Consider the following 115,421-nt stretch of genomic DNA (forward strand, 5'->3'; position numbering starts at 1 on the left):
TGTGGAAGAAACCTTTGAGAGCCAACAGTACCAAACGAATGAACATTTCCTGAGCTCTTTTGTAACTGGAAATTCCTAGCAATTGCATCACATATTGCAGAATTCAAGATATGGCTTATTAACTCAACTTACTCTTTTACCCTGTAAATGAATCCCTCTGGCTGGCCACGAGGTTTGAAATGAGTTTTAGTGATTGACGTATACAAGTTTCCCAGGTAGTGCTGCAGAAGTATATAAGCAGACTTTATTATTCAGAGTCAGCTTCCACATTCAAAATATAGGCAAACCAAACTGAGTTTTTGACAAAGGGTCTGGAAAAAATCTCTTCTGCAACGATTGTGCTGCTTGGTAAACAAGATGGCTTGATAATCTTGATAACGTGGGCTGAGTGAAGCTCTCATGATGAGGTGAGGATGAAAGCAGCTCTTTCAGAGCGATCAAAGATTTATTGGCAGGCAGAAATGTAAACTGAAGCAAACTGCAGGAATCAGAAACTTGAAGGATATCCTGGAAGAGGCCCAGGGTACTGATAAGGAAGAGATTTTGGATGGATCAGAAGGCACTCTGTCTTCTTTTGTTACTTTACAGGAAACAGGACTGCATTTCAGACCAAATATAAATGAAAAAAATCAGCTCTCTGTGCTTTCAAAGTAGAACAAGAAGTTCAGCCAGAAAAAAAAGTATGATTCATGTACATCATGGGCCACCTTTCGACCCTGACTAATGTAACAGATACTGCACTGAACCATAAAAATGACACATATCGTGTGCACAGAAAGACTAAACAGAAGTTGCAGATTATTTTAGGAATACAAACATGAAAGTCAACTGAAGTAAACTTTCAAGTAGGCTGCTAAAGCTATAGAAGAAAAAGGATTAGAAATTCAGTCAAAATGGCAAATTACAGCAGTTGAAAAGTATGCAAGCATTTACTTATATCCAACTATAACTAATGTAGTTAATCAAATTACTGTAATTGTTAATTAAAGCAGTTTTCATTTATCCTTTAATCTTGGGTGTGCTGAAGTTGAACACTTCGGCTCCACCTCATTTTCTCCAACATGCTCTCCTAGAACAGACTTTATGATTTAACCACAACGTTTCAGAAAGACATATTACAGAAGATGCAAATGGACAGGATTTGACAGTTCATGGATGAAATTCTGTCTTCCCAAAACTGCCCATCTCCAATCTCTCCATCTCTATTCTCTCGATGATTTTCTGAGACTGTGATTTAGTCTGTGAATGTTCTGAAGGGAAAAGGGCACTTTTATGGTTAGGTTTAGCTTACTTTCCCTCCAATTTTATTTCACTTTTATTTGATTTTTCGTAACTGGGTTCTATATTTGCTTATTGATATTTGCTAAACACACACATAAATTCTAAAATTTAAAATGATATCAGTGGTTTTAGTCTGAAAGTGATTAGTTGACATACCATAACATGTCTCTGTGTTGCTCAACGCTTAGAATTCCCGCAGCTGGTAACTTGCTCACCCATTTAATTAACTTTTTTATGTTACAGATCCAGTTATGGAAGAAAAAAAAAATCAGAAGGACTCACAACTACAAAACAGCATTTTGAAAGTGTGCATATATTCCAGAAGTTCTGTTTGACAGACATTCACAATCAGAAACATTTACAAAACTGGTATACTATAGGTTCAAAAGGTTTGACAAAGCACTGTGTGCCATGACCTTTAGCTCAACACAAATGGCTCCTGTAACTTGGCAACCCTAAAGCGCACTGAGAATGTAATGAAAGAGCACCAGGAACTGCTGGCTTAATATGCTTAATGCTTCAGAAGAATTCTGTTCATCTCATGGTCGATAGGAGGATGGTCTGTCTGCATGCAACAGGCTTTTTAAGACGTTTGAAGTGTAGTCGTTGGTTGCCTTTGAGGTTTTGTAAAGACTGTTGCTTATAGATGATGGTTTTCTTTGTTAATCAGATCCTGAAAGAGTTTTATTTTTATGAATTAATATTATTTTCATCTGTCCACTATCGGAAGGGCATTTATTCCATTCATGAGCCATGGCTATCCAGAGGCCCGGGAAACTAAGAGTTTCAAGGCAGCCGTGCTAACTTCACACCAGAGCCACCTGGCAATACTATTTAATCTGCAGAAATAAGATACTGTATAAAGCAATGTGCTTTTGTTTCTCCATTCTGATGTTTGGGAAGACCAATTAGATTTCATAATAAATCCGTCACTAGATGCCCACACCACCAAAGTCTAAGGAATGTTAGAGTGTCTTTTTAGTTATTCGGCTACTGTGTAGTACAGAGATAATGTCCTGGTATTCACATTGTTGTATGCAGTATTTGTTCAGATACTGTGCTGGTATTCACACTGTTGTATACAGTATTTACAAAGTGTCAAGTGAAAATGTTTAATATAAGGGGTGGAAATCTTGAAAGCTCACTTTGGCACATTGCACATCAAAAGCAGCTTATTTTGGCCAGGAAAACTCATTTTCTTTATTGTAAACATTAGAGTCAAGTTCTTATCAGAATGTGTAGTGTGTTATCATTCCTTCTAGATCATAGATAACTGCTACTTGTAAACTGCACCAGAATGAAAGGGCATAAAGTTTTGTTTTTTTATGTCAGCCAACTGAGCATATACTGTATGTCTGACACAGAAAGAATCACTGTGAAACTCTGGGCAGAAGATACACACTACACAAGATACACAAGACGTCATGCTCATGTGTCTGTACCATTCCTTCCTTTAGCTCAGATAAACTGTAGCTTCCCAGTAGAGGATAAAAGACGTAACCACGGCAACATACACATCCACAAACTTCCAAAACTTACTTCAGAAGAGAGGAACACTAGGATGTGTTCAAAGACGTGTCGAAGATTTTTTCCCGCAGTTTTTTTAAGATGAAAGAAAGAGTCGTTTGAAACTAGGTCTTTAATTTAAAAAGCCATTTGCTCACAGATTGAATTCATACCCTTACTACTATCTGTTGCTTGTGGAGATAAAGTAGTAATTTGTAGAAGGGCAGGGCATGTCATAAGAAATTACAAGAAAAGAAAACCTCTAGGCTGTTTACAAATGGCCTCGCAGTTTTTAAACACAACTCCTACCTATTAATATTGTGCGGATAGATAGTAAATTAATATTTATCAGCTCTTGCCGTTTCGCTATGCTGACAGAGGTACAGTAGGAAACATTCTGCCCCCTCATGTTGGGAAATGACATAAGTTAATTCATAATCATTTCCATAATTCATTGCGACTGCATGGCAGGACAACGTGAAAGGTGCATGTTGTAAAATCCATATAGATGTGGTTCACTGCTCAAAGTGAGCTATGTCACGCTGTTGAGGCCCAATATGGGCAAAACAGCTGTCTGTGGCTGTTAACTTTGCAAGATCTTTGCAAATACAAGATGTCATGAATATTCATTCCTGTAATTCATACACAAAGCACGATCTTCATAAACCTCAGTTTGACATGTGTACACATATACCAATACTTTTATATACTTACCTTCACTAGGAACGACAACACCAAAGATCAGAGCGTGATGAACTGTTATGGAGTGGATATTTGGCTTAACCCGCTTGGCTGAGGGCCGACCTCCTGGCCAGAGGACGAGGAGGCCAGGACCCCCACGCAGGGTAACCAAGGGGCAGCTGCAGAGGTGGAGGTGGGATGCAAAAGACTATGCGAGGGAGAGTAGGAAATCACGTTGGTATTTATAGCGTTTGGTGGAGGAAGGATGACGGGACCGATAGCTAATTACTGACAGCTGAGTACGATGGAGCTTGGTTGTTGTCATCCCTTCCGAATTTTCATTACAAACTCCAAATATCATATCATTCCAATTCAAAAGCCAAAGCATTGATCTATTTTCAGTAACTGCCTTATCTTTAGAGGGTTGCAATGAGCCTGACACAACAGGCACAAAGTGCACAGAGTACAACTGCCTACTGTTAAGATCTTAAATATTTAAATATTCCAAGTAATTTACTTAATGAGCGAATTACCTAGTGAAGGTGCCAACACAGAGGTTGAAAGTAAGACATTGTCGAATTTCAAGGAGAGAGGTGAACAGCAGCTACAGTGGCATTGTGGGTAGAAAAACATCCTTTTGACAGTAACACGCTTATTGTCCTCCTTTTTTAATTATTTTTTTTGGATTGCTATAAATATGTATTGTTTGTTTTAATTCACATGGGTGAGACAAAGTTACCCAGCTGCATTCCAGCCAACACACACTACCCTGGCTCGTGAATGTGATTAAATGAACTGATGGTAGTCGGTATAGTGCTCTTTCTCTGGGGCAGGAGATGTTGGGTTTAAGTCTCTTTCGTGGAGATTTCTGGGTAGCTCTGTGGTTCGATTCCTGCCTGAGCCAAATTCATTGTGGACCCCTGCATTGTAAAGTATAGCAGGCAATTCACTAGCATTTGATCATTCTCTGTTCAGAGGATGGTAGACATTATCGGTTCAGCTCACACCATGGATCCTGAGATAATCACTGTCCTGATGAGCTGCTAGACTTGTTGCACATCTTTTTATTGCATAACTAGTTCTTTGTGGCTTGCAGCACAGTGATGTCTGTGCTAGAGTAAATGATTATGTAAGCTTACTTAACTTTTATTCTCCTAGCATGGATTGTAATGAACTGTACTGCAATTTTTTTACCTCCTTGTGTAACTGCTTGCTTTTTGCTTGGTTGTCTGGAACCATCCATATTCTAATCTGTTTGTTTCCTGCTGTTCACCTCTGGTTTTTATATTAAGGGGAGCCATTTTACATAATTCATTTGGGATGAGAGAATGACTGTTACTATGGTATGACTGTTACTAGACCAGTTTTTTTATATCAAATGTTTGTAAAACAGATCCATTTTTTATTTGGTCTTTAGAGTTCTGCTCAAAGCTGTTGCCTCTTGTTACTTGGAAATAATGCTAAAGCATGAAAGGAAAGCATGTATAGAAAGCAGAAGCCAAGCAACTTCAAAAGCCAGAGTAATAAGGTTGATTATAAACTGTCCTAAATAAATGGCTATAATTCCTAGTGTATCTTTTTCAAAACAAAAATGCCCAGCTATTTATGTATTCCTGTGCGTTTTAAGAAAAATCTGCAGCTTGGGTATACATCAAAGGAAATTGAATTTCAAAAATGTCTTTGTTGTTCACTTTTGAAGAGGGCCACTTGTCTCGGGAAGTTAACTAACTGATTTGTCAGCCAGTTAGCAGTTCCATTTGTGCTCTCAGTTGAGGTGATGCAGTTCACTCCCAGCACATGAAGCCAGACCTATGTTGTCTCCCATAGTTTTCACTCCTGCATGGTGCAGACCTTTTTTTTTCCTAGGCTTAAAACTAAGACTTTAAAAAAGAATAATTTAAAATAGAAATTGAAACTATTTTACCCCATTTTTTGGAGTCCTGATGATTTTGTCTCCAACATCTTGTCCTAACATGGGAAACCAAAGGCACACACCACCTATTTTTCTAAAAATGAAAGTAAATAACCCCAGAGGCCACCTTGCCATGCTGTTCTTGAGGTAACCCCTGCAGTAAATTTCACCCAAGCTCACCTCCATCTTCATGTAGGCCAGCTATCATTCTAGAAGACGACTCCATTGTTCATGACCCGGCACTCCCGGTAACAGTATTTTTTATGTTGGAGCTAAAATGTCAAGAACAGAAAAATCAACCTCTGCAGAGACTGCAGTGTTGTGAGAATCTCTACCCTTCTCTTTCTTGTTCCTCCTGTGTCGCGATTCCACCCCCATTTTCTTTGCATTGTTAAAAAGACTTCCATTAGGTTTAAGCCAATGCTGTCCGCCATCTTGTCAAGGAAAAGGTCATGTAACCCAGAAAGAGCTGTGTAACTACGGCAACCATGAGGCCTACCAAAGGAGAAGAGAGTATGGGTAGCTCCTGTACCTAGAAAAAAGTTATAGTATAGTATGTGTGAACTGAGCCCGCTCTCTCTTGATACAGTCAGGATTGGAAAACACCAGATGTGCCCATATATTGACAAGAGATCATAGTTGAAATGTTTCCCCAGTGTACCTCATTCAGCACGATCTGACCTATGCCACTTGGCACCTGGGATTCTGAGTGGCAGCATTATAGGGCTTGCCAGTGAGATTCTTTGTTGGCCCCAGCCAGTAGTATGATATGGAGTAGTGACTCTGGACTCCCAGTCAGGGGTTTTGGAGTTTACATCACATAATGGGGCACTGCTGCTATACCCATGAGTGTGGTCCTCTCCCCCAGCTTCAAGAAGCCCACATGTATAACTGAGCCCCAGAATATACAGTATATGCAAAAATAGGCACTGTAGTCACTGCATAAAAGCATCTGCAACTAAATTAATATCAACACTCTAATTAGAGTCTAACAGTCTAGCGTTAGCAGTACTGTTATTGCCTTTGACAAGAAGACACTGCTGTTTCGAGGACCACTCCAGTATGATTCCACATTTCTTTCATTTCAGTGTGGCGGTTCAGCGCCATTTTGCCGATTCAGAACATGTTTATAGGAAGAAGAAAAAGAATGTCATTAAATCACAGTTTATATTTTGCATACAGAGACACGTAGAAGAAAAACAGATCATATCTGGAGCAAGGAGATACTGAACCAAAAGCACAAGTGGGGAAAAAAGTATGAAAAAAAACTGCAGTCATTTCTTTGACTTGGCCATGTCAAAAGAGGAAAAAATGCTTTAAAATACAGTGCTGTGTTTATTTTTAAATGATACTGTGCTGAGCTGGCCTGAAGGAAAGAGATTAAAATTTAACCTTAATTTAACACTTCTTAAGTCTGTATTGTTATCGTAAGCACAAGGTATTTATTTTGGCTGCATGGTCTGCTGTTGTTTTTACATTCTAGCAATTTTATGCCACCAGTCTGAGAGTGTCCCAGTTTCGAATGAATTCAGATCAGAATCTTGTGGTTCAGTTCTCTGCTTTGTGTCTGAGTTTAAGGTTTATTTGGGGGTAATCAGGCACACTGATTGGGGGTAAGAGATTCAGAAATGTGAAGGAGACTAGTTTGTAATAGAGGAAGAAGTAAGAGTTGAACTTAATGAGGGAACAAGAGCAAAACTACCGAAGGTAAAAAAATGCCCAGTTGCATCATGTGCTAATATATTTCTGAGTTTGCTGAAAGTGGAAAGGCAGAGAGCTTTTATAAGCAGTGTATGTATGGCCGAGGATGATGGTCAGTCATGGATCTGGGGAATAATGAAACATTTCAGATTTCACGTCGTTCGGTGGTGCCAGTCTCTCTGTAGACTAAACTCACAGTTAATGAAAGAAAATCATCTTGGGAGTTGCTCATTGCAAGAGGCAGCCAAGTGCGCTCGGTTTCGGTTGAGTGTGCTCTTGATGAGCAGTCAAGAAAATTACAACCTCATTCCAGCAGTATCAGAGTGGTGTAGACATGAGATCATGTAAAGATTAGGCTTGCTCATACTGACATAATAGCTTGTTAAAAACTTTAATAGTTTTCTGAGTTATTTTCATGACTGCCAACAAAACAGCCACAGAGCCACCCTTAAATGTACTGTTACAGGCTGATATACTTCCATCTAACGAAAGATATCTTTTCGGGGCACCATAAGATACCCTAACTGTCATATGGATACATTTATATATAGAATACAAAAGTATCAGTATCCCCCCAAGTGTTTCTGGAAGTACCAAGCATGCTGTTGCACCCCTGCTGCAGACCCCTACACAAAGAATGGGACCCCCCAGACTTGAGTTTACACAAATCTCCATTCACCTTGTGTCAGTTGACATAGGACACACATTTCTATGAAAAGTGACGTTCTGTGTAAAACTTGCTGTTTACTGTTCAAATGCTTAGGCCATTAACAATTTTGTTTTTCATCAGGAGACCAGTATTGTGGCAAAGCGGACTGAGAACGGAAGATGAGAGAAAGTCATTCAGCCCTCTTTGGGTGTCATGATCTCATCACAGATAGCCAATAGTCACTTCTTATAAGACGCCAGGGTATCAGCTTTTAAAACATGGCTGGGAAGCTTGTTCCAGACTTCCACAACCCTTTGTGTAAACAAATGCCTCCTGTTCACATTTTTACATGCACTTTGACACAGCTTCCACTAGTGCTCTGGTCTGTGGGTTCCACTGTTGGTTCTGAAACACTCTTAAAGGGTTTTTGAAAGCTTGACTCAAGTCCACTCATAATCTTCTCTGTACAAGACAAAAAACTAACTTGTTTTAGTCCATATTCCTTTGAACCTGGGAGTGCATCGAATCACTCTTCTCTGGACAAATTCCAAAGCACCAATTTGTTTTTGTATTGTGGAGACCAAAATTGCTCATAGTGTTTTGAATTATGTCTGAGTAGTGCATCACTCAAATTTTAACATAATTTGATCTAAGGAGTGGACACTTGGGCAGGATGATGGAAGAGTGGTTAATTTTGCTACCTTGCAGTGCTGGGGCTCTGGGTTCAATTCCAGACGTGGGCTGCTCTCTGTGTGGGTTTCCTGCAGATGTGCTGGTTTTCTCCCACAGTCCAAAAACAGATGGGTAGGTGAACTGGCTTCTAGAAACAATAGCCCTGGTGTGAGTGCACACACGTCTGTGTTTGTTTGTCTGCCCTGTGATGGACTGGTTTCCTGTCCACAGTATAGCCCGCCATGGGCCTGTTTCTCACTGGGATGGGCTCCAGCTCCCCCATGACTCTGAACTGTAAGAAGTGTTTAGAAGACAGATGGATTTTTACACTTTAAGTATACAGTCTAACATTCAGTTTTCCATTTTTATTACTTTCAATCTATGTCTAGATTGAGACAGCTATAACTTTTTCACAACGTCTTCAAACTGAATGTTTTCTAAAAGATCAGTGCTTTTACATAATATGCCCTGGCATGACCTGACTTGAAATGGGGTTGCTGCAGCCAGAGCGCTTATTAGTATGCAGTTGTAATGAGCTACCAGACAGACTTTGATGCTCAGTCACCCAGTGGTTTCACTCAGAACAGCAGTTCAAATCAGGGCTCTGGCTACACCCTGCCTAGATGCTCAAGGAGTGAAAAGTTGGGCTAATGCATCATCTGTGTTGAAGACAGGACCAGTACATCAGAGATGTTTTGATTCCTATTTGGTTTTGCATAACTAATTTTAATCAATATAAAATTAATTGCAAACTGTTTAACAGGGGTTAAAGTGAATTTGTATAATTTTAGAAAGTCCATCCATTCATCTATCAGGAGCAAGGCAGGATACTCTCTGGATGGGACTCACTCCCTACTGTACGTGTGTGCATGTCTGTGTTAGTTTCCAGCGCAGGGAGAAGGAAACTGGGGCACCCAGAGGAAACCACACAAATACAGGGAGAACACACACAAACTCCACACAGATAACACTCCAGGTGCAGAACTGCACCCAGGGCCCCAGCACTGCAAGGCAACAATGCTAACCACTGTGTTACTGTGCACCAATTTAGAAAGTACTCTTTAAAAAAAACTATTTCAAGGACAGCACTGCACTGTCAGTCATTTCAAAAGGCCAGGGCTGTCCATAGTGTAGTTTGCTTCAATGATTGATATACAGATACTGACAGACAGCTTAGCTTTCTTTGTATGTACACTAGACAGTCTCTCTAAAGAGCTCATTTTACTTCTAGCATGACACCATCCAACATGTCTGTTAGTCTCAGTTGAATGAGAAATGTGTCCTAGTGGCTCATACAAAAGCATAATGTTTTTACTTATCTTGTATATTCTTCCCCACAAAACAAAGATCTCTTATCAACTTGGGCTCAAACAATTACCTTCCTAAATTTGTCTGTCAGATGACTAGTTTTGACAAGAGAGTTTACCTCCCTACATTTCACGTGTCATTTGAACAAAAATCTGGGAGCAGTTATATGTGTATCATTACTGAGAGAGTTATTTTCAGGAGCCTGATAGTCTAAAATATCAATTCACAGGAAGAGGCAGAAAAGCATGAGCAAATAGCTCAATAACTGCTCTTTTATGCCTGTGGCTGTTTTTTCCTGGTACTTTTTGTCTTTAAAAAAAAGTCAACTCTTTCTGGTCAGTATCAGAAATTTACACTGTGCTGTGTTGCAGCAAGTCTCTTATGATAGAGCTGAGCTCACCACAACTGAAGCAGATTATTGTTTTGTTGGATTACATAATCCTTATGCTTATAAATCATGGGTCTCAAACTCCCTTCCTGAAGGACCTTGAGCCTGAGTAGTCAATTAAACAAATTACTTTCTAAATTACACATATGTAGGATTTTTCTTAAGATTTTATTACAAAATATATTCACTTCATTAATGGTACTGATACCTATAAATCACCCTAGAGCTAGGCTAGAAGTATCACAACTATGCAGCTAACTAAATAATTAGACCAAATATGTAACTGATACCGAATGTCACGGTTTTGCAGTGGCTAGCATTGCTGCCTCCCAGCACTGGGATCCCCGGTTTAGTTCCTGAAGTGCTATCTGTGTGGAGCTTGTATGTTCTTCTCATATTCCTGTGGCATTCTCCTGGAAGCATCCGTTTCCTTCTATGGTCTAAAGACATAACAGTACTGGTAGGAGAACTGGCTTCTGGGAAAACTGGCCCCTGGTGTGCATGTGGCCTGCGATGGACTGGCGTCCTGTCCAGCGTTTATCCTGCCTCGTGCCCGTTTCCAGCCATAATAGGCTCTGGTTCCCCCCGCAATCCTGTGTTAGATAAAGCAGTTAGGAAATGGACGGATGTCACCGAGAACGTTGGTGGAACAAAAAGAGAAGACACCAGGATTTCCAGGAATTGAGTATGAGACGCCCATTGTAAGTCAGTACAGACCACTGTTTTCCAGCTTTGTGCAAATGTTTTGCCTGCCAATCTTGCAATCCTGGACAGTTTGATTTGACCTTCCACCCCCAGATGTCCATTCCAGACTGTCATATTAAGTGCCGAGATACTCCCAACAAGGCTTTTATAAGCCATCTCTGGATCATTTTGACTAATGTTAAAAGTAAAAAAAAAAAATTAAAAACCACCTCTGATTTGCTTTCTTAAAAATTGCACAGCTATTCGCAATGCAACTCAACCTCTGATCAATGCGTGTTCCCAGATATTTAAAACTCTCCACAAACTCTCCAGGCTGACCATTAAGTGAAAAGGTTGCCCACAGTTGGTCTTTAACATTGAAAAGAAGCTCTTTTCAATGTTCAAAAATGTTCCAAAATCAATCAGTCGGTTCATTTAAAAGGTTAAAACAAACTTAATTTATGAAAAGCTCAGCTGGAATGAAAACTTGAAGACACAGTGGTAATCAAGGACCGGGATTGGGAAAAAGCAGTTTATATCACGTTACAAACATGACTCAAGGATTGGTTCATTTGTTTAAAGGCATGTTCAAGAGGTACTTATCTGCTTTAGTGGTTTTGAACTCAGCCTTGGCACAAGAGACTTGTTGCAACACAGCTGAATTGATTAAGAAGATGGCAATGTGGTTGTCGAAGACAAAAAGAGTAACTGTTGGGTAGAGCCTACTTCGGGGTCTCAAACTTAGTTTCTGGAAGACCCTGTGCCTGCTGGTTTGTCCTCTACACTGAGAGGTCAAATAGACAATTAACCAAATTATTTTTCAAATGAGATATAGTTGAGAGGGTCTCTGTGCACTTTGAAAATACTTTTTCTGCTGTAGCTGAAGTATTTTATAAGGTGGACATACAGAACTGTTTGGGGCAGAAGAACACTGGACACAAGGGCCACTCTGTAATTCTATACTGTGTTCTATAGGAACGCTGTGCTACAACACTAGGAACCAATTGTGTTAAAGTGATCTTTGGAAAACAGGGAAGAGGAAGATGATTGTGATCTTGGGTTGCTGCCAATCTGATCAGCAAAGGAAAGCATGACAGAAAACAGACTGGACTGTTCTAGTTTAATTACTTTTTGGAAAAAATACATTGAGCACCTCTGTGTGCTTCACTCCCATGTAGAATAAATACACATTTCTTTTAACATCTGAGATGCACTCCCGACTGTCTGTTAAGGGGAAGCGGAAAGAATTATCCAAGACAGGATTTTTCACAGGGGCTTTTACACTTGATCACACAAGACATACACTTCATTAATGGCACAGTTACCTACTGTATAAATCACCTAAGAGCCAGGTTAGACGTATTACAGTTATGCAGCTAATTAAATAATTAGGCCAACTGTGAAACTCAGAATGTACGAGGAACAATAAAACAGGCCACATTAGGCTCTCCAGGTCTTGAGTTTGAGACCCCTAATGTAGACTGAAGATAAAAGTATATGACACCTGCTCTGTTTTCTAAAGTTCCTTATCACATGAGAGTTGTCCTGGTGAGGGAGATTAGTCAACCAGACAAGAGTCAAATTAAGAGAGAAGAGAGGGAAAATTTGTTCAAAGATGCTGAAAAAATTAGACAATCAGGTAATAACCTACAGGAAATAATATATTGAAATGTGTTCAAAACGGGAAGAAATTGGGTTTAATAGGTCATGGAACCATTCAGAGAAAATCTTAGCAGAACAAATTCATACTGGAATAAATACAACAACTCAGGTGATATTCCACTTTCAATTATTGCTTTAAATATCTCGTTGAGCCTGTTAAAAATACGCAGTGACTACATGTGGAGTAAATTGGCTTTTTCTTAGCTTCTGTTTTAATCTGTGCCCAGCATCTCTGCAACCAGCTTTTCTTCCTGACAGAAATTGCCATACCTTTGATTGACTCAGCAGGTATTCAGCTGCCATCTCAGCACACCTGCCTCCGTAATAAATATTTAGAACAGATAATGGGATTTTCACCAGGGGGCGATTGAATGAACAAAATATACTTTTATAAGCCAGAACGCTATTCATCCTTGCTGGAGAAAGTTATTGGGAGTCCCTGTTTGTTACAGACAGAACAAAAACTTTGTTTTTTGCAACATAAAAGGGACTCCCAATTGAACTGAAAAAGCAAACCAAGAGTTGTTGCTAAATTTGTCCAATTTAAGCAAACAACAGCGTTTGATGTTTTACCCCTGCTCTGCTGTGAACACTCCCATTCTGCATCCTCCAATTCATTCAATCAATGTCTGTCTGTTTGCATTTCTTCCTGCGAGATAAGAAGGCACTGTGATTGTACAGAGATTAAACATAAACCAGACAGCCTTCAAAACACTGCTTAACACAACATTAATACGGCCTTTCTCCTTGAATCGAGTTAAAATTAAACTCGGTGCTTAAAAACTGTCAGTCAACACAAAACGATTCAAACAATTTGGTTAGGGTTGGTTTTGGAGAAGTGTAGAGTCTGAGAAATGACAGCACCATTAACATATTTCACCTATCTTTCTTTCAACGGGTGACTCAATTTGTAGAATAGCATTTCACAACTAATACTCCTAACTAATTTCTTGGATTTTTGTGACAACAACAACAACGTGTGTTTTTGTATCTGTATTGTGTGTAGACATAGGTTTGTAACTATCAGAAGACCAGGAAGCCCTAGAGGTCAAATTGATTCCCCACATTCTTGAATACACACACACGATGCCTCCCCCCCCAAAGTGCTAATTTGTTCTTATTGTTTTTAGTATCGTGTGATAATTTTAATAATAGCAAATCTCACAGGGAATGTAATATAAAAGGTTACATGTAAAAAAATATTTTAAGCATATATAAATATTAAGAGAAAAGGAACCAAAATCATACTCTTAAGATCATTACCAATACTACCACATACAGTACTGTACATGTAGAGAAAATCACAGTTCAAATAAGTAGGTTTAGACACTCAGCTGTAATAAAATCAAGCCAAGCCAGATATGAGGAACGAAAATGTTAGTTTACTATTCTTTTATATTTTTAACTGAACTTGATGTTTTAATTTCTGATCTGAATTAATCTTTTCGTAGCTCTGTTTCATTTTCTAATCTAAATTAAAATTTAAACTGCACAGACAGAAAAAAAAAGCGACACGCTATGTGATTTAATGAGAACAAATGGAACTGTGGTCGTCCCAGCAGTATAGTCATTACCTGAATACCTGCAGGCAGCCTCACAGGGGCAGTCAACAGGCCACCTCACAGATCACCCTCGAATGTTTGGTAAAATGAAAATCTGCTGCATTACATACAATCTTATTGTGCATGATAATCTTTTATTATTCAAGACCGGCAGCTGCAGTATTTGCTAGAAGATTTGGAGTCTTCAATATTTAAAACACCAATAATATAGTTTACATGCACTTCAACTACATGAGAGTGCATTTAGAACAGAGCACAGAAGGCACGTCTCTCCCCAAAGGGTGATGCGAGTATGGAACAAGATATCCAGCCATGTAGCTGAAGCAGACATCCTCCCTTGATGTGATCTACAGGTTCACCAAGGGTCTTCTCTCTAATCAAACACAACCAATACCTCTTCAGATACAGGATCAACAAGGCATATTGCAGAGTATGTTGAAATGTCCTAGCTGAGGACATTTTTAAAAAATATTTTCCCTTACACTTGTAAATACTACTACATTGCTTTTTCATGTTATTGAAACTTAATTGATTTTCTTTCATTTACTGCTTCGTTTTCTTTTAAACAAAGGTGCTTAGGTCATCATTGTGATGACCTAATTGTTCATAGCAATCTGGTTAAATATAGGATAACAAACTATATTAAATCCAGTTTTCGTAACATGAACTGTACAGATAAACAGATGTCTTCTGCAACACTGGCTGCATTCTGTGATTAGTTACATCTTTATACACATGCTTGGAGAAATGTAGAAAAGTACAGCATTTATTTTAAAGAATGTTCTGAAGACCAGAAATGGGTCTGTACTGCTTCAGAGTTTACATCCTCTGGTCCTGGTACCCTGCTTAGATCTGAGGAACAGCAGGCTTACACAGTTTTTCAGGATATTTGTTACTCTGGTGCATCTGTCATTAACCTCATGCATAGTTAAAAATGGACTTCACAAAGAATAACAATACAAATATTAAACTCCTAAAAAAATCTCAGAAATAGCATGTTTTATTTCCTCATGATTGTGTCGCCAGGCATAACTCAAACTCCATCATTAAGTGTGCAGACGATACAGCAGTCATCGGCCTGATCACAGATGGTGAAGAGTCTGCGTACAGGGAGGAGGTTGAAACCCTGGCAGCATGGTGCCAGGAGAACAACCTCTCTCTGAACATCAGTAAGACTAAGGAGATGATTGTGGACTATAGAAAACACCAGGGAGGAGATCACACACCTATCTACATCAGTGGGACTGCAGTGGAGAGGGTCAGCAGTTTTAAGCTCCTGGGAGTTAACATCTCAGAGGACTTAACCTGGACCCACCACACCAACATCGTGGTCAAAACAGCACGGCAGCGCCTATTCTTTCTCCGTAGGCTAAAGAGGTTTAGCATGCCATCACATATCCAGGCCAACTTCTACAGGTGCACTATTGAGAGCATCCTGACTGGCTGCATCACTGCCTGGTATGGGAACTGCTCCGCCCAGGATCGCAAAGTATTGCAGAGGGTGGTGAAGTCAGCGCAGCTTCTCACCAGCTGTGAGCTACCAAGCATCCAGGAGATCTACTCAGCTAGATGTCTGAAGCCCATTCTCAAGGACCCCAGTCATCCCAGTCACAAACTGTTTTCCCTCCTACCATCCGGTAAATGGTACCAAAGCAATTGGTCAAAGTCCAACAGACTACGGAACAGCTTCTACCTCCAGGCAATAAGACTGCTAAACAGCCAACCTGCAGCTCCTTCAGCAAATCACCTGTAATGGCTACATGGACACACAGTTTTCACTGTATTCAGCATAACTGCACTACATGTATATATTGCACACACCATAGACACATAACAGCTCTACTCATATTGAGTTTTATTCCGTTTCTATTACATCTATTATTATGTAACCTTATTTTCATAACCTCAATTTTGTGATTTTTGTGTTTTTGTGATTCTTGTGATTTTTGTGAGCTCGCAGAAAAGACATTTCATTGCCAGCAACTACTGCTGCACGCTATATTGTTGTGCATTTGATAAATAAAATTTGATTTAGTGGTACAGTATTAGTGTTACTGTAGAGTAAATGACAGTATTTAGGTATACTGTATATTGGTAAATTCCCGGTTTCTAAAGATTGAGAACACTTGTTGAATGTTATTGATCAAGGAACCAAATCGTGCTCAACAAGGGGGATCTCTGGACCTTGTAGGGGGACATTTTGTGTTGGAAATGATTCCTAAACAAAGCAAAATAACAAATGTTGCAATTCAATTTTCTTTGGACATCGCCAATCACTCATCACAAACATGACACACTGCGAAGATCCCTTCAGGAGCACGGTTGGGGTGGTCTGCTCCAGGAGAACACTGTAGTGTGATCCGAAAAAGATCACAACTAGAGAGCATTAAGATACATCTCCAAGACTGCCAATTGAAACTTGAGTTGCTGCAGAGCTTCTTATTAAAAAAAGAGTGGACAAGTATCCTGTGATGAATAAGATCACTTCATTAGCCCTATACAATTTCTTGCATTAGGAATTCATCTTTTCGCATACCACAGCTTGCTCTCCATGAGACACACAGACAGGGAGAGAAGCTGGGGGTCAGAGCGCAGGGTCAGCCATTGTACAGCGCTCCTGGAGCAGCTGGGGTTGAGGGCCTTGCTCAGGGGCACAACGGAGTAGGATTCCTCTGCCAGCCGCAGGATTTGAACCAGCAACCTTCCAGCCACAGGCGCAGATCCTTAGCCACAGAGCTGCTGCTCTGCCCAGTAGAGAATTGTACACAGAATAGTGTAAGAAACAACCAAAAGGTTCCAGGAAGCACCACCTTGAGGTTATCAAAGCCAAAGGTGGGATTACAAAATAGTAATTACTGGGTTAAGAGCACATTTCAGTATCTGGAAATATATTTGTTTTTCACAGATGTTCTATTAATGCATACAACATTGAACATTATCCAAAGCTTTAGTTTTTTTTTTCTCACACAATACTGAATGTATACCTCGATTTTAATGCATAATCAACTTTGGAGGATACTGTTAATCTATTAATCTTAATTCTCATTTACTGTATCTGTTGCTGCTGAAAGAACACGTGACTGTCATACTTTTTTATTATACATCTATATTACGGGAGTTTAATTGGTCTTTGTTTTCTTCAGTAATTGAGTTCCTTAATTATCTCCAGGTTATTTAACATTAAATTAATTCGCATTTTCGTTTAACACGTATTGATGTTTTCAAATAATGCAGTAGCAATAGGAAAACAATTACAGCAAGCAACAGCAAAACAAGGACAGAGTACAAATGAATTAAGAAGCTTAATAACTTTATGGCATTAAAACGAATGGTGAATCTAGTGATGGCGACATTTTAACACAAGGCCTTTATATAAAAAATAAATGCCTCTGACGTGTTCAATTTTCATCTGTCAGAGAATACTGCTTCACGAAAGGACTGTCATTCTCAGTGCAAAATATAGAAAGTGATCTGTACTGATCTTACGAGAAGTGCAGAACATTAAAACTGAAAGCCAAAAGTGTTGAAGGAAAGACACAAAAAAATTATTTCATGTGAAAGAACTGAACGTTGTTTCAGAACCATAACTCCCTATAGTCCTTAAACTAGATATTCCTGCCGGCTTTAACTTTCCTAAAGTGAAAATTGCTGTGGGTCCATTTTAAATAAACGGGCCTTTATTTATTAATACCAAAGATGAGAACACAATTAATGCGTCAGAGATCGCTAATTCCCTGCCTTGGTTTAAACTATCAGTGCGGCTTCTGTTGTGCCTTAGAGGGAAATATTTCATATTCCACAGTATATTGTCATGGCGTTCCTGAAGGGAAAAAAAAAACAGATAATCTGAATCCTTCTCTCCCGGACTTCTGTAAAGCATCAGGTAATTACTGGTGTTAGGACCTGAATAATAAGTAAAAACTGTACATAAAACCTCCGAGGGAGCTACAAAACTAGATTCAAGCCAACAGGATAAGAGATTGAATTCTCCCGGACTAGCAGTCGGGGGTTCCTGGTGTTGCGGGGTTTTAAATTGCGTAAACATCCCGTCTTGTGATACCTTAGGTTTTCCGCTGTTAAAGCCTCACAAAACCCGCAGACGCCCTGTCGCAGCCTGTTGCTGTCATGTGTCGAAGCCACCATCATGCAGGTTGGCTCCTGTTGCACAGAGAGCAACGATTAGCGGCTTTGGATGATGCGTCTGGTTTCTCGTGTCTGCGTGAATGAACTTCACCGCTGCTTCACTTACTGAACATGGCGGCGACCTCATCTTGTCCTCACTTCCCGTTTCCAGCTCCAAGACAATATTGGCTTAATCTCTCATCCCGAAAAACACAAGCGGTTGGGGAGTTTTCCCCCCGAAAGTGCGCGATCACGTGTCTTTTTCCACTGGCGTAGGGCCGAGATTGTTTTGTAACTTTGATCGTGCTTTTAATGTGATGGCAATCACCAAACAGTGGTTTTCAATTTTTCTAACCTCGAAACCCACTTGTATGTTTAATAATATAACCGACTCTACCTTTGATTTAATAATGAAATAGATGGTATTTAGTTCAAGAAGCACATTTTGTCGCAGAACTATTTGATTGTAGCAAGGTGACGCCTGTTTTTTTTTGTTGCGAGGGTATTGAACTGAGACGGTTTTGCTGATAGACATATTTTGACATATTTTCAGGTGGTGGAGTGAAGGCCTACTCCTCAATCGCCAGTTATGGAACAAAACTGCTTTGCATGCAGTCCCTCCAGTGCTTAATTTAGATATTTTGAGAGGAGAGATATCCCGGATTTTGTCCTCCCAAAGCTCTTAACTAGAGCTGTTTCAATGTTACAGTAAAAAAGCTCATCAGAATTTTCAGATTTTATCTTCAAATTAGACAAGCTGGGGCAATTTATCTGAGCATACAAACATAATCCATCACTGGATCCCAATCCTAAAATTCGAAAATGTGAGGGACAACATATACAGTACAATACAAACACACTGATAATGTCCACAATCAATGAGTCACATTCAACTGCACTATCAAAATAGCACAAGAATCCACCAAATGTTACTGTCTCATTAAATCCTATAAATGCCACTGGTGACTCCTGGCAGTAAGTGGTACTCGTAGACTGAGTCAGAAATGAACAAATTACAGGAACCCTCCTGCACACTAGAAAGAGGTGTCTACCTCATTAGCCACTTGGAAAAACGTTCCCTTCAAATATGTCAGAACAACCACATAAATCTATACCCTCAATTAAAAAAACAAAATGCTCAGTAAAGAGCTCCTGATTTATTAGAAATCAGAAAGGGAAAGCTTATTGGTCTGCCTTTTTCCCTGTCTGAAGAAGAGAAATTTGCAGTCAGTAATTAGTCTTGCATTCATGTCATGTGTGCTCCTGTGGTACTGTAGGTCAGAAACAAACCAAAATTGGTCTGCTCTGCTTCCCTCTGTATTATACTCACATTTAAAACTGTGGCACGTTTCTGGGTTGACAGCTGCCTGACATAACTCCTGTCTTTAACTGTTTGCCCCTAACTGAGAAAGCGTGTCAGTGGCTTCTTAGTGTCAAAAAGCAGAATTTGTCAGTAGTTCAACTACTGCTTCTCCCCACAGACATCAGTATGACAGCTGGCTTCTTTCACAGGTGTCCTTGTTTACATCAACGATATCAAGGGCCATTTTATCAAAGGAAGGATGGCAGGTTCATTTTACAAGTTGGAATTGGCTGGAGAAGATCAAAACGACAGAGACAAGCTCCTTCATGTGGATAGAGGTTCACTCAGGAGGAATAACTCAAGGACCATCAACTGTAATCTGTCCTTGACCACGTCAGGGAGTGATGCTGTTTGAAGCTGCCTTTGTAGGTTTTCAGGTGCCAAAAGTGACTGTGTATTTTATTTGTTCCTGAGCATTTACCTTCCCAAACCCAGTTCTTTATCAGACAGCAGTGTAATGAAAGACTAGTGCACTACCTCATCACATCACATGACCTCTCTTGAGGTTTATCATAAACCTCTTCTCTTGTTCGCCTGTTGTCCTTATCCTATAACAATAAGTCACTTTCTTCCCACTTCTGTGTGGGGTTTCTTATTGTAAATAAAGATTAATGCAGTATGCATTGGTTGTTTTGGATCTGGCCTACCTGTTGTGGATCCAGTCTTGTCCTGATCTGTTTGTTCCACCATTGTGTGTCAGATTACAGACGCTGACTCACCTCTGGTTTAAATGGAGGCTTGCCTGTCCATCAACAAGCTCAGCCTATTTACCCTGACACTCACGGTGCAGCAGTCTTGTCTGAGAGTAGTAACCTTGTCTGTATGATTGTAACCCACCCTGGTGTTTGTAAGCTTTTTTGCAACTTTTAGCTACCAGGAATTTCCTTGAAATACTGGATTTTACACATTTTTCTCTGATATTTTCATTTTCTTCTGCACAGGAGCACCTCAGTGATCAAACACCCTTTTTGCACTGTGTTTTTGTGTCCTATGACCCCCCTGCCCTTGCTATCAGGTGGTTTGGTGGCTTTGACACAGAGGCGTGACCACCTTCTAGCCTGGTCTCGTCAGCTTTCAGAAGATCAGAAGGTGTTTCTCCCTCCTCTGGCCTCTGCACTGCATAGTGGGCAGATGAAGTATAATGGCAGTCAGCGTCAATGCTACACACAGTGAGTCCTCCCCTCCTATATGTAAAGCACCTTGAGATCCTTTTGGATGAAAACATAGCGCTGGGAATTATTTAATAAAATTTAGCCAGAGATTATACAGATAAAACACATCAACTGCCCTGGCAACTAGACCAGCTATCTACAGTCATATCAAACAAAAGTCCTATGTTCCCTTTGTTTTTTCTATAATTTCATTATCACTGATCAAGAACAATCAACATTTCATTTGAAGCAAATTTGAATAATGTTTTTAAATTGTGGTTGGGCTCACAAATGAACGAAATGAAATAACAATGATCTAACAAAAAGGACATTTCCGTTCAATATGACTGTAGGTACCCAGTCCAGTTGCCAGGACAGTTGATGTGTTTTATCTGTATAATCTCTTGCTGTGAATGAATGTTTCACATTCTCTTTTTTTTGCCAACATGCAGTAATGACCATGCAAACACATCATAGTATCTTGTAAATGACATATTTTACCAGCAAAAGCTACAGTAAGGACTCCAATCGGATCTCCACTTACAAAGTGACCGAAACCTGAACAGCACTCAGATCAAATTTGCCCTTTAATGTATTTCACCTCTTAATTTTACTTGCTTGTCATGTTGCCTGCTAATCCAGAGTTTTTTAAAAAAAACAGAAGAATAAATCAGATAGAGGGCCTCTGCTTTAAAGACTGGTCCAGCTGGATGAGTCTTCGCCTCCTGTATGTTGAGTGGATTTGGAGCTATTTTGCTTCCAGCACTGTCCTCCTCATGCTGGAATTGCCTTTGGAATGAGAAATGTTCCCAAGGCCAAGTGGTTACAGCAGTTCAAACAATGTTTGCACTTTCTCTGGAATTCAAGCCAATCCATTGTCTGTATAAAACAACAAACATTCAGTGAGACAGAAGGACGGGGGGGAAACATTGTTCTGAATTGTCTGATACAGATAACAGCTCCTGACTTTAAGCTATGAACGGTATGCTGCACTTTTAACCCTGTACTGCCGAACACAACCCTACAACGAGAACATGAAGCAAAATGTCACAGCTTTATAAAGCAATATAAAAAACGAGAATGGGAAATTAGGAACTGCTGGAGTGACAATAGACTACCATCTGCTATTTCTCTAAACAGGACAAAAATAACCAAGAAATAAGGGTTTGGGGGCATATTTGTTCTCTGTGAAGGCTAAGGAGGTGAATGAGTTATCCCAGCTTTTTATCTGGTGGCTCATTTTTACACACTCATGAAATGTTATCAATTATATAAATTTGTAATCAAACAAATTTATAAATGTTTATACCATAACTATTAATCTTTATACCACACATTTTTTCTTATGTAAGTTATTTTGGAGCTCATATGGACAGGACCTGCATATCCTGGAAAATTCACAAAGTAATTGCAGAAATTAAGAACAGAGGAACATAGGAAAGGCTTCATGCAAGACTAGTCCATTCAGTCCATTCATTCCATTTGGTAGTAATCCAAAGACCTTGTCCAGCCATTTCTTGACAGAAGCCAGTATATTGGTTTCACTGTTATACACTCCAACAACCCTTTGGGTAAAGACATCTCTTGTTTTCCGTTTTAAATTAGCACTGTGTTCTTAAGATGTTTATGACTGTGGGGAGCATTTCAAGCCTCTGTTTAAAAATATGAAAAAGAGAAAAAAGTCAATAAAAAATAAACCACTTTTCTCACTGAACTAAATAGGCGTACTTCTGTATTGGCTTCTGCTGATGAACATCTCTAAATATTAAATGCAGTCCTTTCACTTGAAGACTGGTCTGTTTATCTACAGATTTTTTGCAGTGACTCTTGGCTGGTTAGTTAATCTGGGAGCTGTCATGAGACTTAATTTTTTATAAACTGTGATGAGACTTAATTGTTCGTCAGAAAAAATTAAGACTAAATTGTTTAATCATTTTCTTTAATTGCAGGCAACATGTAGTTCTAATAATACTTAGAAAACCTCTGTGTAGTCTCTGGAGTCTAATTTGAAACGTGGTCTTTTCCCCAGCAGTTATTTCTTTCTGCAGCTGGCCCTTTTAAATCAGTCGTGAAATGCATTGATGCAATATTATTGTTTACTTTTTTCTTGCTCTTCATTATGAGGCCAATTAAACAAAACCTGAATTTTATGAGCTAGAGCTTCTACACAGAGGATCCACTTGGACAGCTGCCAGCCAGCACTTCCCTCCTGCCATCTGGGTGGCCACCTGATGTCTGAGCTGCGAGAGACTCTTTAACTGGGTCCCACACAACACGAGAGCCCTCTGTGAAGTGGGGCTGGATGAGTCATTTTCTAAGCTCATTAAAAACAGAATTTGTGCGTTTGCATTCTTAGGAAAACAGGCTCATCGCAAGACAGCAGCGGTCTAGCTTTGGAAACGCAGGCACACTCGGAATTAGTTTCGGTGCGCATTGCAGGCAGGACATTGACCAATGAGAGACTCCCTCTTACTAAAGAGGCAACGCAAACTTTATTTTGGACTGTGTGCCATAAATGCAGCTGTAATTGCTGGAGACAGCTGTAGGCAGACGTGAAAGAGCAACAACATAGACAGTGACGTTGAGATGCAGACAGGAACATTTCACCACCATGAATCCAATTATAAAGCAGAATTATTGCAGGACAATAAGCACTCATCAGGTGGCACGATGGCGGAGTTGTTAGCATTGCTGCCTCGCAGCACTGGAGCCCTTGTTCTGCTCGAGTTTGTATGTTCTTCATGTGTTTGTGTGGGTTTCCTCCAGTGATCCAGAGACATGCTGGTACGTTAATTGGCAGGTATGAGTGTGTGTTTGTACCTGTGTGTGCCTGGCTATTGACTGGCGTCCCGTCCAGAGAGAATCCTGCCTTGTGCCCGTTGTTTTCCAGGATAGGCTCCGGCTCTCCTGTGACTCTGAATTGGATGAAGTGGCTTTAGAAAATGGATGGATGGAACAAGCACACATTAACCACAATAGTTTAAATTCATTCCCCAAGTGTGCTCTGTTCCTTACATTTCTGAAATACAGAGGGCAGGCCTCATTTGATAACTACCCTACTTCAGGGAGGCCTAATCTAACTGCCACCACAATGTTAGAAACAAAACTTACAGCACAGCATCCCGCATGGCCTTTGGAGTCAGCACTGAAGATATATGCTCGCCACATTCAACAGGAAACTTTTTTCGTACACAAAAATTATGAAAATTACCAGCAGAAGGCACTTCCTTCTTGCTTTTTCACTCTGAAGCACACAGTAATGCTTCTGAAAGCCTGAAGACCTCACAGAAGAGCTGGATATGTGAATGCCCTGTGTACTACTTCCAAAACATATCCACCCAAATTCCCTCTCAACAGCCAGACACAAGGCTGTCACTTTCTCTATAGATAAGAACAAGATAAAAGCAAACACTCAGCAGCTGCCAGTTCCAGTGTGTCATGTTGCTGAAGCCGAATTGGCTGGATAAAATCCTTGGATCAATTAGCTACTGAAACTACCAAATGGGCTAGATGCACTCTCATTTGTTACTGTTCTTGCTGTAGGTTTTTCAGTAGTATACATTTTTGTTTAACCAAAGTTTAAACCAAAATCTCGGCTGATTTACCCTGAACACTAGTATTTCCTTAAATATATTTAAAAAAAACTTTGTCCTCAGTACCAGTTACAATGTAGAACGAAACAAGATGCGTTATGGGTTAAAAACCGGACTGATAAAAAAGGTTTTGTTCCAAACTGAGTGGTCAGTTAGCCAACTGACATTGTTGTGTTAGATTAATTACAGGATTTTCCTCAAATTCTGTTACTCTTGATTACTCTTAACTTTCACTGTGTTAAAGGTACAGTTATTGAAAAATCTGGTTCATAGCATTACAACTATACAGATAATGAAATGACAAGACCAACTTGAGAGCTGAAAGAGAAATCTTAAAGATGGCAGGCGTTGTGGGAATTGAGTTTGAAACCCCTGCCCTGGACACTCACAGTGGCACGTGACTGGTCCTCGCAGGCCACCACATTTGTCCTTCACCTAGGCAATTAACTACCTAATTTAACTAATTACCTTAACCGAATAATTAACTTAACACTATGAAAAGTGTTGAAGAACTGCAGATTGTGAAATGTGAAATGGTATAAATGACAGAGAGAGACTTTCTGTCTTACCTATCCTTTGCTACAGATGCATAGAGCTCATCTGTGGTTTTATTTGCATGGATAGTACTTCCAGGATGGGAAAAAAATGTAAGTGATACCATGTCCTATAAATATTTTCTCGGGTTAGGGTTTCTGGAAACTTTACAGGACCTGGGGTTGGGAGACCTGCAAGGAAGAGCAGGTGTCTGCTATTGGGTGGTGATGGTGGACCAGTAGGTGGCGCCCTTCCATCAGAACCAGAATTTCCATACACTAGCACCCCCATATGTTGACTGGGAGCACTGTGCTATAGCAACTGCCATCCTCAGAGGAGATGTTCCAATCAAGTGACTACCTCGCTTTCACAATCCGGCCTCACAAATGGTTAATTCAACGGCTGGAACAATTTTTCGCGTCTCCGTCTGAAGTGTGGAGGGGCTGCTGGTGCAGGCAGCGGCCACACGCCACACAGGTGGGCTCGACACTTCAGTGCTGGGTGAAGTGGGTCTCTCCTTTCAAGTGCAAAGTGCTGTGGGATCTTTTGTGATGAAGAACGCTGTACAAATTTCATTTATTGAATTTCTAATTAATTATATTTAATTCATAAATGTACGAACCTGCATGTGTGACCGGGGCAAGGGTGCTGCATTTTGGAAAAGGAAATGTGATCAAAGACGTCAATTGCGAGTAACGATAAACCCTAGAGAGCACTACAGGAAGAGATACCTGTATAAAAGGAATATTAGGCAAGAAAATTAAAGTTTTAAACAGAAAAGCATAAAAGATGTCACTCCAGAATTGAAAAAATAATTATACAACATGAGTGAGCCAGATGTTCACCAAAAAATAAAAGAAAATGAATCAGAAGGACAAGACTTGAGTTTTAAACACTAAAGTATAACAATGACAAATAAACAAGAACACATAAAAACTATTATATATAAAAAATGTTATGGTACATCTGGTGTTATTAGTTATTATTTTCTTTATAATTAAGACACTAGGAAAATGGGTGAAACATGACACTGAAATTCTGCACAGGGCTATCTCCTAACTGACTCCCAATTCTACCCGATGCACAGAGCGACAGGGAGCACTTACATGATGTACATATCTCCAAAATCAAATGTTCCCATGAGAACTCTTTTCATAAGCAGTCATTTGAAAATAAGCTTAACTACCAGCAGAATAGGAAGTCGTAAGTGGTGTTTTAAGATTTGCTTTAGGAAAAAATCTAACTAAAAAAATAAAGTTGAAAGTATTAAACACATGCACAGTGTTCAATTTTCTCAGCCACAGCTACACATAAGCAGTAAGAGCTAGATTTGCTCAGGAGGACCATGATACCCTACTGCCTTGTAAAAGGAAACACTGCCTTGACACGATGCAAGTCATTGTTCCATGAATACTATCAGTTGTCTACTGGTACCCCTAGGCCAAGACCAGCCATTAAGCATGCCAGAGCTCTCCAACTTGCCGGATACACTTTGTGAGGTGTGCCACACTAACACAGTCCTCAAACGTGTTCCTTCACACCTGAAGAAGGCTCCACGGCCGAAACGTTGCGTTTTCTTTCTTCCCTTTTCAGCATGGAGAAAACCTATTCCGTGTTCCTCATATGACAACTTTCTCGCATCACAGCCCAGCTCTAGCCTGGTCAGCACTGCTCACGAACGATCGAATCCGTGAACGTTGATCTTTACAATACTCAAAACATCTCATCATTTCATCAGTTTCTTGAAAAACTGAAGGCCCACCACAGAGACTTTTGAATATTATTGAAAATAAGACCTGGCCTTAGTCTGCAACTTCCGGTTTCTTGCAACTAGAGTAGCTGCCTGTTAGTTGCTTATGGAAACCTTATGCATTTCCGGACACTGATGCAATGCCACACAAAAAGAAATCAGGTATTATCTGTGGAGTACGTGCCAGGTTAATTTATACATCTATCAGCTAAATTGTATCATCAAGATGTTGCCAAAACATTGTGGCATTGTGCTGAGCAAAATAGATTGTTCTACAGGTTCTGCCTTTTAGATTCCAAATGTACTGTTCTTATGCATAATCGCAGAAAGCCGGGGAAGCCATTAGAGGAGGGAGACAGGGATCTGATGAGGACAAGTGAGATGCTGCAGTTACATCACTAGAATAGAATGTTGCATGAACGGGTCTTTTAAATCCATCAACACGATATTAAATATTTTTACTAATGAATCATGATCCCCAAATAATTTAATACATTTGAAAGGGCTTTGAACCTGTAGACAAGCACGAAAATGTTTTTAATATACACCTATTGATGTCATATTCCTCTTTAAAAGCTACTTACAATCAACAGTCTCTGAAAGCGGGTAACAGCAACATCACATGGCAAGTGCCAACCAGTACACACGGTTCACTGGAAAAATACAAACCATTAAATATCACAGGACAATCGTTTTATTAATTTATTTGGCTGATGATTTTATCCACAGTGACTTTGTACCCACCTACACAGCTGGGTATTTTGCTGGAGAGATCGGAGTGAACGAAGGCACAGCAGCTGTGTCTCCACCCAGGCAAACAGGGCCCAGAAGCTTGTGATTACAGGCCCAGAGCCCTGGCCACCCCTCCACACTGCTTGAGAGATCCGAACCTCTCTCACTGACCTTTAACAACTGCAATCATTTCACACTTCAGGTTTTAACACAGGTAACCAGATTGTTTTTGGTTAGTCATTAATCCCGTTTTAGTGCCAGCGGTAACAACTTAATTGTCTCAGTTTACTAAAGGCAGTTTCCCAGCATCACTCCTCTGTTTACTCGGTGACTTTTGATTATGGTTTCATAGAAATCAAATTCTTATTGTTTTCACAGGGCAACAATACTAAAATAAAAAAAAACAGATCTTGTTTTTAAGTCATGAAAGTATAAAAATATTCGAGCCTAGAACCCTTCTAAAAAGATAAAAAAACATCCTTCTGAATCAACCTCATCACTGATCGCATGGCCCTAAGAAGGAGAATAGCAGGGAACTGGAAGTTCAGGTTTCAGTCACTTCACTTTTCAGTCTATTCCCGTTACGGCAGCAAGAATATGCAAAGTTTGGTTCGGCTTCTTTAAATCATGCAGATTAATATAGTTTGTGGCCTGAATAGAGATGACCATTCATATTATTTAAAGCAATGTTGAAATATGTCACAACACCCTCTTACTTCAATATCAGTCCCCAGAGTGGCTTTTAAGATGTTTGCATCTCTGAAGACCTAACAATTAAGGAGCCTGCTGGCTTTTAATATGCAAGTTAAACACAGCTCTGTCAGGAGGTTCATCAGCTGAAATGAATCAAAATAACACCCAAACAAGTTCAGAATAACAGAGTGGAAACAGTTCAATACCCATTACCTTCTTCTGATTACGTTATGATAAGCTCTCCCAAAACTAAGCTCTTCAGAGCTGATTCTCAACACAATTGCATTAATCTTCCTGACATGTTTTAAACAAGAGATTTGAAGATGTAGCCAACTTTTTTCGTCTTTATTGCTTTATTGCTTTTACAAATATGTTGTCCAATGTTCAAGAGATGCACCCAAACAACTATTAAATTAAAAGCCCAATCTTGAGAATTAACCTCCAAGACCCTGGTTTTAGAGATTTTAAGGACACTTTTGCCCCCACATTGAAAAATCTTTTATATACAGTATATATATATATCAGTCATTTCATATTTGGGTCATATAACTTCTAGTTTAGATACTTTTGCAGCAAACTAAGTTAACAATCTATTTCTTAAATTTCAGAATGGTCTAAATGCAGAGTTCCCCTTTACTACCTCTTTAAAATGTTGACTTACAGTAGTAATAGTAATTCGGGTGCAAAAGGCCTTCAGCCTTTTTGTACCTTTTGCGCAGGTGCAAGTCACTGGTTGCTGAAGGCCAATGTACTCATTAATTTGGAGAATTATTGCTCTAGTTTTTGATAACAACAAAATGGAGAGGAGACCGGTAGTAGAAACAGAATATGAGCATTTGCTGAACAACACCACCAAATTAAAGTACGAACATTATATTTGCTAGACCATGACATGACTTTTACTCAGTGAAGTCAGTGGTTTTGCTCCTGGAGTAATGTAATAATATTAATACTCTGCGACAGAGGCTGAAGCATACTCAAGTACACGGACAGCCCTGAAGAGACCTTTGCCAACAGACTTTGACCGTCCAACTGTATTTAGAAGTTACTGAAAATAAAATCTATTTTACCGTTTGCAACTTTACCGTCTCTATTTTAAGCTCTGTCCCAGCTTTGCCTGCATGTAGGTGGCAGCTACTTAATTTTCACACGAACCTACTATTCCATTTGCAAGTCACATCAAAAGTAATGGTGCTCGCTAGTTATGTCCACATATAATTGGACTTGAAAGGGTGATTAAAAAATATACTGTTTGTTTAATTATATACAGTTATTTACGTATTGAGGAGAGATCTGCATTTCTTTAAACCAAGCGTGAAGCCAGAGATTATTCCCATTGTGATTCCATCGGAGCTTGAGCAAAGCTGTCCTGTAACACCTCTGTTACACAATCTTTTATGATATTATCACGATCTTCATTTTAGAAGGTGTTTTAAAAGGTACAGACATTTGAAAATTCAGCCTAAAGTTTTTTTTTTTACTTAAAGGTGTTATCAAGCATGTCTGCTCAAGCTACAGTATACTAAAGGTCATCTAACTGTCATGTATTAAAGTTAAGGTCTAACACTATACTTCAAACTGCTGGGGTTATTTTAATAAGGTTTTTAAATATTCATGTTGAAAATTCAAATTCTATTCATATGTATGAAAAACCATGCTCTTGTAGTCTCGTACACAAGAGATATTTTGAGCTGAAAAGCCACTTCACCTTTTATTAAGTTTTAATGTTATAAAACACTATAGATGTTGTATAAGGACATGAGCCTTAGGTCTCCTATTGTTTGGATGCCACTCAAATGAATGCACAGCTGGACTTACAGATTTTGTAAGTTAAAGCTGTGATATTATTGTCTCTTAACTGCAATTTGTAGTTAACATTTGCTTATGGTTCTACAGTACGTTCACTATGAAATGAACATACAACTGCCAATATATGAACTACTAGATATGTATTTTTCTTGAGCCAAAGTATGGATGATTATTACTCTTATACCTTTTCATTTTTAGCATGACAATAACATTGTGGTTATACCAAACAGAAAGCAAAAGTGAAAAATTTAAAAATAATCATTAACTCATTAGCATCGTGAAACAGTGTAAAATGTCCTGACTTCAAAGAGGGAAACTAAAGTCTGTGAAACGGGGGGAGGCAATGTGAACAGATAATTATTAATAGATAACAGTGAGTTTTATACTTTAACTACAGAAGTTCGTCTGCAATAAGCCTTCTCGTCCACTCGAGGTGTCCAAACCTGAAGTGTACAGGCCAGCACATTTTGGTTCAATACAGCCCAGTACAAAACTAGTTAAATCCGTAGCAAAACTAATCAGCTTTTTCCTTTCACGTGTGATTTGATACAACCTAACAGTGAGTTGCCCAAGGGGGCCATTATAGCGCCCCTGCCCAGTCGTCCGTTTTAATCCATCAGTTCCCATTGGGTTCAGTCCTGATCTCCTCCTCGCAGTTCAGGTGGTTCGCCAGCTCCTGAACCACGGCGGCCTTGCCGATCTGATCGTTCCTCCTCTTTTCCATGATCAAGTCTTCCAAACTCTGGAACTCCAGCATGTGGCTTTTTTTCTCGGACAGCTGGATTTTTAACCGGTAGGGCTGCTTGCCAATTCGGATCTCTCCCCCGATTTTGAACTCCCGCTTGCCAAATTTGCACCAGGCGGCGAAACACTCCGAGTTCCTCCAGCTGAGCTCCCGGTCCTTCGCTCCCACCTGCTCCATGGCGCTCTGCACCACCACGTCGGGGCTCAGGGGTTTGAATTTGTACACGTCGTTCACCACCCGGCCCCGTCTGCCCTGGCTGGCGTCCGTCAGGAAATCGTTCTTGATCTCAGCCCTGTGCAGATGAACCACCTGAAAGTCCCCCACGTACACAGCCCAGTGGGGATACTGGCTGGTCGCCACGAACTCCACCAGATCGCCCGGCTTGCACTTGTTCAGCAGATTTTCGGGGGAGTACGTCCCCATGTCCCCGGTCTTGGTGCTCTTGTCGTACACGCACTCGTCTCGGTAATAAATCGCACACTCCAGTTCGTTGCACTTGTCATACTGTTTCTCTTCCTGATTCGGGTCCGTGTCTGCTCCACCAACGTTATCATCCAGCTCGTCGTCATCCGCGGAAAAAATGTAGGACACCCCGATTCTGGGACCGTCTTCCGTATCCAAACCGTTCGGGTCCGCCGTCGGAACTTCTGCGTAACTTAAATGAGTCAGTTTTTCCACCTGATTCCCCATAACACTTCCACGAAGCCGGGCGTATTAGGAAGGGGAGAGACGATGTAATTCCACCTGTTAAAGCCAGGGGAATCGCAGCTATTGGAAAGGCAACACGTAACAGGACCTGGGCAAAACTAATTCCACGTTGCGACGGGGTATCAGTCCTTTCATGTTCAAAATAAAGCGGAGTGCGACACGGTCCCCCTTTTAAATAAAAAAAGAGCCGCTTTTTCCCCCCAAGATCAAGCTTTGGTCTGTGTCAGAGAGAGAGAGAGAAAATAGAAATTAGTGCTGAACTAAAAAGAAAAAATACAGGCAGCGTTTAATTAAAACTTTAAGGCTGGCCTATTTAGTACGGCCCAACCAGGTGTGTTACACCTGACGCAGCCCTTTGCTGCCAAAGTTGCAAAATCAAACGGAGCTGTTTTAAAACTTACCTTCAGCTGTTAATATTACATCGCTCAACATACACGCTGAAGGCGTGTTAAAATCCCAAATGGAGAGCGGCGGGAAATCAGTGGCTATCTTGTGTGTTTTTTTCCCCCGTGTACCTCTAATAAATTATTACAGCAGGGAAACAGGTACGGCTCGGCCGCTCTTGTGCAACTGCAGCTCCCAAGCAGATCTGAGCGAAACTCGCCTCGGCAGTAAATTACAAACTGCTCAGCCCTTAAAGCGACAGTAGGTTATTTTCTCCTCTTCGCTGTCTCGTCACAACTATGGTACTTTCCTCTGCCAGTACGCAAACCACTTGTTGTTTAATTGTTCAATACGCATCTTAACAAAAACACCCCCCCAATCAAATGTATTCAGAAATACAACAGTGCATTCCCTGCATCAGGTTTTCGACTCTGTTCGTCGAGGACACCAGAAAAATGCATTTGTTTCTTCCGAATTACCTATCCTTCAAAATATTTCCTCGAATAGGGCAAACTCCTCACCTGTCACCTATTTTTTTTTTAATGACGTGATTCGGATATAATGTTATCACCCTGCTATACATAACTGGTCGAGGGTGTACAGTAGGCAAACAAGCTTCCCAGCCGTGTTGCTAAAACCGATATCTGTATTCTTTCAAGACCAATTAAACAAAAACAACAACAAACGAGCTAGGTGTTTTGTAGCCGTTCTTGTATACAATTAGCATACTGTACTCTGAATCTGACACCCAGCACCGAAGCCAGTAACCTAACCTGTCTGATACTGGACGGTACGCGGTAGCCCCATTATGCAGCACATCAGAGGAAATGGGAAATTGCATCACTAACTGAACTTCAGGGAATCCAGAGTCGAATTTAACCAGAGCACTGTGGTTAACAGATTATCTTCTGAAGAGTGCCACAAAATAGGTAGGAAATTGACTCTGCTGTGAGGGTATGTGTGTGTTTGTCCTGTGTGTCGGTCGCGAATGGATTTTAAATAATTAAGCCCAACAATCATTCATTTATATTAGAATTAATATGTAAAATGATTTACTTATGTGGGGAGCAGTATTTATTTAGGTTTAAAGGCAGTTGTTTACAACCACTCGACTTTATATGTAAAACAAACATGTAAAATTACCCCTGAGTCACCGAATGAATTCTCACACCAAGAGAATGTAGTCTTGTGTAACTAGAACACCTTAAATACAAGATGCTGACAGAGCAGTCCTAACAATCTTTGCAATACCACTGGTAAGCAAGACATTTTTACAGAGAAAAACAAGATCTGAAAACTTTTTATATACTGGCCAGAACAGAAGCTTTAACATTAGGCTGCAGACACATTTCTAATATGGATTGCAGTTTTAGAAGACAAGTCTTTTAAATTGCAAATGAAGACACATCAACTGGCTGTAACAAGATGATACCTTGTCTTACTTGGGTTATGCAGTTCCCTAGCACGAAGACTGCATGAAGAAATCTTCAAGAGGACAAGTATTTAAGGACTTCAACTTACATTGCAGGACAAGTATTTAAATGTTTCCCCTTCATTGCAACAATCAGCAGGAGGATCGCAGGAGATCAGTTTAAAGAATTTCATCTTGCCTTTTTATTTTAATTACGTTTTTAATGGCCTGGTGGAAATAAATAAATGAGTCTATTAATGCTGAACTCACAACTTGTGTCCAATTTGTGTTAAAAGTGGTTCACTCTAAAAAGTTATCCTCAACTATAACTTTCTCTGGATGTGACCGTTTGTGGCACAGAAACACACTTCGAAATTAGCCTCGGCTACCTCAGTCTTGACAAGGTATCTGGGGTTTGTGTTTTATTATTGTATTCATGTTATAATTGCACAAGTCTCTATTAAATAAGTGAACAAATACAGGCAAGAAAATATTTCTATATTTATGATTTTATGCAAATATCTGCTGCTTATAAAGGACAATCAACAGCCTCCAGGAATTGTAGTAGGTGTTAGATTAAACTATTTCTGTAAAACGCCACACTGTATAGACAGTTGTGGAAAACATGACATGGCCTTCCTTTGAAATTTGTGTGCATGTGTTATGTCCTTTTTGTTGTTTTAATGTTGTTGTAAGTAAAATTGTTTTAAATGGTAAGGGGCTCATGTCCTAATGTGTGTGAATGATCTAGTCATCATACTTTCTGGGACATTATTTATAATAAGAAGGAGTAGAAGGGCTGTTTTTGTTTTTTTTCTTCACCTTTTTCTATCCTTCTATATCTCAGATAATACCCATTTGGTTAATCCTTTTTACACCATAAAGACATGAATCAGAAAATTATGTTTTTTGTGTTATTAACCTTGAACTCACACTCTGCATTTTTAACACGTAAAAAGCTTATCCTTTTCCTAAATTAAACACTCAGCTATTCGCAGTCACAAATATGACTAACATGCATAGAAAAAGCTTTCTAAATTTCAGTTATGAAACAGTGACGTCTTCTCAATAACTTTAAGGAAGCGTATTATTTAAAAGAGCAGTTTTTTCACCTGACTTATCTTGCTATGGTGTGTCCTATTTTAAATGCTTCTTTTCTTCTCCTTTTTTAATTATAGTTGCTAGCACAATTTATTTTTTAAAAGATTTGTCACAGCCAAGGGGTCACAGCACAATGAAAAAACTTTATCAGTATTAGTACAGCTTAGCAAAAGTAATGCTAATAAACATATTTGGCATGGAGCAAAGGTTTAAAGCTATCCTCTAAGATAAAGAACATCCAAGCCGGGCAGTGTCAGATGTATAATCTAGATCTATTTCATATTGCAAATAAATTCAAATTTAGAATAACACATTTAAATGTTCATGTCTCTTGCTTTGTGTTTGCTCATGACAGGTTTCTCTGACATGGTTATTAAAATTTCTGCCAGTTGCCAGTGAGGTCTGGCAGTGAGCTGTCATTTAAGCAAAGGTGAAGTTCAGAGAAGTCCTTGTTTGCACCTGTGGAAATGAGGCTCCTGCCGTTCTTGAGTGTGTTTTTTATGCCTCTTCCACTCCAGCTTCTCATTCGTAACTGCAAGTTCAGGCAGTCTTAGGCTGGGGCCATTCCTCCTAGCCTCGAAAGAGAATCGTGACCTGAACCTAAAGGTCTGAATATTCCTGCCGTGTGTGAGACTCCAAATCCCTGAACCTAAAGCCTGAAAATAGTACGGATTCCTAGGTGAATTCAAGAACATCGATTGCTTTCAACAAACATTTTCCTTAAAACCTCTTTCTTAAACCACAAATCGCATGATGTTCATCCTGATGTAAAACGTTGTAACAGCTGATGCCTATTTGCTTGATTTTTTTAATTTAACAGCATCCCTTTCAACTCAAAGAACACACCTGTGCAAATTACTAATATTTATTATTATACTTGCATTAATTGAGCAGTACAGCCTTAGCAATTATACATATTGGACTGGATAACAAAGAGCTGTGTGAAAGTGATGTCTGTCTATGATGATACACTGCAGAAGACAATGGAAATTGCAGAAAAAGGCTGGTAGTACAGTACCTCCAATATCACATATTGTTTGTTAATAAAGGAATTCATTTAATAAATGACCCGCGGTCACTTTTTCTTGCTGACAAATATCCAGGCTCATTCCTGTTTCTGAGAAAAAATGACGATCCAGAGTTCTGGAATTGCTTTCTGGATTGTGTGACCATCTTGTCACTTCTGATAGGCTTCTGCATTCATTTTTCAGCTGCGATGAAACAGTGTCGCTAGTTATGGTCTAAGGCAGTGGTTCCCCGTCCTGCTGCTGGTGACCCACACACCGGTTGGGTTTTGATCCGGTCGAGCCCTCAGTGACACAATCAAGCCCTTCGTTGACTTAAAGATAATACAATTAATTTGAACTATTTGTTCCCAGTTCTTAAGCACGTCAGAGTTTTAACTGTTGTATTCTGTGAGTGAAATACCATTCCAAACTCTTGACTAGAAACAAATGCAAATATTTGAATGAAGGAACTTCTTCGATCGATTAAGGCTTCAGTTATCTAAAGGATGGTGAGCTGGAATGAAAACCAGCAGGTTTTGAAAACCACCAGGATTTGAATCCAGTCTTGGCCCTGGAAGGTTGCAATTTTCAAGCTAACTCAACTCTAAATGAACTTAATCACCTAATTATAGGCTTAATTGGACCAATTAAATGACCTCTCTCAGCTCTTCAGGTGCGACGCTTTGAAAGAGTCTTAGGTGTCCAGTAGACACACCAGGCCTGCCAGACCAGGACTTTACAACCCTGGTGTAGCCTGGTGTGGCTTCTTGATGAAATCACCCCACTAATTTGAAAATCATCTCCTGGCAAGGTTCTGTACAAGTTCACTAGAACTGGCAGCTAGTAAAATAAAAGTGTAAATTAACTTGCCAAAGCTAGGTCACAAAAGCTCCTGATATGATTGTTAGTTCCATTTACAGTTATAAATAAAAACTCTTTTAAATCTAAAAATACATTTGAAAACATTTTTAATCACTTGAAGCTAACATAAAGTATCCTTATTTATACAGTATTTCTGAGATAATATTCCCAAACAGACCCGTGATGCTTTAAAACAGGGGTTTCCAAACCTCGTCCTGCAGGGCCTCAGTCCTTCAGGTTTTCATCCTGCACAAAACTCAACATTTCCACAAAGTATTGGCTTCATTAGAGTCGTTGACCAGCTTTCCCACCCTTTTTTGGTGCTGCTGATTTGAAAGGAATGCAACCTTCCAGAACTGGAGCTGGTGAACCCTTCTTCTGGAGGAATGTACTTTTTAAAAGACAAATCTTGAAATAAAGTTCGAACTCTGCCCTGATTTAACAGTATTAACCATAGAGTCTTCGGTTTTCAGTTGTTTATCACTAGTTCTATGATTGTCTTTAGTTGCAGAGGATTTTTTTCCTTTCATTGAGTTACTGTTTCAGTGGTGAAGCGTGTAGTTTACGGTAAATGTCTCCCGCAGAAATTGTGTGGGTTGTGAAGTGGGGAGAATTCAGCTTTCACAGCCTTGAAAAACAGTAAGATCATGAGTACACATGAAACCTTGAACATATTATTTTGCTGGTACTGTTTTAATCTGCAGCAGAACCACTTCACATATTAGACATTAGAGGGCCGAATGTAGAAGAAACTGTAAAAACCTTTTAATGACGCAGTCACTCTGAATCTATTCAAACACAATTTTTTTGTATTATTATCATGGAGATATTCCAGCAGACAAGAACGCATACTTAACTAACAATGCTACAAGCCCTACTTTCAGATTTGATCTTGTCTGGGCCTAACCACAGTACTGTTATAACTACTGCAGTCATTAAAGGTAACCTTTTCTCCCTATTTAAGCAAGAAAAGAATCTTCAGAGAAGCATTTATTCTTTTCCACTCCACGTTACCGAAACGCACTACGATCGCCCCACATCTGTTGTACTTCAGGTTGTCTGTCTAATTAATGTACAAAGCGAGACACGTCGTATTCTGTGTGAGGACCAGCCTGCTGAAGTCACCAAGCTGTGCCCATGTTTTTGCATTTGCAGGAAATATATTAAAATGCATAGCCTGTCAAGGGGAGTAGCACACCCACACCATGTAGTTTTTTAATTTTATATGGAGGAAATGACTCATTATGGTAAAAAAAAAACGTTAAAGAAAAGGCAAACACGAAGTATACCTTCTTCTCCTGCAAGAATGTAATAGGCTTCCATTCCACTTCTGGTGAGACACTCCTGTTGCTAATACCAACCAAACAGCATTCTGTAAACATTGAGTGTGTGCTTTTCAGTCTTCCATGTCACACTGTGGTGTTTGTTTTTATTCCATTTTTTAAATTTTGCTTTGTGGCATCTTAATAAAAAGAGACCAGGCTGGTTCAATTTGAATTCCTCAGAATTCAGTTTTGTCCCCTTGCCTTCCATTTATTATAAGAGTTTCTTAGTCGTCTGGGACTCGGAAGTAACTTTAAGCAAAGCCTGCATTAAAGTAAAACAAGGTTTGTTGGTACTGTTGGTTGCGTATGACTCACAACAAGTACCAACAGATGTCTTGTATCTTATTTATTATTTAACTCAGACGTTCAGTAATCTTAAATGGAAACGATTGCTGGGAAATGAGAACAGCGTAGTCAGGCGATCAGTGTGAGTCCGCAGCAATCACAACTGGGATCAGGATTGCAGTTGGTAAAAAAAGCACTGCCTCGTTGGAGAGTTAAAGATTAAATAAGAATGTAAAGCTTGACATTTCACGTGCAAAGAATTTTCATACCTGTGCTTATATTGGGGATTTATATGCTGGAAATGCTTTCTACTCTTAATTTGAAAGAATTAACTCCGTAAACCTTATAAACCTACACCAATCTGATGCATGAAGAAATCTTTAATGGCAAATCCCTTGCTCCTGATGAGTAGTGATTCTTGAAGAGATGTCTCCTATGACCTGATAAAGCCTCCCCTCTATACACAATTTAAAAGTTCTGAAAAATAAAACTTCCTGAAACGGCAGAGCAGGCTTGTGGAAGAAATAATAGTTAATACACTTAAAACACAAAAAGATAAAAACATTAGTTCATCGAAAAGCAATAGTTCCTTTCAGCACGACTACGCACCCCTGATATGACTTCAGGGGGTTACAGTTTCTTATCCAAGGAGGTTAGCTCGGCATTTCTGACAGTATCATTATAATGCAAGGTTCTTATTTTTCATCATTTTTTTGTAGTTGTGGATTTAGGAATATGCACAAAATGTTAGGATTTAGGGAACCTTGCTTTCAACAGAGTCATGCAAGAATATACTGTATCGCAGGCCAAATAGAAATCCAGGACAGTTTGTAACAGGCCTAGATCAGACTGCAATCACAAATCAGATGAAGAATATTGAATCTAAAAAAAAATCCCAAAAAGCAGACTCATTTTTTTATAAGGGCTACAGTACGTTTAAAGCTTTGAGGGTTTTGAGATCCAGTTATTTGTGGGTTAGATCTATGGGATCAGAGTCAGGTTTAAACACAGGGAAATGCTCTGTGGTGATTATTGTACAAGAAGCCAGCACTCTGCTCATCACGTATTAAAGCTCTTGTCGTTTCTCTGCCAGATTACCTCAGTTTAAAATTTCTCTGTCTGTGGACCTCATCTTAATCCGCTACAGAGCCCCAGCCTCATCCACCATGTGCGTGGTACTGTGACACCACCAGTGAAAATGAAGACTGAGACCAAGAGAGACATTGTACCACTTCATAGCCATTCTATACCAAAGATTAGCTTCACATTCAAAGTAGCACACAGTAATAAGGGGATTGCAACTTTAAAAAAATATGCTGCACACAAAGTGTGTGCTTAATCCTTCTTACTAAATAGCCTATTAAGGTTATAATCCTGTTTCATTATGCAAGTCAAAGCATCCATTTAAATCCTTTTAAGCTCTGATGGTGTGTCATGTTAGCAACACTTGTTGTGTACAGTAGGCCTGATCATGTAGGTCTGTTCAACAGTAGAAAATCATTAACTCACATTTAAATAAAGTGGTCTTAAATGTTACTTTCAAGGTCAACCTTTCAGTTTAAAAACTACAGAGAGCAGAAAAAATGCCATGTTCATTGCCCATTAAATTATTAGGAGAAGCATATTTTCAGAATCCATTTTTACATGACATGAACAAAGACGATTATGGATTCATAAGCTGAAATCAAACATTTAAAAAATGTCTATAATAAAGATAAGACACTAATCCTTATCTTTTATTTTTTTTCCCATACTGGTTTGGAAACGTTTGTAAACTCACCACATCCTAAAGTGCAACTAATAGATGATCTACTTGAACAATTTGCCTTCATCATCTCACAGGCAGGAGAGGAAGAAGCAGAAGACACACCTGAGTCAAGGAATGGCCCAACTGTACAGGAAAGGGTCAACACGTGCACATTAAACCTGCAGGCCAGATCAGCCTAAAATGAAAATGAACCATATGTACAGTATGGGTTCCATTAACCATAGATTACCCCACTTACTATGAAGTCTGTACTTCATAATAAGTGTACCTCAAGATGTTAGGACCTTTTATCCTAGAAGGCATCTGTACTGAGCATTCTGGCGCACAATGGCTGCCGTCACATCATCCAGGTGGATGCTGCACATTGGTGGTGGTGGAGGGGATCCCCATTACCTGGAAAGCGCTTTGAGTGGAGTGTCCAGAAAAGCGCTATATACAGTAAGTGTAAGCAATTATTAATTCTTCTTATTATTATTACTTTTGAATTTGGCCAATAAATTAGTGCTAGTTTACTTTTGGAAGGGTGTTCCATGTGTGCCTGGCAAGTTGTTCGAGGTATCCAGTCTCTCTTCGGGGAATGTCTGAATGTGTAAGTCATGTCAACTACGGCTTCTCAGTGAGGCTGTCTGGCCCGTCATGGAATTTAACGATTTGACCCCTAAACAACATTACCCACGCTACGAAAAGTTTAAAAAGCACCAGTATATACTTCTATTTTTGTGTTTCTTATAAATAAAAATACCTCAGTACAATTTGGGTTAGACAGTGATTAGTACTTCTCTAATATTTGGACTTTTCTGAGAAACTTTTATGACGGGACATAATTGCATTAACCCCACAACAGAGATTCTCTTTTCAGGATTAGCCCCCCCCCGCGGTTCCATTTTGTAAAATTGTTTGCAATGTTTATGAATAAAAATGTCATCATTTTCAGGCATATAAATTTAATAAAATAAGAGTGCATGGTTTTTGACAGGAAAAAATAAGTAAAGAAGTATGACTAAATTCTTCCTAAATGTCTATGCAAAAAAGTAACATTTATCTAGGGTATGTTGTTGCTGCAAGACCTGGGACCTGGAAACCATGAACAGGGACTTCAGTCCCTCACAGCGCCATGCCTCCACCCCTACTTCATCGGCTACCTCAAGATGTTAGGACCTTTTATCCTAGAGCTGTTCAATCCCTGGCTTGAGTTGGCCTCAAACCTTTGGCTAACCTGAAGATAGTTCCAGTCCCCACTGCTACAAACTACAAACTCGACGAATGCGTTTTTATTTTTAAAATCAATATTGCTGTTTTGTCATTGCTTTCAACGTCATCTAAGTGACTAATACATACCGAGAGGCATTTAAAAACACAGCAAACGCTACTGGTTTTAATACTCATTGGTTGGGTTTTCAATGCCTATTGGGATACAGCAGAAATTAAAGTGAACATTTCATGCAACTTTGATTATGACAAAAATACATTTAAAGCACATTTTTGCCCGCAGTAACACTGTTAGGAAAACCGCGGCTGTTGACTCACTCTACTTCCAATCCAAAGAAATAAGCCCCCGTGTAAATCTGAAGCCAGCACAATGTTTCATAAGCTCTCGTGAATGTCTAATTCTTCCTCTGAAAAGAGTTGCCAGTGTGGTTCACTGCAGGTAAACACAATAAATTCACCACAGAGTGCTTTTGTTTCAGACTGTTGTGCTTTGGTTACATAAGAAGAATTTTAAGCAGCTAATAATATGCCCCTTAAGACCTCCGTCTCGGTGGATTTCAAGGGACTGTACCCGTTCAATACACGCACGTATCTCTTTGTGTTAGGCACTGCAACGCCAGCCCATGCAAATCACACAGGCTGTAAAGAGTATCTGCTCTCGGGAGGTTATTATCTGATGATCACAAGTCCCCTGCTGGCGGTGGGGGCTGTAATGATGCGCTCAGACGGCCAGGGGGTGTAAATCTTCGTCGGTGCGTCACGGAGGCAAGGATTAGCCCCCGATGCAAACCAGGCAGGAAAGGACAGCGGGCTCGGCGGCTTCATTACGGCGCACAGCGGCAAGCCTGGGAGGGCTGCGCCCAGCAGGGACCCCGGCGAGGCGCGCATATGACCGCCACATTGTCTGACCACAATCGGTCAATAATGAAACACTTACGAAGCGCAGAACTTCAAACACTCCGCCATGCAAACTGTGATCAACTAAAAGTAGCCGGTGGGTTATTAATTGCCAGCATTAGCTGTTCTGTCACCGTGTGTTACCAATCCATTGCTTTCAGTTATCGTCCAAAATGTGATACCCACCCTGTCTAAAAAACAACTACTTATGACAGTCTACTATCATTTAAATAGACACGTTTTAAACTCAGTAGGGTTAGAATTGAAAAGACCCAAGTGTGTGTGCAGTTTCCTATCTGTGTTTAGTGCACACTTAGGGATTATCTTGTGTACAAGAAGGCTAAAAAGGCTGCTGTTCTTTAATGGTAATTGAAAAGTGCCAAAATCTTCTTCATCAAATCTGAAATGGTCCCGGCATGATGTCTCCCAGCAGATGGCTGTGCTTGTGGTTAAATCTTAATCATGCCACGGATACTGTACGCTGTTCACGCCTTGCCTTCGTTTTCCAAAGGGATCTTAAGACAGCAGGCTGATTATCCACAGATCAGTGAGGTCAGGGATCTGGTACCGCAGTTAAGCGGGGTGAACAAAGGGAAATCAGGCAGATTCTAAGCTATCAGAGCAGCTAAATACAAGAGAGATGCTGCTCGGAGGGGAGGCGCACCCAGGCCCTGTTGTCAAGAGGCTGCAACATGCCACCCACTCTAGACAGTAGCTACAGTACAACCTCAGGCACAAGTTCCTCTCCAGCAATAGAAAAACCTGGTTCGAATCCCATTACCTCAGGCTATGTTTCAGTAAAATCCCCTTAATCTGATCAAATTGAGGGGTTTGTGAGAGCTTGCCGGGAAGTCGGGAGAACCCTAGTGTTTTGGACATGATGAGTGTGCGGCTCTTTAGAGCAGACTGCTCGGTTGGCTAAGGAAGGCACATTTTAATGCGTCACCGCTAATATGGCGAGCAACACACAACTCTGCACTGGTCTCAGGGTATATAATTTTAAAAACAGCAATGGCACTTGCTTATTTATGCTGCTGGGCTTTCATCCCTCATTCAATATAGGTATATAGTACATGGCACTGTATATACAGTTTATGGTATACAGCTTCCATTAATCGTTTTGTGAAACAGTTATACCTATAAAATGTACATCAATGTGGACAGTTAAATTTGGGCTGTTTTTGTTGCTTTCACAGAAGAGAGAAAAAGGCCGGACCTCTGGAAGACAACCACCAAATGTGGACCAAATACATTTTTCCCCCCAGCCCTCTGCATTAAGCACAGCGCACACAACTGCTTCAGTGCACAATTTTCATGCCACATTAATAAAGTGCAGTCGTCTGCCCCCTGGACAAAAGAGCAACGCAAAAGATTTAACACTTTGTATCCGGTCCCTACTGTGTTTGACTGACATCTAGTGGAGTGTTAGAGAGCAATGAAGTACAGTATGCCCATTCTGTATGTAGCTCTTCCTTTTGCATTCTGATTTCTTCTTGGTTTCATATTGTATCACACTTGAGAGTGCTCTGCTCTCTCCCTTTCTTCTTTAAACTTAAGTTCCCTTTAAGAACTCCACAAACACTCTATCCCTAATGAATAATTACTGCTCAAGGGAGTGCGGCTCATTCGTCACTATTCGTCCAGGTCACAATTCATAATAAACTGTAATGGCTTCCCAAGTCCCTTTCTTCAGCATGGGTACATTACTTTTTCCAAAACACAGAAATGACCCGGGTGACGTGGAAAACGAGACCAGAAAAAACAGGGAGCGACAGTGAAGTACAGTAAATATGTGTTTGGAGGGCAGTGACAGAAACAGCTTTAGTCAAGAAACGCACCTCATAACAGCAATGCTGTGCACCTTCAAGAGCTACAGTCATACAGGTTTAACTGGTCTGTCTTTATAAATTCTGTAGCTGCAGAAAGAGAAAGGGAAAGTGCTCTCCATATGTGGTGTGGAAAGCTCCTTATTCACACTGTACCTTTCTGAAGCGGGATTCTCCCACAATGACACAAAATGCTAACGGCAAAGCAAGCTTTTGAAAAGGTGAGCATTCAGACTTTTCGGCACTTAAAACAAAGCTAAAATCCTGTACTGGAGAGACGCTGACATGTTAAAAAAAAGAACACAAATATCCCACTGCAACAGTTCCATTTTCATGCTGTTAGTCAATTGTGCAATTTCATGTTTTGAGTGATAGTTTGAGTGCTTGGTGTGAAATAATGACTGAAATTCTCCTTCCTCCCCCAAAAAAGATCTGTGTCTGCCAGAGATCCCCTGCCCAACCCTCCTGTTTTATCTGCTTGACAATAGGGCCCCCGAAGCATAAAAAAATCAATTTCCGCCTAGCAAACAAACTACCCACCTTGTGAAGAGAGCGAGAGGGAGACGCGATCTGAACTCTCCTATCAGAAGGCAGCGACAGATGGCGAGGAAGTGAAGAGGAAAGATCCGGGGTTGAGGTGACGGATGCGTTACATGGGCATTAAAAATAGATGCTAAATGTGTACTAGAGGCCCTGCTTCAGAGGACAGCGTACACTGCAAAGATAATAATAACAATAATAATAACAATAATAATAATAATAATGTTCTTTATTAGCCCTATACAATTTCTTGCATTAGGAATTCGTAACAGTATCAAACATGGTTGCCCTTTTATTGCCTGTAGTCTATGTTTAATATCAGTTCTTTGTGACTCGTACTCCAGGCATTGTTAAGTACTGAACATGATCTCTTCTGCTGTTCCAGACTCTCTGCATGCCATGTGTAATGTGATTACAAGTTGAGAAAGCAGTGGAACACTGAACACTATCGCTTGCTGCTGCATAGTTCCGATTGCATTTAACTATGCACTTTTATTTGTCGGGGAAAAAAAAAACATGCTCTTCTGAAACAAGTCAATAATGCGATGTAAACAGATGCTGGGGATTTTTACATTTTTTATTTAGGTCTTACTATTTTTACATTTCACTTTAGAACACGTACAGTTTTGGAAATCATGAAGAGGAATGTCAATTCTGTACTTGTTTATAATTACAAGAGCAATATTCACAGTCCCATCAAACAAGCTACAACAAAGATATCCTGAAAAGCGTGTCAGCATCGCAAAATTATGAATGATTATTTCTCTTACACTGAACTGTATTTTAAGATTACTTTTTAAATGATCAAGATAACGTTCTTTATTGACTGAAAAAAATGCAGTATTGGAAACACTCAGACCTGCCATTCAGTTCTCAGGTTCCAAAATACATAATCCCGCACAAGGACTTCCTACAAATCACCTAGACAGGGATTTTAAAAAGTGTAGCACAGAAAACCACAAACATTAGTTTTGTGGAATAAAGCAACCGTATTTGTATAAAGTGAACAAGAAGCTTTTTATATTATCTTCTTGAAACAAAGCTTATTTGCTGCTCCTGTGCTTCACACTGCTTTCGAACCATCATACTCCCTCAGAAAAGCTACACGGAGTGTGATGAAGTTGTGAAACAAACATACTGTCTTTTGCAGAGAGGTGCTGACAAGTTTTATACCAGTCTGGGGGGGTATTTCTAACATGTTACAGCAGGGAATGGTTTTAAAATTCCTGTGGCTCACTGCGCTATACTGGCACAATGTGTTTCTGGAGACCCAGTGTGCTGCCTCTTAATGGGATGCAGATTGTCGGTTTTCCCATATGTACCCTTTGCACATCAGATTCTAGCTGAAGCCCGAAAGCTTTAGCTTCCCTTGATCTCCACAGCCCGACCAGCTTTCGTCTGATGCAGAAGGGCTCAGCCCCTCCAGTGAGGATGGGGGACGAAACCGCCTTGCCTTCAGTCCTCCACACTCACTGGCCAGGCTGTGAGTTCATCGGATCTTCCCAAAGCAGGGAGATCAAACAGGAGGGGGGGGGGGGGGGACTTAAAAAAACCTCTTCCTCACTCATTCGGTCCCAGCTCTAGCAGTCTTGTCCTGTGCAAATTAAAAATGCTCCTGTGCGCTCACACAGAGTTTTAACTAAAACATACAAAAGTCCTTGTGACTGCTGTATGACAAACGTCATGCACGGACTATCTGTATGAAAAGTGAAGAGGGGAAAGGTTACAGTAGAAGATGTTCTTGGCCGTATTATGCCAGGGGTTTGGTCCAGTAAGGTACACTGTTGGTTTTTCAAACCCAATGGTGCACAGAGCCATCTGAGGTTCCAAACTGATCTGCCTCAACCATTTCCTTAGTGGTGTTCTGATCCCAATTAAATACATCTGAGAACAAAGGCTGGCAAAAAACACACTGTGCTGCTGACCTCTGGTTCTACACTCAAGAGGACACTTGCCTTACTAAATAGCCAAGGAGTTACTTCAGTTCCTTTCTCAGAAAGTGACCATCCTTATTTCCCATGCTTCAACTGTTAAAGTAACACTGTCTATTTATGAAAGCAAGCGACTGGCTGGTGGGGGCCGCTGGATCTGGGGTGTTCACAATAACAACAGGCCGTGGTTGAACAGGTGGGCTTAGGTGGGCTGGTCTTTGTGCAAAGTGGGGGCCTGAATGGTGGGAGGAGAACGACCACTCCACTCTGCTAGCTGGCCGTCCTTGAAGAGGAGATTGAGAGCGGGGAGGGGGACCCCCGCTTCTGAGGACGACAGTGTGGTCTGGTTGAGCAAACTGGATACCCCGCCGTCTGACCTCCCCTCAGCAGTGCTAGTGCTTTCCTGAAAACAAAAGGAGGCAAAAACGGGCCTTTACAGAGCTCTGTAGAAATGTCTTTCACACGCCAAGGAGAGACTTGCTCAGCAGTGCGAATCGTATAGGAGGAAGGAAACATCAAGCCCGTCCAATATTAGAAATACCAAAGAAAAGTCAACTGCCACCAGCCTGTTCCTGTTTTGACATCTGTAGAAGACAAACTCATTTTCAGAAAGTATAGTTTAAGAACTGCAGCTAGTATATTACAGTATCTCCAAATGTTTTCATTTCAATGATGACACTGACATCTTTTTAAGACACTCGGAACGTTCACAACAGCAAGGTGCAAAATGTGCATTCTAAAACCCAAAGAATCACAGAGAAATCGGGTCAACACATTAAACAGAATTAAATACCAGTTATGAATTAAACATTCATGTGAAAATCGCGCTTCAAAGATCAAAATAAATCAACACAAAACATCTCTTGATAATTTATCATGGTCTATCACTGTCTTTATCGGTGATAATTGGTCTTTGAAAACGTATAAGAACATATGGGGTAGGATCTAAGTTTTGAAAGAAAGAGAAACGTCTTACCTGGAATGACTGAACAAAGCTCAGAACTTTCAAAGACAGTTTTCGGCTGGAATGTAGTAATTTCTGAAGGCTGGAACATGAAACATTAAAGAAGAAACAAGCATTTTAGGAAGTATTTTTACAGTATTCATTGCCCGATTTTAAGAAGCGAAGCTTTTCATTGCATGTTATAGTTTGCATGTGAAAATACGGTATTACTAATTGATCAAACAACACCATTATTAAAAATACTTTGAGAAGTTTTCACCAATACAAACTCACCTCTCTTTTCCACAGAGCCCATGGGATGTTATCTTTTGACACACCTTTCGATTTAGATCCTCACTGAAGAGTGGCATTCCAAAGCACAGCTCTAAAGGAACCCACTCCTCTTCTGTTGACAACACTGCAGAATGAACAACAACAGTCAAGTCATTAAACACAGCACAAGGATTTGACTTTCCAAAGTCAGCTTTAGACTTCCATCCATCTATCCATTTTCTTACCGCTTCATCCAACTCAGGGTCACGCAGACAACAGGCACAAGGCAGAGTACACACTGGCTGGGATGCCAGCCCACTGCAGGGTACACAGACACAAACACAGACTCGCACACGCTCACACCCAGAACCAATTTCCCCTGAAGCCAATTAACTGGCAAGTATGGTCTTTGGACTGTCAGAGGAAACTGTAGCACCCAGAGGAAATGATCATCATAATAATAAACTTTATTTTATATAAACCCCCTTAAATGGCGCTATACTGTATATACACAATGAAAACACACCATGAGAGGAGACAGTAGATGATTACAGTAGAAGCAGAGGGGTGAACAGCAGAACCAGTTATGTAAAGGCCCTTCTAAAGAAGAAGGTTTGCTGTCTAGATTTGAATTAGTTTAGGGAAGGTGACTCTCTGATATCCTTAGGGACAGAGTTCCAGACCAAACCCACACAACCCTCATACAAACTCCACACAGAAAGCACCCCAGACCTGGAATGGAACCCAGGGCTCAAGCTCTGCGAGGCAGTAATGCCGACCCCTGCTCCACTGTGCTGCCTCTAAAATACATTCCACGGGTACTCATATTCGAAGGAGGGCATGTGGAGGTGACTCTCGCCAGGGGTTATTTCCTTCACAGCTTACGGCATCCCAGAGCCACTTCCTAGCTCAACACCCAGGCTCCAGTGAATCAGGGCCCTTACCTTCCGGCTCTTGCTTTCTGTTTGAGTCGGTATTGTTTTCCTCAACAACCAGTTCAAAGGATTCTGTGCTGCCGTTCGCATCAAATCCTACACTCAGCTCAGGCTCTCCTGAGAAAGAAAGATGTGAGCACAGTCAGTCTCCTGACTCCACAGGGGGAAGGCTAAGATACCTCTGAGCCGATTCTTCAGAAAATAGTTCCAGAGTGTCATGTCCCTTTGGGCATGTCCCTTTGATGACACCGAGAGTTTAAAGTTATTAACACTTCACTGTTGAGTGTAAATGGAGTGGTGTGAGGGGCATGCACCCAACTGAGATATGACTGATTCGCTAATCAGGACGCTGACATTACTCAGACACCATTGGTTTAACCCTGTGTTAACTGCAAGGCAATTATTGAAGGTACCGACCTTTTCCCTCAGATGATTCACTAAGCCTCCTGGAGTGCCTGCTGTTGGGATTCAGCATGGTGATATACCCACAGAAATGCTCCAGGTCTATCTTCTCTCTCAGGGTTCTTAAAGCTTTGTGAACACACATGTTGGAATAGGAGAAATCTGGATGGAGAAAAAAAAAAAAAGAAGTCTGAGCTGGCAACTGCTGCAAATCCAACAGGAAATCCCACAGAGATGCTTTCTTTCCCCACATTCTGATTGGAGGCACAATCCCTTAAGCACTGCAGCTTCATATTACACAAAAAGCTAAAGGGAAACTTCTCCCTTACCTCCTTTAAGCTCTCTTTCATCAAAGGGAAATGGCACGTGAACAGTTTCTCCAATGCCAAGAATACCGTGACCCTGTAGATATAGAATTAGCAACAGACACTCAGAAAGGTCAGCGACATTCACTATGCCCTTCACTTAGTAATTAACTACCAGCAGTTCTTACACAAAGCCTTCAAAAAAGGACTTTCATTTTATGAAACAAGATGGGGATGTCTCTCTTCTCTATGTAAATACACAACCTATTGCCAATCTTGTTTTCAAAACCCAACAGTTGCTCTTCCAGATACCACCCCAAGAAAAGACCCAGGAAGTCAGAGAAGGGTATGATATCCATGAGCAGGGCAGTATGTATTCTTCCAGGGGCATCAAACCCACTTTTGTTAAAGCAGTTCTATGAACATGGCAAAATAAATAAATGTCCTCACTGAAAGACCTTTAATTTTTACTTTTATATCAAAATTAAACAATGTTGAGGATATTAAAGAACAGTAACAAACAAGAAGAAGCCATTCGGTCAATCTCGCCTATTTGGTAGTTAAAAGCTTAGTAATCCAAGAGTCTCATCCAGCCTGGGCATCAACTTCAATCACATAGCTAGGGAACTTGTTCATGACTCCCACAACCATTTTGGGTACAGAAGAGCTTCCTGTCCTCAGTTGTAAATGCACTTCCATTTGTCTCCTTTGGTTTGTGTTTCATCTTCTTTTTTAGGAAGTTAGTGGAAGAGACTTCGTCAAGGCCTTGGAAGATTTGGAAAACTTATATCAGGTTCCTCAGTCTTTGTTGTTAAAAACTAAAAAGGGTCAGTACCTTCAGCCAGTCAGTGTTTCGGAACAAACCATTTCATAATATGATATTATGATTTAAAGCAAACCGTATTATGATTCCAATTTCCTAATGGTTGTCTCTCCTCTATTTGACTCTATTTGATTGTGTTGATTCTGTTTCAAACAATTTGGTCTAGTTTGTTTGAAAATATTAAAACATTAAATATTGAAAGGGAAGCATTTCCTCAAGTTGTTGCTAAGACAAACTGGGTAAAAAAGTAGTTATTAACCATGTCTACCATTTCTATTTCTGACATTCCTATAGGTTTTTCCCAGTCTATGATTTGCACTGATCTTAAAAGTCTGCTTTTCCTGCATTTACTTGTCTGTGGGGCCTTACCTGTATCAGCACAGCGGAATGTGTGAGGGCATCGTTAAGCATGGTCAATACATTGGAACTTGGGACAACACCAGGATCGTGACCCCAGGAAGTGATCAGGAGCCTGTCATAAGTCTTAAAACATTATTGCCTTTAGTGAACAAAAGACACATTTGATAACACACAGCAAGTTACAACTTAATACTAAAATACTACCTTTATTGTATTTAAACAGATAATTAACAAAGGTCACAGTATTTGCAAAACTTTAAGAAACAGAAGTAACACATTTTGAATTTGTTTACAGATTGCGTTTTAAAATATTAAATTAAAAGTTAGTATTCAATTATTAGACATACATTAAAGGTTATTCTCTATTTCACATGTTTGTTATTGATATGTATTAGCCCTGATATTTTATTGTCTGAATTTAGGAAAAAATCAGAAATCCATTCCCTTTTATTCTAGAGAAATCAACATTTGAGATCCCGTACCCACAGAAAGATATAAAGCAATAAATTCTGGCTTGGCTTAATTTGATTAACATGAAAAGACATTTGCTCCCGAAAAAACTTTTGAAATTCATATATGTTCCAAGAATATACTGAACAAGATCATCTGTTAACCTTCCAAAACCAATTTTTGTGCTATATACTGTGCAGAAGACCAATAACCCCTTTTACCTGAAAGATATCTGGTAGCTTCCTTAGCCTGGATCCTTTGGACAGCAGGAGAGAAGGAGGTCCTTGTCCACACACATGGTAAAGATAAAGCTTGAACCAGATTGAACTGACTTCTGGAATAGCAGGTCCAATGTGCTGCAAAACAGAGGGATTCAAAACTGAAGAACAACACTGGAACTGGAGTACCAGCACTGCTGCGTGCACAGCAGCGCGCAGTCATCCTAAGCAGAGAACAGCTTTCAACCAATGAGATCCAGCAGTGCAGACAGAAGCACAGAAACCTTTAATAATCTTCTAACATTCTTCTTTTCCCGACGCCCCCTCCAACCACCACTTTAGGTAAGGCCACCTCTAACACCACCTGAGGACCTCATTCATAAACCCGCCCACTGCAAGAAAATAATCATTAATAATGATAATAATTACTCGCTTTATTACAGCGCTTTTCATTTCACTGAAGCACAGTGCCCACCCTGGAGGCATGTGGCTGTCATTCTGGACCAGCAGCTCCACTCCACAGTGGACTGGGGCTACTTTCACCTCTTTCTCACTTGAATTAGAGGGGAAATTTAGGGAGGCATGATTGTGCATGCTTACTAACTTACCGAGAAGTAAACTATATAGTTCCTTTCACACTGCCATCCAAGAACAAGAATGACCAGTTACTGAGACATAACTCGACTTCTTCACATGCTCTTTTAAAGCGCAATCAGAAGCATGCATGCTGGACTGTTTTCACTGACCATTGCCGGGAGCAGGAAGCAACAGAACAGGGTGGAGTGATGCTTGGGGGTGTATATGAAGGATGCACAGCAAAATCCCTTACCTGGGGCGTGCAGCTGCTGATTGGCCGGATCTCGTTGCTGAGCGGCGCCATGGAGACCAGCAGCTTGTAGTTCTTGTTGAGCACGCGGCTGCAGGTGGCGGGGTCGAGACCCAGCAGGCTCTCACAGCGCAGCAGGTCCAGAGGGCAGCCTGGCAGGACGCACACACAGACACTGGTCACACACACGCACCGCCGGGGCGCCCCCTGGGGCCCGGAACGATATCCGTTCCTTCTCGGGCGCGCTTTACTGCTGCAACGGGCTGGGCAGGGCTGCGTCAGGCTTTTCATTCTGTGTGCACGAGGTGGCGGAGCCTTATTAATAAGTAAAGGCTTCGGATGTTGCAGGTCTCCGACGGGGGGAAAAAATGAAAGCCGGTGCAAAAAAAAAAAAAAACCCCAGCCATCTCTCTTGTACCTGAAAGAAGCTGTGTTGCGCCAGTCTTGAAAGAGCGGCGGGTCAGAATGAATGACTGGTTTAGCCACATGCAGCATCGACTTTGCTCACCGTTGCTCGGCTGCTCGGGGTCTGAAGTCAGTTCCTTGTTGTAACGCAGAAACAGTATCGTATTTCTGAGCGTCAGGGCATGGTCAAAATACCTTTGGGCTTCCCCTTCTGCTGTGCTTTCGACCTTCAGACATAAAGCACCGTTACAAACAGCATTGATTCTGTGTACGTTTATACACTAATATGTACAAAAAAGTTAGATACTATTGGATCCACTTTTAATGCCTCTTAATATACTGTATATACAGTACACATGTTCAAATAGGGGACTGTGTCAGTAGGTGTAGGCTGCATAGTAACAGGATCATTCCATAGCCCAAGGTAAAGAAACACTGTGTTTTGGCTGTGGAGCCTTCTTCAGGTGTGTACACCACCATAATAAATTTTTACATAATATTGTATGGGAATGAATCTCATGCTGATCCTGTATTTGATGGGGTGTAACCTTAACTTCATCAGCAATCGCAGCACGGATCCTCTTTCCTATGCTGTTCATTAAATTTTAATTGCAACCTGTTGAAGCACCGTGACACAAAATAATGGCTTCGCATTTTTGGGGGGGGGTTTTGCTCAGTTTGAGTTTCGATGTGCTGTCCCGATTATTTAGCACATAACGTGACAGACTATTCATTGATTTTATCAGGACATGTTCTGCTAGAAATCACACAAACAACCATTGAAAGAAAGACCGGCCATGTTTGAGAAAATCACAAAAGGCTTTTCTGTGTGTTCCACAGGTGCAACCTGTCTGGACTGCAACTAGCTGAAGACAAAAGACCATTAGGTAATTCAGAAGTAATGCAAAAGTGTAATGGCTCTTTTCAGAGATTAAGGCTATTATTAACGACTTAGAAAAAACAGGGAATGTATTACAGTTTTTCCATATCAGTCACTTGTCAAAACAAAACCCTTAAGCTATGCAGCCCAGAACAGGACTTAAACTAGAAATCTAATTACTTCTTCAGTTTGGCACTAGCCTGCTAGCTCCTTGCTATTCTGATATTCCTGGTACTTTTGGTACGATTGCTGCTACACATCTAGAAATGGACAGAACTTGTAACTCCTGCAGTACAGAGCTCTACTGAGGTACAGTTTACTCCTGTATTTCGAACAAGTTTCCAAAAACCATTACAAACATTTAAATATTTTAGGTCTATCATCATGGCTAACAGGATGTAAACATGTAAAGTTGAGGTGTTGGCGGTTAAACTTTCACAGTTTTGCGTGTTAAAGAGACTTTACCTTTTCAAGTTCATTCAAGAAGCTGTCAAGAGATTCATCAGAGAGTTTTCCCACTTCAAACATCGTAACAGCGTGGCTTTTCAAGTTCTAAAGCACAAGAAAAAACTTTTTATTATGTGGCAGAACTTCGTAGGAGCTTCAACATGTCATTAATAATTATTGAGCCTGGAGACAGTGGATTTTTCTGTGAACCAGTAAGTGAATGACCAGTTATACCGGTTACTGAGATAACCGAATCTGTCGATATTAACTTAATTTGTGTTAACAGAACCCCCCCCTTAATAAACAAAATAATAATTTGACCATTTTATTATTAATGCAACTTGTTATTTATTACAAACAGAACCAAATGATGTGAACATTTAAAATAATAAGGATTATGGGAAGGAAAATATACAAGAAGATTAAATTTCAATTTCTTAGTTCAGAGTTGAAATCCCACTATTGTCTACTAGATTTTGTTCCAACTGAGCTATCATGTTACTTAACTGAACCTTCTTTACTGGAGCTGAATACAACTAGAAAAAGTCCTATTAGGCAAATTCTTTTTGAATTAAAGTTTGACTTAGTAACTGAGATCCCAGCTGGGTCAAGACACACAGTGGGCTCTCTATGCACCAGGATTAAAATGCAAGTTTAATTGCTTTTTATCCTGCACAAGAATTATTAATACATAAATTCATATCCTGGCCAAAACAATAGTACTGCTTATTAACACTTCCACTGTCGCGTAGGATAAGTAGGCTAGATTTATTTTAACACTTACTGGTGACAGGTTTCCCATCATTAAGAAGGCTGTGAGCGTCGAATCAAACAGGAAAGCAATCCGTTTGGTGTGACCTCCAAACATGCTCAGACTGTTCACACTAGATGTATCTGTTTCAAAAGTAACCGAATTACAATCACCAAACCACATTAGATTATGTGTGTAAGCTCAATTCCTGGGGTGTTATCTACAGTACGTGCATACAATAAATATATCTACGTGGAGTTAATACCATCTCCCCGTGTTTGTGTGGGGTTCCTCCAGGTGCCCTAAGTTCATCCTATAGTCTAAAGATATACAGGTAGGTTTATTGGCTTCTGGGAAAATTGTTCCTGGTCCAAGTGAGTGTCTGTGTCTGTGCCCTGTCATAGACTGGTGTCCTGTCCAGGGCGTATCCTGCCTTGTGCCTGTTACTTGCCAGGATCGCTCTGGCTCCCCTGAAACCTTGCATTGGATGAAGTGGTTAGAAAATGGATGGATGGACAGTTGTGATAAGTCAGTGCAATAAGGATTGTAGCCCCAGGTGACCTTCCACTGAGGCCAATAATATTTGCCTCAGTGGAAGGTCACCTGGGGCTATCTGGGGTGAATTATTCAACTATTAATTTGGAAGGGGAGGGAGAATGACTGGTACAAATTAGTCTGTTCCTGATATCAAGGGTGTGCACGGTGTTAGCTGTTGTTAACTTGTAGAACTGGCCTTTGTGTGTAACTGAGAAGAGTTTGCATTCATCTCATCAGGAGGTTTAACGTGCTCAGGCCTTACGAGCCGCCACATTTAAAGGCCTCTTACACCACTGTTTCATTTTTATTCCTTAAATATCCTGTTTGGGTCTATCAGGTGATATTTACAACATACCACGGGCTTGTCATTCTGTGCCTTGTAGTGAACTGGGGATACCCTGTCCAGCTCCAACCCACCCAGGCCTAACAGCCATCATTCCGAAAAACACCCCTCCCCTAAGACAATACCCATCTGTAATAAAAGATATGTGGACTTAAGGTACAGTAGCATTTCGAAACAATTGATTCTAGCAATGGTAGCGAATCAGTGGCAGAAATTCTTTTCCACTTTTGCTCCACTCTCCACCTCCACTCACGTCTTTCCAACTTTGTCTACAATAACTCTCCAAGACCTGCTGCCCCTCCCACCAACCCCTACTGCCGCCAACACGGGACACAGACCCACATGTAAACACAATGCTCCTCCTACTTGTTCAGGTCCAACCAATCACAGATTGGCTTGTTACTATGGGAACCTGAAGCAAACGGAGGTCTGGAACACCAACAACACAGGACTTCTTATTGTACTCCCCATCAGGGTTATGCCAGTTAGACAAAACAATGGATGGAGATATGGTTATGTCATCTGCCAGCCATAAATGATGTGGTGACGACGTGGGAGGAGAGTGCGTATGTATTTATGTGGCCTCCCTGACAGTGTTGTCACACTGTCCCAGTGCTGTCTGATATTAACGGTTTGCCAGGGCGAGTTCTGACCTTGGTCCTCCAGGCTTGTGGTGTCGGTGTCAGTGGCTGAAGATCCAGTGTCGAGAACTGGGCTGCCCCCTTCCCAGGACAGGAGCATCTTCTGTGGGTCCATGGTACTTCTGTCAGAAAGTGCAACAAGCTAAGGTCAAGGTACATCTTCAGGACACTTGGGAATAAAACAGAAATTCTTCTCTCTTATTTTTTATCAAATGTTCTGTGCCATTCAGGACAGTCTGAAATAACTACAGCGATCAAATAGCACTACTGGGTGAAAACCAGTGATGGCGTAAGGTCAGATACAAACCTCTTTCGGTGCGAAGGTGTTCGGGGAAAAGCAAAGGGATTGTTTTAATTCGAAAGGCTTGAGATAAAAACCCAGGACAGAGGAAAGTGACTGTGTGTTCGGCCAAGTTCATACGGTCATAAGGATGTAAGTAAGTTAAGAACACTAAGTTTCTGGTGTCCTCATTTCAGAGCAGCCTTTACTCAATTCAGATGATCTAGTGAAGGTTCCCCAAGAGAACCTTCACTAGCTGGATGCTGTTGAAGTGCCGAAGGAACGGTACACGTTCACATGCGTCACGCACCTGAGCCTGTTGAGCGAGGGGGCAGTCTTCCAGGTGGGGTGAAGCTGATCAGGATTTATCACTTGACCTTTCTTGACAGCGAAGCCCAAGCGACAGTACATGGACACAGCATTCTAATTGGAGAGAACAAAATACGCGTATGTTCTCTGCACTGTTTGGGCCTTGTTAATTGCTTTTATTTAAAATTACATATTTGGAAGATGTGCAATGTTTGACCATCTTAGAGGCTCAACAGTTTTAAAAAATTTGATACTCTCAAAATGTCTGCAGTGAAGAAATGTCTGTGAAATTCACATCCAACAAATTGGATATCCCTGATTTAAACAACACCATACAGCCTGGGCATCTTATTCCTACTATAGTCTTCAGCTTGGATTTTATAAAGATAAGATCTTTGGAGAGCAAAGATGAATTGCACTTCTAACTGTCACTGTAGTAATCATTCAGGAGCCACACTGAAAATGTGATTTTTTTGAATTCCTGTGAAATGATGGAAGAAAGAGCAGAAAACTAGGTCACCTCAGCCCTGATAGCAGCCTAGTATATTTGCTGACCATTTTCAATGTCTCTGGCTGTATCACGAATTGCAGATCTGAGATGAGCATGTCTGACCTCACAACTGAAGAGCAGCGAAGTGCAAAAAATGGCTTTCAGTCAAGAAATGCCTTCTGCAACAGCGACAGACATGCAAGCATGAATTCATATGCCTTCTACCAATGTTCAAACACAGCCAAGTGGAAAAAGAAAACCAGCTCCTAAGAGATGACGTCTACAATGAAAATCTTCATGTTCAAAAAAATTATTTTATAAAGAAGATATATCAAAAGAAGACATTTTTACAAGACGTCAAAAGGATAGTTCACCAGGGTGACCTGTAAGGACAGCGCACAGACATTCCCATTTGGAGTTAATTATCTCATTCATTTTTAGAGAAACTGTCACATACAACACTCGTCAGCAACAGTATTCACTGCTCCAATTAAAACAAAAAGCCTAAGGACATTATGTGACATTATGTGTATAATACCAAGAAAAACTGGTCCAATATAGGCTGTGTCGATCTTCCCAAGAAAAGAATGTCAGGATTTCAGATGCGCAGTTTCAAAGCGTATCTCACCTCTATCAGTGTTTGCAGAAATCCATCAACCACGATCTGCTTCATCTTCTTTGGTTTATAGTTTGGCTTTTATAAAACGCTAATATTGTTTGGTCAAGAACCTTTATCTTTCCATTGCAATTCAAAGGAAAACAATTCGTAAAGAAAGAACTAAGTTGTTTCAAAGCACATTTAATCTAAAAATATTTTTATTTTTCATATATGTCAAATTCTCTGATTATTTGCAGACGAAACAGTCACCCGGTGCCTTTCTAAACTTCTGCAAGGCATGTTTAGTTCAGTAATTCTAAAATTGTATACATATCCCTACTGCAATGACAAACTATTCTATGCACCAAGTCTCTAGGTCTCTGCAACATAATTCCAACCTGATGACTAGTTACTCTACTGTAATACATACCTTTACAAGACCCAGGTCTATTTCCAATACATTAGCAAGCTGGCAAAAAAGAAAAGAAAACAGTGATGAATACAAACTGGACAAAGCAGACAAACTAGACAAAGTCTGAAAAAAAAACAGCTTCTGGGCACCTACCTCAGAAACATTAGTATGCTCGTCAATAGAGACAAAGATTTTGTACAGAAGAGTTTCAAAATAATCCCCCTGAACCCGATTCATCACAAATCCTTCCAAGGGGGGAACTAAAAGGAAATAAAAATAAAAATAAATGACAGTCTCTTCCGTTTTACAAATTAACTGTGCTTCAGTCGTGATTTTAGAGCTACTGTACATCTCTAAAAAGTAAATAATGAATTAAACAGGGCTGACAGACATCACTAACAGAACAGTGCAGAGCACTCAAAGATCTGTTCTTCATGTCAAACGCCACTCTTTTTTTCAATATTTTCTAAAACAGCATTGTTACATTTCAATGAACACTCATCACCAGTACATAAAATCTTGTTTACTATAGCTCTCCAGCATTCAGTAACAGGGCATGTAAAACTGGAAAGGCAGAAAACTACAGTCCAATGAAATACGAGCTCGCTCTGCTTTACACATATGATGGAAAGGTAATATTGTCTAGAATGTATGCAAGTGGAATGTGGGCCAGTGTTTTTCCCTTGTTCCTGAACGATTGTGCTATTCCCCATAATAAAAATATAAATTTTCTCAAGTAATCCAACCACTTTATCACCTTTAACTGCTTTATACTATACAGGACCATGGTAAATCACATCTTGAACCGACAGACACAGAGCACGAGATGCAACTACACTCTATATGGGAGGCCAATCGATTCTAGGTCAGATATACACACATGCATATGCATATACAGTAGGAAGCAATTGTGAAACACCTCATAACCTTCACCTCGTCTTTGGACTGCAAGAGGAAAGCAGGCTAGCATTGACAACAATCTTGCAAAGACTTCATATAGGATGATAGCGTTTCTTAAAACAGAGGCCTCACCTGAAATGCAGCTGTCATCAGAGATGGGGACATCAAGGTAAATGAAGCCTTTGTTGTACAGACCTTAAAGAAAAAGAACCAGGTATTTTAATCATGCCTTTCACTTCATGATAGTTTTGCAAGCATTTTTATTAACAAAATCCTTTCCACAAGGATGCCGTACTTCTCAAAGGGGTTAAATATTTTACATATTGGAGAGCAATTATCATGTTTATCCCCAACATCAGTCACTAAAATCTTTCCACACACCCACAATCAGAAAGCTTTTCTTAGCTCATAAGGGTCAAGGCCTATACTAGAAGCAGAGGGCACCAGGTGAGAGTACAACCTGGTTAGGACACCTATCCATCATAGGAATTCAGCTGGAATTATCACAACACGCTGGAAAGAAAAGCTGGGAAACCATGGCTTCTCATACAGGCACCACAATCTCAACTGAGTGAAATAAAGCCCACTTCTCTTCTGCCCCTGAGATCAGAATTGTGTTATTTCCATGCACAGAGCTCTCCTGCCCACGTGCTCCTTCACACAGCGAGTTTGAGTCAATATACTTCAGTATGATTTAAGATCAGCCCATCGATTTGTGACTCACGGCGGTGATTGAATGCTTCAATATAAACCTCAATTCCGGGGTATTATCAAAATAACACTGGCTGCAGTCAGCCGAAATGAGTGGCAAAGCCACATCTTGAAGAAGAAATTGAAAACCAGGTCAGAAATGAAAAGTGTCTTTCCCACTATGGTTTTCATAAAGATACTCAAAGCATACGTTGCTTTGAACCGATTAGGAAAAAAGATTTGAAACTACTTCTCAAGGATGCTCCTGACTGGAGGGAAACAGATCCTCAAGATGTCATCTGCTCAGCCTGCATCTGCATTTCCAAAGCTACTGGGATTTCAGCATTAGACACCCCACTCACACCTGTTTGTCGTAGCTGGAGGTTGTAATTAGTACTGCTATAAGGCTCAGGTTTGCAGTGTACTGTTTAGTTAGTACACCTGTATTTCAAGAGTTCAGCTCTTTTAATCACAAAATGAAACCAAGACTGGGTCTTGTGCAATTGACAGAGGGGGAGCTTGAATGGCTCAAGAGCCACTGCATTGAGACAGAATTAGAGAAGAGCTGTGCTGAACTTCTTGTGTGGATTTTATTATTTCAATATGAACAATGCTTTTCTTTCACTGAGGGATGTGATATTAACTGCATTGCAAAGAAATTCCCCAAAGCTCAGGAAACTAAAAAGGCTATTTCAGTTTTTTACAGGTATTAAGAGTCAGAAACTAAGTCCATTCTCTTATATTTTAAAATATAAACTGGGGGATTTTTGCATAAATGTGTTTAGACAGCACACTGAGAGATTATGGTGAAAACACATTTTGGTTTCTTTGTTGTTTCTCTATTTATTTTGTCCTTCCTTATCTTTCATTATCATAGTTTGCATATTGGATTATTCTACTTCAGTCGATGTGAAGATATTGTTCCTCTGCAGCTTGGAGGCTATACAGATCTCTACTAAAATGCTAAAACACCCCTCCAATCATTTGGTGCACACAGATGGACGGAAAATATGTTAGCTACTAGCAACCAAAGGACCTCGATGGACTGAATGCTTTCCTCTTGTTCACAATGCTTCTTAATTTCTTTCTTAATTAAGACATTAATTCTTAATGAAATATCCAGGACTTGGAGAACATTCCCAGTCTGAGTCTGTGCTTCAAGAATAGGCTAAGCCAATTCATTTTTTTGGCGTACAGCACAGTAGTATAACTGAAAGCCACCTTGCCCATGAAACAATATTGGTCATAGCAGACCACTGTATTACTCAAGACGCACACTTAAGTCCTCGTATTTTTTTTTTTTTACTTGTGCACAACAAAATATAAAGGTAGTCATAATCCCCTTATGTCCTCACAGCAGAGGTTGCCAGCCTTCGTCCTGCAGAGCCCTAGTCCAGTCTAGTCCTACACCTTTCTAACAGCTGGCAACATCCGTAATAGAACTGCATTCTGTTACACATAAGGTTATGGAAACAATTAGAACTGAAGTAGAGGATCCTCTGCAGTATATGGAAACAGGATCCGAGAAGAGATAGGTCTGGCTCAACTAACCTGTCAGAGTTTCTTGAACAAGCAACAGCAGTAATAGACACACACAGAGTGCACAATATGGTGTATTTAGATTTTAAGAACGTTTTTGTTAAAAATCCTCACAACAGATTTATTCTCAAATTACAGGCAGTAGGCATACAGGAAAATACATGTGTTGGGATCGAGATTTGGTTAACAGATTAAAAAAAAAAGAGTACAGATAAGGAGTGAATCTCCATCTAATTTAAATTTTGCCGATGTAAAAGAAGAACTGTATTAGGATCACAGCTTCCTAATTTATATAAAAAAATCTCGATTCTGGAACAATTAGTGAGGTTTGCAGAACATACCAAAATAGGAGAATTAAAAACACTACAGAAGCAGCAAATGAAATTCAAAATAATTAAATGATATTAAAGACTGGGCAGGCATCTGGCAGATGGTGTTTAGCAAGCAGGTTACAAAATAACCATAAATACAGAATGAGAAATGCTGAGCTTGAAAACACTATTTAAGAAAAAGACTTAAGTCTTTATGAAAATACATCACTTATATTTTCTAGACAATGTGATGTAGCAATAAAAAGGTCTATGAAATGTTAAGATATATTCTAATAGTAATTGATTTTACACCAAGGAGTGTTACATTAAAACTGTTTCATACATCAGTAAGACCTCATCTAGCATATTATGAAAAAACCTAAAATGTTAATTGCATAAGTCAATACCTAGTAGAAGAACTTTTGGCAGCAACAGGAAGTGCACGTTTTGGCTAAGTCTGTACTAACTTCAGACTCTGGGACGGTGCAATTCTTACCCATGCTTCCTTGCAAATTTGCAAAAGCTCTGCTAGCTTCTGAGAGCCACTCACTTCCCACTGCACTGTAACTTTGACCTTGGGCTCTGGGTCACTGATATAAATATGTACGAAATGACCTGCTAAGCCCCCCTGTTGCCTAGTTTTAATAGTTTAATAATCTATGCTCTCCTAGTACATTGGTGCCCTTCTGGTTCAAGGGCAACCTGTCCTGCTTGTAGAAATCCGACCTGTTCCAGAAGGACCCCCATAAAGGTAACGCATCGTGTCTGAACACATGGATGAAAGCAGAAATCGACCTCCGAATTTCCTCCGGCGTCTCTGGGCTTGCTCCTAACACTGCAGGGATCCTAGAGAACTTTCTCCTTCTACGTTCATGGGTTCTGCTCTGCCTATCGGCACTCCATTTCCGTCACTTACAGGCTAGGAGCCACGCAGAGCAGCAAACTGCTGTGCCAAAGGCCAGGTCCTGTGCTGTAGCAGTATTCCACACTCTCTAGGGCTCAACGAGGTTCTATTTCAGCTAAATGTGTCCTGCAGCAGAGAAGCTGGCTAGGATGGGCCTCAAGCCCAGGGATCTTGGATTCAATGTGCTCAAACATCCAACACTGCAAACCTCACTCTGCAAATACCTCACAAGGCTATTTCCTTTTGCTTATGTACAGCCCTTTTATTCTAGATCCCAGGTTTAAGAAAGATTTTCTAGTTAATTAACAGTGCTTAGCTTTAATCTTCGATGAATCACATTTTAGACAATTTTTCTAGAAGCACGTTTCGACCTTTTGCTTGGTTTTCAGATGGCACTCACTCAGCACAACGTTGTATTCTACAGATCCAGTCAGCTGGGGACCAGCATCTATCATTTTATCAATAGCACTCTTCTCAGCCGAGGAGCAGATCTGCGAATAATGAGGAAAGCAGCATTTCACGTGAGGGAAAAAAAAGAGATTTCGCAAAATACTGAAGGCAAAGTGATCTGGGAATGTTAATGAAAATTCTAAAGCAGTAAATGAATGCAGAGACTGAGGGCATCAAACTATCCCAAGAAGTCTAACAAAGAAAACTTAATGATGTAAAACAAAAAAAAAAACAACATCTTCCTATTGACAAAAAAAAATAAAAATAAATCAAATCTTCAATTTAGTAGTAGACAACTTTTCCAAAAACGCTATGCAAAAAGATCTTTCTACTGCACTTTGGCTCTCTATGTTACGTAAACATTTTTCAGTGTTGAGAAAGATGGAGAAACCTAACCACAGGCATGCAGTAACCTCAGGTGTAAATTTAGACCGGTGAGATAATACTGTCTGCTGAAACAGGCTGATGTAATGCCCACACCCACCCTGATGTCATCCTCAGTGATGTAGCCGGTCTGCACCACCCACCAGGGCTCCACAGAAATCTCCACCGGCTTCACTGGGAGCAGGTCTCTCGCCGTTTTCCTTCTGAAGAATTTCTGGGAAGAAGCAGCTACTGTTTAAGAACAACACATTCCCTCCACAAATTTGAACTTTTACACCTCCTAATATTTAGTAAAAGAAAATGCTTAGACTAACTTCAAGGGGATTTCTTAAGTAAAATTCAAACAGGAAAACTGCAGGTATTAATTCCTGTCTGCATACTGGAATGACAATATCTATATGTTTTTTGATCAAATATGTCAATCGTGTCCTTCGAGATTCTTCAATGGCTTCTCCGGAAAGATTGATAAAACCCTGATCTGGCTTTTGTCAGAAATTGCAGAATGAGTTAGACACAATGGATACAGCTACAGCCCAAAACACTGCAAATCACTTTAAGCCATTTCCCCAAAAAAGAACGAGCCGTGTGAATAAATCGGTTTCTTACTTTTGAGGATCTGCACTGGTTCATAAGGTCAATATACTGGTTTCTCCCAATTCCAAGGAGCCTCAGACCTACAACATAACCAAGAACAGCTCAACATTCTTAGAATTTTACAGTGAAAGCTGAAATGTACAATACTGGTGAGTGAATTTTATGCCAGAACACTATATAACACCTTTGTGCTTCTAGCAAATAATGTAATTAAAAGGCATAAACAGGTGAGTGGACTCCAGACTAACTGATGGTTCCCTTCACTGCACGTGTAGGACACCAAGACCCAGGGAGCCCAGGGGAAAGCTGAACTGTCTCAGATGTTCACAGGTGAGGGCCCAGGAATCCAAAAACACAAAGAAAGCAAGCAGTCAGAGTCGACTGGCTCATTTGCAGAGTTTTTCTGGAGGCTGACAAGGTTCACTGGAGAGGAAGTAGATCTATAGAGACTGAATAGCCTCTGAAGAAAAGTCACTGATCTTAATCAAATCAGCTCCTACCTGTTTTAAAATGTAGAGGTGAAACACGAACTCTGTAGTTCAAATACGACAGGACAATGAGGATTAAAATAAAGAAATTCTAGAGGCTCTTCCATTATATTTTCCACATATCAGCAAGCCTGTGTTATGCTTTATGTACAGTAGATGTGCATCAGCTTGCACCTGACAGACAAGCTTTCTGAAAAACTTACAGTCAGCAGCTGTGAAATTGGGTAGAGAGTCGTAGCTCTTTTCACTGTTCATGATGTCCTGCAACAGAAAGAGGGGCAGTTATTACTATATTTTTGGGAGGGAACCATCTCTACAGTGTGATGGCTACTGCACATGATTGTACTTGTAATAATAGCATTACGCTGCTGAAGAAAGCATGTGCCTGAAACTAAAAGTGTGCACATAAACATGAGTGTTTAGAAAATAAAAAAAAACACATTTAATTGCAATAAAGCATAGAGGACTTTTGTTAATCTGTGAATCTGACACGTTGTACTGTAGGATATTCCTGAGCACCACAACGATCGCTGCATTTGTGATCCGAGAATGCACTCCAGAGTCCAAAGTCTGACTTAAGAGTCACATGAGGCCCAACGGTGTTGTTCATGATAACGCCCCTGATCTGCACTGCTGTGAGAGAAGCCTGCGTCTTGAACGGTATTCTATATCCAACACATACCATTTCTTCTGTCTTTAAAGACATCTGCCAAACACATCTGAGATGATAAAAATGATTTAAAAAAACCGTGAAGCTTACAGACCTTTTAAGGCCTGAAACAAATATTAATTGCACAGCCAATGGCTTAAATTTTGCAGTACAGTTTATGGTTTTACAGTCGGCACTCAGATACGAACAGCAGTTTCCAGATAGCTTTTTCTCTTGCCAGGTGTACATTTCATTTTTATGTGGGCTGTGTTAAACAGATTCTTGCACAATTTAAGACCAACAGGAAAATAACTAGAAATGTACATCTTTTGAAAAAAGTCCAATCATTCTAACGTAAGCAGTACATCAGCTACTGCCGCCGCAACATGAGACTCTGCTGTACATTTCCAATCATTCCTCCTTCTTAGACCTTAATAGCAAGGTGCAGAGTGGCTGGTGCCTTCCTGAATGTGGTCTTTTGTGAGCAGAGAAAAAGTAATTATACTCTTGCAGCAGAGGTATGCTACTGCCAGCAACACATGCTGTGGAGTGGCAGGATTGCTCCTTATTAAAAGCAGCAGGGATGAGCTTCAGCCTCCTACACTGCATCAGCACATATAAACTGCACTGACTGCACGGAGGAGATACAGCGGGGATACACTTTGAATAGGTTATGTATTCCAAACCCCTACTGTTTAAAACACTGCCAAGCCCCACCCACTTTCAGACCTACCTCCATTATTCCAATATAGTAGGAGAAGGGAGTAACCCTCAGGCCCTTGACCATGATGTCAGACAGATGGTAAGGGTACAACATGAGATGCTCACGGCTGTACTTCAAGAGCTCTTCGTAGTACTTGCGCTCATCTTTCTTCACATGCCTCACTGCATAAAAGAGGGGGAGAGCATTTTTTTTAAGGTGTATGCAACACGCAACAGCAGCATCAGTGGCTACCCAAAGGATTTGTATAAACCCGTTAAATACTATAACATTAAACACCTTTCTTTGTCAGGATCACCAAAGCATTTCATCCAATTTAATCATTCGCCAGACAACTGCATCCCGAAGCGAGATTGTGACAAACTGCTCTTCCTAAATGAAATGAGCGCATCTTGTATAGTGTCCTTGTGATCTCCAGTGCAAAGACATCCAGTCTAATCACCCAGACAATATAGAAAAATATACATTCTCAACACAGAAAGCAATGACAACAATAGAGGGCCTCTAAACCTGTTCTTGGGAAACCTCTTGTCTCATCGTTCTGCTGTTAAGGTTCATTACTGGTGCCTTTGCTTTGTTTCTCTAATGCTTGCTCAAGCTGCTGAAAGGGTGCTTAAGCTGAGCTCCTGGCTTATGACGCATTTGGCCCTTTCTTAAGGAAAGCAAGTGCCTAGAGGATCCAAAATAAAAAGCCACTTTGGTACATTAAATGATTTTAAAATTGCACTCCAGTATGAAAATGTTTGAAACACATTTGAATCGCCTGAAGCAATGAGGGGACACTAGTAGATCCATGACGATATTTGAAATTATACTGATAAATACATAACCTAGTTGGAAAACTCCTGGAGAATCTGTAGATTCCTCTCAGATCACTGCACCAATAGTCACACAGACAAAAATATACAGACACCCACTGCAGAGCAGATGGATACATTTCAGGCCTTCCAAGGTGCCAAGTGCTGATCCAGCACCTTCCGTTGGTTGATGTGTTCAAAATCAATTATTTTATTTAATAAATAAATAATGCAATGATTTTAATGTAATAATTAAAATAAAATCATTTAAAATAATGTAATGTTATCGTTAAATCAGATTAAAAGCAAACAGTAAAAATGTAGTGTTACTCAAAATTACATTTGTTTGTTAAATTAAGCTTTAATTTCAAAACTAATAGAGTTAACTTACCTAAGTTATTTCGGAACCGCAACTGGTTCCGGATACTGTAAAGAAGGACATGTTTTTCATACTCTCGCTGTGAGTTTCCGAGACTCTGTGGAGAACAACGAGGAACAATTAATTTAAAGAACGAGACAACAACGTCATGTTTGATCAGGGGCTATCTCATTAGCAGAATGTCTGCGGGCTAGGTACTGTAGGGTGTTCAAGAAAAGGTCTGGTGAAGATCTATGAACAAATAGTTTATCGCAAACAAAGTCGCAACTTATTTTAAAATGCTTCAATTAAGATTGAAACGTATATAATTTACTCTGTCGAAAAGCAAGGTGTTCAGGCTTAAGGTTAAATAACGTTTGCGATGACCTCTATCTCATTTCTTTTTGACGCTTTAAATCATATGATCTTGTTTTCAATGGCTTATTTTTTTGTATCGCCATAATAAAGCGGAGGTAACAAATAAAAAAGCACATTTCTTCGCCCAAAATAAATGCATGCCTGTTCTATTCTAATACGATGTTAATGCGCTGTATAATTAAATTCCTCTTTAAAGATCTAAACGTATTTTAAATGGCACTCAACTCCCAGAAATCTCAGGAGACGCAAAGATTAAGGCAAAGGTTTTCTGTCTGAAGATAACTTAAGCATTTCTTTACTTCATCTTTTAAACTGAACGGTGTTAACCTTTTTTTGTGGTATGGATTATAAATCTAGTTTTGGAATTGGAAACGGAAAACACGGAGCAAATAGACGGCATGTTCTTTCGAAACTGATCCTTCTGAATCGCCGCTAAACCCTCTATTACATTACATTAGGCAACGATGCGCGTTTCAGACAAACAGGAAGGATCTGGGATGAAGACTCCATGCATCCCGCTGATTCAAAACATAAGCAAACCAAAGAGCGACAAGGGATGACATCCGACGGGTCACCCTGAACGAATCTGTTTGTTAATGTTGTTGTTTTTTTTCCCACATGAAAAGCAAAATCACTCAGTCACGAAGCAGACAGTTCGTTCAACGAGTGCGGGCACCTCGCGTTTAGTTTATCTTCGTACTGTCTGGATCAACCCCCACACACGCTTCCCCTTCCTATGGATGGAGTGTCAAAGATTCTGTACCTGTTTGACATTAGTGGGCAGTTTGTTCCACGGGTAGTTCTGCCTGATGTGAAATTCCACGTCTGTATTCATGGTCTCAGTAAAACACAAGGCTTGTAAATCGGCGAGGGCGTTTGGGTAACACTAATATTACTCAACCCCCATCGGCTTTAAAAATTAAAAGCAAATACTGTCTTAAAGTTCCATATTTACCCCGTCCCGATTTTAGGCTGTTCTTTCTTTAATCGCACTTCCTTATTATATTTACAAGGAAACGGTCGTCACCGCTGCTTTCGTCATTTCCGTCCTCTTGGCTCGTGTCGGGAATATCTATGGTAGCAAAAAAAAAAAAGGTGAATCTGAGGAGCGGTGTTTGTCTCCAGCAACTTTCCGAAGAAAAACTGTTTTCTTCACAGAGCTTAGCGTTTGCGTTTCACATGTGTGTTATTACGGCTTTATACGATTATGTCCTGAAAGTAAGGTTTACGTTGAATAAAAGTGACTAAAATTCTGCTTGATTTTATTTAAGAATACCTCAATATTTTGGAACTATACATGCATTTGAAATAAAATAAGTTTGTTGAGTTCCTCCCCCCGATTCGTGATTATTAACGTTTATATTATGTACCGAAATATGAAAATAAAAAAGCAAATCTTCATTGAGTAGACTTTAACCAAAAAAAAAGGTAAACGCCAGGGGGCGTATGTATCCACAATAAATACAAATACAGTATTTCGATTGAAGCTAACGGGAATAAATATCACACATCAACTGTACAGCTATACAATTCGCAAAGTCTTTTACTGGTGGCATTTACATTTTTCTGATAATTGATTTATATATTGAAGTTAAAATAGTCCTAAATGTCCCGATAATTCATTTTCATCGATTGACAGGGTATTTTTATGTTTTTTCACGTCTGCTTTTCTGGGAAATGCTCTCTCTCTCTATGTTCTGCAAGACTATTTTGTTGATATGCTCAAGCTGTGGCAAACACTGCAGTGAAGAACACTTATGAAAATTAGACGGAAATCTCTATCTAAAATGCTCTGAAGCCTATCAGATATATCCTTCTGCATCACTGGCACAGTATAAATCATTCTTATTGAATGTGGTGAAATCTCTTCACAAGCCGTTTTTACTAGGAGTCCAGAGAAACGCAGGTTATAGTCAAGCAAAGACGCATAAGAACTGGGTGAAATAACAAAACATACAGTATCAGTAAAACTGCAGGACTATAGCCCCTAGGGATCTGGAGTCTTAATATCTTTGTCATCTCAGTATTCCCATATTCCAGTTTAGTCCAATAATTAATTTATTTGGCTTTTGGTTTTGTCCCAAAACAACTCACATCGGTGCCCATTTAAACAGGTGGGTATTTTCCTAGCATGAAACAACTAACTGAAGGGTACAACAGCAGCTTCCCATCTGGGACTTGAACCCACAACCCTCCTGAACACTACCCTGCAATACCAGCTGAACGAGCAGAGATCCCCCCCTTCCTCCCCCGGCCTCTTGTGAAGAGGTAACCCAGGGCAGTCAAGCCTGGCACAGCTGTCCAGTCGTCTCACGCTGAACTTTAGGCTCTGTTTACAGACAATCTGCACCCCCCCCCCCAGTTGCAAAAGCCGGTGGGGAGTGCCGCGTAGTTTCCAAGCCCCAGGCCAGCTCCTCGGATAACTGGAGTGTCTGTTTATACCCCTGTAAACACGGGCAAGCATGACCGAAAGCTTCTGTCGAGGAGCAACGAGTTCCAGTCGCAAAAACAAGAGGGGGTGGGGTCATGTGACCTCGCTGGCACGCGCTCGCAGCGGTATTCTTAGCGCCGGAATGTATACAGTGGCCTCGTGGTAAGAGCCTGGCCCCTAATCACAAACATCGCGGCACCTTCTTCATAAACACGGCCGCTCTGCATGGCCTGCTCCAGACGTTAACATAAAAATGTGAGGGTGGTTGGGTGCTTTGTTTTTTGGGGTTGTTGTTGTTGTTGTTGTTGTGGTGGTGGTTTCCTTTTGTCCGACGAACTTTCCACAAGTGGAATCAGATCTGGACGTGTTGAAGAGAAGGAGAGGCCAGGAGACGATCCAGGTAAAAGCTGACGAAGCTCTTCCGAATCGGAGGTGTAGAGCAAGCATAGCTGAACGAAACTCGGAGCTGCTTTGTTTTAGACCTTTAGTTGGTGACAGACGCAATTTTTTTCTGCTAAAAGCTTTGTAATATGTCCCTCAAAGTGTCTTCATATCTAGTCAAGTGCCGAAAAACGTTCAGCAGTAGGATAGGCTTCTAGGTAAGAACATGGAATTGATCAGTAATTTCCACTCACTCCTTAATTTATTTTTTTCCATTGGCAAATGCAGGTATATTTACTTTGTTGAGAAATCTAATTATATAATGAATATTAATAGCTATGAACTCTGTTGCGCTGTGTTAATTGGTCTGGACAGCCTTCAGGATGGTTCCAGATTCCTTCTGTGGTTTGTGTTTAAATAAGAATTGAAAAAAATGCCTAAAGTTTGCATTACCCAATTATTCTACTGCTTCCTTTTAAGGCACAAAAAAATCATACTGTAGTAAAGATATTCATGTTAGGAAACTCTTTGAGTGTATGTAAACTTCCTTTAGCTCATCGTCCCCAAACAGCCAACATTTTAGGGCAGAACAACGCTCAGTTTTCCCCACAGTTTTTGTATAAAAGACAAAGCATGAACACATGAACAAGGAAGAAATACATCTGCTACTGTAAGCTGCAGTATCACTAAACTAAAATGAACATCTGGTAGCAACGACACTCGAGCTCCCCTGCTATTTCCATGCAATATAAAGCACAGGATATTTCAAGTCTCCCATGTGTACAGTACTGTATATTAAAAACTTCACTGGCATGTGTGTTTATGAGGTAAATGTCATAAAAACAACAGACAATTAAAAACTCAATATTTGACTTTTTTAGGCTGTGTAAAGGAAAGAAATCTTAAAGCTTAATTCACAAAAATCTACAAGCTACAGGAACTGAGAAGGTACAGGTTAGAACTGCAACCAGTAGGTGGAGGGAGTTGCTTATTTTACACACATTCATTCCATGCTGGGTTTCTATTTATTTGTTGTTCTTGTTATTCATTTCCGGGGCTTGTGTGACTGCACAAACAATGTGATGATTTTCATTTCATTTCTGCAACTAAATAACTTGAAGAATATGAAGAACATAAGAATGTAAGAAGCATTATCCCCCATTCATCTAATAACCCTTTTAACATAGAACTTTTCTGTTAACGATCCATGTGTGCTAGCTCTAGTGTGGAAGTTATTAAATTGATCATCACAATAGCAAACACCATGCAATCCCAGAGAAGTGTTGAACTACAAAAAGACAGCCATATACAGGTTAGAAACTAGAGTGGCTTCAGTAGACCTACTGAGCATGCTCAGGGAAGCCATCTTGGATCTCTCCACCAGACAGTTACATTATTCCGCAATTCTTGGAATGATTATTACCAGATGGGAGGAGAATAAAACTCTCACAATTGATAACGATATCCCTGACGTTTAACAATGGAGTGGAACAACCATTGCCTGTTATTAACGCCTTCTTTTATTTACGTCATTAAGTGATCCCTGAAAAGTCAAATGCTAATCTTTAATAAAAATAGTGAATATACAAAAATAACAATACAGATGAGACTGTTTTAGTCCCGTCTTGTATTACATTACTGTCCCAGAGGGATAAAGCACAAGCAAACTGCTGGTGATAGCAGTTCTGTGACATGCTCACTTTTAACACTGGACCTTTCAAGGACAAACTTATAAAGGCTTGAGTAACCGATGAGACATGAAGTAACAGGATTTAGCCAGCTTACGTGAAGTGATTGAGCCAAATGTCAGACAGATGTGCTCAGATGATTTAGGAGAGACGGACTAGACAGCAGAGTGTTGATATTGTTCACTCAAGGACAGCATGAAAGTTGAATAATTGGGAAAGACTCACAGACCGCTAAGCCAGTGTGAGGCCTGGAAACAGATGACCTTGGAAGGAATAGCAAGGTCATGATGATGAATTTGACATTTAATATGAATGCCAAAATAAAATTTAAAATTTAACACTGCACTGCTTGTGCCTTCACTTAATGGATGTTGTTATACAAAAGCACCGTGATTACACTCACTTGGCCTCAACTCATAAAAGAATGTATTATATTTCAACTCCTTCTGTGTAAGCCTTAGGTCGGTTTTCTTTTTGAGTAAACAGAATATTTGAGGCAAATGAAACCCAACTGCCTGAAATTCTGAAACATAAGCAAAGGGACCCTTATCTTTAAGTGACACAAGCAATTATCTTTTTTTTTCCTCCTCAGAATGGAAAACATGATACCAGAGGCATTTCATTTTAAGGATAAAGAGCACCCTTCTAATCTTCTCTCACAGCTGGACGGTTTAAGACAAGAGAGGATCCTCACTGACGTACTTCTGTGTACAGGTGACCGAGAAATTCCCTGCCACAGAATTGTTCTGGTTTCTGGCAGCCCTTATTTTAGGGCCATGTTTTGCGGCGATTTCAAAGAGAGCCAACAGCCCAAGATAAGCATGAGGGGCATTGCTTCAGATGTTCTGAGCAGTATCATCGACTACGTCTACACAGGTTGCATTGCCATCACTATGGAGCTGGTCCTGCCACTGATGCAGGCAGCGTCCATGCTGCAGTACCCCCGGCTTTTCGACGCCTGCTCCGCATTCCTGCAAGAGCAGCTGAGCCCGGACAACTGCCTCAGCATGATCCGGCTGTCGGAGATCCTGCACTGCGAGAGCCTGAGAGTGAAGGCGAGGGAGGTGGCGGTGTGCAGCTTCTCGGACGTGACCGCCTCGGAGGACTTCCGAGAGCTCTCCTTGTCCGAGCTGGAGGGCTACCTGGGAGACGACCGGCTGTGCGCGGAAGAGGAGCAGGTTTTCGAGACCCTGTTGGCCTGGATCCACCACGACCCCTTCTCCCGGAAGGGCGCCATCCACAACCTGTTCCAGAAGGTGCGGCTGCGGCACGTCCACCCGACCTACCTCTTCCAGTTCATCGCCAACGACCCGCTCATCCAGGCCTCCCCTCTCTGCACGGACATCATCGAGTCCGTGAGAAGGCTCATGTTCTCCGTGAGCGCCAAGTGCGCGAGGGAGCTGAGGCCCCAGTGGGCTGCCCCCCGCCGCTACGCCTGCCAGGAGATGCTGGTGGTCGTCGCCGGCCGGAAGAACAATCAGCAGACGAGCCGGGAGGCCCTGCTGTACGACGACAGGACCCGGCGCTGGCAGTGGCTCGCCAAGCTTCCCCTCCGCCTCTACAAAGCCTCCTTTGCGTGCCTGCACGGCATCCTCTACGTCCTGGGTGGCCTGGTGGTCAACGGGCGGGACAGCGCGGTCAGCTCCAGCGTCTACACCTTCTCCCTCAAGTCCAACCAGTGGAGGGCGGCGGACCCCATGCTGAAGCCGCGCTACGCCCACCAGAGCGTCTCCTATCTGAACTTCATCTTCGTGCTCGGAGGCATCGGGCCGGGCAGGCAGGTTTCGAGTTCTGTGGAGAGATACAACAGCATGTTCAATCTCTGGGAGGTCGTGGCCCCCCTGCCCACAGCTGTGCTGCATCCGGCGGTGGCAGCTGCTGACCAAAGGATCTATGTCTTTGGGGGAGAAGATGTGATGCAGAATCCAGCCAGGCTGATACAGGTAAAAGCTGAATAATGGGTCCAGATGGGTTTGGCTTGGACCATCAGTGATATACGAGTATATGCATTGGCGAGAACTTCCAAGTGTTGCGATTGCTCTGGCATTGCTTTATGTGCATGCTTACCTCACGTACCTTTTATTGAGCTGGCCGTTAGGGAAGTCACACGGTATTGAGACGATTCCATTTGCTCACCAAGAAAAGCTCCTGTTGCTCCGGCGTTTGATTTCTAAACGGCAGCCAAGCACACCTCAAGCTCAAAGAAATGTCCGAAGCTGACAGGCTAGAAGATCTCAATCTTTTTAGCATTGAACAGAGAAGACTATCAAGGGGGGCTTGATTCAAGTCTTCAAAATCTTCAAAGGTAATGACAAAGTGGGCCCTTTCAATATATTCAGAATCGAGAGGAAAGCATGAATCGGAGATCACAAACTGTGATTGATTGGCTGCTAAATACAAAATGAACCAGATTGATTGAATGACGTGTTTTTTTGCAAACTTTCTTATGTTTTTTGATTGTTACAGTTTAAACTGCAGAGTTTAAAGGGGAGCTGCAATGCTATTTTCTTATTTCAGGGTTAGAAAGAATCAGCATTGATGAGTACATTTTAAACTGCAATAAAAGTAAAATGTCCATAGTGACTTGCAGAACCTCCAATTTACATCACAAAATAGACAAAATCCCCAGGTATGATTTCGAATGTCTGGTGAGGTGATGCAGCCCTATTACATTGTAAACAAACAGACTTGTGTATACAGCTCTTTAAATCCAACAGAAATATTGCTTTGGATTTTGAGATGTGCATCGAGATCCCGTTAGGCGAGGCGAAATGTGTGCTTCACAACCTGTACTTACTCGCTCGTGCATCACATTAGTCATTACAGGGACTAGTGAGCAGGAAGGGCCGCCTCATGTTGCAATTCATGGGAACTCAAATGCAAGTTTGCGACAACATGGCGACTTGCAGTACTTTTACAAACTTCACGATTTAGTGCTTAATTCCAAATTTGTAATTTTTTTAATGTAACTTCAGTGAATTTATTTTGTTACTGAGATTTCATAACCAGTCTGAGAAGTTGGGACTGCAGTTCCCCTTTAAAGAAGTTATGTTATGTAATAAAAAGCCATTGTGAGACAATGCTTTGTTCTTTATTTTCATTACAGGTTTATCACATTTCTAGAAATATGTGGTCCAGGCTGGAAACCAGAATGGTGAAGAATGTATGTGCTCCTGCAGCTGTGATTGAAGACAAAATCTATATAATTGGAGGTAAGTAACTGATGTTTCATTGAAGCCAGTGAATAGAAGATATACTAACAATCCATAACAAAAACAGCTGCAGAATCCAACCTCCTGATATTTAACCTCTTTACACATTATTTCTGAACATAAAAAAGTATTTCTGAAAATCCTGAAATTGCACTGATATACTGTAGCTTAAAGAGTTTTCAGAGATTTAGTGCCACATAGTAGCTGTTCAAAACTGAAGATAAGCTGAACTCTAGGATCCTTTTGTCTCCAGTATGAGTTTGAGTATTTGCTGGTCTTTGTCTGTGACTCACATTCTTCAAATGGCAGCATACAGCTGGCTCATTGCTACTAGGGTAAGGCATGGGATTAGGCAGCAGGCAGCACCTACAGGTGTGCGGTACCATCAGTGAAGGACTCGTCCAATCAGCACTGGACTTCCCAGTGTGCAACACTGTGGAGCTTGTGAGGCCTCAGAAAGTCGGCTCAGGGAGGGGGCAGGTCGGAGGAGCCTGTCTGCTCTTCTTCCTTTGCCCTGTGTGGGCATAGGGGTTTGTAGCCGTGGACTGAGGTGCAAGGACAACATTTCTGAATTTCACATTTTCGATTTCGAATTGTGTGGGTAAACTATGTCATGTACAAAATCTTTTAAAATACTTTAATTCTTCATTTTTTTAAATTGAGTGAAGGTGTAAATGAACTTCACCTGAGTAAAGGATACTTTTTGGTAATTGTGCATTAATATCACTGTCCATAGTCTTTATAGTACTGATATACTGTATGCAAATGAATGAACCATTCAGAATTATTTTTCTTAATTATGATGTTTTTAGCCATAGGTTTAATAGTTCAGAATCAGAGCAGTTGACTCTTATTTCTGTGTCTATTATTTTTATTATTTGTTATTATTATTTTATTATATATTATTATTTTATTATTATATTATTATAGTCTATTATGTTTTTCCTCGACAGGTTACACAAGAAGGATGGTAGCCTATGACATTAAAACAAACAAATTTGTCAAATGTGCACAAATGAGGGAAAGGAGAATGCACCATGGAGCCACAGTGATCGACAGTAAGCTGTATGTGACCGGGGGGCGCTACATCAACAATCACAATGTCATAGAGGACTCTGATTGCTTTGAATCCTATGACCCCAATACAGATTTGTGGACCTCCAAAGGAACACTGCCTTATAAGCTGTTTGACCATGGCTCCCTTCCACTGATCTGCGTGACAAACAAAGGGGACCCACCTTAACTTTTCTTGCATAGAAAAAATCTGCCTGTAGACTGGCTGTTTGAAAAATTAAACAGCAGCTGATTTTCAGAACTGGTTAGTTCCTTCTTGATTTTGGCATTTTTTTATAGATCTGTTTACCTTTGTGTATTTTGTGGGTTTTCTGTTCTTTTCTTCTGAATTCCTTGCTTTCTTGGGGTAAAAACAATCGGATTTACAGTACTGTATGCCTGAAGTGAAAATACTTTTTTCTTTGGGAAATTGGTAACACATTGTCTGGAGAGAATATACCGGAGAGAGTACAATTATTTAAACGTATTCATGAGTTATTTCTACATCCCGTTCCTTTCTGAAGGGAGGTTTTGGTTTTGGTGACAGACTTGTAGAAATCCTTTTGAGAATTGAATCTCACACTAACTAATCCTCAGGTTGAAGGGGTGCACTGTGTACAGCCTTCTCATCTCTTTATTATCAAACTGATTTCTTAATAGATAGTTAAATGTTTGAAGCTGAAGTTTTGAAGTTTTTTCCAAATTCCAGAGTGTTTTGCTGTAGTCTTTGAGCACCTCAAACTATATCTTTTTTTAGACTACACAGAATTTGTGTGACACAAACATTCAATATTTCAACATTTAGTAAGCCTTTTTAACAAAATACATTCCTTTGCCCTGTTTTCTTTGCCAGCAGTCCCACATTTACTTTAGACAAAAATGTATCTCCTGGATCAAATTCATCTCTGCTAGCCTCTGCCTGTAATAACACTGCTTTTCTTCCCTGTCCATCATATTTGCTTTTATGCCTCTTACTATCTGTAGAAAATGGTGTGTAAAAACTTCAGGCTGTGCACATTTTTACTTCTTAAACTTCTATGCCTGTTTAATAACAAAAGCAATACATACTACCTAGAATACAAATGATGTACTCTTACTCTTAGCACACCTCCAAAACAAAAATCCAATCTGTCAAGTAGTTTATTCACAGAACTGAAGAAGGTTTGTTCTTATTCTGGGCAGCTGTATTATGGGCCCTGAGTGACATCCTCAAAAGTATAAAGTCAAAATATCCATGTTGTAATCATCAAGTGACAACTACTACAGGTCACTTGCCTTCGACCTTTCCTCCTGTTTTTGTGTGCCAAGTTCTGTGGTAGTGGCCTCCGGTTTGGCAGCTTTCTTCAGCTAAAGGTGCGTCTGTTTTTTGTTTCAACATTTTGTTGAGAACATACTGGCAATCAAAAGTTCTAGTTCATCTCCCTGTAAAGGCAGTGCTTTTGTCTAACACTTCTGCTACATTTGGTTAGTCTCTGAATGGTTTTCCAGAAAGAAGGTTTGCCTGATATCAGCACAGAACTGGTATGTGTATTTATGTGAAATGTTTTAAATGCAATGCACACTTCAGTATACTGTACAGAACCAGGTGCACAAATGAAAAATGGAAGATGGAACAAGATCTTTTTACCAAAGGTTGTGGGAGTATGGAAAAAGCTACTCAGCCAAGTTGTACAGTGGTTTCTTTCAAGATATTGCCGTATGAGACCCTTGGATTAGGGATCAAATAGCCTTTACCATGATGATCTAGATGAGCTAGATCGTCCTCTTGTTCTCATCTTTCTTATGTTCTTAGTTTTGCCGACTCTTCGGCAGAGTACTGTAATTACTGCAATAACAGCCCTGAAACCTGTTATTTCACTGCTCTGAGAAGCTGCACAAGCATCATCATAAAGCTGTTTAAACACTGACGTCTGTATTGTTGGTGTGCACAAACCCTGCTCTAAACCTGTTATTGTGAAACATTTCAGGATGTATCCACTTGAGCTCTTTGTTGCAATGACTGTGGGGTTCCTTCATATGCAACTGGTTTTTAACACTATAAATCTGACTCCTGTGTCATCTCAACCCTGTAAACTCAATTCATTTACATGTGTGTATCATTTCCCTATATATTTTATAAATAATTGCAAAAGATTTTTGTATTATTTATGATTTAAAGAAATAAAGAGGATATAAAATATATTTGGATCCTAATTTTCTATCTTATTGATTGTTTGGGGTGCAATTATTATCTTCTTAGTTTCTTTATGTTTCAGGCTACATCTCACATAGAACAAAAGAGAATAACACAACAAGGGGAATATGGGAGTGTTGGGGTTCCCATCCCTATATTGGGGACACTTGTGCCTCCTACTGTAGCTTTCATTCCAGCTGAGCTATTCCAGTGCTAACTGCTGACTTTCATTGTCCTATTTGCTTGTTTAGACTTTAAATGTCTTGCTGCACACAATCCCAAGCTTCACAACTGTCCCACTTACGATTCATATGTTTTCAAAACCATCAGTATACAGATATTTATACTGTCTCAGCTCAGCATCCTTACCTTTATTATCATCTACAATTTCATCATAATACACAGACCCCAGCTTTCAACTGACGCTATACTTGCCCCCACTTGTTCAATGGTGCATCACATTATAGCATGGCTTCATCATGTGACCCCAGCTCAGCTGGTTAAAGGCACAACAAAACAGTCTACCGACCACAGGCCAACATGCCTGGGCATGCAGTTGTCAGTACAATATTGTGTGTCCAGACCAGTGCCCCGTCATTTTGCACCCTGGCAAAAAAGGCGCAGCATTCTACTTAGTCAAAGGCAAAGAATTTAAATCAAGGATGTTATGCTAGAATTGTATAATAATCTAGTAAGGCCCGGTTTGAATATTGTGTGTAATTTTGGTCACCATGTTATAGAAACGGTATTGCTGCTTTGGAATAACTCCAGGGAAAAGCCACCTGATACATTCTGGGGTTTAAAGGATTATCCGACAGTGACGGGCTGGAATACAGTTCAATACAGGGTCACGGAGGAACTGGAGCCCATCACAGCAAAAAAACAGGTGCAAGGCAGGGTTCATCCTGGATGGGACACCAATCCACCACAGGGCACACAGAAACACTCACACCAGCGCCAGTTTCCTCACAAGTCAATTAACCAACCAGCATGTCTTTGGACTGTGAGAGGAAACCAGAGCACCTGGGAGAAACCCAGTATGAACATGAACATGGGAGAACATGCAAACTCCACACAGAATTGAATCCAGGGCACCAGTGCTGCAAAGTAGAAATGCTAACTACTATGTCACTTTGCCACCTCAACTCTTCTATCAGTTACCCCCAATCAATGTAAATTATCATTAATTAATCAATGTTTTGCTTTTCAATAACACATAAATACAACATTGCCTGCCACATAAGACATGATTTTGTATGTTTGGGGTTTGTATGAACTGGTTCAACTCAGACTCTCAAGTGTACAGTATATCATTCACATCTCAAGTTGACTGGTAAGGTCAATATTTTCAACATTTGTTTTGCTTCTTTCACAGCAAAACATTCAGTGCACTTGAAAAAATAGACAGAAAATGAGCTGCCTGTTTTAAAGTTACAAACGGTATCACAGAATAGCTAAAGGGGGATTTATTTGGCTTCCCAGGGCTCATAAAATGTTTTAAAATGTATTTCCTTGTTTTGTTTGGCACACTATCGAGCATTTTTCACTTATTTTGCAGTTACCACTGTAATGTCTAATATTTAGACAGGAAAGGACTGTTTATCACACAAACAACAATGTTCTATAATACAACTTTAGCAATGAGGTCATATCAACCCTGTAGTCAAATGAGCTAATAAATCATTGTAGACTAATCTAAACTGATTTCTATCCAATAGAAACCCAATCTACCCAATAACCATCATTCATATAATTTGAAGGTTGGGTACAATATTAATAAAAGAGGTTTCCCGCCTTGTGATAACTCAGAAACAAACTGTTTTTGAACGTCAGTACTTTAAACACGTTGATAACTCAGTGTACTCTTCTTTAGGGACATACAGTAGCAGTTTCAGATGACAGTACAGTAAGCATGGGTATCTTATCAACATTTCCTTGGAATCCACGCTGAACAGACAGTTCGTTCTTATCGGTGGCAAAAGCTACTGATGAAAGAGAAAAGAGTGGGGAGGTCAAGAGCTATAGGTGATCCCAGTTTATTTTGGGAAGCAAACTGGGAGCAGCTTGTATCACATGTGCATCATGTGGCTGTGCGAGTTGCCACAGAGGCTCACAGATGTGGTTACAAGAGCTGTGGACTGGTCCAGTCGAGGAGGGGCAGATGATGAAATTATACACAGAGTAACAGCAACAGGTGGGCTTTGCAGTGACATGTGTTTTGTCAGCTGTTCTGTGACCAATGAAACAACAAAAAACATAAAGAGACATGCGCTAGGTATGTGAAAATGTGCTTGGAACAGGGGACGTGAGAATATTTTCGGAGACTGTGTTTATTTTTACTTAAAGCTCTGATTAGTTGTGCCTCACTGCCTCTTCCGACATCCAGCTACTACCCAACACCAAGCGCTGGCAGAAGTACAGTACGCAGACTAGGAAATTCCCACATGCAATTTCACAGAGTCACACTGCAAGAACTGTCCCGACGATAACACAGAGATAGAGAAGCGGCCTGCATGATAAGCAAAGGAGAAATTGCATCCCATGTCAGCAAAGTAAAAATCATGCTTTTAATTAGTGAACAGCTTTCTTTAATTAGCTTGTGTCACAACTCTTGTTCGGTAGGGACATGAGGTCGGGGAGGCCAGAGAATGCAAGTGGATCATGTTAGCCAAGTCTGTCCTTCGGATGAGACGTAAAACCGAGGTCCTGACTCTCTGTGATCATTAAAAATCCCAGGGTGTTTCTCGAAAAGAGTAGGGGTGTACCCCGGCGTCCTGGCCAATTTTCCCATCGGCCTTTATCAATCATAGCCTCCTAACAATCCCGCTCTATAAATTGGCTTAATTACTCTGCTCTCCTCCCCACTGATTGCTGATGTGTGGTGAGCGTTCTGGCGCACTATAGCTGCCGTCGCATCATCCAGGTGGATGCTGCACATTGGTGGTGGTGGAGGGGAGTCCCCATTGCCTGTAAAGCGCTTTGAGTGGAGTGTCCAGAAAAGCGCTATATAAATGTAAGCAATTATTATTATTATTATTATTATTATTATTATTATTATTATTATTATTATTATTATTAAGAAAATAGCAGTCAGCTAATCCTGATATCAGGACAGAATCTGAAGCCACACTGCAAAGTACATGAAAGTCCTTCATCTTCGAAAGATGACAAGCATTAGTGAATCCTGGCACAGCACATACCCAGAAAAAGCACAATATGTCAGGAGGTAAATCATTTCATTCTCACAATGCCTCACAACCAGGCATCCTCTCCATGACTGCACTGTGGTACCCTAAAATCCGTGCGAAAAGTGTATTTCTTATACTCATTTCCCCTGAGAAACATTCAGTCAATAATTAAGAAAAAAAGTGTAGTTTCCATTCACACTTTTAGGAATGCTGTTGCCTGACTGAGAGATCAAAGTGATATTCCGTTCCTTAATTCTAAACACAAAATAAAATCCAAACATTAAATGTCACGGGCATAATTACACCAGTCTTTGCCTGAGTGTCTCCAGGCAGTCACACAGATGATTCTGAGTGTCAGAGCAGGACGTTCCCCCTCACTCTTCATTCATCTGACGCAAATACGGAATAGCCTTGATCTAACCGGGAGACAGAATAAAAATCAAAGAAAAACACAAAAGACATGAACTATAAAAATGTGGATAAGTACTCCCATCTGACCTTGTTAAGTAAACAGATAGAGCGCATCATCCATTCATTTTCTAACCGCGTTATCCAATTCAGGGTCGTTGGAGAGTTAGAGCCTATCCCAACAAGCAACGGGCGCAAGGCAGGATACACCCTGGACGGGACGCCAGTCCATCACTGGACACACAGCATGCACTCACACCAGGGACAGTTCTCCCAGGAGCCAATGAACCTGCCTGTATATCTTTGGACACAGGGAGAATATACAAACTCCACACAAACAGTACCCCAGCCCGGAACTAAACCCAGGGCCCCAGTGCTATGAGGCAAGAATGCCAACCAAGGCGTCACTGTACCGACCATCTCATGTTTTAGAGAACAAAAACCAGCGTTTTTCAAGAGGGCACGTTTCTGTCTTTTTTTCTGGTCGATTTGTAGGGTGGCCTGTATCCCCTGATCCCCGAACAGGGCTTTAAATCAGGAAATGGAATATTTTATTTTGCTGTGCAAGCCAACAGCTTGTGCGTCTGTAACAGGAGAATTAGGTGAGGAAATACAGATATGTTTCAGGCGAAGTCCTGAAGAATCCTAAGGGAAATATTACATATTGCACTCGCTGTGGCTCAGACCTTGGTCTGTAGCCAGCTCACCCCTGAAATGCTGTTGATTTAGTGCTCAGAATTTCCTGTCGTTGGACAAGGTGAAATGTAAGATTACCTTGGGCTGACACTTCAGAGCACACACACCTTTCTTCCCCTTTCCCAGAAAGCTAGGATGGCCACACCATGACTCTGTGGGCCCACAACCAGACAGAGCAGTCAGGCCATACCCCATGGTGTTCCGTTACAGCAGTGTTGAAGGCCATGAAAACAATGTCCTTCGCTCATCCGTTGATGTCACAGATTTTATGAAGAATTCTGTGGCCATTTTGTGGCAGTAATGTTTTTTTTTCCTAATGCTTTTCAGTTATGAGAAGTAGATTTGTACATAGTCTTACAGTATATTGCTTTATGTTCTGTGGGTCAAAGGTGGTGAGTGAAATACAATAGCAAAGTAAACAGAATTATTATACTGTAGATATCCTACTGCCTTCTTTCTCAGTGCCGGACTGGCACCAGTGTTGTTTTTCTGAAGTTTTGTCCTTGTTCATCGTGCGTTTACAGATTTCAGTTTTCTAAAGTCATCAGCAGAAAACATTTCTGCTTTTACTCTTGGCTTCCACAACACAATAATATATTCGGTATCTTGAGAGCCGTCTGTACCTCGCCTCCACGAAACAAAATCAAAACAACCCTTCAGCAATAACATATCGACGCGGTAACGGGGTGATGGAAAACATTTGGGCATAACCCCGAGAAAGAGCCAAACTTATTTTTAACTTCTTGTTGGGATGAAGTGGAGAGGGATCCCAAGAACTACCGAAACAAGCACACACAAAAAAACCACCAGATACTTACAAAAAGGTCAGTGTGGTGCTAGTGCTAGTCAAAGATACGCATTAGCTTGCCACAACAGTAATTCAATTTTCACGACTGCCTGATTCGTTTGGAAACACCAGAGGTTGATGTTCAAAGGCAGGTGAACGCTGTACACTTTGACCGTAAAGCGATAGCGCTGCCCGTGAAGTTTTGCAACCAAGAACAAGATGATAAACAAAGCCACGTGCTGCGAAAGTCTGTCCAGAGGGGGCGGCCGCGCAAACATTTCCGGTAACTTCGAGGGCTGATATAAATACAACTGCGCTAGCACCGCTCCGGGATAATCACAACACAGACAGCAGGAAAGGGAGAAAAGAAAAAAAAAAGCTGAAGAGGGAAAAAAAAAGTATTTGAATTCTAAATCTTGGACTGTTTTTTTTTTGTTGTTGTTGTTTTCATTTCGGGGCTATTTCGACTATGCCTTTCTTAGGACAGGATTGGAGATCGCCTGGGCAGAGCTGGGTTAAAACTGACGACGGCTGGAAGAAAACCTCAGACGAGACAAATAACAATGTTGCTGAATTGGAGAGGTTAGTGAATTGTTTTTTTTTAATGGACCCCCTGAATCTCGAGAGAGGCTAAGGGTAACGCATCTGACTGAAAGTCTTGTATAGCACAAAAGAGTCGTAATCAAAATGCAATACTCTGGCTGCTCTAACTTATGAGAAAACAAAGGGGGCTGGATAAACACAGGGGTTTATAGACTCCCTTGCCAAAAAAACTCCTACTAGAATGTCCCGGTTCGTCTTATTTGAACGTCGGAGTGACAACATGACTAATATCAAAGTGATGGATTTAATAACGGAAGATGTTAGGATGCATCAGGCTGTTCTACCACCGTGCTGTGTTTTAACATCCATCATTGACGCCAGCCTTGCGCCTTGTATCAGTTCTGCCAAAGCGACACTTCCAAGCTGAAGAAAACGGTTTAACTGTTTTGATTGGTGGTATGAATATTGTGTTTCAACCTAGGTCCTAAAAGCAATAGAAACGAGCAGCGTTTGAGTGATGTTAAGCAGTCCTCAGCTGTTCCTGTTTTCCATTCCTTGGAGTTTGGCTTCAAGTGACAATAACGCTGTAAATCGCAGAGCTCTTGTGTATTGTACGTTTAGGCAGTGTTTCGCAAAACATTAATCACCGTCCTATAAATAGTGTAGCAGATGGGATTAATAGACATCTGTTGGGTATACAGTATGTTTCAAAACAAGTGTATCCAGAAATAAAAGACTTCATGGATTAGCGATGGGAACAGGACTTTGTTAGGAAAGTGGATGCTGTCAAGAATGATATGACAGTCCTTGCCATACTTTTACACCTCTGTTTTCATACAAACTGCAATGAAGAGTCCAGCCTCTTACTGTATGCAACCTCTGTGTCGGATGAGCTGCCTTTCGAATTGCAAGTCATGCTTGGAGTGTATTGCATTTCGCATGACCAGAGTAAAAGCAAATGTTTTCCTTGGGGAAAAATAAGTGACTGGATGTGAGACATTCTCGCCTGGTTCTAATCCCAGTATTGATTTCAGTTCGGCCTTTTTTGAATGGTCTGTCATCAGCTGATGGATAAATGTTTCAGCCTTTCCTTTCAGCAAGCAAAGCGCATCATCTGACCTGTGCCATCTGTAACAGAAAGCCCGTATGACCCCTAAGATCACATGGAAGTGAATCAAAACTGAATATAGCATTTAGCCACTGAATGAATTACTGTCCTTTTAAATGCAGGTGTGCCTTTAGGCTACCTGCATGGAACTCAGCGTAAGCTAAATTGGTGAACAATTTCATTTTCTGCATGGTTTCTTCCAGTTACTGCAAAGACGAGGAATTTTACAAAGAAAACCTCTTCCTTGCTATGAATTGTGACGTGGCCGCAAAGAAGAGGAAGAAAGACCTCCTGAACAACAACACCAAGATTCCTTGTAAGTGTGGTGGTGTTGTAACATTCTTTGAGCTCTAAAACGAGAACTGTGCATATGGAATTCTGTCAGACAAGGATGTCTTTAATGGAATTTTCATTTCCCCGACAGATTTCTATCGGGATAAATGGATACATGTTCATAAAGGAAGTACAAAAGAGGTAAAGTCTCAATGCACTGAGGTATTATACAGTTTACATCTTTTAATAAGGTTGAGATTGATTGATTTTTTTTTTTTATGTCTGTTCCCAGCGCCATGGCTACTGTACTCTGGGAGAAGCCTTCAACCGGCTGGACTTTTCCAGCGCAATCATGGATTCCAGACGATTTAATTATGTGGTGAGGGTAAGTTCAGGTCCAAGACACCAGCTAATGCCCTGTACTTTGCGAATTTAGCTAGTCAGGCAATCTGATTTCATGGGGATCTCCTAGTCTAGAACAGTCTGAGGCTGCTTGGATCTTGGAACATGCAGTTTCAGTTTCAGCTCAAGTCACAGAAGACAAAAACGTTTTCTCTCTCTCTCTGTGTGTCATGGAGGGGTCTTATCACCAGTCTTTAAGTAAGAGAGCCAAACCAGAGGGTCTCTTTTCAGTGGTGTGTAGACTCTTTGAGGGCTAGTCTGGAGAGCCTATACTTATCTGTACTATAATTATGTGACTGTCTGTGGAATGGGGCACGTGACTGTAAACCTACAGGACATGACTAGATGAGGTGAAAATCTTCCAGGTGACGATGTTTAGCACTGCTCTTCTCATACTGCCCTGCACATTGACCTGCACTGTCCTTCTGTGCAAGCTGAGCAGTTGTCTCCCAATCTCCAGCCCACAGCAGAATTCCACACTGCTTAATCAGAGAAGAATCGAGAACTTTCCTTCTTGCAAAAAAAAAACAAACTATACTGCTTTCTAAAACAAATAGCGTGGGTCTATTTTTAAGTGGGCCTTTCTTTCTGAAGTATAGAAAGGTCATTGCGTCAGACAGAGGATCAACAAGAGGTAGTTATTCTAGCCCGTTAGCAGTCTGCACCTGCATTAACTGCTGGGCTGGGAGCTGAGAATGGTGTTTGTGAAACTGAACCAGCAAGTCAAATGATTCACAGCCTCTGTGAGTAGCAGAGGCATTCCAATCCAGTCTTCTGATTTCATTAATTCAGTCTGCCGTGCCAGGGCGTTTTGAATGCCGATGGAGGAAGTATATGATTTCTCAGTGCAGTTAGGCTGTGGGGTATCGGTAACAAGTGATTTATTTTTTTTAAAATCGAGATGCATCTAAAGAAACAACTTTGGATTAACGAAGTGTTGTATGTTCATTTAAAAGTGCCCTGTTTGCTCACAATGCAGCTAAATGAAATTGCTTATTCCAAGCACTGGTTATTATGAAAAAAGAAAAAAAAAAACACCTGCCAGAGAACTGGCCTGGACGTGTTAAGGAGAGATTCTCCCACTTGTGTTGACATGCGCATCGTGACTCAGTTTGAAAACATGAAATTTCAGTGCATTTATCAAGTTCAAGGCCTGGAAAGTGAACTATTGATTGAAGAAGATATCCTGTGTATTGCCTTCTACTGAATAGAGTACTTTCTGAGACCTAATAACTTAGTCTCTAAATGTATTTGTGAGAAAGTAATATGTTGGGGGAAATTGAAAAAAATTACTAAATAAATAAAAGGTAAAGAGACTGAGAGAGCAGAAAGCAGCTGCTCCTGTTAGACTCCTTGCAGAAAAAGAATGAAGGCACTTAATTTGACTCTCAGGGGCTATTTTACAGGGGTGCTGATAATAATCACATGTCCAGAGCAGCACTGAGCGACAAGCCAAGTGGCAGAAGCACAGTTTCTCCATGATGTCACTGTGCAGGATGAAGAGTCAGGGGCTCAACAGTTACATGCCAGTCATGCCTGACTCAGACCGCTGTGCTAACACAAAGTGACCTCCTGGGAGCTATTCCTTATCACCTGACACTGGCTTCTATGCACATTCGGTCGCTGTGCCTTAAAGCACTAGCCTCATTCTTAATGGGTACTGTGTTCGGCATAGGTTCTGCCACAAGCTTGCTTCTTCAGCATTTCCTAGAACCATTATATGTTCAGGGTTAAGCTCATATACTGGTTTCTTTTTAAGAGAGATCTCATTTGAACATATGAGTTAATAGGCAATCAGAGCATCAAAGTTGAGCATCAAAGAGTGCAAATGAGTGTTTCTTCTAAACCAGCCTCTGGTTTTTAAGATTCTCTTTTGAAATTGTATTATGTAGAAAATAAGGTTTAAGAAATCATTATGGATCTCTGGCGATAATACATTAGGTGGGATTTATGCAAATCAGAAGCAACCTCTTATAATAAATGATTAAAGCAGTAGTTTTTTTTTTTAATATGTGCTTTTGAAAGTTTTGGATCTACATAAAATCCTTTATTTTATGTAACCCTTGAATGCTTAAGCCAATTAAAAGTTTGGTTGGAAATGACTTAAAAGAAATTAATTACTACATAGTGGCTTACATTTGAGTATCAAGAATGCTCGATTTGATCTACAAATATAAGCAGTGGCAGAAAATAAAAAACTTATGTGGAAAGAATAAATACCATATTGCTATCTCCACGTAAATATTGAAAATATGCACCTCTTGGTTTTTCTATGGTAACCTAGTTTAAACAGTTTATGCTTCAGAAGCTGTCCAGACCCGGTTTTAGCTTTGAAAATAAAACCTTATTTTTGCAGGGCAGCACAGCAAGACTTAACTGATGGGAGAACAGAGCGTCTGGAAAGCTGACAGGATTATATTTATGTCTCATTTTCTAGCTGCTGGAGTTGATTGCGAAATCCCAGCTGACGTCACTGAGCGGAGTTGCTCAGAAGAACTACATGAACATTCTGGAGAAAGTCGTGCAGAAAGGTGAGAGCTGAGCTGGCTCTGGTCTCTCGGGGCTTGGCAGATAAAGCCGTTGGATGACTTAACATTAAGAAGCAGGCCCGTTAAGAGACTGGCAAAACATTGCTGGGCCACTTTCAGCTCCAAGGAATTTTATAATTGTCTTCAGTGGAAAGAATGACTGTCATTCGTGAGCAAACATGGGTCTCAATTGTAGTGTAAACTAAATGTTCCCTTAACTAAACAAAGAATAAGGTTGTTTGGAAATGGTTTTTATCCTACTCGTAGACCAGGACTGTAGAGCAGGGTTATTCTGCCAAAATGCGCAAGACACTTCGCACATTTAGTTCCATCATGTGAACAGCAAGTGTAAACATTTCTACCAAACCTAAAGGTTTAAAATGACTCGGTAGCTTCTTTAAAGTATTTTTTTTCTCCGTTAGTGCTACTGATTCCATGCTCGGCGTAAATGCAGTTTAAGTATAATAACAATGACTTGCAAATTCCCGACTTGGCTGCAGTGTGGGATGTGTTTGTTTTTTCTTCAAATACTAAAAGACGCTTAGGCCAGAATTGTCAAAACTTCAGTGTACTTACAAATCAAAAGTTACAAAGCCAAGTACTTGATGGTGGGTTTTCACTAGATGCACACAGGAATACTCTGGCAAAGCATAGGCTGCCAAGAAGTACTTGATTAATGTTATCTCTTTGACATAGTGTGAACCTCAAAAGCTGAGATGTGGAAGATTCTGACAGGAAAAAAACAAGTCAACATCAGTGTGTTCCAGTGTTGCTCTTAGCTTCCTTCACTGGTTCCCCATCTGGCACTGTTTCAAATACCTGACAAGCAGGCGCCAATTCTGCCTCGCACACTGGGCCAGCGCAGGAGATGAGCTGCGTTTTGTAAATGTTCTCAGCCGCTGGACTGGTCTCAGAACTTTCAGTGTTGTTATGAACCTACTCCTTGTGCCTGGTTATTGCACTCTCACCAATTTACTTGAAATGTCTTTATTTAAACAGCCCAGCATTTGAATTTTTCCAGCATCCCTTTGTATTTACAGTATAGCACAGTTGGCTCATATCAATTTGTTTTGGTCTCATGAGTTTGTATAATTCAGTAGTTGGGTCCAATTCTACCTAAGATAACAAGATGACGAATGTCAAGGGATAGCACAATTATTACTGTAGTGTTTGGCGTTAATGATTTGTGAGGAATAAACCAGGGAGGCAGCTGCAAGGGTGAAGATGGGGAAGAGGGAGGGATGCTAGAAAAGATCCGAGCAAAGAGGGCTCAGAAGATGAACATGTATATGTGAAAAAGCGACCTCTGTGTGAAATGGAGTGTACGGAGATTTTCTGTTCTAGGAAAAAGCTTTTCTAAAGCATGTGATGCTAACTGGATTCTGCAAAAACTTTGCTTGTAAAAAAAATTGCACAACCGTGCTGACTGGAATGATTTCTGCTACAGTGCTGGAAGATCAGCAGAACATCCGATCTATCAAGGACTTGCTGCAGACGCTGTACATGTCCCTGTGTAGCCTGGTGCAGGACATGGGCAAGTCGGTGCTTGTGGGAAACATCAACATCTGGGTCCATCGCATGGAAAACATCCTTCACTGGCAGCAGCAGCTCAACAACATACAGATTACCAGGGTGAGAGCAATGGGGAGACTAGATAATACAGCACACGCTTGAATAAATAGAAGATAATCGTACTGACTGCATCTTCATGTTTCCTGGACTTATGTGGAGGAGTGACTACTTTTTTTTTTTTGGGATGGATTTACTAAATAATTTAACAGATCCAGTCAGGACCACAGAAAAAAATGTATGGGATAATGTTTTTCTTAGCCTGCTTTAACGTCAGACCATTTTTTTTAGTTTATTTTACAAAACAGCTGGATAACACTGCTGTTTTCTCAGCCAAACCTTAAATGCCACCACTGAACATGAAACCTTTCCGTCTCGGCAGCCATCTTTGAACGGCATGACTCTGACGGACCTCCCCACATGCCTGCAACTGAACATCATGCAGCGGCTCTCTGACGGCAGAGACTTGGTGAGCCTGGGCCAGGTGTGTCCGGAGCTGAATGTACTGAGCGAGGACCGGCTGCTGTGGAAGAAGCTGTGCCACTACCACTTTTCCGACCGCCAGGTGAGCTTGTGACGCGCGCGTTGAAACTCTTTAACTACACATTTCTGGAAACGGCGGTGTTATCTTGGGGTGGGGGAAAAATACATGCACTGGCTGGGATAAAGCCATCAGACGATCTTTAAAGGCTATTTAGGAACACATCTTGTGTAGTAATGTGAACAATATCTCCCCTCTTCGATTCTCTAGTTTTCTAGATAAGTCAAATATCTTAACTAATAAGATATGATCTCAAGAATGATCCTTGCTTTCTTCTGCGTGCAATGTTGCAGTCCGATGAAGTTTTTCTTTTTTTCTTCTTCTCGCCTCTAGATCCGAAAACGTTTGATAATGTCTGATAAGGGCCACCTAGACTGGAAGAAGATGTATTTCAAGCTGTCGAGGTGCTATCCCCGCAAGGAGCAGTACAGCGACACCCTGCAGTTCTGCACACACTGCCACATCCTCTTCTGGAAGGTAAAAGACAGTACCAGACTGGTGTCGTGCCACTGCATACTCTTGTCGGCAGGGTCTGAGTAACCAGGACGTTCTCTTCTGCTAATCGCTTTGGCAGACAAATGTTCTGACGTCAGACCGGTGAAATCCTAAATTCACTCGTGTGTGTGTATACTGTGTACATATATAGTAATTTAAAGCCTATAATCTGTTATTGTTGAAGAATCTTTTTTGTGATAAATATGAAAATTTGAATTTCTTTTCAGAGTAATGTATTCTAGTATCATCCTGGTCTGATGCTGAAGCTATATTATAGTGTCCTGGAAATGCTGGAGTTTTAAGGGAACAGTCCTCCCACATAGTGTTTTAAACATACCTCGGCTTTGCCAAACTGGATGGAGATGAGTCTTAACTGTTTCGGAATATGATTCACTGACTTTATAGTTTTCAAATTTATATTTTTGGTAATTACTTCAGTGTTTTCCCAATGTGGACAGTCTCTCTCGTGTCTCTGATCCTCTTTACTTGGATACAGTGAAACCTGAGGCTGGTTATGTTGCAGAACGTTGTTCATTGCCATGGCTTGATCCATGACCTTGTTCCTTTCTTCTGTTTTCAGGACACAAACCACCCCTGCATAGCCTACAACACGGAAAGCTGCTGCATTCCTGTCTCTCCACAGGGTTTTATCAATCTTTTCAAATACTGAGGACTCTTGTCTGCTGAGCTTTAAACACTGAATTGTACATATGTTCATACGCAGTCCGGTCTTCTGGATGTCTTGAGATGGGACTAGCCGTATAGTGACTGGTTTTGGACTCCGAAAGTGTCAAGAAGAATGTGCGGAGAATGTGTGACAAAATGAGTCGCTGAGCTATTTTGTAAGAGGAATTTGGACATATAAAAGGCTGGACAGCTACAAAGGATTCTTCAGTGAGCTGGTTGTAATAACCTGCTTATCCATTTACATTGCACTCCTCGTATGAAAGCACAACACTATACACAATTCACAACGTGCTGTTTTGCTTTCTTGATGCAAGAATTGCAGGTGTTTTTTTTTGTAACTTTTATAACTATCAAGCCAGTTTAGCTTTAGCTTTAGAGTAGTTGGAGTTTTTTTTTTTCAGTAAAAATATATTCAAGTGGGAATTCCTACCAATATCTGAAGCTATTTTACAGCAAGAGGAAATGTAGCTAGTAAAACAAGATTATATAGCTTAATATTGGGGAAAACTTGTATCTCCAATTTTTTGGCTGTGTAATTTAAATATGGTCCACTGACTTGGCAGGTTCTGTTTCTTTATTTAATAGAACACTAAACTGTTCTCAACAGAGCTGTAAGGTTTGGAAATAATCTAAGTTCTGACCAAATGAAAGCTCCCTCTGATCTTCACTAATGTGTTGTCAGAAACACTAGCTGGGGTCAGTCTGGCACATTTTGCACTTTTCTTTGAACTGTGCAATAAAGACGAAGGAAAAGCTTGAAATGCGCAGATTTGTATTGGAGTACATAAGGATTTGTTTCTGAGCGTGTATATATAAAGCTATATTTTTATGTAAATGATTTTTTCACTTTTTTATACATTTGATATTTGCTTATGTTTTTTCCTGTTCCCCCTAAGGACTTGATTATATCCCCTAAGGATATAGATTTGTATTTGTGTGCTGCATTTTTGATTGCAATATTGTATTGAATAGAAACTACATCATTAAAATATTTTACACCTCTAAGAAAAGCTGCAGTGTAGGTTTTGACTGAAAATGCTGGGTTTTGTCTTTGTTTTAGGTGCTTCTGAATTGTTTACTAATTGAAACAGAACAGAAACCGCAGTCATTTAAAAGCATTTTTATAGCAAGGTCTAGTGATGGGTTAAGATGGACACTAAAAGAAGAAAGCATTAGTGGGGAAAACTACTCAAATTTATTTATTAAGACATTTCAATATACAGTAAATAGTCTATTGAAAATTGGCTATGTAATATTAAGATTTAATTTTGAGACTTCATTGTGAAACAAAACTTGATTCATGAGAAGCAGTAGCATTTTCAGGAGTGCTGCAACTAGAGTTAAATCAAAGATGGTATTAAAAAAAAATGCAGAAATGTGAAAATTCTAAATAGTCTTTAATGTTTAATTTTTCAGCATTCATTTTTTGTTTTTCTTCACCCAGCTTCAGATGTTTTATATAGTCCTTATGACTTGAGAGCGATTTAAAGATGATTAAAACACAGTTCAAGCAGCAGATTTTCAAAACCTGATCAGGGACACTGCTCATCGATTTGCCACAGGTGTGCCAATATCTGTTATTTAAAAATGTTTTTTTTTTTTTCAACGCACTGCTGCATGACGCTATTAAATATTTTTTTTAAAGCATTTTTTGTTTCTCAGAGCTGAACAGTACACTTTGGGAGGTTTTTCCCTGTTGAAAAGAAGGCTTTTCAGTGCCAGCAATGATTCTCACCTACATTGTGTCTTGTTTCACTGGCTCCTGCTGGATGAATGACCACTGTACATGTATGTGTGATGCTAGACCACCACACTTTTGCTGTGAGGTGGCAAAGTGTTTTCCTTACTAAATAAATTACTGAAACACTGCTGCATCCTAGAATTCTGCTTCTTTCATATGCATTTGTCAAAAGCTGCAGTGCACCATTTCTGCTCATACAGTAGATCAGAATGAATACGGGTGATCTGGTTCAGATTGATCAAGTCCGTGTGGGAAACCAATACTCCTCTTCGGACAAATTGCAGATGTACCTTTTTTTGTCCAAGCTGGGTGATGATTGATTAATAGATTGCATGCGCTAGGCTTGGGAGTTCTCTTTGCTTAGAAGACATTCACTCAGAACAAAATATGCATACTTATAAATCCACAGTATAGTATATTGATGCAGACATCCTCTGAAATGCTTGTATGAAAGCTAAAGGGAAAGCACAATCGGGTGGTAAACAGGTTTTAAGATCTTATTGGCAATTATGAGCAGCTCATGGAGTTAATTGTCAAGGATCAGCTTTTAACCTTTCCTGGATTTTTACCACACTTCTCATTCTGTAGATTTGTCTTGAAGAGCGAGTGGTTACTATTCATGCCTGTGCACAGGGGCTTAGTCTAAAGGGTTTAGAAACAGACTTCAAAGAAATAGCCGTAATTCCATACATAAACAAGGCTAAAAAAAATGCTGCTGGATCTCTTTTATACACATCACAATCCAATAAAATAATACGCAACAAAATGCATCGCAAAATTGAATTTCACAAACATACCACAGAATGGTTACTAAATAAAGATGTGATATTTAAGGACATCATCAAAAAATATCTAGTACTTGTACTTAAGAGTGGGAGGGGGGAAGGAAATGACTAAATTTCTGTAAGCAACGGTATTATTACATTTGTCGTGATATTGCTCACTTTAGCTACCTTCTGCCTTATGTATGTAAAAACTAGCCAGGAAACAAACCCAGAAAAACAAACACTGAAGCATCAAATCAGTAGTCCATCCGTTTTCTGTAACTGCTTCATTCCTAGAGGGTGAAAGTGAGCTTGGACCCCACCTAGTGGTCACACAGCGCAGCTAGGCAGGATACACACGCACACGAGAAATCAATTAGAGATGCAAGTTAACAAACGCCACCAATGGTTTTGGGTTTTGCGAAGAAACCAGAAGACCCATAGAAAAGTCACGACATTAGTTTTAGTATTGCGTCATACCAAGCAAGCACTACAAATGACAGTAAAACAAATGTCATGACTTACACACAGGTTACAGTATGGCATTTGTATATGGCCCTATAAAGCATTATGCATGCGATTATAACATCTTATGTAGCAGTTATGCAGGAAGCCAGTACGCAGCTACATTCAAATCACTGCAGCAATAAATTACTGGACACCTGAAGAAGGCTCCACAGCCGAAAGGTTGTCTCTTCTTTTCAGCATGGAATAAACCTTAGCCAGTTCCTTTGCAGCCTACGCATGCTGACACAGCTACCTGCTTGAAGTTAAATAAAATGCTAGGTTCAAATAAAACGTTAACCATTTTCCTTGTATCTGCTCTCTGTGATAAACCAGCTGGAATCAAACATCAAAATCCCACTTTTTGTCCGATAAGTCCAACGATTTCACTGAACATGCTCCATAAGATTAAGCAAATGTCCTGCCCTCTGGTCAGAGTACAAATAAGGGAGGCATTTTTTTATGACAAATTCAAACCACTGTTGTATATATGGTTTTGCCAGAGAACACGTCACACAGACCAATGAAAATTAAAAGTTTTTGACAGGATTGCCACCCATCTAGTTTTCACTGGGATAGTCTGATCGTTTGGCTTGTGCCCAAGTGGCAGAGAGCTGTCTTTAATGGTTATGATCTATCCTATTCCGGCCTAGTGCCTGGAGACCACTTTTATAAATCCTTGGTTTCCAAAAGCCTGGATAAATGTAATCCAGATTGGCTGCATATGATTTCTTCAGGACTGTGAAGTCATTTACAGAACATTGGGGATCTTCAGCTCTGAAGGTTGAGTTCTCTTAAATGAATAGACTACTTGCTTAAATGGTCAAAGAACTTACCAAGGTTCCCAGACTTCAGAAGTCAATAATTTATGGCAGAATCTGCCTTTTACTTTGGCAAGGTTCAAATAAAGGAGATACTGCAACAAGAGGTATGACCAATTTCTTGCTCTTAGTGTCACTATTAACATTCTTGTTGACACAGTCTGGCTCAGGCGTACAATGAATATGGACACGACTTTTCTCCCCAGGGTCATGGCAATATGGTAGCACAGCGGTTACACGGTAGCACGTTCAGTATTCTCAATGCACAATCTGTGATCCGATTTAATTTCTGTGCCTTAGGGCACCACAACGGATGAAAGCAGGGCTTCCACTGTCTTTCTGAATCTCATGCAGTCCTGGGTGGTTGTTTGAGCTTTTTTATTTGCCAGTTGAACTAAAGGATGAGAAGAATGAGGAATAATACAGAACATGGAAATGAACATGCAGACATTAATTTACTGAACATTTATTTTTTGCTTTGTTCAGGGACTGTATATAGAAATGGACTTAGAAGCAGCAGTAAAATACTAGATGCAAATTTAAAACGCACAATCCAGCTTCCAGCCTGTTACAGGTGTCTTTACAGGCGTGAGATGTTACAAAACACAACAAAACAATTCAAGTTGACAACAAGCTCTCTTCAGCACTGCACAGGTGGGAATGGTGGTTTCATTGCCAACAGTAGGGTTCAAGCTTGATAAGGGGTCTCAGTCCACATTGTGGCTCATCATGTCAAACAGCTTAAAGCTGGGGTTTCAGAAAATCAGAATATTCACAAATCAGAGGAGGGCTTTGCTTCTATTCCTCTTTAGTCCCTCTGTCATTGGTAGTTGCAATGGGAATAATCCTGATTAGTATTACTCTGCCTTGATCGCCCCACACAAATTTGACAATGTGGAGTAGCCAATCGGACCTATGTTTTATGTTTTTGAAGCATCAATCAAAAATCCCAAATGACTGTGGAGACCATGTAAACTCCACACATATAGACTTCCCAAGTTGGACTTGAACCCAGGACCCTGCAGCTGTGAGACAGGAGAGCTGACCTACTGTACAGTACCATGCCATCCATAGATCTGCCCAGAGGCTTGGTGCTCAAGACATTGCCTTCTGAGGCTATCAGAAATGTTCGGTACAACATCACCGACAGTGAGTGTGTGAGGGAGCAGGGCTACCAGGAGCAGAAAAAGATGGATCACAGCTGGCAAAGTGGCACAAACCCTGGATCCATTGCTTTGCTTTGCTTTTCCACAGTGGAGCTGGGTGGCCGAGGAGGCGGGAGATGGTAGAGCCCACAAAACACATTCTGCTCAAGAAGGAGCTTCACGGTGCCCAGATTCAAGCGGCGCCCCTGTGGGTTAATCAGCAGGGGTGAAACATAAAGCTTCAAGCACAGTTCTTTAGAACTGCGCCAGGCTGGAAGCCAGCACTCAGCACAGCGCATATTAGGGAATCAGCTTGGCAACACAAGCACCGAACTGAGGTAGACCAGCGGAGCTCTATAGTCCTCGTTAACTTGAGATGCTCAGTGCAGAGCTAGGGGATTGCTTCTCAGCTGCTGCATGAAGAAACTACCATACAATTAAATCATTGTTAGTGACTGGTAATCACTATAGGTTAAGAGATGTTTAACAATGTATAGATTTTATTTCTTTTTTAATCCTTCTACGCCTGTATTAAAATGGTAATATTATTCATTTTTGGCCCTTGTATGCAGCCTTTCCAAAATTAATTGTTGCATTTTGGCCAAGTAAACAGTAAACAAAACAGATTCTTAAGTGTTGCAACTTTCAAAGCAAGTGTTTTTACACAATTATTACAGAACAAAACATTTTGAACACCTTACTTAGCCTTGCAATGCATAAACATGCCTAATGCAATAGAGCCATGTCCACAATTATACAATACTTGTACATTACTTCATCGCAAGTGTTAAATTAATAAAGTACTTTTTAAATAAATATTAGAATTGGCTACAACAGTTTCAGGAACTAACAGTGGGATTATAATAAAGACTATCAAATCCATCATTAACAAACATGAATTCCTCATGCATTCTTTTTTTTTTAGAAAACATACAGGCAGAATATGAACTACAGAATTTAATGGGCAACTTACAATGGTTAACAACATAATGCCATTTGATCTTACAGATTTGCTCCCAAAACTAATTTTAGTTTTGTTCACTTAGCTTTTCACATGAGACTTTTCATGCAGTGATTCTAGGACATATTTGTGGTGGCAGAAATATCTGAAACACTTAATAACAGAAATACCAAACATCTGACAAGTTGCAATGGATTTCTATCAACCCCAAATAGGGATACACATATTCCAAGTGAGTCTGGTTAATTAACTGTTTAATGCAATATTCTCTGTGTGTGCCAGTTTGTTCTTTGTCTCCTAGATTTAAACAGCGAACCTGTACTTTGAAAATTACATATTTTTTTATTTTACTTGGACATTCATTGTTCACGTTACTTTGCCTCCTCCAAGTGAAGATGTTCACTTGAGATCTTGGGAACAAAAAAACCAAGCAGAAGAATAAAACCATCAGATTTAAGGTTTAAAAAGCCCAAAAGAGCGATCACGTTTCAGAGACTACCAAGAAAGCACTATCGCAATCAGACTTTCTCTCAGGTGGCCTGATTGCTTGTGCTGCAGCGAACTTCACAAGTAAACTGTCCTGCTTTTGATGTCAGCTGATCACCGATGTGGGCAGGTGCATAGAGATGAATGGAAGACAGGCTCTCCCCCTCTGTGGGGTGCTGTGGGTGTGACCACATGCTGCTCGGCAGAACCAGGCCAGTTTACTCGTTTCGGACAGGCCTCTGGTCTCTCACTCCCAGCGCAGTGACCCCTCGCCGGGCTCAGGTCACACGGGCCAGACCGCCGCCGTCTCTGCTCAAGCTCCTGATCGCCCACTCCAAGGCCTCGTGGCCCTGCAGTCAGAGTAAAGAGCGGCGTTACCGCGTTGTCTGTGCGGAGGCTCGCCGCGCACCTGGAGGTGAAGTACACCCAGCCTCCAGGGCCTCTCACACCCCCTCGCTGTGCTCTACGTTTCGTCTTCTGGTTTTTCTGCATTTTCGACCAGCGTTGGAAATATTTCTTTACACGCGTAACAAAAACGTCACTGGGCCCGTTGCTGCCGTCAAAGCTCCTGAACTCCTGACGTGAACAAAGTCAGGTACAGCTGGCAATGCAGCGCTCAGCACACACCACAGATCAGGGAGAGACAACGGCCAAGAGCCACGACAAGGAAGACACAAAAACCCAATGGAAGGCGCAGCGATGGATCTCCCCAGTTTCCAGTTCTCCCATCTGGGAATCTGCAGCGACAGCGGGGACGTCGCTGTGGGCACTGGTGGACAGCACAGACAGGAAGGACCTGGCAGCCCCTGAGAAAAGGGGGGTCTGCGGTGAGGGGGGGGGGAATCACGGATAGCCATCAAGGTCCTGTCTCCAGAAACAATCTGGCAGTCTGTATTGACGATGATCACCAGAGGCCCAGAGGCTTAGAGATCAGAAGGCCAGAACTAGGGCAACGATTACTGTTTACATAGACGATGGCACAGATGAGCAGAGGGGTCCAGCAGGCCCTGGCTCTACCCCGCCGATGGCTGACTCCCACACATGGGAGACTTTTTGTAGCCATTTTGGCTCATTCACGAACCAAGGGGACTGGTTGAGCCAAAATGGCTACTTTCTACAGAAGCCTTCCAGGGACATTTCAGCTGCATATTCCGCTCAGGAATTAAGACTCCCCCACTGCATCCTCTAGGGAACAACAGGATACAATCTCTCCCTTCAGACAAACTCATCAGTAGGAACACTGGCCACTTTTAAGTGGTGGGGTTCAGGTTTTGATTTGGGGGCACAGTTACCACCGTTTTCAACACAAAACAATAAACGCCAAAAACTCATGTTTTATATACAGTGGCTCCATTGAGTATTTCTACTCCAGAGATAAGAATAGGTATTTATTAAATAATAGCAAAGCAGGAAACTCCAACATGTATATTAAAGATACTATGGACAAGAGACAATTGCTATTTTGTGAACTGCAAATAAAGTGTATACAGAAAAAACATCAGAGCTAAAATAGGTCCTGTCCGTATTTGTACTCCTGATATACTGTACAAACCTACAGGAGCCATTGTACATGTTAATAAATTAAACATTCGTAAACATGAACATATCGACCCTGAAAACAACTTAAAATATTATCGTAATGTTAGGGTTTTAAGGCAAAATGTTGACAAACAAAATGAAATGCCAAAGTTACGAACACAATGAAGTGTGCTTTTCCCTTTGGCATTTTCAATTACTCAAATTATAAAATGATATTAAAGCTACAATAAAAGCTGTATGTAAATGATGGAAAGCAACAGAAATTTTTGACAGGCTTCATAATCAACAGGCAATATGGCACACTGATTTTCAAAGAAAAGGTTTAATGTGTGGGAGGTTTCTGGATGATGTATTTTTGTATTAAGGCTCTGCACGTAGCACTTGTGCCAAATTTTCCAAACTTTTCTACAGTACATGATAACTTCACCTGCTGTAACAGCTCGACAGAGATGCCAAAGCCTAGTCAAAGATTAGAATTTAATCCAATTTTAAAGAATGCAACAACAAAATACTTCACTCACATATACAGTGTCATACAAAAGTATTAGGACTGAAAAATCAAAAGTGTTATTTCTAAATATGAATCTTTTGGGAAAGATTTAGTGCTATCTTGCTGGGATGCATATATGCACATTGAAAATATATTAATACAAGCACTTACTATTTATGACCTAGATGGGCAAAATGCTCCCTCTCATTTAGAACCATTCCAATTATTAATTATGTAAACTTCACCAGTTTGTGCACCCAAGAACACGTCCACACTGCATAACTGATCTTTCAAATGTTCTACGAAATCCTTCTCTAACCTCCTCAGGATGAAGTACTACACAGTAGTTACTAGGGTTTAATGCATCCAAACATGACTTAAGCAGTTATGGTTTGTACATTACACTGCACAGTGTGATTTGACACAAATTCCTTATATAGGCTATTTCTGCTTTCAAGTGTCACTGTTATTGACAAACGCAGAGATTACCGTGTTTGAACAAGTTATTTCTCCATTTATCAAAAATCATAAGGAAACTATGAAAGTATCCTTATCATAAGGAGAGTTTTATTTACATAAGGACATAAGAAAGGTGGCAAACGAGGGGAGGCCATTTGGCAGAGCAAGTTCCTTCTGGAAGGAATTCCCATAAATCTCACCCACCCATTTCCTGAAAGAAATCAGGACATCAGTTCCTTGACTTCAGCACCACTGTTGGGCACTTTGATCCACAATCAGTTCTGAGCTCCTTTAGATACTTGTTCTGGAAGCTGGAATGAGCAAGTGTAAACCCCCTGCAGTTTGGGATATCGGGAGAATAAACCCCAAATGATAATCAGTATTTTAGTGTCTTAAGTGCATATTTGCTATTAAATCTGCATGTCAACTGCACTTTACAAGACAGTTTTAAGATACCTAATATACCTAGTAGAAATGTGCAGCATGGACAGAGTCTGGAACTCCAATTTTACGGGTTTTTGATTATTTCATAAAATGCAAAGGAAAGATTTCTGCTTTCATTGTCAAAGCTGTCTTTCCGTTAAAAGCACATTTGTGGAATGAAAGACAACAATTTCAGACGCTACTTCTTAGGTCAGTGTGGTGGCACTGCAGAGAAGTTCTAACACAGAAAAGACAGCAGAAGTTCAGAGACTGAACTGCCCGGCTGATAAAATAAGGAGGCTGGAATGAGAAAATTCCCTGTGAAAGCAAATGCCATATTGCCACCCATGATGAAATGCATCCTTCATGCAAACACTCACTGGACGGTCACACAGAAACAAGTGAACAGTAGTTACCGATCTCTAGCACAGGCTGCAGAAGGGAACACTTTCCCTTTCAGAATTTTGAATGATCCACTCAATAGCATCCCAACCCTGAAGTAACACATAAAAAACGCAGCACACCACATATCATATCAATACAGCCCCCATCCCCAGCAAGCAAACCTGTCCCTCACACTACGTAATGATAATCCTCCACAGAAAAATGAAAACAAAAGCACAAAAATCGGTTTCTAACCTAGAGTCAAAAGAAACTGCTTGATCTCTTACGTATTACTGAATAAAACAAAGCTATAAAATACATGAAAATCACTTTAATTATTTGTGGAAGGTAATCAGTTTTGTATGAAATGGAAAAAGATTTTGATTAGACATTAGTAAAAACAGAGAATTTAAATATATGTCTCGTTAAGTTATTTCTCTATCAATTTATCCACAGTCTGCTTATTCCTTCCTCCACACTAAAAATAAGTCTTCTGCTTTTACTTCCAATAATGGCCCAAACAAATAATATTTACAAAAGCAAACCAGCAAATATTTTAAATTTTAATCCTGTTTTTTGGAAGCATGAACTAGTGCAATATGCATGAGTTCTCAGGACATGGAACTGTTGCACAGTCATTGCATGCCTGTCATTTAATGTGTTGGATGTACCAGGTTGTCTCAGTAAACAGGGGTAAACTTGTTCAGGGGTGTGTACAGTCGCAGGTTCTCTACCTTTCGAGCATTAGCAGATATCTTAAGAGCCATCAGGCCTTCCAGGTAGCTGCTGAGGCTGACTCCCTTGACTGTGATGATTGCTTCTTGGGTCAAAACAGTGCTAAAAGGAAAGAATATGGAAAAAAAGCATCAGAATTTTACATATTCCAGAAATTACATGCCTGTCATACGTTAAGTCTGATCTAAAGCCACATTTTGTTTTCTGTTTTTAACCAAATAGTAGTAACAATATTAATGGTACTTTTTTTTGCTGATGAATGATAAAGAAACTCAAAACAACTGTGTAACAGCACATGCATGTTATGCAAATGAAGCAAAAGGAGTGAAAAGGCCACAGCAAACTGACTTGCTGGGACCCTGAGACGCCTTAAATTAGACATGAAAGCATTTGGAAAGTACTGACAGTCACAGAGTCTCTAAAGGATCTGGGCAGCGGTGCTGCAGATGAGAAAACTCGATTGCCCACTGTGTAGAATATGGTCTCTGACCACGCAAAAGAAGGACTGAACCTTAATCAGGCCTTAGCTTCACTATACTCATGCTACTGTATATATAAATAAACTATGGTGAGATGGGATAATGGGAAATACTGTGTTTGGATAAACTTCCTCTGCACATTATTTACAACTTCTAAACCATGTAGAGAAGCAATAAAAATGCAAACATTAGAATACTGTATATAGTTAAAAAAGTATATAATTTAAACTAGGAACAATTGCAAATGAGTGGAGGCCACTTGGTTCATCTAGTCCATCTGTATGGTACCTTAGTTAGTGACTAATTGTTTCAAAGACCTAATCCAGCCTTTTCTTGAAAAACGCTTGTGTGTCAGCTCCTATATGACACTATAAAATTGTACAGTGCCCTAGTAAGATCTCATTTAGCGTTCTGTATTCACTTCTACTCACCTTGTAACAAAAAAGATATTGCTACTCTGGCCCCAGTTGAGAGAAGAGGCAACAGATACATTCCTGTGCTCAAACTGAGAACAGAAGGCACTGTTCTACACAAAGGGTGGTGGGGGTGTGGAACAAGAGGTGTCCCCATGGTGTTGATGCCGATACGCTGGCTCATTTCAAGAAGCAGTGAAACAGGATCTGTGGTTACGAAGGATAATAGACCTACCTGTGTATGAGACAACTGGCCTCCTCTCTCCTATAACCTTCCAGGGGATTAAGAAAAAAGAAATCTTACAAGCACTTTTACTTACATTCCTGGGTTTTCCGGGTGGGGCGTGTACACTAATCTTTCATCAACTGATACTAGATTTGTCAGTGTTATCTGTGAAGAGATGACATCGGTGTTAAATTGCTCTATTTTCTGCAAGTTTAGGTAAAGCAAATACAGAACTGTCCTTTGAATGCCTTATCTGGATAGGTGTACTGTGTTAAATTAAATCTTCCAAGTTCCGGAGTTCTGAGACGAGAAATCCCATTATAAACAGAGAGAATGTAGCAGTAGCTGTGAAATCTGGTTATCATTCTAAACATAATTAACATAACATTTTGTACTATTTATACACTGTAACAGCCTTAGCGTACAGTATTTTATTCACTAGCTTGAGGATCTACTCATCTAAATATATATTTTAAGATGAACACCTGAATTCTGATGTCAGGCGTGGTTTATAAATCAGATTAATTCTGCTCTGTAAGCACATATATTATTCTGAAAGAAGGTTGCGACATACAAACCCACTAACATTTGTCGAGCAGAGCTCCATTTTCTTTTCATCGGGATCTACAATGGAGTGCTCCTTGACGTAGGTGAGAGTCCGGCTCGTGCCCAGAATCTGAAAAAGGAAGTACAGTAGGTACTACCATACTGAACCCACACCACAGAAAGCCAGGAATCACAGTCACATTCAGAGCTGTGAAGAGCTCATATCATTAACACACAGTGAAGCAGACAGAGTTGTAATCATACTGGTAAAGGCAAGGAGGGCAACTTTCAGTGCTGGTATAAGATCAGTTATTCAAACTACACTTTTTAAAAAAATATCCGTTATTTAAATAATTTTCAAATAATTTTTTGTTTTTTTAATTTTAATTGCATGCTACTATAGACCACAAAAAAAAATAGGAGAAAGCTGGGAGAGGTACAGTACTGCTCTGACGATGGCCGGCAGTCCCCACTCTGTGCTGAGGAGGCGGTGGCTGTGGAGCCTGCCGTGCGTGTCCAGGTTTCTGTCCAGCACGTCCACGCCCACGACGCTGGGGTTCATGGGATTGGGGTACTTCCTCATGGCCGCCTTAATCACCGTCTCCCAGGGATAGCTGGAAAAGCACACATTGTCAAGTTCTTCTGCGCGCCTAGTTCTAGTTAAAATAAATAGCACAAGAAGGCGACACTGACGCCGGCGGCATGGGATATTCTTCAGAACTGTTATTTTCTCTTTTGTGTCACTGTATCTTTTTTATTTAAAGGTGTCCCAGAGCTCTCTGGGAAGTAACGACATCAAATTACGGTATGACGGTCATTTTGAGGGATGAGACGTGATGTCCAGAATCCTGCCGATGTCTATACACCTGAGAGTCGGTTACAAATTGATTTGTGAGTCACCTCTATGAAGACAAAGGGGATTCAGGAATCAAAGTGCATCTTAGTGGTCTAAGAGGTATAAACACTGGCAGGACTTTGTACATCATGCCCCATCACTCAAAAGTGCCGTCATGCAGTCATAATTGCGCTTAATAAAATAAACATCGAAAAAATTAAATGGTTCTGAATAACGTCAAATAAAGATTGATTAAATCGTTGGCCCAGGCGGCTCATTTGCAGTGAAATGCCTTTGCAAAAAATGTACTTCTATTTCAAAATGCTGCATGAAACGCAGTTGTGAACGTGGACGTGAACACCTGTTCCCAGCTTCCCAAAGGGAGGACGTCTCTGGGGTTTCGTGGGAAGTCCTGAAATCAACATGCCTGCCGCATATATACAAAACTGTTCTGGATAGATTTGCAAAATGTTATTGTTCAACATTTAAAGGTAAATGTTAAATGGAAAGATTTTGATATTATTTTATATTTTGTTAGATCTGATTTGGATAAAGGATATGTTTTTTTATTCATCTGTTAATTATTTTGGCTAAATACTTCATCCACAGAAGTAAATGGTCTAATACTGCTCCCTCTATGCATGCGTTTAAAGTTGAATTCCTTTTTGTTATTTAAATTATATTAGAAATTTAAATAATCAAAATTCAAGACATACAATTGAAATATGTAAAGTTTTTACAATTGTGAATTCCTCTGGCTGTAAAGTGTCTATTTCTGTATCTATTTCAGTATTGTCTTCTTTTCTGTATTTGTTGAGTAACACATTGAGTCATCGCCTGGCGATCTGCTTAACCCCTGAAAAACGAGTCTATTTTAGCCGCTGGGATTCCCCCCAAAATGACCATTTGCAATTGCATTTCATATACTGTAGAATCCCTGTGTAAAAACCACTGACACGCTAAGGATATACTCAATCGCTTCCCGTGGTATTTTTATATTCAGTAGGATAACGCCCAAGGTTTCGACAAACACATCAACGTAACGCACTTATCTTATTTTTTTAAGAGAACTGCGCACGCCGAATGATACACGTTTCCTCTTTTTCTTTTTGTTTCTGAGGACGAAGCTCTTCGCATCAAGCAAGGTACCGTAACGCTGTCAGTCGGCTCACGCAAGTCATGTCAAAATGACAGCGCACATACCTGAAGACGTGTTCTGAGCTCCAGATCTTCATCCTGCATCTGTGACCGATCCCAACCCCCGCCTCCCCCCTCCCCAAATTATCGGCACGTCCTGTACATTTTGGAAATTAATTTAAAATAAAAAACCTCCAGGCAAAACCCCTTTTCAGCGAACTGGCCCCTCCCTGAGCACAGCAGAGGAGGCCGCCGGTGTGGCCGCGGCGCCGCAGGCTCGCTAGTCGGCGGATCAGCGGATCAGCCTGCGACTCTAGCCGGGGTGGATGTGCAAGCGTACAGGGCCTGATGCGGTTTCACCGACTCCCGTCAACTCGCACCAGCTAATAACGGAACTTTAAAAAAAAAAACCCCACAAAATCTAGGCCCACATGCTTAACATGACGCCTTCACTTGTCAATATCTGGCTCCCTCTGCCGAGTATTCAGTCATGGATTCGTTACGTCAGGGGGAAAAGCTATCCGCGACTCGCTAGCACAGAGACATAACAATCCCCGTTGAATCGCCAGCGGTAGGGATGTAAAATTCAAGGCTGTGCGTGTACACTAAGCAACCAGCAAGCACCCCCTGCACGCGTAGGCGGACACGCAGCGGGTGGGATTTTGCATAAGACGGGTTTTCTTCAGCGGCAAAACCGGTCACAGCGCAGGCGCGGCGGAGAAGGGGATTTCACTCCAGAAACAGAAACGAAATATTAGAGGCTTGCGCGGGGGTCCGGGATCAGATGTTGTGGCCAACAGCGAGCGAGCTGGTGGAAAGACGATAAAGTTCGCCTCTGTTTTTCGACGTGACGAATAGGGGGGCATGCCTTCGTACGGTAAGAAGCGTCAATCTTCGATTCAGTGTTTCGTCGAATATGTTTTCAACATTTAACGTGTTGTCTTGGGGGTGGGTGGGGGAGAAGTGGCAGACGGACTGCCGACCCCACTGATCGAACCGTTTCTTATTGATCAGGACCGCTCGATCAATAGCGAGGGTCGATTCAAAGATGGGGAAAATCTATCGCGTCCCGGACGTTTAGCTTTTGCTGAGCGGCGCCGTGTCTCGAGGCGCTTGGGGGGCGAGACCGGAGCGCGAGCGAGCGTGGTGTGGAAATTCCTGGAGCGCGTGAGGGAGTCGCCGGGAAAGCGAACCTCCTTGCAGGACTGAAGGCGGTTTCAAATGAAGACGGGAAACAAAATCGTTATTATTCGTTATAATTTGGTTACATATTGATCAACATATGATGGGAAAACAAGTCTGTTGTCTGCGGTCACGTGCGAAAAGCCTTGCAATTCTTGAGGCTACAATTCTTAAATAAAAAGTATTTAAAGGGACTGTTACGCTGCTCTTGAAACACAAAAGGCTGCGTTAGTAACTCGAGCCGAAAGGCAGCCGACCTCAAGTTGTAGTGAAACTGCGCTTTTCTTTCAGAGGATTTTGAGGGATAAATGTCTTTTTTTTAAAAAAAAAAAAAGTAGCACATCTAAGTGCACGGTCCCCAAAAAAGTGCAGGGTCTTCGCAGCAAAACCTTCCTTAAAAGGATCCAAAGCGGTTTCAGTGTTTATTTTTAAATAAGATTAAAAAGGGTGTCTTGAAAACTGTATAAGTATTAATTGCAGTTTAATTTATTGGAAAACTCCTTCTCCGGGATACTGTTTCAAGACTTACTTTCGTGGCTAATAGTTAGGAAGCTGTCCAGGCACTAATATAGAATAGAACAAGTAATAGGTTTATTCCATGCTGAAAAAAAGAAGAGAGAAAACAACGTTTCGGCAGTGGAGCCTTCTTCGTGCACCTGAAAAAGGCTCCACAGCCGAAACGTTGTTTTCTCTCTTCTTTTTTTCAGAATGGAATAAACCTATTACTTGTTCCTTTGCAGCCTACGCATGCTGACGCAGCTACCCACCGGAACTACGAATATACAATATATTATTGTCTCGGTCATTCATCCTAAAATAGAGCCCACTGACGTGTTCCTGAAGGCTAAGCCGCTGGTTAACCCGCTGCAGAGCTCTAGGCAGTTGGTCGGGGGCAATCCAAAATAATGATCATGGCGAGCCTACAGTCATAGCCCCATCTTGTTTTTCCCCAAAGAACTGGAAATGTATTTCTGCAGACACCCCTCGCTTACAGACCAGAGTATGTGGGCCGTGGTCAAAACAATGCAGCTCACGGATTTCTGTTCTGTTCTTCAACAGAGGAGAATCTATGCTGTGGTATATGATCAGATACAAAAAAAAAATAACACGTCATTGAAATGAGGATGTTTCACAATAATGGGGACACTAAGACTTTGTTTTTGTTTCAGTAAAATCAGCTTTCATTCTGATAGGGAACCTACTCAAGTGTTACTCTGCCCTCTCATGGGTAGTTCTGTTGCTGTGGCTATGATGACTAAAGACGTCTACTTTCTGTACTGTACATGCTGTAGTAGTCAATTGCAAGAGTTGGTTGTAGTTTTCCAGAGAAAGCCATTACTCTTGGCCTCTGGCCAAAGTCGATACAAGCGGCTGTTGCCAACAGTCTCTTCCAACTCCTTGTTGTTCTAGAACAGTCCTGGCTCTGGAGGATCGGAGTGCCTTCAGGTTTTCAGTGCAGCCGGGCTCTTAACGACTTGAATCAGCTCGTTACTGGCTTTATGGCGGCCTGGAAAACCTGCAGACACGCCGACTCTCCAAGAGCAGGACTGGGGACAGCAGCTTGTGCTGTGGTGCCCTGTAAGAGAGCACCGACCGGGGTGTCTGATCTCACCTTGCCCCGTTTCGCTCGTCCCCCAAGATGAAACGCTGCGCAGACACAGCTACAAGCTGTGCACCTCCATGTCGCTGGGCCTCGTCGAGAGCATCGCCAGCTACCTCTACAGCGCCCAGGCCGTCACCGCGTTCGAGTGCGCCACCATCAGGTCGAAGCCCACAGAGCTGGAGCAGGCCTCCCAGCTCCTCTCCACCGTCGTGCGCAAAGGCCGGAGGGCCTGCTCGCTCTTCTACGAGGCCCTGGAGAAGTGCGACCCCTTCCTCTCGGCAAGGATCACAGGATCTCCAGGTAGGCCTGTCGCTCTGGAGTTCATCTGGAATTCACCTGGCGCTGGAGAGCCCATCCGCTGTTTCTAAATCTCCATCCTCTTAAGAACAAAGAAACATTTCAACCTGTCCAGTTATCCAGTGAAGCAAACGATTAGTTCAATTGGGGGGTTCAGGTGGCAGAAAGAGCAGAAACCCTCTGGCTCCCCAGGACTGGAAATGGGCACCCCTGTTGCAGAGCAACAAATAGGTGTAACAACCCCAAAGCTTTGAGGGCAGTGTCTGTGAGGCTGGGCTCATTTTTGTGAGTCCTGATATGAAGTTTTAGTTTTACCTAGAGCCATTTCTTGATTCGTGTTTTTGAGGGGAAAAAAAAAACCCTTGATGTTGATTAATAAAGAACAAATAGTGGAATTGGTTGCACAACATTGTAACAAGTAAAAAAACATTATTATTGAGGCCATTTTGTGGTGTATGGTTAAAACTGGTCAAGGAATGTAAATTGATACTTTATTTGTATAATTTATACATATACCTACAATGTTTTAGATTTAATATTTATAAAAATATTTATAAAAAATATTTTTCTGTTTACAGCCAGAGTCCCCATTTCAGGAATCCACAGATCTGGTGAGTTATTTGGAATAATTACAGCCACTGAATTAAATTCATTTAAGTCTCAGGTGTTGGCATAGAAGAACGTTAGTGATACAATTTATATATAAAGAACATTTTAATCACCAAGTTTAGGTTATTCAAAATTTTGTGAAAGTAATTAGACATTTTTGGAATAAAACCAAGAGGTTCTCATACAGGTTCCACTGGAGAGAAAATTGTTTTCAATGCCAAATACAGTACAGTATGTTAAAAATTCTATGTGTAATTGTTTTGAAAAAAGGAGGAAACAAAAGATATTTATACTTATCAGAATCCATCTGTTTATTGTACTAATTTACTTGGCTAATTTATTCACAATGACTTGCTTTAGCACCTGTTTTTATAGCTGGGTAATTTGGGTACCTTGATCAAGGGTTGAAGAGCTGTGCCTCATCTGGGATTTGAACCCACAACCTTCGAGTTACAAGTTCAGAACCTCAACCACTGCACCATAAAACTGGCTAGAATATAAGTTATACTTAAAAACCATACAACATTAGATAGTATATAAAAGCAAAGGATGGAAATACAAAACATTTTATGATATCTTGTAATATATTTAGATCACTTTATTTGCTACTGTATATACAATTTCTTGCATTAGGAATTTGTCTTTTCGCATACCCCAGCTTGCTCTCCCTGAGACACACAGACAGGGAGAGAAGCTTGGGGTCAGAGCGCAGGGTCAGCCATTTATACGGCACCCCTGGAGCAGCTGGGGTAATTTATTAAAATATAAAAAATATATTTAATTGAAATAACCCAAATATTTTGCATTTTACTCTGTAACAATAACAGTCAACAAGAAATCCAGTTATCTTTAATGTTAACTAGGTTTAAATGGAGTGTTCTACCCTATTTTAGATTTTTTGTTTCTATTTTTAAGGGTGTAGTTATTTTAAAAGAACTGGCACAATACTTCAGGCACCTGCAACCGAAACAGTGGTGAAGAGAAAAAAGTATATTTAAAGTATGCTTGATTTTGTATTGCCTGTGCCATGGTCTTCTTATTTTTACTTTTCTCAGAAATAAAGGCTCAGAATACTTCCTGTCGGAATTACACAGTTGAATTCCCTGTTCCCTTGTGAAACTCCCCTCCTGTATGTGAAATGCCTTGGGATCCTGTGCCATGAAAAGCTCTGTTGAAATGTGATTATTATATTCCAGTTTTAACACAAGCGATACAAGTTGAACTCAATGGTGTCCCGTTACACTACATTGTGCATTTAAGGTCCAGTGGAATTGTCCTTGCTGTCCTTTCAGAATATGCATTTTTCGAACCCGTATCATCTCATGATTAGTGGATCTAAAATAGTGTCATACTTCAATATTTTGTGGAGAGGAAGTGATGTTGAAGGAAAAATAATAGAGATTGTGAAAGGTAGTGAATACTGCTCAGAATTTGTATGAAAGTATGTGTTTGTTTAGGGATTGCATTCACTAGCATTAAGTTATAAATTCTGAAGTGTCCTGTTTTTTTAAAAAATGGACTAAAATCTGCCTGCAGAAAGGCACGTTTCAAGTCCCAAGGACGACATCACCTTCGCAGACACGCGCCGAGTGAAAGATCTCTTTACGAAAGCAGATCAGATCTGTTGTTTTTCTCAGTACCGCTTTTAACAGCCTAGTGCCGTGTGCAGTATCTGTGACGCAGTCAGGTCACGCACCACTCTGCTAGTGACGATAAAGCTTACAGCTGTGAGACTCAAAGTGGAAGCACAAACGAATGTTATTGTGTCGGTTGCAAGTAGGGAAGCAGCACATGAAATAACGAGGCCTTAAAAAAAACATTAGGCATACTTTGGCAGATTTATTTCCCCAAACGCCCCTAATATAGGGAAATTCATAACCACACAGAAGTACTAATTTCCTTCTCAGTATACTACTGTAAAAAAATTCTTAAAACTCTTTTATCGTGCTCAATAAACCTAAGATGGTTTATTTCCGTTATTTGCAACTCTTTATTTCTTTCATTCCATTGCAGAATCTGCTGGAAGGCCTGTGAGGTACAATGGAATCCAGAGTCTCCCCTTTTCAAGTAAGTCATCAAGCTCCGGTCCTGAGGAAGCACTGGGTTCCCTGTACTTACTATAGCCGGATTCGTAATCCCTGGCAGATTGATCCCACTTTTCCGTTTGGGTGTGTGGGGGGGGGGGGGGGTTCTTAAAATTCGTTTCCGGTTCTTGAGACGTTTTAAGGGGGGGTTGGACCTGGTGACAGCCCTGTGCCAGTGCCACTCAGGTGCGTTACCTGGAACCAACTGGACTGACGCAGGGAGAAGAAAAACCATACGCTCCTGGTGGGAATGTTTTGGGATTGACATTCCCACCCGTGTCTGTTCATCATAAATCGATCGCCTGTTAAGACCTGTTAGTCAGAAAGGAGTGAGCAGGTTCGCGCCAATCAGCTGTAAAGGATATTGAAATCGTTTTTTTGCTATAAACGTTGTCTTAATTGTTCCTGCTTTGGCAGCACCATAATTCATCGCTCTCGCCAATGAACCTCTTTGAATTTGAAGTGGGGTGCTTCTGTTGTTTTGAAAGGTGGACAGAGCCCTCCTGCCTCTACATCCATCTGCATTTCCCACTGCACTTTGAGTGGATGCATATTTGGGAATGACAACACGATGAGCACTGTGAGAGCTGGGAGCTACTGGGACCATCAGTACCAGAGCTGTTGTACAGAAAAACAAGGCAAGGACACCAGTATTCTTTCATCCGTCTTGCATCGCAATGCAAATCACACATATTGTTGCTACTGCTTTACTCCACAGTGTAACACCAGTGTAACAATAATACTAGTTGCAAGAATATAATATTGAGAGTTTTAACCCATCCTGGTAATCTGTTACCCATCAGTGTACGGGATATTCCGCAAGACTTGAAGTCCAAGTCTTTCTGTTTATTCCCTTACTCTGGAGAGAAGAACTATGGGGAACAGGCACAAGAGGGCACCACTGCTGGTTTCTTGGGAATTGGGCCTGCTGTAATAAGCCCACAGCCACAGGATGTGAAGTCAGTAGTCTTTAATGCTCAGAAGGTGCTCTGTAGAAGAGTTCAAAGCAGAAACACATGAATGGAAGCTCTCTGTTTTGTGGTCAAATAAAAAAATCCCACACTTCCCACAGATGTTTCATTTTCTATTCACAAAAGAAGTCAGATGTGTGCACCCCCCTTTATTTATATGAGATGTAGTACTTCCTACTGTTTGTTGATTGCCGAGATTAATCTTTTCTTCTATCTTCTCAAATATTTAGCTGTCATTTTTTATCGCACAATTTTGGAATTTACGTTCATTTTTTTTACATTTTAGCTTATGTGCGTCAAGTGCATGTATTGTAGTACAGGATAGTAACTACTGTTTGGATTTACCAGTATTAAGTTATAAATCATGAAGTGCCTAATGTGTCATGTCTAATATTTAGGCAGTAGCTAACAACTGGAACGATGTAACTACTGTACTGTAAATGGGCTGGAGGGTTGTTGTTTTCACACTTAGGTTAACCAGGCCATCTGTGCTGTATTATGGTGAAGAAGTTGGTTGTTTGAGGGAATAATTTTGAGTTCTGGAGCCCTTAAATTTCCCTTAAACGAGTTTTAACCTTATGAGCAGTGTTCAAGTAACGAATTAAGCATGTATGACAGGCATTCATAATAATAATTAATAATAATTGCTTACACTTATATAGCGCTTTTCTGGACACTCCACTCAAAGCGCTTTACAGGTAATGGGGACCCCTCCACCACCACCAATGTGCAGCCCCACCTGCACATTGGTGGTGTGTAGCCAATGTGTAGCTTTGTGTGTAGTGTGTAGCCATTTTCCATTACATATGGAAAATGTTTTCCAATACAGTGAACCCTTATTTTGTAACTCATTCTAAATGCTCAAACTTGTATTGGCGGAGATGAGAGCGAGGCCCGACTCCTGATGTCATAATGAAATGACCTGTTTCTGTCCTGTACAGAGGAGCACCCGAAGAGCTGCTGCACTAGTTGCCACAAGGGGGCAGAACGGACAGGACGAGGCCCTTCAGCTGCTCCTGCAGCCCAGAGCTTACAGATGGTGGGATCAGATATAGAGTACGCCATCATAGGGGACTGCAATGTGCTGAAGGTGGAGGAGACAGAAGACAGCAAAGAACAGCAACTCCCAGGACATAATAACACCAGCACAGGCCCGGATATTGTCCACAATTGACACTCTAAATAACTAAGGAACTCACCTCGAATAAAATGTACACTAATGATTTACTGATCCTGCACATTTCCAGATGCCGAAGGTGCCGTTTTGTGTTTGGAGCTGTACTCGGCTGGAATCCTCAGGAAGGATGAAAGACCGACTGTATCTGGGACTAATTCTCTTTCCCTGCTGAGAGAGAAGACAGACAGAAAGGTGCCATTGTCCTGAGCTCAGGAGCAACGCAGTGTGTACTGGGCAGATCAGACAAGGTGGAGGAGAGACGGAGCACATATAACTGCCTTCACACATTAACAGGAAGTACGTACAAAATATATATATATATATGCATTATTTATATATGATATTTTTTAACTTAATATATTTGTATTCAATCTGAACAGGTAAACTGTGAAGCATTTTCTCTTGGGTGTCTTGTCAGGCTGGCAGGCATTTTTGTTCTATTAAATTATTTGAAAAGTCAAAAGTCTTAATTTCTGAATATTTTACCTGGGTCTTCCCGTCTCACTTTTCAGTTTAGAGTTGTGGGCGTCACCAACGCCAAGTGGCTCCTGACATTGGTGGGGGGGCTGAAGGGTCCTGCTCCTTTTAAATCCAGCTGCAAGTTTCAACCGCGCTTGAACAAAGTGGAAAATTCCAGACGTATTCTATTTTAAAGACACTATACCTAGGAACGTAATCATGTACCAAGTCAAGGAACTTGACAAGTGGAAACTATGTGGGAGTGCAGTTTGAGAACAGGAACTCACATGAGATCAGCTTGGATCCTAAAAGGAGGTTTTAGGCTGCCCGTGACTGGTGCAGGTCCCTGGGCTATAGTCAATCCATTGAAATGCGATGGTCATCTCGGCATACTGTAGTAAATTGGGGGTGATTTCACTAGAATATCTTGAAGCAGTCTTCAGCAGCACTGCCTCTATCAGTGTGGTCAAGCCTATTCTTAGAGAAACCTATGAAACGTTATATAAATGGAGAATCAATTCCTGGGTTAAAATGAGCACTCTGTGCTGTACCTGTAGCTCTGCTTTTCGTTTCCCAGGAGGCACAAGGACAGGAGAGAAGAAAGTTGTTTTTGGCGAGGATGAAATAGGAACATTAAAGCTCACAAATGATCCGGCCCATTTAGACCTGCTTAGTTCACAACACATGGATCCAAGGATCTCTGCCAGGTGTTTCTTGAAAGATGCCAAGTTGTTAGTTTTGACAGCATGACTGCTCAGCATGTGCCATACACCCACATCCACATTTTGGATAAAGAAGTGGCTTCCATTCTTAAATTTTAAATACACGCCCACATAATCTTCACTTATGACCTCTGGTTCATATTCCAATGCTGGTCCTGAAGAGGTCCACTGCACTGACTTCGTAACGACCGATTTTGAATGCCTGAGAAACCGACAGGAGAAACTAAATAACCCCCAGGATCCTGTTCAAGGCCAGAGGATCTGCTGTTCCCATCGTATTTAACTGAAGCTCTTTTACAGCAAGTGTTTTTAGGTGCAGTTCTGTCACACTGCCAGTCTCCACATTCCATGTCTTACTGAGTAGTTTGGCCTTGTTTTAGACTATTACTGTACTTGCCTAATAATAAGCATAATTAAGTCTTACAGCCTAGCTGGTGCCTCAGTCTGTGCAAAAAAGAAAAAGAGACCGTTGTCATAGGTACTAGGAGCACTTAAAACCCCCCAGGATGTGAAGGAGCACCACCAGTTCCACTTAGGGAAGTGTAGAAGGGTAACCCATCCAGTCAAAAGGAAGCACCCATTCATAGAAATAGTTCACAGGTGTTTAGAGTCTTCAGCCTCCACTCTGGGCTTGAGGCACAGTCAAGTTTTCCTAAAAAGCTGCTTCTCAATTCCAACACTAAATCCATTTCTCACTTTTGCAACTCATCTGCTGCAGGAGAATAAGAGCTGCTTGCCTTGTGCTTAGCTGGGTGGGGACCTTCACTGGTGGAACACCTGGGGCCACATTACAAGAAACACTGTACAAGCATGGCGACTTTTTTGTCGTTTGAGTTTTCCGTTGGCAGTAATGGCAGCTGCGGGCAACAGAAGTGAGAGCACTTCCCTTTCGCCAGATTAAAGATACAAAATGGGGTACCTTAGCTCCCTGACAATGTTTAAAGCTTGAAAAAAAAACTCGAATTCTTTCCACCAGGTGATGGCGCTGTAAGATTGAGGACAGCTCTATACAGCTCTTGACTACACACAGCACGCCTCCCTTTCTCGTCGTTTTGTGCAGTGCCTTGTCGCAAACTTGGCGTGACATTGACAGGACCCAAAATAAATCACGTAAAACAACAGCAAACTAAGGAGACTGTAAATGTAATTGGCAAAATACCGGTGCACATTCTTTACAAAAGATACATCAACTACCAGTACGTTTTCCAAGCGTTTTTTTTTTGCCGAATACACACGCAATAAATAAGGTACTGTATATGTTAGTCAAATAATTTCCAAGAGTGGGTACTATTGGTCGTTTCGTCTTAATAATTGCCGGTTTCCTGCGATTTGTCACGCTTGTTTCACAGTCCTTTGCTCGATGCCTTCTTCCGACAATTCGCTGCAGAAACGTTCAATCGCTCGTTTCCAGATCTGTTTCGAGATCACCGGCAGGCGCCGCGCTCCCTTAAATGAACTTGCTTGTTTGGCAGGAGAGGGGCAGATCACGGTCAGTGTTTTTGCGCTCTGCGCCAAAGTCATCGA

At 40.8% G+C, this 115,421-nt stretch overlaps 6 protein-coding genes and 3 long non-coding RNA genes across 11 annotated transcripts; 5 read left to right on the top strand and 4 right to left on the bottom strand.

The window, feature by feature from the left end:
• Positions 1-10,247: 10,247 nt before the first annotated feature.
• Positions 10,248-18,376, bottom strand: LOC148650993 (uncharacterized). The gene is made up of 2 exons (XR_015925629.1): positions 18,256-18,376; positions 10,248-10,691 (listed from the first exon to the last, which is right to left on the bottom strand). It is a non-coding gene; the product is annotated as an uncharacterized LOC148650993 (long non-coding RNA).
• Positions 17,756-20,128, top strand: LOC148650994 (uncharacterized). The gene is made up of 2 exons (XR_015925630.1): positions 17,756-17,889; positions 19,641-20,128. It is a non-coding gene; the product is annotated as an uncharacterized LOC148650994 (long non-coding RNA).
• A 7,079-nt stretch (positions 20,129-27,207) lies between these two features.
• On the bottom strand, positions 27,208-32,419 carry LOC148650995 (protein LRATD2-like). Its single transcript, XM_088600725.1, has 2 exons — positions 31,608-32,419; positions 27,208-31,424 (listed from the first exon to the last, which is right to left on the bottom strand). Exon 2 carries the CDS (start codon positions 31,186-31,188, stop codon positions 30,370-30,372), a length of 819 nt encoding a protein of 272 aa, XP_088456851.1. The 5' UTR covers positions 31,189-31,424; positions 31,608-32,419; the 3' UTR covers positions 27,208-30,369.
• Positions 32,420-32,434: 15 nt separating this feature from the next.
• LOC148650996 (uncharacterized) lies at positions 32,435-33,266 on the top strand. The gene is made up of 2 exons (XR_015925631.1): positions 32,435-32,519; positions 33,046-33,266. It is a non-coding gene; the product is annotated as an uncharacterized LOC148650996 (long non-coding RNA).
• Positions 33,267-44,378: 11,112 nt separating this feature from the next.
• Positions 44,379-67,560, bottom strand: fam91a1 (family with sequence similarity 91 member A1). Its single transcript, XM_088600726.1, has 24 exons — positions 67,306-67,560; positions 66,198-66,282; positions 65,022-65,173; positions 63,843-63,900; positions 63,164-63,231; positions 62,658-62,771; positions 62,124-62,214; positions 58,412-58,474; positions 57,533-57,639; positions 57,398-57,436; positions 55,881-55,993; positions 55,303-55,412; positions 53,803-53,912; positions 53,037-53,123; positions 51,795-51,918; positions 51,290-51,438; positions 50,464-50,598; positions 49,802-49,915; positions 48,634-48,706; positions 48,320-48,466; positions 47,912-48,019; positions 46,989-47,112; positions 46,728-46,797; positions 44,379-46,154 (listed from the first exon to the last, which is right to left on the bottom strand). The coding sequence occupies exons 1-24, from the start codon at positions 67,375-67,377 to the stop codon at positions 45,954-45,956; spliced, it is 2,514 nt and encodes an 837-aa protein (XP_088456852.1). The 5' UTR covers positions 67,378-67,560; the 3' UTR covers positions 44,379-45,953.
• A 1,576-nt stretch (positions 67,561-69,136) lies between these two features.
• Positions 69,137-77,488, top strand: klhl38a (kelch-like family member 38a). Its single transcript, XM_088600742.1, has 4 exons — positions 69,137-69,373; positions 71,635-72,985; positions 74,149-74,254; positions 75,208-77,488. Exons 2-4 carry the CDS (start codon positions 71,636-71,638, stop codon positions 75,495-75,497), a joined length of 1,746 nt encoding a protein of 581 aa, XP_088456868.1. The 5' UTR covers positions 69,137-69,373; position 71,635; the 3' UTR covers positions 75,498-77,488.
• Positions 70,361-105,001, bottom strand: prelid3a (PRELI domain containing 3A). 3 transcript variants are annotated; one of them, XM_088600745.1, is made up of 7 exons: positions 104,860-105,001; positions 103,267-103,435; positions 102,862-102,951; positions 102,370-102,440; positions 101,157-101,259; positions 100,455-100,532; positions 94,986-97,477 (listed from the first exon to the last, which is right to left on the bottom strand). In XM_088600745.1, exons 1-6 carry the CDS (start codon positions 104,889-104,891, stop codon positions 100,461-100,463), a joined length of 537 nt encoding a protein of 178 aa, XP_088456871.1. In that variant the 5' UTR covers positions 104,892-105,001; the 3' UTR covers positions 94,986-97,477; positions 100,455-100,460. The 3 variants fall into 3 exon arrangements, with proteins under 3 accessions (XP_088456873.1, XP_088456871.1, XP_088456872.1); XM_088600747.1 differs by lacking the exons at positions 94,986-97,477; positions 100,455-100,532 and adding an exon at positions 70,361-72,833; XM_088600746.1 differs by lacking the exon at positions 100,455-100,532.
• Positions 82,873-92,579, top strand: fbxo32 (F-box protein 32). Its single transcript, XM_088600743.1, has 9 exons — positions 82,873-83,141; positions 84,414-84,526; positions 84,635-84,684; positions 84,776-84,868; positions 87,323-87,416; positions 88,861-89,045; positions 89,365-89,547; positions 89,857-90,000; positions 90,599-92,579. The coding sequence occupies exons 1-9, from the start codon at positions 83,029-83,031 to the stop codon at positions 90,686-90,688; spliced, it is 1,065 nt and encodes a 354-aa protein (XP_088456869.1). The 5' UTR covers positions 82,873-83,028; the 3' UTR covers positions 90,689-92,579.
• Positions 105,002-105,531: 530 nt separating the features above from the next.
• LOC148651001 (uncharacterized) lies at positions 105,532-113,179 on the top strand. The gene is made up of 6 exons (XM_088600744.1): positions 105,532-105,670; positions 107,615-107,878; positions 108,454-108,486; positions 110,498-110,551; positions 111,057-111,206; positions 112,481-113,179. Exons 1-6 carry the CDS (start codon positions 105,658-105,660, stop codon positions 112,711-112,713), a joined length of 747 nt encoding a protein of 248 aa, XP_088456870.1. The 5' UTR covers positions 105,532-105,657; the 3' UTR covers positions 112,714-113,179.
• Positions 113,180-115,421: the final 2,242 nt, after the last annotated feature.

This window comes from Lepisosteus platostomus, chromosome 12, assembly GCF_059453375.1.
Source record: "Lepisosteus platostomus isolate fLepPlt1 chromosome 12, fLepPlt1.hap1, whole genome shotgun sequence".
Classification (NCBI taxonomy): domain Eukaryota; kingdom Metazoa; phylum Chordata; class Actinopteri; order Semionotiformes; family Lepisosteidae; genus Lepisosteus; species Lepisosteus platostomus.

Excerpts from the sequence above, each read along its gene's own strand:
- prelid3a (XM_088600746.1), bottom strand. The coding sequence starts at position 104,891 with ATGAAGATCTGGAGCTCAGAACACGTCTTCAG. Across the intron at positions 103,436-104,859 it reads AGCTCAGAACACGTCTTCAG|CTATCCCTGGGAGACGGTGA; the intron begins GTATGTGCGCTG and ends GTGCTTTTCCAG. Across the intron at positions 97,478-101,156 it reads TATCTGCTAATGCTCGAAAG|GGCCACGAGGCCTTGGAGTG; the intron begins GTAGAGAACCTG and ends CTCTGACTGCAG.
- LOC148650995 (XM_088600725.1), bottom strand. The coding sequence starts at position 31,188 with ATGGGGAATCAGGTGGAAAAACTGACTCATTTAAGTTACGCAGAAGTT.
- fbxo32 (XM_088600743.1), top strand. The coding sequence starts at position 83,029 with ATGCCTTTCTTAGGACAGGATTGGAGATCGCCTGGGCAGAGCTGGGTT. Across the intron at positions 84,527-84,634 it reads CAACAACACCAAGATTCCTT|ATTTCTATCGGGATAAATGG; the intron begins GTAAGTGTGGTG and ends TTTCCCCGACAG. Across the intron at positions 87,417-88,860 it reads GGAGAAAGTCGTGCAGAAAG|TGCTGGAAGATCAGCAGAAC; the intron begins GTGAGAGCTGAG and ends TTTCTGCTACAG.
- LOC148651001 (XM_088600744.1), top strand. Across the intron at positions 110,552-111,056 it reads CCAGAGTCTCCCCTTTTCAA|GTGGACAGAGCCCTCCTGCC; the intron begins GTAAGTCATCAA and ends TTGTTTTGAAAG. Across the intron at positions 111,207-112,480 it reads CTGTTGTACAGAAAAACAAG|AGGAGCACCCGAAGAGCTGC; the intron begins GCAAGGACACCA and ends TGTCCTGTACAG.
- fam91a1 (XM_088600726.1), bottom strand. The coding sequence starts at position 67,377 with ATGAATACAGACGTGGAATTTCACATCAGGCAGAACTACCCGTGGAAC. Across the intron at positions 58,475-62,123 it reads AGAATACAACGTTGTGCTGA|GTCTGTACAACAAAGGCTTC; the intron begins GTGAGTGCCATC and ends TTTTTCTTTAAG. Across the intron at positions 50,599-51,289 it reads TCAGCAGCTGCACGCCCCAG|CACATTGGACCTGCTATTCC; the intron begins GTAAGGGATTTT and ends TCTGTTTTGCAG.
- klhl38a (XM_088600742.1), top strand. The coding sequence starts at position 71,636 with ATGGAAAACATGATACCAGAGGCATTTCATTTTAAGGATAAAGAGCAC. Across the intron at positions 72,986-74,148 it reads ATCCAGCCAGGCTGATACAG|GTTTATCACATTTCTAGAAA; the intron begins GTAAAAGCTGAA and ends TTTTCATTACAG. Across the intron at positions 74,255-75,207 it reads CAAAATCTATATAATTGGAG|GTTACACAAGAAGGATGGTA; the intron begins GTAAGTAACTGA and ends TTTCCTCGACAG.